Source organism: Ornithodoros turicata, chromosome 2 (assembly GCF_037126465.1).
Source record: "Ornithodoros turicata isolate Travis chromosome 2, ASM3712646v1, whole genome shotgun sequence".
NCBI lineage: Eukaryota > Metazoa > Arthropoda > Arachnida > Ixodida > Argasidae > Ornithodoros > Ornithodoros turicata.
In genome coordinates this window covers 49,501,063-49,645,241 of record NC_088202.1, presented here as the reverse complement: position 1 = coordinate 49,645,241, position 144,179 = coordinate 49,501,063, and the positions used below count along the sequence as shown (strand labels likewise).

General features: G+C 45.5%; 2 protein-coding genes and 3 long non-coding RNA genes across 5 annotated transcripts; 1 reads left to right on the top strand and 4 right to left on the bottom strand.

Annotated features, from left to right (window-relative positions):
- Positions 1–37,989: 37,989 nt before the first annotated feature.
- On the bottom strand, positions 37,990–105,096 carry LOC135383441 (uncharacterized). Its single transcript, XM_064612889.1, has 17 exons — positions 104,993–105,096; positions 103,711–103,891; positions 84,228–84,339; positions 82,876–83,024; positions 77,936–78,095; positions 76,928–77,106; positions 73,069–73,195; positions 69,113–69,421; positions 64,425–64,576; positions 63,190–63,319; positions 62,269–62,408; positions 58,349–58,463; positions 58,110–58,264; positions 44,286–44,469; positions 41,815–41,993; positions 39,073–39,214; positions 37,990–38,280 (listed from the first exon to the last, which is right to left on the bottom strand). The coding sequence occupies exons 2-17, from the start codon at positions 103,823–103,825 to the stop codon at positions 38,073–38,075; spliced, it is 2,556 nt and encodes an 851-aa protein (XP_064468959.1). The 5' UTR covers positions 103,826–103,891; positions 104,993–105,096; the 3' UTR covers positions 37,990–38,072.
- On the bottom strand, positions 65,791–67,099 carry LOC135383440 (uncharacterized). Its single transcript, XR_010419879.1, has 3 exons — positions 66,848–67,099; positions 66,283–66,373; positions 65,791–65,860 (listed from the first exon to the last, which is right to left on the bottom strand). It is a non-coding gene; the product is annotated as an uncharacterized LOC135383440 (long non-coding RNA).
- On the top strand, positions 67,277–68,890 carry LOC135383439 (uncharacterized). The gene is made up of 3 exons (XR_010419878.1): positions 67,277–67,371; positions 67,680–67,795; positions 68,361–68,890. It is a non-coding gene; the product is annotated as an uncharacterized LOC135383439 (long non-coding RNA).
- Positions 105,097–119,432: 14,336 nt separating the features above from the next.
- Positions 119,433–121,850, bottom strand: LOC135384619 (uncharacterized; the record flags this gene model as incomplete). The annotated part of the gene is made up of 10 exons (XM_064613816.1): positions 121,832–121,850; positions 121,687–121,747; positions 121,416–121,614; positions 120,736–121,105; positions 120,466–120,639; positions 120,326–120,401; positions 120,141–120,251; positions 119,845–120,087; positions 119,577–119,748; positions 119,433–119,514 (listed from the first exon to the last, which is right to left on the bottom strand). Coding segments are annotated over exons 2-10 (1,452 nt in total), but the record flags the coding sequence as incomplete, so codon positions are not given.
- A 12-nt stretch (positions 121,851–121,862) lies between these two features.
- Positions 121,863–122,442, bottom strand: LOC135383438 (uncharacterized). The gene is made up of 4 exons (XR_010419877.1): positions 122,353–122,442; positions 122,107–122,217; positions 121,985–122,038; positions 121,863–121,918 (listed from the first exon to the last, which is right to left on the bottom strand). It is a non-coding gene; the product is annotated as an uncharacterized LOC135383438 (long non-coding RNA).
- Between the last annotated feature and the right edge of the window lie 21,737 nt (positions 122,443–144,179).

Here is a 144,179-nt window from a genome sequence, read left to right as displayed (position 1 = left end):
ATTCATTAATCTTGCTCAAAATATGCACCTCGAGAAATTCACTTGCTAGTAGTATAATTGCTAATATTCACTCTAGAAAAACACGCAATAAATTCACTAGGGCAAAAGTATCTTACCTTATGCAGTGTACAAAAAGCATGCAGAGTTGAAAGCATAGATCGAGAAGTGACCCGTCAAAAGGAACTCGTAACGAAGTTACTGTGTGAAAAATGTAACTAAGTTAATAACGAAGTTATTCATCCCGAAACGTAACTCACAGTTACGGAGTTACTTAAAAAAAGAATGAGTTACTCCCAAGTTACTTCGGACACAAAATAGCACTACACAGCAGCGCGTGTGAGCAGTTGAGTTTGTGTCCAACAATTCGAACGCTTTGCATCTTATTCCCTGTGGGCACACAATGGTTCAGCTTCATTTCAATAGCAGCAGTTCTTACTTCCTGAATAGAATACCGTCATTGACTGGACATCACGTTTTATGACATAAAATGCCATGGAAGAACCGAAGAGAAAGCAAGAAAATAAGTGGACGTGAGTGAAAAGCGAATTAAAAGTAACTTGGAACGTGGCTTAAGTTACTTTGGCAAAGTTACCTGAAAAAGAAACGAGTTCCTCTGAAAGTTACCACGGCGCAAAAGTAGCGAGTTAAGTTACCAAAAAAATGGAACTTAGTTACGGTAACGAGTTACCTAGAACTCCGGTTGAAAGTGTGCATTTGCATGAAAGTCTAGCCTCTATGAATCACGTTCCCTAGTTAAGAGTTTCAAGCGATGGTTGATGATTGGAATTAGTACTGCATGAAGGGCACCTTAAAGCTGCAGCTAGTCCAATATGTGAAAACACTCCCGAATTATGCATTTATATGCAGTGAAAAGCCACTCCATATTGGATAGGACAATACTAAGATAGGCAAAAGCATATAAAGAAAAAAGCATGAAAATTTTGCCTGATGTACAAACTCGTATTAGTGGAACATAGAAACACACCAGCGACATGTCTCTTTGGTGTGTTCCAGCATGTTTACTTTCCTTAGAGATAATAAATAATTTTTCAACCTCGAATGTCTACTCTTTATTCTCCCGGCTTAAGTTTGCGACAACATATGTTTGAATGCAGCCCAAATGAAAACAATGTGATCCGTCTGATCAACGAAGTTTCCCAGTGCTACAGCGGCATCGGACTGTACCACCTTGCCAAGGAATATACAGAGAATGTGACAGCCAGGCCTCATCTGCGAAAGAAATTGTCAAGGTTGATCATATACAACAACCAGTAATGCACTCTGCTCACTTACCTGGTCGACTGCTTCAAACTTGCCTTTGCAACTGGACTTGTGATACATTGGTGTTGGAGCTTTCACCACAAGACCTTGCTACTTTGCCTTTTTATGACATATTCACTCTACCCGTAGTCATTTTGAATTGACTTTGCCGTCACTTACCTTCCTAGTGCATATTTTTCTAGTCGATATGTTTTTACCGTCATATAGCCTTTATATCACATGCTTAATCTCGTCCTAGTCCTTTGGAAGTGCTGTACTGCCGTTCGGCCCTTCCTGTCACACCAAGTCATATCTAAACTTCCTGTGCAAAGCATAATGTTTATGGCAAAGTATTCATAGGCATATTAAGGTAGTTTCATAAACAAGCGTGCCAAACATTGCTGAATGCCACGACTCAATTCTGAGAATACTGCTCCCTAGAATTCTAGGCCCTCGAGCCGATAGGAAATGGGAGAAACACGAGAAGTGACACGCGCACACGATGACAGATCACAAAGGAAACGTAACACAACAAATACAACACCACACGAAACCAGCTAATCACATAATAGAAGTTCAAAGTACAAAATTGGAACGACACGAGCGTCACACGAGTTCAAAATAGACAGGAAATAACATGTACGTGATAGGATTTCACACAAAAAATGTAAGGAACCTAATCACGAGGAATTTGTGCAGCGATCCGTGGCAAAATTTTAGCGAAGCAGCAAGGGAAGCGCTCACAAACAGCAAAATATGTCACAGCTTACATGCATTCCTATGGGCTGTAATCGCTCTTTTGAGCACCGCAACATGGCGGCCGGTTGTCGTACCCTTTCCCGCGATACCCTCACCCATCCCAAAAAAACGAGTTTTTTAAAGAAAAAAACGCTAAATGTGAGAATAAAACGTGTTCTAACAATTTGTAGGGGATGCTGGTGAGGGAAATGGGACGATAATTAGATGGCGAAGATTTACTCCCGAATTTGTGTATTGGAACCACCTTCCCGACTTTCCAATCATTACGAATTGTATGAGTGTTGAGTGACTGCTGGAACAGTTTAGTGAGTAGGATTGATGTGTATTGTACAGTGCTGCTCAAAAACTTCGTATTGATTCCGTCAAAACCACAGCTTGACGAAACCTTCAGATTACCGATTGGTTTGATTATGCCACTAGGTTCAACGATTATGGGCTCCATTGGAAAATAGTCGTAAGTTCGTAGGATAGGAAGTGAAGGTGTAGAACTCAGAACAAAATTATCGGGAAAAAACATATTTAGCATGGATGAACACTCGGAGTCCGGCACAAATGATCCATTCGAGTCAGCGAGTGCAATATGACTGATTTTCGCTGGGCTGACCACACGCCAAAAGTTGCGGGGGTCGCTGGTAAGCATGGATGGCTAGGTATGTTGGAAAAAAATAGTCTTGGCGAGCTTAAGCGCGGCTAAGTAAGAAGTGTTCGCTTCCTTATACGATTGCCAGTGGGCAGAAGACAGAGTGCTTAGCTGTACGATACAGACGCTTCTTGCGATTGGAGAAGCGTTTTAAATTGTTATTGTACCAAGCTGCTCGAGGATTACAGGTAATAATGCGCGAAGGAATATATTTATTGGTTAAGCCATGAACCATAGTTTTAAACATATCCCAATTGCTCTCAATTGATCTGTTGTCAAACCCGCCAAGAAAGAAATCGAGGAAGGATGACAGTTCGTTGTAGATTGCATTGAAGTCGCCTTTGTTATAGTTACGAATTTCTTTCCAAATTTTAGTGTATTATTTATGGGCACACAAATATCAAAGGAAATAGCTAAGTGGTCACTTATCCCGAGCATGTAAGCTAAGGGAGAGGTGAGTTCAGGACGCGAGGTCAAAACGAGATCTAATATGTTAGCAGTGGAATCCGTTACGCGTGTTGGGCAAGTGACAAGCTGAGACACGGAGAATGTTGAACAGAGGTTAAGGAAATTGCAATGCTCAGAATTATGCGCAAAGGAAGTGGACGTAACGGAAGGCCATGAAATATTTGGGGGTAGTTTCATTTATAATCGAATGATGCCCGCCGGTCACATTTTTTATTTCTCTCGAAAAAAATATATGTTATCCCACCCACAAAGAGATGCAAAAGGTGCCTGACCGCAGGTCACTGCGATATTTTCTTCTCCGTCCACGGCGCTTCGAAGCAACCGGCGTGATTTCGCGGCTTAACTTTTTTCCAACTTTGTGACCTTGTATCTCTTGAACGAGATGTCCCATTTGAACGATTTTTTTTTTTTTTTGCTGAGAGGGTGGGTGATTCACATTCCACCGTGGGCTATTAAATTGATATGGTCAAGAGAAAAGTATACGAAAAGAATCCCGAAAACGCAACAGAGAACCGTTTTACCGCACGTTTGGAAGGTCATGGCCGCGGCGCTGGATCTCCGACTGTGATGTTCTTCACATGAGCAGAAAGATCATTCTTTGCTCTTTCGTTCAACGTCAAACACATTGCTTTATCTTCAGCTATTATCCTGTAACAACGCCGTGAACAAGGAAGGGTATAGAAAAATTCTCATTTTCGCAGCAGTTTTTACCCAAAAAGGACATCTTGAAATTTTCCAATATTTCGTACTAACATAGCTGAGACATAGCTCTTTCACGATATGCAATAAAATGTTTGCTTATTGTGGTCCCAGAGGGCGCGCAATTTTTTTTTCGCACCCCTATTGGGCAGCGCTTGCAGGGGTCAGACAGACGTACAAAGAGTGGACTTCTACCCCACCCCCTGATTTTTTTTTTTTTTTGCTTTCGCTGAGGGTGCCGTCATGCCGAAGGCCGATTATAGTAATATTCACAGATCACTGTGACGTCCGCAGACAAGCAAAAGTTCGTTGCTTAGGCTTTCCCACCCGGTTAATCCCTGTGGAGTTGTTGAAATACTGCGAGACTGTTGCCTGTTACGTGCTTGAAGGAAATCGGGCATGGGAGCATGACATTTGTAAATACTGCGGCTTTGCCGAACCGAAGCGCGAGACGTCTATTCTCTTGTACTTTGTTTTGTTATTTGCTGGTTTCTTCTACTTGTGAACAAAGACGGAATTTGAAACACTCAGGTGATATGCCACGATGCCGACAGATCGCCCAATGACTGGTTGCCTGGTCTTCCTGGGAATGATAGGACATGTCCGGTCCCTTATTTCTTCAAGGTGAACTCCTTTTAGAAATATTATTTGAAGGAGTTAGCCTTCCAATGGGTGAGAAAGTCGGGACGCTGCGTGGGAAAAGATGGTCTTTAGGCATCTACGGGTTTCCCGCCGCCGTCCACATTTTAAGACAAGGGCCTTGCTTTCCTGGTTGCTACGTTTGGATTTCGTTTTGTCGTCTGCATAGCGTGTATTTCTGCGCTCCCCATGGCCAGCCGTAGACACACCAGAAGTCGACTATACTGCACGGACTACACTCAACGACAAAAGAAAAAAATACCCTGGAACAAGAACTTCAGGCCGGTATCGTTGATAGGATCAGGGCTTTTGAATACCATCTTGAGCACCTCGGATGCAGTCCATTTCCACGACACCGACGAAATATGTGTGAACTGCTACAACACGTTTCGACTGCAGGTTGCTGAGGCAGGGCCTTCAGGTGAACAAGATCCTCCGGCTTCAAGCCCTGATGATGCTGACTTCACTGACCCCACCGAAATTGTGCAGACTGTGAACAGGAGCATATCAGAGCAAGATATTGGTGTGAGCCCACTGAGGCACCCGTAGTAGACAAAGTAGAAGAAACAGAAGTAGGAGAAACCAGCAAATAACAAAATAAAATTACAAGAGAATAGACTTCTCGCGCTTCGGTTCGGCAAAGCCGCAGTATTTACGAATGTCATGTTCCCATGCATTTCCCCAGGGCGTCAGTCGTGACGTTGCCTACATACGTGAGGCCGACAACGGCAAGCCCTTTCACCATCACCACCACCATCACCACCACCACCACCACCATGTTCCCATGTCCGATTTCCTTCAAGCACGTAACCTTGAAGGGGTTAACCGGGTGGGAAAGCCTAAGCAACGAACTTTTGCTTGTCTGCGGACGTCACAGTGATCTGTGCATATTACTATAGTCGGCCTTCGGCATGACGGCACCCTCACCGAAAGTAAAAAAAAACTGAGGGAGTGGGGTGGAAGTCCACTCTTTGTACGTCTGTCTGACCCCTGCGAGCGCTGCCCAATAGGGTTGCGAAAAAAAATTTGCGCGCCCTCTGGGACCAAAATAAGAAAACATTTTATTGCATATCGTGAAAGAGCTATGTCTCAGCTATGTTAGTACGAAATATTGGAAAATTTCAAAATGTCCTTTTGGGTAAAAACTGCCGCGAAAATGAGAATTTTCCCCTACGCTTCCGTGTTCACGGCGTTGTTACGGGATAATGGCTGAAGATAAAGCAATGTGTTTGACGTCAAACGAAAGAGCAAAGAATGATTTTTTGCTCATGTGAAGAACATCACAGTCGGAGATCCCGCACCGCGGCCATGACCTTCCAAACGTGCGGTAAAACGGTTCTCTGTTGTGTATTCGGGATTTTTTTTCGTATGCTTTTCTCTTGACCATATAGATTTAATAGCCCACGGTGGAATGTGAACCATCCACTCTCTCAGCAAAAAAAAATCGTTCAAATGGGACATCTCGTTCAAGAGATACAAGGTCACAAAGTTGGAAAAAATTTAAGCCGCGAAATCGCGCCGGTTGCTTCGAAGCGCCGTGGACGGAGAAGAAAATATCGCAGAGACCTGCGGTCAGGCACCTTTTGCGTCTCTTTGTGGGTGGGATAACATATATTTTTTTCGAGAGAAATAAAAAATGTGACCGGCGGGCATCATTCGATTATAAATGAAACTACCCAAGGGTAATTGAAATCACCAAGCAAGAAAACAGATGCTGATGCTGATGGATAACAGGTGGCAACAAAACTTAATACGTCGTGAAGTTCGTCAACAAAAACGGACGAATAAGATGGCGGACGATAACATACACCAAAAGCAAGTTTATGATAGCCAATATCAACACATGCCCAAACAGTTTGAAGGTTAGTTGAACACGCGATCTCAAAGGATTGAAGGTTTCTGGAAACTCCAAGTAAGACACCACCGCCATGGCGAGTGAGCGGTCGCAACAGTATTTGATAAACCGTGATGGATTATTGAAGATCTCATGATCGCTAACAGCTGGGTGAAGCCAAGTTTCAGTGAGAGCTATGATGTCTGGATTACAATTGTCGATAATGGAGTCGAGTGAATCTCGCTCGTTAAGAATGCTTCTGACGTTGGCAAGCAAGACAGAAATACCACATCCCCTCACTTGATCCTATGAGCCTGGCTTATTCCAGCAGTACCAGCAGGGACGTGAGGTTCAACGAGAGGGCGTTCAGAAGGAGGGTTAGTAAGTACCTTCACAACATCTGCTACGGGATCATAAGTGTAACATGTATTGTTCACAAACAGTTTGTTTTAGCGTAGTATAAACAAGGGTGCGTTGGGCAGGGATTTACCGAACTCAAAGAGCTTATTTCTGGCATGCCGTGTAGCAGAAGAAAAATATTCAGAAACCAGCATATTGCTGGGCTTAAGCTTTGAACGAGATGCTAAAACAATGTTTTTAACTTTGTAGGATAGAAACTTGACAATAACAGGACGACATTTGGAGGAAAAAAAAGTGCCTAAGCGGTGAGCACGTTCAATAGAGTTACGGGGAAATTCACAGCCAAGAGATGCAGTTAAAGCAGACACGACTTTCGCTTCCGTTTCATCCCAAGTTTCAAGGGCGTCGGGAACACCACGAAGTATTAGATTATTCCGCCTTGAACGGTCCTCCAAGTCGTCAAGCCGGGATTGGAACGATGCTTGTTGTGCCACCAGTCCATCAGTCATTTTGTATACAGCCGCAACATCGTGTTCAATCGTAGATAAGTTTTTAGTATTGTTTTCCAGTGACTGAAGGCGGTTAATAATATCAGACACTTTTGATTCCATTGCCACTTGACTGGACTTAATTGATTTGATGTCACTAGACACATCAGCCTCAGCTTTCACCAGCTCTGCGGTTCTTTCATTTATACCCTTTATCATCGTGAACATTTCATTCAGCTGATCCGATTCAGTCTCAGTGCCAGAGCGCAGTGTCATCGGACCAGGGTTCAACTCAATATCGCCGCAGCACAGTAGCAAGAAAAAAGCATCATAACATTGAAGTACAGTGGTAAAAATTACATGTGGGCGTGGGAGCAAAACTAGGAATCTGTTGTCACTCTTTTTAGAGAAAAGAGAATAACGTCTACACACCTGCGGAGCGTACATCATGGTAGTGTTAGCCATGTTATTCCGGCAATTGCTCCCAGGCCCACTGAAGCGATAGTTGAGACGCAGGCTGTTAAATTCGGTGCCAGGCCCAGACGGCGTTGCAAGCATCGTTGATATGAAGATATCAGGTGGCGTGGCGACGATGTACCAGTTGATGCGGTCACACAGAGGAATGTACGGATAAGATTGTTCGAAGTCACAAGCAGGGCAGGCAGGCGCGGATAATCCGGTTACAGGTAGCGGCGGGACGCAGAAGGACACTGCGGAGCGTACATCAAGGTAGTGTTAGCCATGTTATTCCGGCAATTGCTCCCAGGCCCACTGTTAACGAATTATGGTACAATTTATGGGATTATTTCGACTGCTATTAACAAAATAGCTCAACTGTCTTCAACATAGACCACCTTATCCTATACACTACAACTGTCACAACACTTCTTACCGTTCTCTCATTCTTTTGTACCCAGTGTTGTAATGCTGCACATTATGGGATGGGTACTTACTGTATGTACTTACAATAATTACTATTACATACTTACTTACAATGTACTTACATGGTATGTGCCTCACCTCATTCTGCCACATCGCAGATTGCACTGTGCAACGTTAACGTTGCGAGAGTGATCGTGGAGCAAGCCATCTGCTGTGCCATTTTGTCTGTAGTTTGCAATCCCAAATATTTCTTCCACGGGAGGGGACGGGGGGGGGGGGGCTACGGTAGATGCGTCATCGCTGTGTGTCTGTTTCGTTCAACCAACTGTCAATGCCCGGCTTCGTTCACCATTCACCCTGTACGAAGGTGTAACTTTCATCGCAGAGCAGTTTAATCTGTTACGATGTTATCACAAGTAGCAGCTACGCAGTATGGAAATACGTGTTTTTCATTTCTAAATACGTGAATATTTAGTGGACATCTGCTGTGTGATGAATTGACTATTTTTAATTGCACAATTGAAACGTGGCATATGTAGTCATAGAAAAATCATTATCTTGATATACCAAGCAAGGGGTATATCTTCGAGGTCTGGCTGCAAGAGCAAAATGTTATTTTAGACAGCGTGAGAGGACAACAAGTGCACATATCTAGGAATGCACGGTGCGACTCTCCAGGATTTTCTGCTAAGTACATGACGTACACTGTCCTTGTAGAAGAGGTGAACAAGGTACTGCACTCAGTGCAGGTCCATTTGGGTGAGGTAAGTAGACATTGTGCAAAATTACTGGAATGCGTGCAAAGTGTGTGTATTCAATTGAGGTGGCTTTCACTTTGGTGTGTCCACCACCATTACCATTACCGTACGGATTATCCGTACATTACATTACAACAATCCGTACATTACCATTACCGTTACCGTACATTACCATTACCACCAGGGTTACCGGTGGAATCAGGACACAGGTGTTTCGGGAGCCAATTTTGGCCTTGTCATGTTGGTCAACAACAAGTGGGCAAGGATAGATACCTGCTATTAGGAAGCAGTTTCCATCAACTAGATGTGTAGGATTCGCAAGGAAGTTACCGCTCAACAACGTATCCATTATAGTTCACCTAGTAGCATGCGTGCTATAGAGCGCCTTCAGACACCTGTGTGAATATTTTTTTTCCATTGACAATATCTGCTTGGAATGCTTTATCTGATGAAACTGTTTCTGCTACACCTATTAGACATGTTCTCTTCTAGGTTATTTTCTTCTCACTGATTTGTATTTTGATCATCATAACTTTTTTTATCATCATTTTGATTGTTTAACGTATTTATTAACGACTTATGTTTTAACTTAAATTTTGCGAAGATACTGCTGTACGCTGATGATATTAAGCTTTACATGCCTATAACTTCGATAAATGATTGCCTTATTCTTCAAAGTGAAATTAACAAGGTAAAATTATGGTGTGGACAAAACGGAGTAATTTTAAACGCATCGAAAACATGTGTAACGTCTTTTACCAGGAAACGTTCTTCCGTTGATTTCTTGTATATGCTGTGGGATACCCCTTCGAAGAGATCACTTGTAACTCGAGACCTGGGTGTTTTCGTAGACAGTAAGTTGAAATTTGTAGAACACGCTAACTATATTATTAGCACATCTTACTCTGTGCTTGGATTGATTTCAAGGGTCACGCGTGGATTCAGCGATCCTCGTTGTCTCATCAGATTATATCGTTCTTTAGTCTTGCCAAAGCTAGAGTACTGCTCTGTTGTATGGAATTGTATTGGAAATGTTATGACATCGACCATAGAAAATTTTCAACGCCGATTTATCAGAATTTACTTTGATAGATACCTCGGAAGGCGATATTTTTATGAGTATAACAGAATACCGAGTCATTGCAATTTAGAAACGTTGGTTGCGAGACGCAAAAGTCGAGACATTATATTTTTGTGCAAATGCGTTCATGCCATTTTCGATAGCCAGTGTTTGATCGAGTCAATTAGTTTTCATGCACCAATGAGAACTTTCCGCCAGTGTCGCGTTTTTAATGTTCCGAGATTGAGCTCACTAAATCCTCTCTCCCGTGTGCACCGTCTTTATAATAATGAAACTTGTGACATTGACGTTTTTGATTGTACAATGTTTTACTAATTCATGTTCCACTGTTTTGTACTAACCATTGTACCATATTAGAAGGCCATCGCGCTGTTTATGGACAAGCTAATAAAACTATATATATAACATGTGCTTATCACATATTGCTTTATACTATAATGTTATGTCATGTTTTCTACCTACTCTAATGCCCACTTGCTTAGCTACATACTGTAATGTAGGTACTCAGATAAATAAACACATAAATATTACATAAGTGCTGCATTGTTGTGAAAAGTGATAAAGGTCCTCGTACAAGCAATTTTTAACCATGTGTACCTTTTATTCAACATGCGTATCAATATCTGTGTAGCAAAGTATGAACCGTAGAAAAGTATGTACAGTGAAAAGTGAAAGCGTCTATTCAATGTGAAACCTCCTTCGACGTTCTTCTATCAAGACTGTTTTCGACTTGGAAGACGGAGAAGGAACTGCTCATCGGGTTAGGATACACCCTCTGCTTACTTTCTGTTGTTGCTGTTTCCAGCGATTCCCATGACAAACATTCCTGCTGCGCTTGCTCCAGCAACTTCTGAACATATGTGTTATCCGGCGTTCCCCAACGCTCTGTCCTCGGTCCTCTTCTGTTTCTGATCTATATTAACGATCTTCCTTCTACCTTAACGTCTAACGTAAGACTATTTGCAGACGACTGCGTAATATATCGTAGAATTTCTTTGGGGGACGACCATGTAGCATTGCAGAACGACCTTAACAAAATAAGTGCTAGGTGTACTACATGGCAAATGTCATTGAACATAGGCAAATGCAAAGTAGTGAATTTCTCCCGTAACCGTGGCATCATCACTTTTGCTTACACGTTACATAACATTCCACTATCGCAGGTGCCTATCTTCAAGCATCTTGGAATTCATTTCGCGTCCGACCTCTCACGGACGTGTCGTGTAAACCACATCATTTCCACTGCCAATCAAGCTCTTGGATACTTACGTCGTAATTTTAAAGATGCTCCATCCGACCTAAAACGGCTGTCATACCCAGCGATTGTTCGTCCAAAGTTAGAGTATGCTTCGTCCGTCTGGGATCCGCACCAACAATATTTCACTAATTCCATTGAAGCCGTTCAGAACCGTGCATCCAGATTCATACTCTGAAACTATGATTATCACGCATGTACAACAAGCATGAAATCTGATTTTGATATTCCTAGCCTTTCAGACAGACGTGCGGTAGCGCGATTGTGCTTGTTGTACAAGTTATTTTTTCTTTGTCCATCACAGCCTGAATTCCTGACGTCTGCAATACACATCTCATCACGACTAGACCACTGCTTCAAACTAAATCGCCCTCTCTGTCGAACATTAATATATGATACAGCCTTTGCTCCCCGAACCATAAGAGAGTGGAACTCCCTTCCCCAATCCATTGTCTCACAAACTGCCATGACACACTTCAAGCAGGCATTGATTTCCATCAGCACATCGTCAACAAACTAATTTACAATACAATGCTCGCTAATCTGTGCATCAGCAATATTTTTTTTTCGTTTTGTGTTCTCTTGTCGGGCTGTTGTCCGTGTCGTTGCCACTATTTGCACATGTATTTTGTAAATACTCACTCCGTTCTGTAATGACCTCAAGTGAGGGCCCTTGAACGTATTATAAACAAAACAAAACATATCCTGGAATTTTAAGGAAAAACAAAATGGTTCAAAAACTTTCACTGATACCACAGTTATTTTTTTCTTACTCTATAGGTTGGTGCCGTTTTGATGGGACCCACAACTTCATGCCCTTTTCGGGACCTTGATAGTTTAATTTTATAGCGTTTGTGACCTGACAGAGTTTCAGCTTGACACCGATTGTCGTTCTCATCTCATTCCAGTGCAATATAGTGAGTGGAGTTCTGCATGATACTTAACTACAGTTAGCATTAGACCCCAGGTAGCTTCCTTATTTACCTTGCAAGCATTCCTTGTGGTGAAAAGGAAACAGACTTTGGAGCAAATCTTATTAAAACACTGTGAACAGACTAAAGTGCGTACGTTTGTGTTGTTGGTGAGATTTTTTTAGGTCGCTCAGGGAGCCGTGCATTCCCTGCAATGGCTATTAACTTCTCATGTGCCGGTGTTTCTGGGAAAACAAAGTTTACGCTGTGTAATTCCTATAAGTAAATGCTTTGCAAAGGTGCCATTTACTCACTCGGTTTTAGCCATTCATCATTCTCAATGACTTCGTGCAGGCACCTGGGGTACATTCTGCTGTGTCCTTCATCGATATTAGCTGCGTGATTTATCATGCTCCGCCAGATATCAACAGCAAGCTGGCTGTCCCGTCCTCCTGCAGTGGCACACCAGTGTAGGTGGTTGGATATATTTTGAACCCGTTCTCCAAGGATGTCACAGCCTTTTCTCTTACTCGCAGCAGTGAGTTTTTTCTTCAAACCTGATGTAAACCATAGTAACAACACTGTTTCAGCGTGCAACACAGGAACTCAAATACGCGCTCACTCACCTTTGGATATGCACCAAACATCGAAAAAATGATCGATATCAGGTTCATGAACTTGCATGTGTTTTCGGATGGCGGTCTGTTGTCAGTGCCTTCACCTCAACGCCTTCAAAATGCATGTAGAGGGTAAAAAGCAAATATGCCAGTAAAAATTCACAAATAACACCTGAGAATGTGTATCATGTCTGCAACACTTACAGGTGAAGTATAATGCGTTGTATGGTATTATGTGCAACCCTTTTTTTTTTTTTTTGAGAAATGTAATGTAGTATACCTTGATGGGAATTGATGTTCTGAGGCTGGAACACATGGAAAGCATAAATATATACAAAGCCTCAAGTGCCTAAGACATTAATTGTAAAAGAAGGAAGTCACTCAAAAGCAGGGTTCGCCGAATGGACCCAGTTTAAAAAAACCCACCCGGGTTTTTTTTTTTTTGGGTCCACCCGGGCTGAAAAACCCAATAAAGCCCACACGCGGGTGAAATACAGAAACGAAGGAAAAAAAAGAAAAGAAGGAAAAGGGACGACTGCTTCGGAGGTTACTTTACCGTAAATTCTACAGCGGCAAACAATTATTTCTTCCAGAAACATGAAAAATAGGCGGAGGACGGCTGTTGCGTGTCATATGCAGCAGTTCGAAAAAAAAATCCCAGCACCCGAAAAACCCACCCGAAAAACCCGAAAAAACCCACTGGGGCGGGCTTTTTTAAAAAAAAACCCGGGTTTTTCCGAACCCTGCTCAAAAGGTTAGCCAGCTGTAGGACTCGAACTCCAGTGAGCGTATGTGTTTGTCCCTTCAGGCGTGTTAGCTTACTTCAATTGGTAAGAGCCCTGGATCGGTAACCCAGAAGATGTGGGTTCGAGTCCTACAGCTGGCTAACCTTTTCAGTCACTTCCTTCTTTCAGCACTAGTATACCTTGTTCATTCAAAAATGAGAGGCACCTCAGGAGGCCTTCCTTCTCCATGTTCACGCTTGCAAGAACCTTATCGGACTGGACACACCAAAGTGAAAGCCACCTCAATTGAGTACACACACTTTGCACACATTCCAGTAATTTTGCACCAATGTGTACTTACCTCACCCAAATGGACCTGCACTGAGTGCTGTATCTTGTTTACCTCTTCTACAAGTACAGTGTACGTCATGTATTTAGCAGAAAATCCTGGAGAGTCGCACCGTGCATCCCTAGATATGTGCACTTGTAGTCCTCTCACGCTGTCTAAAATAGCATTTTGCTCTTGAAGCCAGACCTAGAAGATAGACCCCTTGCTTGGTATATCAAGATAATGATTTTTCTATGACTACATATGTCAAGTTTCAATAGTGCAATTAAAAATAGCCCATTCATCACACAGCAGAGTCAAGCACTGCTGGGTGTTAACGTAAGGTGTACATTCATTGGTTCGATAATTGCCGGGTAGAATGTTTTGCCGTTGCAATTGCAGGAGCAAGGAAGCAATGGTAAATGTAGAGCAACTGAGCGGTCATTGTCTGTATTTTTATGTGCTGAAGCATCCGCACCACTGTCGTGGGATTGATGCCGGAGAACAGTACATAGCACCTGCCAGTAGAAGGTTTCCTGACGCCCGTCCGTTTATGACGTGCTGAATGCTCCAGGTGCAACTGTCGTTATTAGGACATTCAGTCCGTACTTTTATCATTGTTCCATATTTTGACACCGTATTCTCACAGGCTGCAGAGCATGTAGGACACAGTTGAAACAAATTGTAAGAGGCAACTTTCAAACGCTATGAACTTGCGCTCAGGCTGTGCAATCTCCTCAAGTATATAGCTTTCTTCATATTCACTGAAAAAAGGTTGGAGTGCATGTGCTATCTATCCCTTAACCACTCCATTCACATAAAACATTATGTACTTGTAACGTTATTGTACTGATGACAAAAACGAGCAGGTGCAGTACATCAGCCTTACCACTTTCGCTGGTAACAGGCCAGGGGTTGCCTGAAATTTTCAGAATCAATGAGTACAAAATGGCTTCAAAACAAAGTATCGTTGTTGCAGTAATTGAGATCAGAGGGGATCTAGACCGTCGGTTCCGGGGGGCTCGGTTTCCTTGTCGGAGCGCGTAGTGGGGAAGGGGAGAGAGGGAGATTCAATATATACCCCCCCCCCCACTCCGGATCCGCCACTGATTAAGACATGTACATCCAGCACATAGTAAGTATAGTGCCAAATAGTATAATATGGATCATAGCATGGTATGAAATGTGTCATACTGCCATGCGCAGTGCGCACTTTGATATCTATACTTACCGGTTTCATGCTGGTGAGTGGGAGCCATCCCTTACTTTGCAGCACTTGACACCTTCCTTCACAATTAGGTCGTGTATTCGTCACTGATCGTGAAGTACCTGAGAGTGATACGCATCATTCTCGACTTACTGTAACTGAAGCTGAACAAATATGCAGGACTTGGAAATGACGACTGTGAAACATTATCATCGATGCCCCAAAAGATAATTCAAATTCAACATACAGTAGCACTGTCTCGTGCGTTTAATTATGAGCAGGCACTGAATGGAAATACGTACCGATCTCTCATGGGTCTTCGGCGATATTTCTGATGGTGCGGGGATATGCCATGTTGGCAATGCACTGGAACGCAGACTTGCTTTCTTTACGATGTGCTCACGGTGTCCATAGTCCACATAGGCGGCACGTTCAAAACGCAAATCACAGACTCGCAAACTAGCGACAGTATTTTCTTCACCTGCTTGTAGCGCAACGCGTCGCATCCACGCACTTCGATACGGTTCATCTATCGGAATGACGTGAAAACGCAACTTCCCAGGGTGGTTCTTTTCACTCCAGTTGGGACACGTTTTGATGGCACAGACATTCACCATGTCTGAACAGAACCAGCGCATGGCACGTACAAACTGCAGCGAATGCGCACAACATGGAACTGTCGAGCCCATGGTCGAGCCGCTGCCGCCTACCTTTCTGACGATAATTTGAGAGAGGTACTTGGTATGTTCCCACTGCCAGATCACAATAGCAAGAAATCTCTTGTGTTGTGATCAGTTACCTGGACTGAATGTGTTGCTCATGAATTCGTCGCTAGCTTTCTGTGTTTTTCCGCGCTCGCTCACCATGCTGAGCACAACAAGTACAACCTAGGTAAGAACCAATTTCATTGCTTTAAAGTCCTTTAGTTTTATGAACAAAGACAGCACCCTTGCTGTTGGTCCACTCATGTGGCTCCTCTACCACTTTTCGTGTATTTTGCAGACGATTTGATGCCCAGGATATACCTGCAGGGTGCAAAGGTGCTCTTTAGACCCTTGACAGAACAATGGCAGTTTTGCATAAAACAATCAACTCTCTGTCAACTCTCTCCCAACCCTTGAGAAAATCAAAGTAATTTAAACATATTGCTATCCCAAAGCCAACAAACACAAATATGTAGAGCATCTAACCAAAGGGTGCTTTTAGGGAGTATAAATAGACTGTCAGTGACAATACGTATAGACTGCTAGCTGACTTGCTTAATTAAGCTGACAAAACTCCACAAAAAGGCAATAACTTTCTTCTTAAAGCAGGGAGCCAAAGTCCTATATATCGCTCCACCCAAAGTTCTTAATGTGCACACGGAGCTGCTACTGCTTCTGTTGTTAAAATAAAAGTGATTAACTACCTTTAGGTTTGAACTACCCTTTGCAGAGTAATGGTACAGCTTGGGACAAAAGTTTACGGAACACGGCACTGGCGTATTTCTTCATGGGAGCGGCCCCCTGCTACATATCAAGAAGATATCGAATAAGAAACGGGTGTTCAGCTATTCTGTCCGTTTCTCAATGTGTGCGTCCACCTCTGTTTTCTGCTAGGGTGTCGCTCAAATGGAGAAATGTGACAACCCCGTGTTCCGTAAACTTTTGTCCCAAGCTGTACCTACCATACAACCACATGAAAAGTAGTTTAATTAGTAGCTTGACTACGAGTAGTTTTATTACTGCCCATCTCTAGGTGACAACAACAACAACAACATAGATGAATGGATGATGATGGTGTGGGATGTTTCCCTGCGTTGAGTGCAGGACCCTACCCCATTCCAAAGAGGTTCTCTAGGTGAGTCGCCCTATGTTACGACAGAATTAGCTTGATATGTATCACAAAACATGCAATATACATCAGGTAGGTTGGTGATCAACCTTCTGGTCAGCTGTCGAGAAGAATGCCACGGCTTCTTATTAACTCCATGCATAAAGTACCTCATTTACGGTGCTATACAGGGTGTCTTTTTTTTTTCGATACAGATTTTCATTTAAAAAAAACTAGAAGGGCTATAGAACATCCTGTTTTCACTTCTATCATCTCTGTGCCGACGGACGTTGTTGGCCATCTGTTGCTTAACCGTCGAATGACTAATTACCTAAAATCGTTAATTAACTTTTCAATTATAAAAGCTATGAAGTTGTCCCAATGACAACTTCTGGTCCCTTCGGTAACCTGATAGGGTTACCGTTTTCAGAACAAAAATCCGTTCGATAGATCGCCCGCAAACATACGTGAAAGAACACTATTTTTTCTTTATTTTGTTGCACATCTTCGGAGACGCGTCTTCCCTTCATCCCTAATGTGAGAGAGTGAAAGAGCACACTATCGCGTCTTGCGTCCTGTAAAAGATTAAAAGAAAACAGAAACTGCAACTCAAGATAAGGGCAGTTCGGATAGCATCACCCGATACATTTCTTTTTGTTTTGTTTCCGCAAGTTCGAGCTCATCTTCGACGCATGAGGCGGCACTGTGCTCCTTCACCCTCTCACATTAGGGGTGAAGGAAAGACGCGTCTCCGAAGATGCGCAATGAACAAAATAAGGAAAAAATTGTGTTCTTTCGCGAATTTTTTGCGGGCGATCTAACGAACGTATTTTTCTTCTGAAAACGGTAACCCTATTAGGTGACCGAAGGGACCAGATGTTCTCATTGGGACGAACTTGTAGTTTTTATAATTAAAAAGTTAATTAACGATTTTTAGGTAAATAGTGCGACGGTTAAGCGGTTAGGTAAATAATGCGACGGTTGAGCAACAGCTGGCCAAGAACGTCTGCCGGCCCAGAGACGATAGAAGTGAAAGCAGGATATCTATATCGCTTAGTTTTTGTATGAAAAATCTGTATCGAAAAAAAAAGACACCCTGTATTATCAGGTTCAAGCAGAGTATACAACAACTAGTGTGAAGTTTAGTGTTCCGCAGCTTCAATGAATTGAAACTATTTTACTCAACGTTTATGTTGTCAACAACTCAAAAACTGCTTAATCCAAACAGCACCTTTGCGCAATTCAAACTTATTTGTGTTACTGCTTTTAATGTACATATGAGAGTGCGCGATATGCACAAATGCATGTTGAGAGCCTGACGAGCTGTCAACATGCATTTGCATGCACTTTTTCCATGGCCAAAAACAAAAACACAGAGATCTAGCTTGCTAGTGCGATCCAAGAAGGCAAGGCCAAAACTGATCTTGCAGTCCACTTTTGCAGAACTGCAGCCGAGTGCAGCTGTAGTTCGCATGGTTTAGCCTACGAGGCAATCAATATCGGATGCAAGTACGCCTAATACCCCGCAGCTTGCAAGACTGCAGCCAAGTGCAGTGGTGGTTCGCATGGTTTAGCCTTCGAGGCAATCAATAGCAGATGCAAGTACGCCTAATACCTCGCAGCTTGCAAGACCAAGATTCCTGCTGCATGTCCATGTTGATGTCACAAATTCTTATATATATATATATATATATATATATATATATATATATATTTAAATGATTGCCTGATAATTCAAAGAAAAATTGCCAGCCTCTCGAGTTTCAATTAATGATAATATATTGCATACAGCATTCGCACTTTCCTTTCACAAAGCACAACGATGCACTGCTCACATTCATTGATGGGTACTTTTTTTAATTTGCTCTCTCCGGCAGTGGTCTGACAGTGCATGAAACGTCTCGAATGTCACTTTGCACTCAGGATTGTAGCAAGGAAATAAGTAGTTGTTGATGTTCATGGTAGTTGCGCTGGTGTTCCACATACGCAACAGGCGTGGAGCGGTCTGCGCCACATTTCTTGCACTTGTACGTTTTTCTTCATTCTGCCTGGGGCGAACGCCGATATTCTTCTCGAGACGCTTGTAATGCAACACTCACGCAGCCTACAGTTTGCTGACGCCTCACAGTAAATGTAAACATCATAAGTCTTGGGTCGTCATGCACGCCAGCCTTTGTGAGCCATCGGTTCTGTAATCTCGTTATGACGGCGACAACGAACATCACTTTGAGCAGGAGGTGTTCCTTGTTGCGGGTACTGTTACTTAATAAAAAGTGAGACACTGATTTGGTCGCACGACCAACAGCATAACGCCACATATTCTTGGCTCCATAGCTCCGACTGTACGATCAGGTGCACTCCCCATCATCCCACTGCTGTTACAGCAACTTGCCTTCATAAACGTTATGCTCAATATCATACGCATTCAAGCATACTCGCGTCATCAGGAATTGAAGTGCCGTTTTATGCTTAACTAAGCGGCGAGTATAAATGCCATGCATTGGTGAAGTGTGGAGGAGGTTCTGGTGTTGCGTTGCATTCTGCTGTTTATATGCCTAGACGGTTTCCGTTAGTACGACACAACAAATGCAGTACTTGTCTCCACATACTCGTAGTGGAACTTCTGTTCCGGTATGAAAACGCTAGTATTGTGCACTTGCTACTGACCATGACAGTGGGATTAAACCCAATTCCAACAAGAAAGCTGCTCATCTGAAGCCGGGACGACCACAGCTCACGGTGAAGCAGGAGACATCAAATCGAATCCCGCAGCTTTAGGAGAAATATTGCAATGCAATAGCAGTCTCTTTTCGCGTGGATTTGAACGTGCGACGTTCAAGAGGGTGACCTTCACCTATCGATTTGAAGTCTTCCTTTTGAAACGCGGCGCTGCTTCATTGCACGTGCTGCTTAGAAGAGCCTTCGTTTTGGTACAACCGCCTACGCTTCTCTCGGAATGAGTTTCGAAGGAATATGTGTTCGTACTTAGAATGACTGGCGTAGTCAAATTGTTTCCACTTACAGAACCGCCTGGTGCGTTAATGAACTTTCAATTTTCCAGAATCTGCGTCGAATCATTGTAGTCATGCATGGTGTGAATCGCTGGTGAGAGCTTCACTACTTCCTCCTGTAGTAGCATTAGCGTGTTACTCAGCATGTTTCTTCGGCATATTTCACACGAACGCTTTTATCGTCAGTGTTTTTGACGGAGCCAAAATGTCATTGGAGCCTACAGGGCTCCAATGCCCTTAGGTTCAGTTTTTGATGTAAACGGACTACAAACACGGTGGTGTGAAACATGACCTAGGCCGTCCCTGCCGATCCGTATCCGTGCCGAGGAACTCACAATGTGTCCTATTCTGGCCCGTTTTTTTTCTTTCTTTTTTTTCACGCACTCAGTTAGCCGTGCAGGTGCGCCCTTTCCCACAACCGAGTTTCCCGTCCTTGTGCTTCCTGAAACTGATAAAAATAAGCGATAAATGTAGAAGGGGACGAGTGTGTTCTTTGACGTAGGCCACCATCAAGGATAGCAGCTTTACAAGACAGGAAGGCGAGACACTAGTTTCTGCTGTTTCTGTAGAATTGTAAGGTCCGTCTTTTGGGCCTGCCGTTTCGCTGCCATTTCCAGCTATGACACTCACACCTGATGCCCAGCAATTCGTGACAAAACGTAACGCAGGCCTCACCTGATACTGCTCCCGTAGAAGCCATGTATTAGGAATAGAAAAGCGCGTGCAGCACGTTCCGTTCTTACCGCTTTGCATTCGTTCAGTAGTGGGATGTTGTCTGTGTCATAGCGAAACATATGGTGCAAGTTTCGTTAACGAATATTGGGGTCTTCGAGGTTCCATTTTGGTTCCAAATTTCTGACCTGTAAAGTAGGCTTCACGAGATGCACTGAAGGGCTGGTTGAAGCCCTCTGCCTGGTGAATTAGCGCAAATACACCATGTACTTTGCAAGAAACGCGTGAGCAGTTGAATCCTCTGTACGGCATCTCAAACACGTTACAAGACAGATGAGCTCGCATAATTTGTTGCGCATGCAAACAAGCGAAAAAAAATCTTGCTGTCACGAGACTCTTGCTTCAATCCACGGAGCTTGTGAGGAGGTCTGAGGCCAGTGGCGCGCAGACAAGGAATATCGTGGTATGAGTGGTGGTAAACAAGCACAGAGGCAGGACATTAGAGCACTAAGTTGATTCCTTTCGTCAGGTAAAGCATGGATCATCTACCTACCGCCGCGGGATGCGCGTATTGAAAACCAAAGAGCGCGTGTAGTGGGTTGTTTTTCTTATAGTGATGCTTGTAAATGCATATTTGTGGGTGAATATTGTCAGGTTCCTTTGGGGTCTCTCCTGCGTCAACTCCTCCTCAATCTGGCTTTCACCCCACAATTCCAGTGCATGGAATACTGGAATGAATGGAATGACTTAAGTGCATCAGATGCTGGAACACAAGCCTCTGCTCGACCTGCGGTGTCGTTGTGAACTCTGAGCACATTCATATGGAACGTACACTCTACTGCCCGCAAAGGCGGATTCTGTGTGATGAGCTTGCCCCTATCAGGAAGAGACCACCCAATTTAGCTGCACTCATTGTCCCCATGAAGATCCTGTGCTCCATCGTCGGGTTCTTAACTTGTTCATGGACTTCCTGTCGTACCGCTGGATTGCTCGAGACGCTCTCATTCTTTCTCGTATTTTCATTTCATCCTCATCATATAATGTTTCATGTGCAATGTGGTAGGGTACCGCACCGCTGCGGTGAAACACCCCATCTCATCGTCATCATTTATTGTTGTTGTTGTTGTACCTTGACGTTCTAAACTTTCCAGTTCGGCTTGTTGAGGGAGCTTCACTTGGGAGCCCCAATGTGGGTGGTTCCTCTGCGCAATTCCGCATGAACTTCGCGTGGTACAAGTACCGCTAATAATGTTAATGCGCAAATAATGCAAGATATTCAAACGGTAATGGTAACATCCCACTTACGAATATCGGATTTGAAAGTCTCGGAAGTACTGAATCTGCCATCTTTCTTCTTTATGATTCGTCCTTGAAACAGCTGATTTATGCAGCCATATTTGCATATAGATGATTTTTTGTTTGCGCTACTTGACGACGCCACTTGACGACGCGCGTTGCGGATCGTTTTTCCTCTCTTTGGTTGGTAACATGTAGGGTAAGGTGGGGCAAGATGAGACATTCTTTACTCGACGCCGCCTGTCTCAGAGACAAAATAGCACCGGTTGTGCGCGGATTTATTGGACATTATGTGTGCGGTGGACTCAGGGGGTTGTGTAGGGGTCTACGGGCTTCACTTTGTCTGCTTGGATTGCAAAAACCTCTCATCTCTCATCATTGCAAAACCTCTCATCTTGCCCCATGCGATGCCTGGCCTTGCCCCGAGGGTTGTGGCAAGATGAGAGTGTCTGCGTTTTTTAATATCTTGTTCTGTAATTATATTAGACCGGCTACGTTCGTTCTGCATTTACAGGTCAGAAGTTGTACAACCCGGAGAATGTGTCTATGGCTAGTTTTCTTGAAGAACACGAAAAATAAAAATTTCACGTCTAATTGCAAATTTCTGTCTCATATTGCCCCACCTTATTATATTGCCCAATATTTGTTTCTGTGCTAGCTACCGTGGCAAAGTGGTTAGAATTATTCGTTTCCACGCCGAGACAGGGAGGTGACGCGGGTTCGAGTCCTGGCACCGGCTGTGTTGTCTGAGGTTCTCCCTGGCTTTTCGGGCAGACTTTCCAGACGAATGTCTGCACAGTTCTCGCTGAATACTGCCAAGGTCGCATACTAACCCTCTGTCCTTCCTGCTGCCCTCTCTCCATCTGTCCACGTCTGAACGCCGCTCATAGCTACATTTGCTTCGCGGCGCTAACACTGAACTTAAAAAAAAAAGCAATTGTGTATGTGTCCTTTGTCGTCCAGTGTTTATCATCGCGTCTCAGTTTGTACAAGCCGGGCATTCTGCTGCTGCCCGCAAAAGAGAAGAAAGAAGCAAAGCATTTCGTACATAGAATGTGCACAAAAGACAACCCGCTGTTTGCGAACAGTCTACGTCACATTGCCAAATGTCGCGACCCGTCGTTGGCAAAATAAAGCGACGTGGGTTGGCAGCCGCCGACCACATGAGTTGTTTCCCATGATGGATGCCATTGCACGAAGGAGATACCAAGGAAAAATTCATGTGCGAGGCAGAACTACCCTGACCTTACCTCACCGAAACGCGAAAACCACGACGTTAAACGAGGCGACAACCACGTGTGCTTGCTTTGCCAAAGATCCACGTGCCGCTGCGGGTGGTCTATTGGTACAGCTTGGGATAAACGTTTACAGACCACGGCGCTAAACGTATTTCTTCATCGGAGCGGCCTTCTGCTAACTATCAGGAAGAGATCGAATAAGAAACGGGTGACCAACTATTCTCTGAGTGTGTGTGTGTGCGTCCGCTCTCGTTTGTTGCTGGGCTGTCGCTCCAATGGAGAAATGCAACACCACGGTGTGCCGTGAACTTTTGTCCCAAGCTGCACATCAAGCGTAAAACCAACTGTCGAGCAGCGGAACATAATTCGTAAAAATGAACCACAATTCCCTTTGTTGAGTATACGGTCATCCTACTGCAGCCGCACAGTTCCAGCAATTTTCGTTTAAACATTTCCGTACATAGAGGTAACATTTCATGACGTTTTAAGGTGATGTTTTACAGCATCCTGCTGTATGCGATGAAGAAGCTCCACGAGTGTATACAACGTGTTGTGATCGAACCACGTCATCTTTACTTCACCAGTAATATATCAATCAGAAAACATACAACGCCCTGGTAGAGTTATCGCTTATCGCTACTTCAGAGACACCTAAGAGGGAATCAACGCTGCCTCTGACGCCCCCAAATCGCACAATATCGTTTTGTTTGTTTGTTTATCTTCAGGTTGATTGAACTACATAACCACATATCCGTAGGCTCAATGACGCACGCTGAACTGCGCGCGGAGCTCGACGCAAACGTCATAGGGACACCTCGAAGGACATAAGGATGCTCAGGAAAATGTTGCGATGTGCGTTGAGCAACAGCCCTTGGGCCGCCGCTGCATTTCTTGTTGAAACTTTTTGTACTTTTCTGTCTTAGTGGCCTTCTGCATAGTGAAATTTCAGTGTTTTGCTACCAAATCAAACTAAAGTGCAAACTGAGGACTCTCAATAATGCGGTACTGACTGCTTCAGACCACTCGGACGTAAAAAAGAAATAAAAGCGAAAAGCCATGATTGTACTCTACATCACACTTCGGCAGGTAAATTGCTGTTCGTGTTATGTGGATGACATGTTTCTTCAGCTGTTTGTAATCGAATTAGCCAACTTCTCCGGGTGTCAAAAACAGCACTACGTGCTCTTTTTTCCGTTTGCTGCCTTTACTTTTCGCTATCATTCATTCAAGCGTCAATTTAAAAAGTACCTTATTTACCGGAGTCTCCAACAGCGAGTTTTAGTGCAAAGGGATAGCGTGGTGGTTATGCGCACTGCGCGAAGCTCTCTTTATTAATGAGTTCATGTGGGTACACATTCGCTATAGAAGATACGCAGCCAGAGACAAGGGACGACAGACTTCACGCAAGAACTGCTTACTAACAGCATTTAATGCAACAGAAAACATGTAAAACCCAAAGAGAAGTGACAAGTCATTGAGTAGAGTGACTTAGTCATTATCTTCCTGTTCCGTGGTGAATTGACTTATCGCCGCAAGAGATTAGCTACCTGTACGACACGCCCTGTTAGACCACCGAAGAGGAAGATAGTGACTAACAAGCCAGTCTTTCCTATCACTTCCGCTTGTGTTTTCCTTGTTTTCTGTTGCACTAAATTATGTCAGTTGTTAGTAAGCGTGCAGTTGTTGCGTGTCTGTCGTTCCTTGGCTCGGGCTACGTACCTTCTGTAGCTCGCTTTATGTTTTACGCGTGCGCAGAACCAACAACTCTACCAATTACATACGCAAAGGCGATAGCGTACGATGCACTAAAACTATCTGATACTGAGCTTTAGTGCATCGTACGGTATCTCCTTTGCGCACGTAAAAGATATCGTTGTTGGTTCTGCGCACGAGCAAAACATAGAGAGCTTCGCGCATTGCGCAGAACCACCACGCTATCCCTTACGTACGCAAAGGCGATAGCGTACGATGCACTAAAACTTGCGTTATTGTGTGTTTTAGTACACCGGAAGAATTCTCGCTAAACCTCGCCACTAGCGAGTTTTAGTACATCCGAAGAACACTACGAAAACGATACGATAAAGGAAGTTATCAAATCCTCAGCTTAGCAATGTAATGCCACCCGCTTCAAAGAAACAGGCCGATTGGCTTATCATGCGATATGCTTGGAAGTTCCAGCCGCTCTTCGTACAGAGCTTAAAATAAACCTTTACATGGTAAACAGACCGCAGGCGTTGTACAGCAGGTGCTCACATAGCTTCCATTGCTTGATACCCGTGTGCTTTAACTGTGGCTCGATCAATCTGAAGATAAAAAGAGAAGATATTATGCGCTTTAGGGGGTCTCAGAGGCAGCGTGGCTTCCCTCTTACATCTCTCTGAAGCACCGATGAGCGATAACTGTACGAGGGCGTTGTATGTTTTCTCATTGATATTTTACTGGTGAACTAAAGATGACATGGTTCTATCACAACACGCTGTATACGCTCTTGGAGTTTCTTGATCACACACAGCAGGGTGCTGTAAAAGCACCTGATATCACCTCTATGTAGATAAGTGTTTCGACGAATTGCTAGAACTGTTTGAAATTGCTTGAGCTGCGCGCTGCACTACGACGGCCACATACTCAACAAAGAGAATTGTGCTTCATTTTTACGGATTCTGATCCGGTGCTGGACAGCTGGTCTTCCGCTTGAACCAATTCCGCTTGCGCATACTATGTCTGAAAAAAGCTTTCCTTCTTTCTTTTCTTTTTCGTGCAGCAGCAGAATGTCAGGCTTGTACAAAATGAGACGGGAGAAGGGACAATGGATGACAAATGGCACAAATAGATGTTACCATGACACATGTTACCAACCAAACAGAAGAAAAACGATCCGAAACGTGCGTACAGCCAAGTAGCGCAAACAAAAAGACATCCATACGCAAATATGGCTGTTTGAAGGACTAATTATAGAGAACAATAAAGGAGGCGAGGATGACTGTATACGTTCGGGACTTTGGAAACAGATGTTCGTTGCGGGGGGGGGGGATTTTTTGGCAGAAAAAAGAAAAAGAAAGGGGATGTTACCATTGCCCTCTGAATATCATCATCTTCTCACCTGATTTTCGTTGTTCTTTTCACAGCCTACTCGGGACTTCGGGTTGTAGGAGCATTGGATCTGTTCCTTATTTCGAATCCACGGAAGCGGCATGTTGAGCACGTGAAGTATATGCGGAAGTATGCAGAGGAAATCCCCCCACATTGGGGCTCCCACGTGAAGCTCCCTCAACAAACCGAGCGGAACAGTTTGGAACCCTAGAGGACAACAACAATAGATTATGACAATGAGATGGCGTGTTTCACCGCGGTGGTTTAGTACCCTAACCCATTGCACGTGGAACATTATATGATGATGATGAAGGAAGGATTACGAGAAAGAATTAGAGCGTCTGTAGCAATCCAGTGGAGGACGGGAAGTCCATGATCAGGTAAAGAACCCGAGATGGAGCACAGGATCTTCATGGGGACAATGAATGCAGCTAAGTTGAGTGGTCTCTTGCTGATAGGGGCAAGCTCATCACACAGTATCCGCCTTTGCGGGCAGTAGAGTCCACATTCCATAAGAATGTGCTGAGAGTTCACAACGACACCGCACGTTGAGCAGTGGCTTGTGTTCCAGCATCTGATCATGCACTTGAATTGTGGGGTGAAAGCCACATTGAGGAGGAGTTGACGCTGGAGAGACCCCAAAGGAACCTGACAATATTCACCCACAAATATGCATTTACAAGCATCACCATAAGGAAAACAACACTAAACGCGCACTTTGATTTTCAATACGCGCATCCCGCGGCGCTATGTAGATGATGCCTGCTTTGCCAGGCGAAAGGAATCAACTTAGTGCTCTAATATTGGCCTCTGTGCTTGTTTACCAGCGCTCATACCACGATATTCCTTGCCTGCGTGCCACTGGCCTCAGACCTCCTCACAAGCTGCGTGCATCGAAGCAAGAGCCTCGTTACAGCAAGATATTTTTTTTTCTTGTTTGCATGCGCAACAAATCATGCGAACTTATCTGTCTTGTAGCGTGTTTGATATGCCGTACAGAGCATATTCAACTGCTCACGCGTTTCTTGCAAAGTACATGGTATATTTGCGCTAACTCACCAGGTAGAGGGCTTCAACCAGCCCTTCAGTGCATCTCGTGAAGCCTACTTTACAGGTCAGAAATTTGGAACCAAAATGGAACCTCGAAGACCCCAATATTCGGTAACGAAACTTGCACCATATGTTTCGCTATGACACAGACAACGTCCCACTAGAGAACGAATGCAAAGCGGTAAGAACGGAACGCGCTGCACGCGCTTTTCTATTCCTAATACATGGCTTCTATGGGAGCAGTATCAGGTGAAGCACGCTTTACGTTTTGTCCCAAATTGCTGGGCATAAGTTATACCGCGTAATCTATGCCCGCCGTCCCTGTGACAAATGATTTACGACGAGAAATGTTTCAAACATGCAAGGAACGTTTTTAATTGCAATGTTTTGTCAACACAGAGGCGAAAATATAACTTATGCATTATAAAAATATATGTAAAAATTAAAAATATTGTAATATCCATTACATGACCGCTAATGGAGCAATAGCAATATGCACCTCAAGAAGACAGGTAACAAAATTCGAACGTCCTGGTTTCGTTGAGGAGCGGGAGCGACAGAAGATGCATCGAAAAGGGGGTGTGGTGCCTGAGAAACATGGGCAAGGAAGGGACATGCAGTAATTTCCACGGAGCGGGCACATGGGCTCGGAGAGTGCGAATAGCAGCCTTGAGCTATGCAGGTCCGTTTTCTACCCGCTACAAATTTTGATATGATACAAAGGAATAAACACTGTAGTCTGAAAAGGCACGGAGTTAAAGACGAGTTTGTTCCATGAAAATGGCTTATAATGAGACGTGGGGAAAGTCTTCGTTGCGAACACGCCACTCGCAAGAAAATACGGTAATGTAGAACTCAAGTGGAGACTGCGAAAAGTGAAGAAACGGGCATACGTCTCGAACACGGTCAGCACGCGGATGATCACCGGGAAAAAAAAAAAGCCCCAACACGGACGCGAAAAACGTCACGCTAGTGTGATAGCGACCTTACATATACCCAAACTACTCACGTTGAAAACTAACTGCATATGAGTGGGACTATCTACGTGTGGCGGGATTGCAATTGCATAAAATGGAAAGTATTGTGACGGAGAAGCGGCCAGTTTTGCAGTAGGACAGCTATAGTTCTGAATGAGTTACATATCTTTCATGCTTATGAAAATCAACAGAGGTTATAATGATTAATTAAATATCCCCGAATGAAAGTGATGCCATCTTTTGTCGTCTTAGTGTTGATTTTCCAAGTTTCTCGGTGTCTGATACTTACAACCCAAAATCATGCATACTCTGACACATACTAAAGCCGAGAACCAAGGCAAAATGCACGCAAACCGTCTCGGTTACAAAAGCGTATGCTATTATCGTGCCTCAGCCACTGCAGAACAGCGCGAAATGAACGTCGCCTAGAAACCTTTCTGTTCCATGTCATCGCAACAGCCTACCACATAAAGAAAAAAAGTAACATGGCGTAAACCCAGCTCCAGTAAACCCAACGCGTGCACACCACCCAGCTTGTTGCTCAGTAAACTGCAAAGCGCATACCGAGTATCCAGCTGAACTTGAGTTGATGCTTCACTGTTGTCGTCACGTTAGGAGGACGAACTCCAACAGCTGGACTTCGTGCTTATGGCAATACACGCATTATTCGTCTTCCCGACACAATCGACCGTAACAGTGTGGGACCTATACGACTAATGGCAACGCCACCAAATGTCAAACAAAAAAAAAAGGGGGGGGGGAAAGGTCAAAAGCCCGAACATCCCGCATGTTATGACCTACTTTCCAGCCACAACAGGCCCGTTACAAAGCCAGCGATTTGACGGCAGGTTATTCGACACTATAAGATGAGAGCGTCGAGAAAGGAGCACTTCTGCCGTCAACAATGACCAAGTTTGCGAAAGGAAGCTCATAACTATACGTCCTCTCAGGGGTCCACACACAAAGGATGCCTCGGCGCACATTTAAATTGTATTCCGCCTACTTGACGCGAGATGCTTAATGAGAGCCGAAGCTGCCTGTGTTGTGAAGCTTCCCTCGAGAGCTAAAGATTTTCTAGGCGCGTTCGCACACAGAGAAATATGCAGTGGTGCATTGTGACAATTTTAAATGTTTAGGACTTCAGGGCACGCCAACGCTTTAATGTAGCGATCGTGCGACACGTGTCGGTTTTGCAGACGTCTTGAGCGGTCTACTTGGGAAAATGTTTGTTTTCATTAGAAAAAAGAACAGTAAAGAATTCACACATCTGATTTATTCAACAGATTTGAATTGCAGATGCTTTCATGTATTGCCACGTGACGTTATCTACCCGTTCAAGAATGGGGACCATGCCTTGTATTACGAAATAACATAAATAGTCGGACAGTTTTTGTGAGTTAGCTCTGTGGAACCAGGAAGGGGTATATGTTTATTTGCGGGAAAAAAGGAATAGAAAGAGTCAGTCAGACGCAGGGTCGACTTGCTATTCCATTGGAACACATAGGAAAAGGACAACGATACCACGAAAAAAGACAAGAAAATAATGGTAAGGAAGAAAAAGGGAAATACATAAAAAGAATATCACTGGGCGTGATTTGTCACTGGTTGACTCCTGTGGTTCTCATATTCAGAGGCTTGTAGAGGAGGTGGAGTTCCTCTACATGAGCCCCGACCGGCGATGATGGTATGCCACGGAGAGGCGATGACGGTGGCCTATCTCCATGGCCGCGCCGGTGGAACTGAGGCAGGTGCTTCAGGCGCGTGGCCATCTTCGTCATTGTCCACGGAGCTACAGTGCTCCCCCCTCAGACGCGGAGCGGCGATAAGAAAGATGGAAGAATCACGTCTATACCGGAGGGAGAGAGCGAGAGCGGCCGTGGATGACGTGCACTACTGGACGAATTCGCGGGACAGCAGAATACCCGTTGCGTGAAGCTCTCGATGAGCGAGGCAGATGAAGGGCGAATGGTTGGGCGTCAGAGTCGTGGCCTGGGGTGCCGCAACCGGCACGGGAGCGTGAGCTCATAGGGTCCCAGGAAGTGATGCTGCGTACCCGTGAGGACTGCCGTGAAAACTGCCGAGACGCCGGCTAATGCGGGCCGTGGCGTCGGCGGCCGCGACTGCCGACACCGGCAGGCGAGCACTTTGCTCTGTTGTCGCGGCCGGCTGCGAAAGAGCGTCGAGAGGCGGAAAGGAAGTGGCGGGTAGTGAGTGTGCCGGGGTCCGCGCACAGCGCAGGGCGGTCGCAGGGATCCGTCAAGCGATGGTCGGTTAGAGGATCGTATGACCAGTGAGCGGTCGGAGCGTTGCATGGTCGTCTGAACCGGTACCGTGGAGGGGGGCGGTACGTAAGCGGTCGGCGATTCAGTCGCTAGGAGAAGGGCAGACGTGATGCTGTCGTTGTGAGCCGGACGGTGAAATGCTTCACGGCTGCAGAGGTGGGCCGGGCCGTGCTGGACGGTGAGGCCGCAGACGGAAAGGCGCCGGGTACGTTAACGGTGGGGTTTGCAAGCGGTGGGTCCAAGTATAGGGCGCTGTGGTAGTGCTCGTCGAAGGCGTCGTCAGGAATTTGCGATAGTAAAGAGCCGAATTGCTCCGAACATGGTGTTCGTTGTTCGGGTCACCAAATGTAGAGGAGGTGGAGTTCTTCTACGTGAGCCCCGACCGGCGATGATGGTATGCCACGGAGAGGCGATGACGGTGGCCTATCTCCATGGCCGCGCCGGTGGAACTGAGGCAGGTGCTTCAGGCGCGTGGCCATCTTCGTCATTGTCCACGGCCCGCTACAGGCTCTTCACGTCTATCCAAAATCAACAGCAAAAGCATATTCGTGCCGACATGTTTAATGTTCGCGAAAGCACGACGATGGGCGGAGGTTGGCATGGACGGATGCTTCATAGTTGCATCCAGTGACGCCGCGTAAAAGACAGCATGAAAAGGGGACATGACAGAACGTAATCAGCAAGTTGCAATGATAATAAATTTTGTAATAAAATAAAAATACATAAGTACTACATTTCGTGATGAAGAGTACTCGACAAAAGGAACTAGTTACAAGTTAACGTAGATGGGTAGAAATCCAGCGAACCGGTAGAGATGTAGGGAGGGAGTTGCCTCAGGACAGAAGCCGCCGATATTTCGAACAAAGACTGTTCTTCTTCTGGGCACCGTCCTCATCATTGGCATGGTATTTAAAGGGGGAAGGGAGTTGCCTCAGGACAGAAGCCTCGTTACAAGTTAAGTAACTCTGCAAAAATGTAACAGTTAGCATCGAATTTACAAATTAAACGAAACTGAAGTTCAAGTTCCGATTTACTTTGGAGGATTAACGAGTTACTTTCAAGTTACTTGCTGCGTAATATGTACTTCATAATTTTACGCATTTGTACACTGTAACCGTTTTCACACCTTTAAAAGTATAATAATTTGCGTCGCGCACGCCCCTTTTCGGTGTAATTTTGCTAATTTCACAATGGAGTATGGTTCAGCACGAGTTGTCTCTCATCGCATGTTGTCTCTTCTCCAAAAATACACTCTTTGAAAATCTCAACATTGTTGAACAGTATCGTAGACGCTTACATGGTCGACGATCTGTAGCCATGCATGCATTAGCACGTATCTACGGTATCCAAGACGGATTGAAAGCAATATTTGCGCGGTCACCTGATCTTCTTAATGCTTTCTGAAGGGTGTAAAATACTATCCTAGAAGTACAATGTTAGGCTACCAGATTTAATGTGCATGGCGCACACCTTTAAAGGTGTGCAAAAGGTTTACAGTGTATAATGGTTCAGATCGTATCTTCACCTCACAATGGGTGGCACATAAAATGGAGGTCTTCTAATAGTTTTAATACATGAAAATTATACCAGTTAATGATCAGGGAAGCCGTGCCTTTATTTGCCTCCTTTGGTTGGCATTTCATGATTTTAGTGTCGTAAAAAGGCTAGGAGAACACAGGCAGGCATCGTAATTTTTGCGGAATCGACGCACACTTCGTAAAAACGCACCAATTTGGTGGCGATGGAACTGCTTGCCGTAGTCAGCCGCGCTCAGGCGGTCAACCACCACAGGGCATGCGGGAGGATGGTGTCTCCTGGACGGACTTCTCAGGGAACTGTGCCGACATTTGTCTTAAAGTTTCTGTGGAAAATCAAGGGAAAACACGCAGACAGCTCAGCAGCGCCCGGATTCGTAGCAGAGTTACCTCGCAGTCTCAGCCTGGAATGTCATCATCGTAGCCACTAGGACTAGGCCATGGGAGCTGGTGCGCCAAGTGGGGGGGAATGACAGGATCGGCTCGCCGTTGTCAGCCACTCCGAAATGGGCATCATCACGACTATAGCAAAAAGAAAAAGAAAAAAAAACGGGAAAAAAACTGAACGGAGGATGGAGCATGACGGTGGAGATGCGTAGAGGCTGCGTGAGTCCGTCGCGGAGTGCAAAGGGCTACAAGGCTCGTTGGGCAAGACCCGCCTCCTGCAGAAAGAGAAGAAGGTTTCTTCTTTAGCTGAACGTTCGGCATCAGAACCACCGGGGTAGAGGATGTCCGCAAGCATGCCACCAGCTCCCGTAGCACAATGGATAGCGTGCTGGCCATGTCACGTCGAGACTGGGAGTGGGAGGTACCCGGGTTCAAATCCCGGTGCCGGCTGTGCTGTCTGGGGTTTTCCCTGGGTTTTCCTCGGACGCTTTCAGACATATGTCGGCACAGTTCCTTTAGAAGTCATCCCAGGACGCACATTCCCCCAGGGCGTCAGTCGTGACGTTGCCCATCTGTGAAGCCGACAACGGCGAGCCCTTTCACCACCACCACCACCGAGTACAGGACCAACGCATTATTCCGTGGTTTCTCTGCAGTGTAGCTGTAAAATATTCATGATGCCAAGCAGAAAAGTACATTTGAGAAGCATGGGACATCTACGGTGCGGAACTCCGGCATGGAAGTCGCAAATGGAACGCAAATTCAACACTCCTCCCACACGATTTTTTGTTTGTTTTGCTAACGCATGTGTTTATCATTACTAGAGCGGGGAGTTTCATGCAAATGCATGTTTTTTCGTTGGTGTGTTTTTGTATCTAGACGATGAAAAAAAGCTTTTGGTGTTGGTTTGGGACCGACCAGAAGGGTTCTATGGTGCATATAAATGCATGTTTTGCACGTTGTGTCATATTTCGCATGAAAGTGCATGAAAAGTGCATACTTTACCACATTTTCATGTTCGAGAGCTTTCTTCTTGTTTCACTGATGTTTTTTCTGGCTTCGGGACGGCGATGGGTCGTAAAATTCTGGTTGGAATCGAATATTTTCGATGTTTTTGTTGGCTGAGGTGCGGTGTTCAGCAAGTATACCCCGGCTGCTTCATACTCCATTGCGTGAATGACTGGTGGGCCATACTTCACATTTGCCACATTACCGTTACGAACCGCGGCGTTCGCATTCTAATCGGCATGATGCAGTGCCGAACGTAAAGCCATGACGAAACAAGCTTGAGCATGGGCAACACGAAAAACATACGTGTATGTTCGTGCTTTACAGCAGCAGCTATTAACGGGAAGGTTCCAGGAGATCGCCGTGTCCGTGTGGCAAACACCTCCTCGCCTCTCCGCGTCAGAGAGGAAGCAAACAGAGTGTGACAGGTGCGCACGCCGGTGTGGAAAGGGCAAGCGGTGCAGGAGAGCGGCAGCTGGGTGTGGTTCAGGAAAATCAAAAGGAAACACACATTAGGGAGCTTTAGCACATCGGAAGCGTTCCACGGATCCAAAACAAAAAGAAAAAGGAAGCTTTCAAATACAATATCAGCAACGTGATGCCAGACACTTCAAATGAATCAGGTGCTAGGCGTGCCATATTATCGGAACAGTTATCGTAAAGACCTCTCAATCTGCTAAATCGCGCCTAATCCTTCTAAACATCCCTACTGAATCGTCGCCCCGATAATAAATAAGCTGGAGCAGTATGACGCCACGTCAGATGTGGATCCGGCGCCTCGATTATGGCTTCATGCACGCGGAGGTAAATACGGCGTTAAAGGAGCAATGAGGTGACATTTAACATCGCTCGAAATCATGCCTCGTCTGTCATGCTGTCCATCAGGAGTCACCATGGAAATTATTTTCGCCCTGTGGTGCGGCATAGCTGTGGAATCGCATTTACAAAAACCAGTCTGAGAAAGCAGCCGCGAACGCCCGACACGATGCTCTCGTGACGTGGTGAAGGCTCTGTGCTTTGTTCCTTTGTTTTTTCTTCGCAGCTTACGCGCCGCCTGTACATGCTTGAGCTGTGCCGGTGTGCGTCACTAGTCACGTGAGGGGAGTAGCATACGTCACGACGTCCTCTCATTCTGCGATGCGCTCTTTTCACGAGGAGAATGATTTTTCAAAGGTGCGCGGAACAGAGTCCTCGCGATCGCTCTGTAGATCACCTACGCCCATCGTTCTTTCGCAGGAACTCATTTTATTCGTTCGAGAACACTCTGCAGCGAAAAACGAAAAAAATAAAGAATTGAGATTCACCTCAGTGCTTCTTTAAGAGATCAGTTAAGGGAGAATGAAAATATATTTGATAAGCATACGATCATCTTCAGTTTGTTCCTCTGTGCTAAACCATTCACCCTGTGAAATACGAAGGTGAAAATCGTTCAAATAGCGAAAATATTCGCTATTAAACACGGCCGAGAACGGCGGCTGCTACGACCCGGCTGCGAGGCAAACTGGCCGTGATGCCAAACACAGGTGATGTTTCCGATGGGCGGACGGTCGTTTGGGACCAAATAGAAACATTTGCGACTATGGTTGCAAACTTCCGTTATGAAATATGTTTTAATCTAACCTGAAGCTACGGTATTATCTAGTCGTTGACACAGAAGCCAACGGAAGTGTAATGTAGTCAGTAATTTACACAGTATTTCGTCCCTGGAGGTGTTTAAGGCTCCGCGGGGGGTTATGACGTCACAAAATGCACGATACTCCCACGTATGATGATGCTCTACGACGAAATATTATGTAATCTCACAAAGTATTAAAACGTGTCTCCCAGATTCGGTGGGGTATGGGGGTCAGATAAACCGCTGAATGTAGCCGTTGATTGTTGGCATGGTTAGCGCAGCACGTTTTCCTCTGTTCGTTTTCCTTCCGTCGTCAGATGTCTCTGTCAGTGGCAGGGGCGGATCCAGAGCCCCGCTTTGGTATCGGCGGTTTCCATGTCGAAGCACGTAATTGGAGAGGGGAGAGGAGGAAAACTAATCTGAAACCATGCGTTTATGGGGGTGAACGCCCATCCCCCCTCCCACTGGATCCGCATCTGGTCGGTGGCCTTTTGGGAGCTGCTACGTACGGAACGATCCTCAGATGCTTTGTGCGTCGCGTAATCTCTTCCTCCATCTCAGACAATCTGCGTTTCGCCATATTTCTACTGATTTCGACAACAAATATACCACAGCGTGGTGTGTTTTCCAAACCGAAATCACGCACCCACGTGGTCCCGAGAGGGGTGTGTTTGCGATCGTCCACAATTGGCTGACAGTACTCGATGTCAATGACATAAGACCACGAGGAATGTATCTGGGGGTCGCGCCCCGCTATTTTTGCGCGGTAACTGCGACCCTGGTGCACTGTACAGTGATAAGTGGATGCGTGCATGGATCGTAAGAATAGTTTCCGGCAGAGTACTCGGTATTCTAAGATGCAGGCTATAACTGGTTGTACATGATGATGATGATCATCGCTAAATCGATGAATTAATAATAATAATAATAATAATGTTTATTTCACAAATAAACTAGACAGGCTCTAGGCAGAAACCACGAAGTGACGTTGTTCTTCCTATGTACGTCTCTTCCTCAATTCGGAGTTTCCTACCAGCAATTAATAACCTTTCTGCAAACAGATCACAGATATTTTACAAACAAATTTGCAGACCGTCACGGAAAGCGTTGCTACATTTAGCAGCAATGCCAGAGGTTTCGTCAGCGTCATCAAAAGTGACTAGCAGCTGCTGCTGAAAATCGGAACACCTTCAGTGATCGTCTGCAAAATTTTTTGCATGTTGTTTCGTAATAAGTTTCGTCACCAGCTAGCCTGCTTTTACACTATTTTATCAATCGCGAACGCAATACCTTCAGCTCCATGGTTGATCTGTGGCGCAAGTATTCTTTATTGTGCGCTGCAGAACGAAGGCGGCTTTATTTTACGGTGTTATCCCTAACAAAATACTTTTTTTTTTTAAATAGGCATTTGGTGCATTGCTTTTGTACCAATAACAATGTAAAACATTGCATATGTTGAGGATTTTTACTGCACATTTCGGAGATTTTCAATTTATATGTCATGCATTTTGCGTGAATCTTTAGTCCATATTTATCCGCGCTCTAATTCATTACTATTCAGAATTTAGGGGTGGTTCATTGCATCCGGTGCCGTTCCATCTTCCCGTTGACCAAATCTGGTGCGCAGTGAAAAAGAAGGCGGTTAAAATATATGTGCTAGAGAGAAAGACACCAGAGCCCTGAGTAAAGCACAGAAACAGGGCCATTCCTCTTTTACGACGGATTCCTCCTCTTTCGGCCGCTGAAAAATTCAGGGCACAAGCTTTAACTCGTAAAATTTCGTTCGCTTTCCCGCGTTTTGTATTAATGGAATTTCGCGAAGCGAAGCTGTGTGGAGTTCTCGTCGCATCAACGGGATCTGTGGCTATAACTTTACTGAGAAAGCGAACGAGACCAAAATACCGAACCCATAAACACAGCACAAAAGAACGTTGTGCAGAATAAGGGAGATTTGCTGACACTTTTCTCCTTCTAAGGGGGTCGCGAATGCGGCATCTTATTCAAGTTCGAACTCATAAAGACGACGAAATAATCGTAGACGCAGGGGATGAAAGTACACAATGTTCTGCGCAAACATGTGATTCAGAAAACTCGACTTTTCTGTAGATGTGGTTTATACTTTGCCATTGACGCTGGGTAGACAAAAAAAAAAAAAAAACACAGCAAGATGATATATAATGACAACGACAGATTGCAATGAATACTGTTGTGCGATAGGTTCAGACACAAATGTTCGGACAAATTGATTGCTGCGAATAAACAACCTTCATTTTCGCTAACGTACTTCGACGTTTCGCAGACTGTTCCATCACCGGTGCTGCTTATCCGACGTACGTCACAGTGACCCCAGCAAGAAACACCAACACGACCATACAACTTGGTCGATCGAATTTTGACAACTTTGACCTTCAACATATTTGCCATTGTTTTAGTATGTATCGCGGATGACCGTACACATTACAACGGTTCTTGTTGTGCGACAGCCCGCTGAAAAAAGTGAGAACAAGTTTTCGCACTCTGATAAGGCCATTTGCACGTGACGTATTAGAAGTGCGGGGGACAGTTTTCCTTTGAACACCGTCCCGCAAAGGCTGTTTGAAGCTTTTGGGAATCGAGCGCAAGCTCCTCTGGATATTAATTGACGTCCTGTATGCTTGTCTTGTTTTCTTACCGATCCGGCTAACTGTTCTCGGCATCAGCGACGAAACATGTAGGGACGAAACGGTTTCATTCTCGGTTTATTTTCCGTAAGGCACAATACGAACTCGGTTAGATACACAGAACAGAATGTATTTCCAGCTATGGATCGTTCCATAATGACGTATTACACAGACACCGTCAGATATTGTTGGCTGTAAAAATGGCGCTCTTGAGCTAGTTGTGGCGGTCTACCTATTGTAGCACGTATGATTCATTTCAGCAAGAATGCCGCACTTCATCCTTTCTTGCCATTATATATTATTAGACAATAGAATAAGATCAACTGGATCGAAACAACAATCAGTGCGCCAAAGTGGCTAATTCTAAAGTGCAAAGAACTAGCAAATTACACATAAGCAATGTCGCTATGTGAGAGCGAAGTGAGGGATTCACCTTTACCAAGCATCGTGTTGCTTACAGGTCACAGTGTTTATTCCTCTATCACTGCGATACCTTAAAAAATAATTTTGTTAGGATATTTGAAAATATCACAGAATGACGCGTGCGCAAATCATTGCTGCAAACAAAAGCTTGACGAGAAGACCATTTGCCGCGATGTAAGAGCACCCCGAACAGTACTTTAGTTGCAGCCTGTTGTATAACTCGCCCCCGAGGTCTTTTATCTGCGGAGTCATTTCGGTGCAGTGGTGTTCACCCGCCGAATCCTTCAAACATCTGCCGTATTTGCGTAGGTCTCTGAAAGAAACGAACGAAAGAACATAGTCTATAGACAGTTGTGTATCCGACGACGCTTAATTACGCGTAGAGTGCATGAAGCTGCCTTACATCTGCTGTCATGGCTGCAACATTCCCCAGAGCGCCTCAATGCGTATTAATAGGTGTAGCGTAGGCTTCGTCGTGCACCATAGTGACGCATATCGACAAATGTGCACGCATTCATATAAACGCTCATAACCCCCTAGATGAAAGCGCTATCCCTCGAACTAAACACAATTCAACAACGGCTAGCTGATGCGGTGGCTAGCTTAGGTGGGATTAGACACATGAAGTACTTTCTGGAACCTCTAACGAATTCGAATGGATTATATTCTTAGTGCACTTCCTCTAATGAAGAGCTTTCTTTAGGTGTAGCGATGTCCAATCACTGTTGATCATACCTCTCCCTAAACGATTTGCTGGACAAAACCTCGACTTGAACTTCATTAAAAAAAAAAAGAGAAAGCAAAAAAAGCAAGCTGCTGAAGCCCTTTTGTTGTACGTAATATATTAATTTACAACTTAAACGTCGCCGTGCCAGACACTGGACAGCTGTTTCGGTCTTATTTTGCCTTCATCAGCAGCGCTTAGGTAGGGAACGTTTGAGTGGGTGGCGTCAGCAGGTCACGTAGAACGCGATGTCGTCACCCTGCGCCCTTGTCACCCTGACAGGAGGACATTATTTTATTCGTGACCTTCTGACGTGACCCTGTAAATTAGGGAGGTTATGAGTGCCCCTGCAGTGAAGCTTGCGCAACCTACTAAACCTACTTGCATATGTGGCGTTCCGCGAACATGTTGCTCAGGCTATCGCTCCACTTCTTGGTTGAATTTTTGTAGTGCATCTGTATGCCAGATTGCATGTCAGCGTCACAGGAGTCCCATTGCTGAGTGAACTCCTTCATTTCGCACACTGCATGAAACAAGGAACACCACTTCATCAGTACATAGTAGTCTACGTAAGGATACACCCCAGTGCTAGTATATGATATCCTACCCGTCCAACTAAAGTGAGGTAACAGAAGTCCACACCGGTAGTGATGTAAGTTACAGGAGAAGACGTCTAAATGGGGTCACTCTGAAGCTCATAACTGATTTGAGTGTAGTGTTGTGTTCCACAGTAAGTGACGTAATAGTTGTGTAATATGTAAGGGTCGATTCACACGATGCAACTTTTTGCTGCAACTCGGTTTCCGCTATAGTTGCACGCAACCGAAGTTGCACCAAAAAGGTCCCTTTCATACGGCGAGCAACTCGGAATGCCGTAGTTGTCACCGAGCTCGCCAGATGACGCGAAAAACATAATTGTCATCATTTTCGTCCAATCGCATTGCGACTTTTGCTCGTTACGAGTTCAATCTGTTGCGAGTTTGATAATTTTGCATAATTTCCACTGGTTAGCGATAATTTCATCGTTTCGCGTACTGCTGCTGCAATAACTGATAGATGGAAGTCTTCCTGATTGGTCGCGCTTGCAAGGCGGAGCCGTGTGATTGACAGGTTGCAGCTAGAGTTGCAGGAGAAATCGCTCGTGAAGCGATCGGCTCTGCAACTCCTGCAACTCGAGTTGCGCAACCAGAGCTTCGCGTTCACACGGTGCAACTTGGTGGCGCAACCTGGTTGCGCGCAACTAAAGTTGCATCGTGTGAATCGACCCTAAAATTTCATCCAGCAGATCGATGTAGCTTTTGAGACGAACCCGAAAAACGAACGGCCAGCTCACATACAGTTTCGGTTTCACGGCTGTCTCATCTTGACATGCGAGATTAAGGTGATGAAGACTGTTCTGTTGTATAACGCATACAGCAAGTTTTTGTCCGCAGTCGGTGGCTCGGTGCTGGTGCGTGGCGTCACCCCCTTCCATCGCGTCACCCTGTGCGGATGGCACCCTCGCACTCCACTAGCAACGCCACTGCGTCTTCGTGGAACCACGTTTTTATTCCAGTTCGCTTCCCCCTTTTTTTGTGCAGTACTATGCTATATTATTCTCATTCATGCATCTTGTAATAAGAAAGTATACATTAGGCTTATGCCTCTTCCGTCTGGTTCCCTCACTCCATGTACGTAAAATGATATGTCAAATTAAATCGAAGTTAAAAAAAAACTGGTTGCATCCGTTACTATGAAATGAACTATAGGATCAACGTTGACGACCGTGGCGATCTACGAGCGGCGAATCACTAGCTGTAGGTCCCAAACAAAAATTCAGCAACCATGCCTTCGTTCTTTAACATAGCTTTCTTCCTGTATTATTTCCTTGTATTAGTTTTGTGAGCTACATTTGCTGGTGAATTATTCGAATCGCGCATTTGTGGTATGTTTTTGTGCTTCCGGTAACTACACATATGCACGAGTGCTGTAAATGAACATGCTGTGCTTGCTAAGTCACGAAAAAAGGAAATTAGTGACTAAAACTTATTTGTTGCTACGCTGGAGGATGGTTTGTACTCATCTTGCCTTTGAGTTCAGACGGTATGCGCGCGCTGTCTCATGCTGTATTCGCTACTCAAATGAAACATTAAAATACAGCTATTTGAACCACACAAAAATAATCCATTACGTTCCTGCGAGAACTTCTCAAGAAGCGAGCGATATGGTTGATGCTACAGAACATAAGACAACGTAATACTTTTCCGCTATTACTACGCTGCTGCACTGTCATACTTCCTATCTTTCCCGTTACTTAATTTAATGACGTGGGCGATTGGAACCCACCGCGAATGACGTATGACCATTTCTTCAATCACTTCAGAGTTGCACCGGCCCACCCAGTTTAAAATGACTAGCACGAGCGGCGCTTCAGCCGCAGCGGGATTGTGGTTTACCTAGCATGGGGCTTTCCGGTGGCGAGGGGAGGAACGCGAGACAAAGCGAGCAATAAAGTTTTCCTAGTACATGTGATGCTTCTTTCCTTGCAAGAAGCGGCAGTGTTTAGCGTCCACGAGGGCGGTCTGATCGGAGAGCGTACCTCTCTTTGGCATATCTCTCCTCATGCTTGCCCCACACAGATAACCTCGGATCTGCTAGCCAGATTCTGTACGTCACGTCTGCGTATATGAAACGTTGCGTCCTTTCCAGAACCTACTCTTTCATAGTTTCAATGACTTATAAACTCATATTTGAATCTTTAAAAAACGGGGGGAAAGTTCTACAACCAGGAAACAAAGCACAATCAATTTCCAATCCTGCACTTTCTCCTTGCTGTTTCCCTTCTCCCTCTTTCTAGAAGGTGACCCATATGGTGCCAAAAAGTGTACCGCGCTACATAAATCTATCACCCATGTGCATATCCAGCTACAAAAAAAAAAAAAAACTCGTTGCCTGCCAAAATAATAATGAGTACACCAGAAACAGCTTGCAGAGAGTGCACAACGCTGTGTTTATGTACAACCAAATGCAGAACATCGTTTGCTGAGAGGCATCGCAAAGATAACAAGAACAGTCAAACCTATAAAGTTCAAAAACCTATAAAATTCAAAAAAAAAAGAATAAAAAAGAAACATTGTTGCTTGCCTGGTCTACGCAGCCACGTCTCATTGGTGGCTATAAGGGGCATGGCGCCGCAGACGTCCTCGTATTCTTTCAGGAGATGCTTCTTTAGCACAGCTATTTCGGCGTTCAGCATCATCTCCTCGGAGCAGCCCGTGTCGTGCGTGGAAGCATACAAGCAAAACTGTAGCTCCTTGACCAACCTGTGACAATTTGGTAACAGAGAAGTACGATAAGGCTGGAGACGTGCTAGAGACATCGGGAAACGACAGTTTTCGAGGACACGGTGCCATGAAGTTATTGTTGATGCCGAGAGCCAATATAGCATCCTACTTTTCCGTGAAAATTCATATTGCTCTACTTTGTCGATATGAGGGCAAAATGACAGATGAACGTCCATGTAACCATGTATGCTGATGGTACCGGTTACCTAGACAAAACTTGACGCGGTGCTTTGATACTGCTGCTTTTATTATATCTACTGAGCAAACGACTACATAAATGTGCAGCATATTAACATTTGAAAAGGTGCAGAAGTAATCTAGGAACTGAAATAAGGGCCACGGTGGCGACAGGAATAAGGAGACATGCTTAATCGAGGCTAACTAACACTGGGATACAATGAAAATACTAGCTAATTACTCATGAAGGGAATTGCCTGAGGGCGAGCGCCGCCAATATTTCGAACAGAGACTGTTAGGACGGCCTCTGTTCGAAATATGGGCGGCTCTCGTCCTGAGGCAATTCCCTTCTCCTTACCGGTTTGCTGGATTTCTACCCGTCCACGTTGGTTATTTACTTAAGAATGATGGGTATAGATCCATGGAGAAAGTAAGCTAAACAACGATAGCTAACGGTAAGCTAAACGATAACAAGCTCATTTCTTGGTGCTCCTTCTCGCGGCATGGATTTTTGCCACGAATTCAGCATCCAGGCTTGCAGTAGCAGCAACACTAGACGATTTATATCTATGACACGATTTCGTTGCCTTAGCTACACACTGAACCTTACTGACGACTTTTCCCTGTGCGAGCTATTTTCTTCGTCCATAGGAAAGACTTGGCTCCGAGCACATGATTATCACCATCGGTGGCCTTTATAATTACAGCGTTAATAAACATGTGATCCTCTCTGTATAACATGTTGGGTCAGTGTTCGTCGCATCGCTTGTCATGCGCCAGTTGCGTTAAGAAACATTTCCTCTGTCCGAACTTTCCTTAACATCAACGTATGCCTTGTAGCTGAAAGCCTGAAGAATGCAAGGACGGTCTTTGTAATACATATCGCCTGAAAAAATGGCTGACACACATATTCTTCATGACACAATACCTAAGTCGTTCTGTTGCGGGGAAATCTTGCATGCGTGCATCATTATCCTTGCTCAGCACAAGTGAACCCTGAAAGTTATGAATATACGTGTTCGCACTGATGCAATGGGGTATTCCGTTCAATCTGAAGCCAGCTCTTGAGTTCACAATAAGGCAAGGAAATTCAGGACTGATGAACCACACGAAGGCATCTCCATTCAGTTAAGAGCGTCGCTGAAATCGTTTTGTACATCCGGCTAGCTCAACTCTCAAAAACAACGTTTGCTGTTGCTTTGCCCTGCAAGAAGTGGAAGTGACGACCGCACTTTGTTGGAGTTCCATACAAATCCGCGCTTTCCCGGCGGAGCAAGAAAAAGAGCTCCACCGTGGAGCGAGGTAATATGAAACGACCAATGCAGACGCGAGTTTGCTCCGGATCAACCAGTGAAACCCGTATTCTCCACCACGAAGCTAAAAAGGAAACAGCGACACATCGGCCTCTGAAGTCCGCCAGCAGTCATTGTAAGGCAACGTTAAACCAATATCATAATTGGTCAGAGACAAGGACGACACGATAACTTGCGTATGAAAGGTGTGGGATCGAGAACCACATCACAGATCACACGACAGAATATAGGTCTCGAGGTAACTATCGCCGAATTCAATTGGCCGATGTGGAGCGCGCACACGGACCCGCTGCACAGGCAGAACCGAATCCGAAGCCACCATCGAAAAGCAACCGCGCTCCGAACATGAGATTGGCGGAAGTCGTTGCCAAATCCCGCAAGCTCTGCTAGTCATCCAGCGCTTGCTCTTCCCATGCACCGCAATACGCGGAAGTGACGACATTGTTGCGTATTTGTGGCTGAATGACCGCTTTCTCGGCATAGCAGGGAAGAGCGTTCCGTCACGGAGACGGTTGATCTGAAACGACCAACGAAAGGTGCGAATCGAATCGAGATCGATCAGTTAAACATGTCTAGATCTTAAACAACTCTAGATCCACCAGTCGAATTCGCCGTATCATCACGAGTGCGGAGGAACGATATTCCGTTCTGATAAACGGCTACACACAGCACTGCGCACCTCACTGACATTATCAATACATTTCGTGTACGATATGGGTGTGTGTTGCAGTGTCCTGTGGCTTGACGTGTTACGTGTACCAAAAGAAGAACAGCTACTTACGGGCATACGGCACTGTAATTCGACAGCGCTGTAGTGATATCCGGTGAGAAAGACAAGTTAGTCCGTGAAGGTGAAGATAGTAGCTTGTGGAAGGTGACGCCGCAGAGCACGGATTTTTTGACTGCTTGGAATTGGTTGCACTGGGTTTGGCGCTCTATGCCGAAGAACATTCTCTTCAGCCGGTCTGGAAAAGACAAGGTACACATGTACCGCGGTGAAACCTGACAAAACATCAAACAATCGTCGTGGCTGTAACGCGGTATGACTTAAAGATGATGGATGTTCCAAAGATGTGCCCTTTTCCTAGAACGGTACCCGCCACAGTGACCCGATATGGAGAAACCGTCCAACAGTGACCGCATGACTCGTGTTATAGTTTGGTTCGTAAAAAGTATAGAATGCAGTATGTGTTGTGGCACGATGTTCTTATATATTCCAATTGGCATTGCGTGATATCGTCGCTGTCTAAACGTATTAAATGACGTCATTTTCTAGGTAAGGTTAAGGTTAAGGTCAGGGTAAGGTTAACTATACACGGATTGCCCAAGCGTTGTTTATTAGCCGTTAACCGTGTCATAACAGCATGACAATATTGTCCCATCATGCTTTACCCGTAATGACGTGTCCCCTGATGCTGTACATGCATTGGATGTGGATTACTATGTGCAGTCCCTTGTGTTTCATTGCTTCGCTACAACGTGTTTCCTGTTGCAATGAGCGAATGGGGGGAGGGATTCAAAATTTTTTGCTTCAACTACACACACTGCATAAAAATGTGGGAGACTGCAGCAAAATTTACAGTAAGAATATCAGTAATAAATGGCACTCCTGCTTCTTTATAGCGCAAAAAAAAAAGAAAAAATGCAAGCGCTAAAACGGTACTCTACTGTCCAGGTTGTAGCTTTCGGAATTTTCAATGAAACTGACGAGAACCAGAGTTATCTAAACCACAACTATTGTCCCACAGGCAAATGTCTTCAAAGAAATAATTTACATTACCGCGCTGCATGAGCTGCGGCTACACAGCAAACGTTCTCAGGTACCACGTGCTTAAAGGCACTATCGCATCCGGAAATGTGGGTACGAGACCGATACGGTAATGTTCGGCATGGTTTAGCAGTCTACTTGCCAAGTTTATCTTCCGAAAGCAGCGTATCTATTAAATAAACTAGTTTAAAGATTCGCGCTCCCTCTGCAGCTCAGCCACAGTGAGGTAAGCCGAATACACGAATGGAAGCGCAACGCAGATGATTGTAACCGAGGTAGTCTGCTTCGCGTTCTCACCACAACATAACAAAAATACCTCGGTAAATACGCCGACCTTCGCTTACTAGTGTGAGTGCTGACATGACCATGTTTCGTGGAACATGATTTTACATTCTTCGCTGTACAAACACGTAGGAGGCTAACCAGAAACAGTATTCCACAAGCGAAACCTTAGATGTACTCTGCACATGCAAATGCCCTCACTCCCGTCCGGCGGTCGGACGTCAAGGTGTCTCTGCCGCTCCATGAATGGGTTTGTACGTGTCAAGGAGCGTTCACTGATTGGCCTTGTCCAAGTGACTGTTCCTCCGATTTCCAGAGAGGGAATTCTGGAATGCTCTCTACATCCGTCGTGCGCTCTGTGTTTCGATGCATTGATCAAATTGCACAGAAACAACTCCACTAATTCGTGTCGCATTTTTTGGCGTCATTGTTGGTGATGAACGATAGGAGTAAAATGGCACTGTAGTTACGGAATCGAAAGCGTCCCTTAGCCATGCTTTTCGCGCGTGAAGCTGGCAAGGCCACTGGCTCAGCTAATTATTCGTTGCAAGATTTCAATTCATTCACGCCCCAGCTGTGGTTGCGTGTATTATTCCTGTTACGAAACACTTCTTGGTCACCAGTCTACTACGTCTACTGTCTGTCTTCACTAGAGCTATACGGTTCTAGTTCAGGGAGTCCATGTGAAGTATACTTAGAGTTGTCCAAAACTGTTCACTTCTCGAATACACTATTGTTTTCACACACACTGTCAGATGACAAAAGAGATCGAGAAGTCGGGAATCGGCCCAGCATTAGTTCCCGCAAACGACTTACAATGGCACGCAAGACGTCAAGACATCTTGCAGGGGAACACGGAAGCAACGTAACAGACAAGACAACTCGGCGGTGTCTGTTAGCACCGGCTTTAGAATGGACAGCATATCAACCATGCAATCAAGTGAATGGAGGAAAGCGTACTTTGGTGGTCGTAACCATATGCTCTAATACCATAGGACTTCGATCCTTATTGTGAAGGGCCTCATTATTTCATTCCCCACATCACCACCAGCAATGGGGTAGAGTATCGCCCCTGGCGATGAAACTCCCCAGCCATCATCTTGTAAGTTGTTGTTTGCTCACCGACAACGCTAACAAAACAGGTGTTTCTTTCAACACCGGGAATGCACTGCATCCAAAGACATACAACACTCAATGCGACTACCTGGACACACAATGTTATCACATTCGTTTATAACGTGGCCATCCAAGAAACAAATATGTTGCTATATGTTACCGCATAAGCCCCGTTAAGAGGGAAACGACGTGGTCAACCTCATCCAACGATCAAAAGGAGCTGTTCGAGTTGCTATTGTGTGTGTGTCACCGACGCGTGGGAGAAGATAGTCATTGCTTTTTGTTACTTCATAACGCTTCCGGTATCTGACGCAGAATCGTAGATTTTGTCATTCTTCTCTACGAGCACATTGGAGTACGCCAACGAGTTGCTTGATGGCGGAACCGTTGAGCGTTTCCTGTATTTGATGTCGAGTCGACCGTCCGTTCTTTATCTGCTACGCGATATGGAATGCTGCAGAGCGGGGCTTACGTGCACCTCAATACAACTGTGAGACGCACACTTCAACTGAGAATGCATAACATGGCCAGTTACCACATTTTTGGTTTCTTCGTTTGGGCCTGTCCATATCTGAGATTGACGTGACTCTAAGAGCAGAATATAATGAAGGAACAGAAAAGTCTGCCTGTCACACCGGCGGCAAGTCACTCAAACGGAAAACGCGAGAAAGGAATATAAGTAAAAGAAAAGCTGTGCCTGTTTTGTTAGGTTGCCTATCAGTTCAGATACCTTGCCGCCAGCACATATGCCGAGTTTCTCAGGATGCCAGGCCGGGGTGCAAAACAGAGGGATCTTTTAGCGTAGCGCATTGGGGAATACATTGACTCGTAGACAGGAAACTTGACTATAGTCTCATGAAAGTGAGGTAGACTGATCGGCCTTGTACGTGACCATGGCGTATATACGTTGTTAAAAAAAAAGATAATTAAGGTATATATATATATATACAGAGAAGAAATAGCTAATGCTCTATGGCTGCTCGTCCAGCATATGTTTACAATTTGATCGTGCACTCCCAGCCGAGTACAGCTGTTTCGTCCTACTTGGGACTCGTCAGCCCGGCGTAGGGAAGTGACACGATCTTGAGTCGACACTAACAGTGCGTCTCGTCGAGACGTCAAGGTTCCACGGTGACAGCGCCACCTGTGGAGGCCGCAGTGCAAGCCAGCAAGTACATATACAGAGGAAAAATAGCTAATGCTCTATGGCTGCTCGTCCAGCATATGTTTACAATTTGATCGTACACTCCCAGCCGAGTACAGCTGTTTCGTCCTACTTAAAGATATACCTCCTAAACTACCATCCTACATTAAGGACACCAATCGCTTTCTTCAAGTTTTAAGTGAATGTCAGCCTCCCCCTTTCAGTTTGCTAGTCACGCTAGACGTTTCCTCTCTATATACTAACATCCCTCACGAGGATGGCATTACTGCAGCCGAAAGGGCATTTTCAAAATATTCTGATACCTCATATGATCCTTGTGTCCTATGCACATTTCTCAATCTTATTCTGAAAAATAACAACTTCGAATTTGACGGTAAGCACTACTTGGAAGTTCATGGCACGGCTATGGGTACAAAAATGACACCTAACTATGCAAACATTTTTATGGGAGCTCTAGAGGAGGAATTTCTGTCTAAGCGCCTGAAGAAGTCCACGCTTTACAAGCGGTTCCTCGACGACATGTTCATGGCGTGGCCACACTCAGAAGATGACCTAATCACATTTATCAGCGACTTTAACAAAGTACATCCTGCCATCAACTTCACCCATTCTTATTCCCCTTTAACTGTTAACTTCCTCGATGTCCAAGTAAAGTTAACCAATGGGGTCTTGTCCACAAACCTGATCCGTAAACCTACAGACTCTCAACAGTATCTAGCATTTAACAGTTGTCACCCGCGTCATACTAAACTTGCCATCCCTTACAGCCAAGCACTTCGATACAGGCGCATCTGTTCCAGTGACGATGACTTGGACAGAAATCTTGCTCAACTTAGGGAAACATTCATCGGTCGTCAATTTCCACCTAGCTTAGTTGACGACGCTCTAAACAAAGCCCGCAAAGCAGATCGCAAAGCCCTGTTCGAAAACCACAAACGCGTGTTAGATAATGGTTCCGTAAACCTCATCTTAACATTTAGCAGCAGTATTCCAAGCGTTAACAATATACTAAACCGTCACCATAGTATCCTTCTCCAATCAGAGCGCATGGGACAAATTTTCCCTCAGCCACCGCGGGTAACCTACCGGCGCGCGCGCAACCTGCACGATAATCTAGTTAGCTCTAAGGTTAGCAAAGCAGCGCTTCCAGGAAACGGCTGTCACCCGTGCGATGGTCGAAGGTGTCAAATATGCAAATTAATGCAAAGCACCCAAGTACTTAAAAGTACTAATTCCAATTTTTCCGTCAAAATTAATGGTGACTTCGACTGTAATTCATCTAACGTCATTTATGTCATTCAGTGCGGCATGTGCCAAGCACAATACGTAGGTCAGACTAAAACATCATTTCGGATCAGGTTCAACAACCACCGATCTGACGTTACAAAAAAGCCAAACCTCCCGGTCTCTCGCAATTTCAAACAACCAGGTCATTCGCTAAATAACGTGTCACTTTTTATTCTCCAGTCAAATTTTAGCTCAGATCGGAGCAGGGAACAACGCGAATTTTATCTCATTTACAAATTCCAATCAACCATTAACGAAGATCTGGGAGCACTTTCAACGGTAAGAAATTTGGCCGCCTAGATGAGCTGCACTTTCTTCCTTTTCGTTTCCCTTCTGTTTTTCTTTCTTTCTTTTTTTTTAGCAAAGTTTGAAGCAGCGCTCACCCTGCCCGGAATTTTCCCCAAAGCGGACAGTGACCTACGGCGAATGACATCAGCACCCGGACTTGACCTTCTGGAATATTCCCGAATCTGACTAACTGACAAACGCATGTGGCGTGCCCGTACCGATTATGACGTCATGTAGCAAACCTATTTAAGAAATGTGTAATCATGCAGCTACGCATCTTTTGTGCTGACGAAGAAGGTGCCACTGTCGAAACGTCCACCCCTTGCCAATTTTACTTTTTAACTTCTCCCCATGTAATAAACTAGTGTTTGTAACTTCCCTAAAATCTGTTTCCGCGTCTTTTTTTGAACTTCTGTAAAACTTCGTGGCCGTTTGATAATCCTTTTACCTCACCCTATATAAACAACTACACCTTTCAAATTAAACAATCTTTGCACTGTAACACCTTTAACATTTGTTATCTAATAACATGTATGAAATGCAATGTTCAGTACATTGGTGAAACCTCCAACGCCATGCGTCAGAGGTTTTACGGTCATAAATCCGACATTGTCAATAATCGCCCCACTCCCGTTGCTATACATTTTAATCTTCCCGGGCACGACATGGATACACACCTGTCCATTGCAATTCTGGAATCTGGCTATACCACCGATTGCAAACGCAAAAATCGCGAGTCCTTCTTCATTTCAAAATTTTCTTCTTTAAAACCACGGGGACTAAACGTTCATGGCGGTCCTCTGCAGTTGTTCAACCCATCATCCAGCTAAGCTACTCCATTCACCTTCTGTTCTTAGCATTCTTATCTCCATCTTCCCTTCAGCCCATAAGGTCACCCGTACCTTCCCACCATAGGTGGGGAGTAACGCGTTTCAATGTAGTGCGTTACCGGTAACGCGTTACATTCGAGTAGTGAAATATGGTAACGCATTACATTTGGGAGAAAAGTAATGAGTAACGTAACGTCATTACAGTTTTACTAACTAACGCGTAACGGCGTTATGCGTTACTGCGTGTTCGGGAACATCATTCATCGCCTGAACTTCAAAGCGTGAGCGAGGACCGTGCGTGCAGAATCCGGGAAAATCCCCGATTTTTTCTATTCATCTTCAACAATGACAAGAAGGTCACATCGGCACCCATGAAGAAAGCAAAAGAAGGGTTATTGACCTACCCTGGTTGAGGTATCACCCTTTGTTTACCACATCAGTTTTTCACTTCCTCTGGTATTTTTCGGACGAATGGGGCAAAAGCGACAGAAAAATAGCCTCTACCCTCTGAACAAGTAACAAAGTACCAAGGGATTGGCTGTTTGGCTTTGTACTGTGTGAGATAAAAGGTCCCCGTCTCTATCAACCTTGACAAGGAGCACTCACTGGCCATTAGGCGTCCTCTCAGCCCAAACGGGCGAAGCTCAGAGATGAAAATTTTGAACATCAACTACTTCTGCGTTGCAATAAATCGTACATGTAAGTTGTGTTTATGCGTGACCCTTGTTTGTGCCCAACACTGCTTGTATTGATTTGCGGAATGCACTTATGTGACTCAACCAAAAATGTTACATATTATAAGGACAACTGGTGAAGTAATGCAAAAGTACCGGCATTGCTTATCAGAAGTAACGGCGTTAGTAACGCGTTACCCACTACCGCAACAGTAACGAATAACGTAACGCGTTACTTTTTGAAAAAGTAGTGAGTAACGGTTGTGCACTACAAAATAAAAGTAACTTCCCCACCTATGCTTCCCACGCAGTTCAACAAAAGCTGTGTTCCCCTCGTACACGGCTAGACATCCACCTGTGCCCCCGTTTTTTCACCACCAAATCTTTTGAACCCCAATTCTCCGAATGTCTCATTTACCCGTACACCTTCTCTGTCCTGATTCTTATGTGACGGTTGCTCACGTGATGCATTGTATTACTGTCTGGTTGTTTTGTGTTTACTTAGTTCTGGAAACCTGTTTTATTGTATCTGTTCACTTTGTATATATACTCGTGTCGCACTTAGTTATGTAACCTGAAGAAGTGCAGTCTCTTGCACGAAAGTTCTTGTTCGAATAAATATTAGTTGCTCCTAACCGTTTTTCATGTTACGTATATATATATAGTATAAATATATATATATATATATATATATTCCTACTTCTGCAAATCCTTTTTTTCTGCAAATCTGCCTTTTGTGAGTGTGTGTGTGTGGGGGGGGGGGGGGGGAGGCGATGCGCATTTGCCAACTCAAACTGTCCGTTTATACCCCAAAGCTCGCACAAGAAGGGTATATAGAAGAGGTATAATGAGCACTCGCTGTATCATTTCAGTACCTTGCACTCTAATTTCATACCTCCCACTGTAGCAGAAGGTGTAGTAAGGGACTTCTGTATTCTATTTATGCCTTTAGCCTTTTTTATACCTTTACCTGCGCCACGTGTTTCACAACATTACTTTTTGATGATTGATTTTTGACGGTATCACCTTGGTTGAACCGAATTCTAATTTAAAAACACAGATGTTAGTACAGTAGTGTTTTTTTCAACAGGCCAAATAATTTATTGCAGCGCAAGAGAGACCTAATTTAGGCGTCCTTACCCGTAGAGTCAGTTCTCGGGTGAAGGCGGCTCCACAGTGTCATATCAGTATCTGTTTTCCCAGCAAATGCCAAAGTCTCTCTTCCGCATATCCCTTCACGTGGCTCTTTTCTGGTTCACACCTTTGTCGGATCTGCTTTGTGAATGTGACTTCGTTGTCTGCATACCGGTCGAAATCTTTTCTTCTTATCGTTGCTGCTATTAAAATACTTTCTTTTCTACTTCCGTTTCTTTTTGAAATTTGTTGCAAACTGGAGTGGGAGAATAGCACTCTGTGCTGAAATAAATCGGAGGTTTTCGCTTTCCAACATTGTACCGCAATGTTCAAAAACATATCCGCTATAGTGTGTACATATGTTTATACCCGTGAGGTACAAATAACATTCAGGGCTGCAGCATGGTATATGCCTTTTCAGATATATAGGTTATATACCCACAGAGGCATAAATTCTATATCCCTCCTTCCCAATAAGGTATAAACCGTTTATACCTTTCCTGAAGGTATGAAATGAAGTTTATTGCACGAGCGATTTGTACCTCAAGAAGTAAATACACTGCCCACTACAGTCAAAGACAGCCAGTACCTACTGTCTAAGATAGCGTGTGAAAGCTCATGTTTTCCCGCTTTTGATCTTCCTATATAATCGTTCATACATTCTACAGGCAGGTGATGGAATGACTTATGGCTGCACGGTTATTTGAGGAACGTCCCTATCTCTGTAAGAAAAAATTGTAAATTTTAGGGCATAAATCGCCCGTGCAATGACTTACCATCTTACCTTCCATCAGTCCACACCATCAGGAAATGTATATATGGTTTATACCTTAGTGGGGATCTAGAATTTGTACCATTGGGGGGTATATAAACTATACCTCTGCATAGGTATACATTGTGCTGCAGGCCTGAATGTCATTTGCACCACACGGGTATAAACATACACACCCTACATGGTCTGTCCAGACAGTATCGGGACTGGTTTTTGGTAGCGCAGGGGATGGGGTGCAGGGTGGCTTCTCTAGGCACACTGGGGTGAACAGGTTGGCTTCTATGGACATTGGTGGATGATCCCAGGAATACGACGCGACCCGGGGCTCAGTTGCCTCTGAGCCTTTGCAGAGTGTGGATCGCGCCAGGAGTGAGCAGTTGTTTTGTTGTGTCGTCAGGAATCACGATGCAGCGCACGACTGAACAGCACTCTGCGATCAACAACAACAACTTTATTGCGAGATGATGAATGGGGAGTTTCATCACCAGGGGCGATACTCTGGATGCTGATGGTGATGCGGGGAATGAAATAATGAACCCCTTCACAATAAGGATCGAAGTCCTATGGTATCCAGAAAGGTGAAGAGTGCTTTCAGGGGAGAGCGATGTTGGGTGGGCAGAGGGTTAGTTGGGTGGGTGTGCGTGAAACTGAAGAAATCCCGTACTGAGGCTGTTGCCATGATCCCTGAAGCCTACAGGGTGGACGCCATGTCAAAAACACGAGTTTACGAGTGGCACAAGAAGTTTAAAGAAGGAAGGGAGGACGTTGTGGACAAGCAACGCGCAGGACGTCCGACAAGCCGAAATTAGGAAAATGAGTGGAAGAACTTTGGGACTCTGATCGACGTTTGAGTGTGAGAATGATTGGAGAAAAGTTGTCAAGTCAAACGATTTGCAGCTGACAATATTGTGTGGACGACAGAACGAAACCTGTTTGCCGAACTGTCAGGAGTCACACGTAGCTACGTGTAAGGCAGTCCCTGGCGAAGCGCAATGTGGCAGCGGTAACTCAGCCTCCCCATAGTCCAGACCTGCCCCCCCCCCCCTCGGCGGCCCGACTTATTTCTCTTCCCTCGGACGAAACAACGCCTGAAGGCATACCATTATGGGTTGAGAAAGAGTGCAAGCGGCTTCGACGCGGTACCTGGAGGAGATTCCAGTTGCAGACTTCCAGAGGGCGTATCATGCGTGGCAGAAGCGCTGGCAGCGGTGTGTTGACGAAGGAGGATGTTATTTTGATGGATTTTAGCTCATTTTCCGTGTACCTGCAATTTTGTATGTAGTCCCGATACTTTTTGGACAGAGCCTTCATGGTAGATATGTTTAGGGGACCTTGTGGTATAATCTCCGAAAGCGGGAAGGCACGATTTACTTAAACGCTATATTACACTCTAAACCCAGTGACGGATAGGGGCAGTCTGATCAACTGACACATTTTTTTAATGTGCCAGATTACTTCAAGAGGCACACGGTGCCTGCGAAAACTGCAGGTGCCCTGTGCCCCCTGAAACCTGGTGAGACATCCCTGCTGACGCCAGGAGCCACAGTGTACCGGACGTACTGAAGGGTTACTTGTACCCACTCGAGTTCCCAAACAGAAAACTGACTTCCAGGCTTCGCAAAAAAAAAAGAAAAAGAAAGGAAGAAAATGCTCCAAGGGCATCGAACATGAAACACCAATTTTTATTGGCTTGCACATACCTTTAAATTGCATCCAGTACATCATCGTTTCCCGAATTGAAAGCATACACGGTTCACGAATCCCGACACTCACATATGGAGCACACGTTGCACGGACACACAACCCATCCGATGCACCAGGCAGTCCTCCAAACGTCGAACACACAATCCTCGAAACTTCGAACAGGCTGGCACTGCAAAGCTCAATCAAGATCATCCTTAGTGACGAACACGACAGTTCCTCAAACGAAATGGCCGACGAACGATTGTCCAAGCAAGTGGCACCAGACACGCTTCGATGTGAGAGGCAGTTGCAATTTTGCACACGTATGTTTACCGTTGAGACAGGAAACAACCTGTAAAGAAACCGAAGTGAATACCACGCTGGTTTTGTTCCAACGTGAATGCTGGAATAGTACACCATTTTGTAACTCACGTCTTTGCAATGAATACAGTCCAATGGTCACCTATAACGAAAGAATACAATTAACCTCGCGTGTAACGTACGTCGTCGCTTCACCGATGTAGCCGATCCCTCTTGTCGCCATTTGCAATGCGTCCACCGTCTGCAACAGAATGTACTTCGATGGTTAAACACGGGTAAAACGCAGGTGTCGTATAGTGCATCACAGCTAGGTTGACTTACCTTAAGCAAACATTAAACCTGTACTTAAAAAGCAAGGTTGTCATCCTTTTCAAAGGCGAGGTTGCAGCGCAGACAACGGGCAAGAAAGCGGGAAGGAATGCACTACGGAAGAATACGTGGTGCCATCTCTCTCACTCCTCACCGGTGGAGCGCGGAGCAACGTAGTACGCTCCAACGAAGGCACACATATTCAGCCGGCACACACGTTATTGAACAAGCACATGAGTACACGGTTAAGGAGGCACACATATTATTCAGCGGGCACAAAGCAGTTTCATACCGACGTGACGGCTTTGTACCTGCTGAAATTTGGCGATGGGGATCGTTGTGCTTGCTATGTTTGATAACCGTTACGGCTGTTTCCAGACGGTTACGGCTGTGTACCGGCTGCACTTTCTGAGGAAACTTTTTTAACTGGCACGAGTCCGTCACAGGATTTAGAGTGCAGAGTGCCATTCTGCCACACAAGTTTGCACCAAATTAAAAAAAAATGGAACTAGAAATAGTGTATGTTGCTAGCAACTATCACCACAAGAGGAAACGAATATTTCGACACACACAGGGATGAAAAACTTTTCACAACGCAGGGACGGCAGGAATATGACACAGAAAAGAGCGACGTGGAGGGAAATGCGGAAGAGAATGTATTGTCAGTGTGGCGTTTGCTAGAGAACTGTTGTTCATAGGAAAAAAAGCGAGATAACGGATAATCTTGCTATTCCTTTTAGTTACTTGTTAATCAGGCAGACTGATGAGACAATCTTCCTAAATTTGACAAAGTGTCATAAGCTAAGCCCAATTGGAATATTGTGTTATCCTGTGCTTTTTTCTTACTTTTTTTAGCTCACATTTACGAAACACAGCCCTGTATACATACACAGTTTTCCAGCCAGCACAAGCCATAAAGGATGATACCTGGGAGGAAGCACGCGGCACGTGTGCTTTCCTTCTCTCTGTGATGGGCGGTAAATAGTTTTCAACGTGCACCTTCGGGCTAGACGGCGCTCCGCTTTCAATATGGTGGTGTCCACGGGAAAACAGTGCATAACGTACTGCATAATGTGGGCTACGGAGCTATAGGCCGTCATACAATCAGTTGCCTAAGCAGTGTGAGCGTTTTGATACTAGGTACTGTAGGTGTGTGAGCCACAGAAAATGAAAAAATATTATTATTCTGGAATCAGTGTATGGCCAACATGCTTATTATGCTTTTTTGCACACTTGCTTCGTGGCGGTAGACAGGTGATTGACTTCAAAGCAAGTGACTGTTTACAAGGTTTGACTTGTTTATCGGAAAGCTATATTATACTTTTTTTTCTCTAACTGCTTCACTACGGAGGTAATCTCGCACGGATATACTTTTGAAGAGGAACTCATACCCCTGGAAAAGTGTATTAAACGTAATTTTTCGTACAGTCTAACGCTTTGTAACAAAAGCTGTCGTGTTGCTGCAAGAGTGGAAGCAGGGTGTAGGCAACAAGAGCAACTCCTATGAGACCTAGGCTTGGGTGCAGTATGGCAACATCACTCAGAAGGCTGTCTTCTCTTCTTGGAGGCGTTGCCTCGGCGAAAGCATGGGCAAACATTATGCCATTCGTTTGACCTTTTCCCCACCTGGTAGATTGATGACTCGATGAGTGGTCGCTTATGATGGCAGTTGCGTATACCACAGGGAAAACTGATGAATCCGTCGACAGTAAGCAGACGGAAGAATTTGAGGTTGGGATTCGCGGATATCTCGGGACGAAATACTGTTATCGCAGAAAAACTCTCTTGTGTTCGAAACATTCTGACGGGGAACATTATTAAATGCACATACCCTCCATGTGCATTACATTGTCTAAAATGCGCACCATCTTAGGATCAAAATCAATGTGAAATAATATACCTTAGCTGTAAGTAATGGTATACTTCATGCTGCATGTTGGCTATGTGAAGGAACGAAAATATTGCACCGTCTTTAGACACATTCGGGAACGAAATGCCTACGATACGGTGTTGCCTAGAGAAGGGTACGGCAACGGAGAAGTAACTGTATAGTATATACTATGTTACCATTATTTGATAGCGATAGCGGTATCGCGTTACTTTTCCATTTTTGTAGCGACGCTAGTATTGCGCTACTTTTTTGTGCAGTAGCATGCAGCGGAATTCCGTTACTTCGTTTCGGTAGCCGGTACAACACTGGATATAACATACGGGGACTTCCAAAATTGTGGAACCGCCTTCGGACGAGACGCGACTTTACAGGCGAGGACGCCTGGATTAGGTCTGTCTTGTGCTGCTATTACGCTGTCCTACCTCATTCGGCCTGGTGTTTAAAATACTACTGTACTAACGTCTCTGCTTTTAAATTGAATTACGGTTTAACCAACGTGATACCGTCTCTGCCAAAAAAAATGATGTGGTGCCACACGTTGGGCAAGCAAAGCTATAAAAAGCGCTCAAGGTATAAGCAATACAGAAGTCCGTTATACTATTATACTACATCTTCAGCTACCGTGGGAATTATGAAACGGGAGTGCACGGTATAGAAATAATGCAACGATTGCTTATTATACCTCTTTGATACCTTTGTGTGAGCTTAGTGGTATAAATCGATAGTTTGTAACTTTTCTATACCCTCCAAAGGTAGAGACTTGCAGAATGAGGTGTACAAAAGGTACATGGCCCCCATTATTATACGTTATGCATGTTTTTCTAACAGTGATAAGCATCTGCGTCAGTAACTACACTCAGAGTCCAAACCAGAGAAGATTTTAGGGGCGGTAGGTTGCGCTGCTCGGAATGTGGGGCAATATTTATTTATTTATGGTACCCTCTGGGCTTATTAGCAATATATAAAATAAAGGTGAAACAATTTCAAGGGCTTTATATAGAGCACAGGGCGTGCGATGAAGGTGCCATACTTCGAAACAGCTCACGTCACATTTCTTTTCCTTTCTTACCGCGCACGTGACTTACCGTCAGGGTTGTCACAACTGGCTCTGTGTTCTTCGTTGAGCAGGTGAATGACGTATTTCCGTACTGTCTTCATGTTTTTGTACAGTTCGACTAATAATTTGCAGTCATTGCTGAACACCGTATCGGTTGTGCACTTTATGAAGTCGGCACTGAGCCTGCAAAAAATCATATCATATCATATGTGTGACAAAGTCTAGCTTTCTGCTACCTATGGGGCAATATTTTGTGTGACTGCATACCTGCACAACTGCGCAGGATTATTTGCATAGATGGCCGAAAACTCGTTCTTGGATTGATAGTAAGTTACGCCACATTCAAAGTATTTCTTCAGTAAGACCAGCTTCTCGCACGTATCTGAAAAGTCGGAAAAAAAAAACTTAAAATTTCATCGTTCAACTAACGTGACTTACAAAAAAAAAAAAAAAAAAAATAGATCACTGACGAGAAGGTCGGCAATGGGGGCGGCCTTGAGGAGTGCAATCTGTACTCAAGTGCTACAATCCGGACGAGACGTAAGGTCGTAAATTCAGGTTTCCGCTTGGTTGCAGCAGCTCGACAAATGTCCGTAACTGAACTGAGATCTGGGCCCGTCTGCACAGAAGTCGAGTACGAGACTCCGAATCATTCTCAATAGCCTTGGCAGCAGTTCCTGCGCGCGTACCAAGCAAGTGCTCGGTACCCTGCGCAGACTATTGAGGATGAGTTTGAGACTTGTACTCGCCGTTTATGCAAATAGGCCTTGTCCTTATTTTCTCTTCGCACGGCGCGATATTCCTTATACAATTGTTAAGAAGTTGCGGACTAACTTTCGAAGACACAAACGCCAAAGCAACGAATACATCTGTGGACGCCTCATGAGAAAGTCATGAGCGATCCTCGTGTTTTTCTTGACTTGTTCTCAGACCTGAGAGGATCATTCGGACTCCTGTCGTAAGCACCCCCCTCCCCCTCCCCCGTGCAATTCGTTTGGTCCAGCAGTGCGATAGGTACCAAATGAGCTGTAAGACAACATTTAAAATTGCTCGACACTCCGCTTAACTCACGAAACTGTCTATCAGGAGCGACCATGCAACATTTTTTTCGGTGAACAGTGTTTTGTGATTGCGCAATTGAATTTTCAGACACGCTTTGAAACATCAGCAGTCTTCCGAGAGGCGCGTCCCTGGAGGCGCCGCTCCATCTGCTACCGTGACATAGAACGCACACCGTGACGCAGCAACTTCGTAGCGCCTAACTGTGAGCGGGACCGCACGTGACTGCGGCAGGAGGAGAGAAGATGGAAAGAATACACTTCGGTATCCTTCACGCTTAAATCGTAAACGACGTAACGGATTACTGTCAAAGGTAACGATATCTTTCGTTCTGCGAGGGCATATGGGTGATATAGACCCGCCATCTTTGTAACTACCCTCAAGCGGGAGCGTTTCGGAAAACTGCGACCTTGTCCTGGCCACATCTCATAGGAAACGTCATTTTGAGGTCACGTGACTTTGTTTGCATGCCGTGCTAGCGCCGAGATGTTCCCGTCCGCACAAAAACCAAGAGATGAACGTGTTTTGCCAGCGTAAACTATAGGGTGCTTCTTCCGCGACATGGTAGCCTATTTCTCCTCAGTTTAAGTAAATCGCATCCGCTCAATGTGTTAATGCCGGGTCGTCATCGCATCTTTAGAAGTGGTCAACATTATGAGGCCTCATGTACAAAACTGCGTGTTTAATGCGAGATTATGGGGTGGGAATGATAATTAATTAATGGAAATAATCTGCGGCGCACAGAAACAGTAAACGCTTTGTTTACAAATGATCTTGCAGCCGGTCACGAGCGCGGCCATCTTTAAGGTCGAGTGTGCGTTGATGTTTGCTCTCACGTGCTTCCAGCTCCTGTCCAGAATGCATTGAGTGCGCCCAGCACGCCTTCGTCTATGGAGCAGTACATTGGATCCCACCCCGTTGTGCGAGGTCAAATTTTTGCTCTTCGAGGTTCCTGGGGTGGCCGTTGCCGCACAGCGCCGGCCGTCTGTGCGTCCGAAACCTAGTTCCTCAGTTAGACTGCACTTAGACTGGTCTTAAAATGCTGACGCAGTAAACAAAGACCTACATAAACCATGCCACATGTCAATGATAATGTCTTCACGAAGAAACAGATACAAAAGCAACGGATTTCAAAAAGCTGCGTGACCTCGAAAGGACCTACTTTCGAGAGCGGAAGGAAATGGGATACTCTCGACAGCAGACGCAATTACTCCTACACGCGTTTTGGCTTGCCGGTCAAAGGTAACATCGCTCTGCACTCTTTAGCAATGAGTCATAAATTTTAACGCAATGAATGCAAAGGTATCGTCGACGGAGGAGGAGCACTTCATTACAAATCGCGGACGCCAAAACCGCTATCAATGGCCCTGCTTACCATAAGACTGACAATACATCACACACATCGAACTTCGAAAAATGAAGCGGCAAGTACAAGCGATGAAAAGAACTGCCCAAAATGTGGTCACTCTGGTCAAATCCACCAAGCAACCTCAAAATCATAATTTTACCTTTAACCGCTGCCGTCTTGCACGGTTCGACAGAATACGGCCTTCACGTATTTACGGCTTTTCCTTACGGCCATAACCTTTCAGGCCTTAATGTCTGGCTAGCATAATACAAGGCTGACTGATCTTGAAACGTGTCCAGTTATATCTCTTCTTCCTCTTTTTTTTTTCTTTTATTGTTTTCGTTCTGCTTTTTGGAATTTTTATGTGGTGTTGTGGTATTGCAAAAGCTTGCTGTTTGCAAAAGTTTATTGTCTTGTCCTACAAATAATCTGATGTTTGCCGAACGCAAGTCGTACTGGGTTGCTGTACATCGACTTAAAATGAGTCAAGAGACAAGAAAAAGAGAAGGAGACAAGAGAAATGAAGTGGTTTTCTAGGCCCCCACTGTAAGTGACCTCTGCCCTTTTCCTGCAACTTCCTGCAGGGCCGAGGCCACCATCGTGAAATCTACCTACCTGGTACAGGAACCGGACGTTTTGGGGGATATCTCAACGCGCGGTTAGCTTGGCAAATTACGTATCGGGGGAGTTGTGAACGCTCCATAGATTTTGTTTGAAGATTTTTTGTGACATTTGGATCTATATCTTAGAATGTACTAGAACGCTGTGCACAACAAATCGTAGGGATTCGAGTGAGCTCTGTAGCGCCACTTTCAATATAACGTCTTTTTAAAGAAGAAATTCACCTCACCATGCATACAGAAAAGTATACCTGTATCAGCAAAAAAAGGAGAAATCTGTAACTCGAGGGCATCTCTGCTGCGTCTCTGCTGCAGAGTCCGAGGTAACTCGTTACTGTAACTAAGTTCCTTTTTTTTTTGGTAACTTGTAACTTGACTCGGTAGTTTTGTGCCGTGGTAACTTTCAGAGGAACTCGTTTCTTTTTCAGGCAACTTTGACAAAGTAACTTAAGCTAAGTTCCAAGCTACTTTTAATGCGCTTTTCACTCGCGTCCACATATATTCTTGCTTTCTCTCCGGTTCTTTCACGACAGTTTATGCCATAAAACGTGATATTCAATCAATGACAGTATCTATTCAGGAAGCAAGAACCGCTGCCATTGAAATGAAGCTGAGCCATTGTGCGCCCATAGAGAGTAAGATGCAAAGCGTTGGAATTGTTGGACGTAAACGAAAACGATATAAGCGTGTTGCACTCTCTCTAAAGCTGTGATAGCTGCAGGAGTGCCATTTTTGAGGGCCAGGAGCAATGGCTGTCGAAGAACGTATGTAAGTAGTAAATCATCAATTTCCTAAAAATCATTAGCTACTAACATTTTAATGTGTGCGTTTCGGGAAAATGTGAGGAAGCAAGTCGATCGCGCAATGTTCCGTGGAGTGCCACTGGTGTCCTGCTGTCCTCTCTCCATCTGTCCTTATCTGTACGCCGCTCATAAGCACAGTTGCTTCGTGACGCTAACAAGAAAAAAAAAGAAACGTCGTTCCGTGCAGTAGTCCTCCTTAACCTCGAATCGTGTGTGGTCCTCGCTTATATGCGTCACAGGGAGGGCCAGAAGAACGTTGCAATTAAACACGATAATCATAGCTTGTTTCAGGAACCATGTTGAAAAGGATGAACCTCTACGTTTCGACTGTGGAAGCGATGAACTGACATCTCTTACCGCTGGGCTTATAAGCTTGACACATTTGTTGAAATCCTTCCGTGAGAACGCTAGTAAAATAGTCCAATGAAGGTTTGATGTCACTCTGAGTTCGACAAATAACCAGAAGGTCTTTGCAGTGCAAGAAATCTTTGTAGAATCTGTAAAGCGTAATATGTCATTCAACCGAATGTTAGTCTTCATTGTCGCTGAAATGCTGGCAAACAGAAAACGTGTGAACGTGAAAGAATGAAAGCTCTAATGACAAGGTGGCTAAATTGCGTTAGCTCCTACGTCACCACCTAACATTTTATTAACCTGTCCCATGTGCGCTCGCATGAACCCGTGTTAATTTCTTGATATGCAGATGCTGTTTATTATTTTTCCCGTGCATTGTTTTATGCACATTTCAATCCGGTCTTCATTCACGGCTAGCCCCTATTGTGAACCTGCTAGAATTGTTCGGTAACGAACAGCAGTGACGGCTGCCGCCCGACAGCCTAGTTTCCTTATACTGCGTGGCATGTGGCAGAAAGTTTCCTTGTCCCTCCACCAGGCTGCTGAACAAGTTTGTGAAGAAACGCGTACAGCTGTACCCTGTTCAGTGATACAGATCACGATGAAAATTCGTGTTCTGAGTCTGGAGCACCGAAGACACAAAGCCTCAAGTGCCTAAGATCACTGAATGAAGAGAGATGTGTGTTCTAGTCCTGCAGCTGGCTAACGTTTTCAGCGACTTCCTACTGTTTCTTGATACGGATCACCTGCACGATTTCGCATCCACTTCTATAGATGACACCTATACGGTGACTTCGAGAAGTTTACTGTATGTACCCGAGCTACCTGTCTCTCGCTCTGTGTCAGTTATCTCGCGATAGTGTTTGGCAATCACGTTCGTATCTCTCACTTTACCTAGAGTTCGAAATGAATCTCTGCACATACCTGCACTGCTCGTCAACACTGGGATTGGGCATTATATTCCTGACGAAGGTTGTGCCACATGTGAAGTAGCTACCGGCGTACTCACGGATATCACAATGCTGCAGCGTGCCGCTAAAGCGGAAGTTGGACGCTGTGTAAAAGAGCAGTGGAAATTATAGTAGCACTAAACAAAGCATCTAGGGTCTGTTTGCGCATAGATCTTGTTAGAAGCATGAACAACGAGAGGGGCATGAAGAGCACAGCGAACTTTTTTTTTTCGCGTCATATCATCATAGAATAAGTTGTGCGCAAAATGTGCACAAAGATCTTTAGGAAGGGTGCGTTTCTCGAGAAAATTAGTTTGAAGAATGCGCGTATCGGCGGCAAACTACCCCATCTCCCTCTGGCGAGTGTGACGTCAACTCATTCGAGGACTTTAATTGGCTGACGAGTAGAGTGTGCTACAGCGCAGGAGCGAGGCACCGTGTCGACTGCTTTGTGTTAGACGCTGCTGATATTGTTGCGTTTTCCGTTGAGCACGCTCGGCGCAAAATACAACCGAAAAACCAAGGAAAGGAGAAAAAAAAAGTGGACGCCTTACTATTGGATGGGCAAAATGACGAGTGGAGGTCAGACAGTCGAGAGGAGGGGCATTTCAGACCCACGATATTGCCACGAATAATCATCGCGAAACTTCCAGGGCAGGCACGAAACGGTACATCTCATCCCGGCGCATGCTGAAGAAGAAGCAAGAAGCTTCCAGACACATCGCCTGCTCTCTGGCAAACGCACGTGCTGTTTCTAGACTTTTCGGCGCGACGCTTAAATGCGTGTGCGCTCCAAGCTGGAGCATTCATTCTTTGGACTCAGTTGTGTTCAGAGAGCTATCACCCTTGTGTTTTGCTACCAAGTAGTCTAATAAACCGTTCGCTGTTTATTCGACGACTCGCCGACCCATTTCGCTTCGTGACAATATTGAAAGTTAGTTATACGCCGGGTTGCTCGTTGCTCGTTGTATACGTTATAACCGGGTTGCTCCAAGCAATCGTACTTTTTGTGTCAATATGTGTCCCAGCGCTGTTAACCCTAATTTCTATTCCTGCTGAAAAGATTTTGGGTCCTTCTATGCTCCTTGAAACAGAGAACGCGAACACCAAAGCAACCACAAGAAGCGACTAAACGTTTCATTCATTTGATTCACTGACCACAGGACGTTACTTCTCGTATTCTGTTGATAGGTTTCCCGGTTGCCTTACTTTTCTGCTTGAACTTCCTACAATTTCCTCCGGGAGCTTTTTTCAGCACGTTGATCATGTAGTCCAGCGCAGCTTGCACATCAAACTCGCCTCCACCGCAACATGCTGTTCGCCTACCGTTATCCAGGCAAGTGTCGTACGAAGCAATAATACTGGAGAACGAAAAAGAGGAATGTAGCGTCATGCTCGTCGTTCGTCCAATTATGCTTTTTGTAACTGCGCGGAGCATGGCCCCTGTTCAGCCTCGACACCCGGATAAACGCTGTACCCGTCGTGCTTAATTTAGAGAAATTGAACGAAAGACCGAGAAAGACAGAACACGACAATGACAGATGACAGCGGAAATCTTTTAGAAATATCTGAGAAATTTGTCGCGCTGCTGGAAGAGCTCCTTCAACTGAATCGGTTAGCTGACAACGCAAGAGACTCTGGCGGAAACCTCCCCCTGTGATCGAAATAGTTGATCACAAAACACAATGAGACTCGTGCACATGGCGTCACGCGCAGCCTTTGAGCCCCTTTGAGCCACGTGATTCGGAAAAACATGGGGATGCGTCACAGGCATCATACTGCGGGTCGAATGAGGCAAAAGCGTGTTTTTTATACAATATCCCCTCGTAATCGCACACATACCGCAACAACACACGGCATAAGCACTACTGTGACTCCGATGGGACAATATGTTTTCCCGAGTCACGTGACCATATCTGACGTCACTGCACAAGCCTCATACCCAAAGCACCGTCCTCCCCAGCCGGCACGGTGTGACGGTGACACACAATCTTATCGGGGAGACGTAGAAAGACAATGGTGTCGCCATACCCACATTCCCGCGGGATCTCCGAGGGCGTAAAAACGGAGATTGTATCTCATTACGGCCGAAGTCTCATTACGGCCGAAGTCTCATTACGGCCGATGTCTCAATACGGCCGAAAGTCTCAATACGGCCGATAATCCTTTAATCCCCAAGTGTCTCATTACGGCCAAAGTCTCAATACGGCCGAAGGCAGTCTCATTACGGCCGAAGATGTCTCATAACGGCCAAATGTCAAAATGTGTATTGTAACCTGCATTGATATGCAATGTCGCAGCCAGGTATGGATATATATTCAGCAGGGTATAAGCCATGCACTGTGCCCTTAGGGCCCTTATCATATTTATATACACATATTGCGAGACAAACGGTATGTTATCATACCACAGCACAATGCAACATATTGTGTAATGTGTACTCCCACAAGCTAGTGTAGGCTGTGAAGCAGGCTACTATGTGGAGTTAGCTACTTGTAGAGAGCTAGGTGAATATTGGCTTTGTTGTGACGCTTTTGGAGCCATCCGACAGTCATTGGCCATGACAGAGCACCTATCTCAGTCGATGTCAGTTTATTTCCATTCGCCTTACAATGATACAATTCTTGCTTCTGGAATGAGTAAACCTGCAAGAAGCGATGAGCAACCATGAATAGGCTAGAATATTAAAAAAAACAACAACAAGCATTTGTCTCTACATGGCTCATTTTAATGTGCACAAGCTGCACACGTGTTGATACGTGTCTGCTATTTCATACAAGGTTAACATAAATATTCATTTAGACAAAAGAATGACAAGCCTTAAAAATGTGACTTCCCGGTAAACACAGAGCATGACCATGATATGAATATAGGTTCAGTAGTTCATTCCCTTAATGGAAACATGTGAATATCAAATAGTAATACATTACAATTCATGAAATGATGCATGCATAACTTTCCATTTCTGGTTTCTTTTTTATAAAAGTAGTGCACGAATTAACATTCGTGCACTACTACAAAATTTCTCACTTCACAACAGAACCTTATGATGATCTTAACAGCTCACCTCTTCGCCAGGACTCCCTGGGCAGCAACATCCTATTAGCCATGTTGTTGTTTTTCTTTTCCGGAATCCTTCGTGCAGCCACATACCATGCCTGGAATGGAAAACCAGCTATAAATAACAATGTATTTGAATGACTTCCTCTTGAAGTATTTATTCTAATCAGATATGCTTTGTGCCTACTATGGTGCGCGAAGGCACATAAGTACAACATTTGCAGACGTTCGACGTAAGCAGTTCTTGGAGATCAATTCAAGTACGCCGACTTGCGCTTTTATTTTTGAAGAAATACGACGACAAATTTTAACAAATGAAATATGGCTCACAATGATACGAGTAAATGCTGCTGTACGGTGATGCATTATCGGTATCTTATCGTCTTCGAATAAATTTGTTGTTCCTAAACGCGCAACCAACTAGAAACGGCGCAAACCTACGAACGGATACCGAGTTACATCTATTACAGGCACTTCAGCTGTTTTGATTAATTTAAATTACTCTTATGAGAATCCAACTATGTGTGGACAGCACACTACTAAGACAGGCAATCTACGAAAGCATTACTCACCAGAATTCCTGCTTGACTTGGTCTTGGTCAACACTGCGCGATATACGTTGGGGCTGTGGCGATTCATTCAACTCGATTTTTACCGGAACAACAGGCGCTGCTCGAAAGACAACGACGGAAAATAGAGAGCCGCTATAAAGTCCGCTAATTTGCACATTACAGCACTACAAAGCGATATATGAACACATCGTAAACAGCAACCACTCGCTCACACACACAAGAAACGAGGTACCCAACGTTGCTAGACACCATCCGAACTCCGAAGTGAGCGTAGCAAAACAACAAGATATCAAAACACGAAAGGAAGAGTATTGATCCCCCCTCCTTCTATAGCATGCGAAACGTGATTTGCGCTGAGATGAACATATATGTTCATGACGCGAGTAATTTTCACTTTTCACTGATCCAAAGGAGGACACGTGGGATTGCTTGAAAATGGCGAAACGAAACTTGTGAATCGTGCATTTGCTCTTCTTGGTAGCTGCCAGAAAATCGAATCAAGCTTATGGGACACTGGATTACAGGTATGTTGGCATCTTTTTCATTCCTGCATATCATTTCACATTACACTATACGTGAATACATGGTGTCATGTCATGGGTGTCATGTCTCACGATGCTGGGGAAGTAATTGCATGGGGAAGTGTGCATGGTTGTAGACTTTTAATTTTTGATCGCGTAATCGAAATATCGGCACCTTTCGCATTGTGGCTTGCATGTGACCAACCAAGTGCTGTTCCCTTACTAGCGCTTCCTACAAACGACAAAACGAAACATGTGGGAATGTGTATTTTTGATTACTCATATGTAACAACAAAATGTATCGTTTTCAGGTTGCTGCCACTACTCCATGTGCCCGCAATTGTCTTGCGTGTATGATTACACTAACGGCGTCGCCCACCACGGCGGAAGTGTTTTGCGTACACGCGTTTCAGCATGAAGCCTGCAGGTAACATCTGATGTTTACCCTTCGGATATTCTGAATTTACATATTGTCGCTTAGAGGAATTCCGAATGCCCAGAGTGACACACACTTTTAACATTGTGACATCAGTGCAGTGGCATAAGCTCTAATGTAGTGCCCCACGAAAATGAACAAGGGGTAGTGGATTCTCCAGAATCCCAAGCACGAGAAGGGTGTTGGAAAAAATTGTTGGAATAGTTACGTCATTACAGCTTAACATATCATTACAGATGTATCTGGAGCTGAAATCGCAAGGGCACCCCCTGTAGGGGGTGCACAGGCAAAAAAGTTAGGGGGGGTCTGGATAAAGCACTGACGAGGGGGACTCCTCCACCCCATGTCAAGCCTCATAAAACACCTCCTGAAATAGTTTCCTGGCTATGCAGCTGCATTATTATGACGTAATTGTCATTGTTGTCCATAATTCTTGAATATGTTTTGAATATATGAAAAAAAAAGTCTGCTTGACAGCATATGTCTTATAGTCATCATCAAACAAGAGCATATGTCATTTTGTTCAGTGGCTTATGTACTTTTTTGTAAATTTCAGGTGGACGTAAATTGTAGAAGGCAGCTAGTGGGGGAGAAGATCATGGTCATAGGTCATGTGACTCCTGGAGCTCCCAGTGGGCTCCCTTGTGGAGTACTTTTCAGAACACACACACATACAGTTTGCTCACAGAACCAACGAGTAGGATGTTGCTTGAATACTGAGAGAAAATGGCGTAACACATACAAATATCGTGTGACACATATGACAATAAAAACATTTTTCACGAGGGATGCATGAAACACTGTCGCAATATTGTGTGCATGAACCATTGTGTGTGACACAAGCCGTGGGGGCACACCGCCTCGGACACATTTTGGGAAGCATAAAACACAGTATATACAGAGCTAGTATGGTGGATGCTTCTTTTTTCTTTTTGGCCGTTATGAGACATCTTCGGCCGTAATGAGACTACCTTCGGCCGTATTGAGACTTTGGCCGTAACGAGACACTTGGGGATTAAAGGATTTTCGGCCGTAATGAGACTTTCGGCCGTAATGAGACTTCGGCCGTAATGAGACTCGGGCCGTAATGAGATGTTACCAAAACGGAAGAGAGTTCTCTGACATCGAGGTTACAACTCTTTCCCCAGCCGTTGCACGGTCGGTGCCGCAATTGTTTCATATTTAGATGTCATAGCATTGATTATTCATTTTGGACTTTAGATAAGAGGGCACTTCACTGATCCTTCAAATCGGTACCTGTCCGGCCTCCGCTACATGACACCCTACCCCGAGAAATCAAGTACTCACTCGCACGCTTGTTGTTGGAAAGAAGGGTTCTTGCTGTAAATAGCGTCCCGAATGTTGAAAATGTACATTAGACCACAAACGAAGTATTTTTCCATATACACGTTCCTGTTGCAAGAGCAGGGTCCAGGAGGGGTTGGCACCGGTGGTCCAGGTACATCAGACGGTAGCGTCTGGGACGGGGTGAAATTCCTGCAGTAGCTGTCGTAGTCCTTCAGGAGAACGCTGGCGGCATGATACGAGTGCTGGTAGAAGGCGGTTGAGGTGTTGCAGTTGAGCCGTTCAGGGCAAACGCGGAAGTCGGCGTATGCACTGTACCCCAAATAAAATGTGGAACTATGCTCAGGAAAAGGACAAAGAAAAAAAACTTCCTTACAGGTTCATATCGAATAATAGAGCTGGTTCATGCAACTTCATGAGTAATGACACAGATTGAAAACGTGAATCGTACGTGAAGAAGCGCACTAGTATCATGTTAGCGATCATCGGCAGTTCGAATTTACTAGCTAACTTGTTGGAACTATCTGCCATTGCTTTCAATGTCAAAAATGTTATACTATTGTAGCACCAACCGAAAATGTTCAGACAGTTTGAGACTACGCCGTGTACGAGGGGTTCTCTGCTAGCGACTCCTCTGCTAAGGGAATGCAGCGCTCTTGAGGGGTTTAATTTTGACTTCGTGCATCACGTAGAGGGTGCACGGGGAATAGAACAGACGCCCAAGATTGTTGTGCAACGTACAGGGTTTTAGCGCAGAATGCGTTATTGAATTAAGGAGCAAGTCGGACAAAGCTTGTGTTTGCAAATCGGTCCATGAAACTTTCCTGTGAAGCGTGCTTTCACTGCAGCTTCAGCGTGCTCGGAGGAGAAGCCACCCCTATTCTATGTTTATTGTCTATTGGGGTAACTGTTAGCAAACAGGCGTAAAGTTGCTGTGCTTTGGTAATGGAACTCTATGATGGTGAAGCGAAACAGACGTAACAAGGCGTGAGAGAACTGATGTTCTGAGGCTGGAACAACATAGAAAGTAACATTCATCGTATCAAGGCGAATGTGATTTAAAGAGGAAGCAAAGATCCGAGCCTCTGTGTAACCCATCGCTTACTTCAGCCATAACGAGCCAATGTTCTGTCCGATATGGACATGGTGCCATGCTGATCATAACACTCCGGTAGCTTATGCCAATAGTCCATTTGAAAAAGTTCCACACAGCAGCGCGCGCCCTAGCAGGGCGTGCCGGGAAATGCGGTGCAAAACGACAGCGATTCGCTTCTCCTATCGTCTCCGATCGTCGTCGTCGTTGTACACACCAGTACACGCACGGTCGCTGTATTTTTGCTCCACATTTCCCGGCACGCCCTGCCACGGCGCGTACTCTTCCCTGGAAGGTTTGCAAATGGCGTATGCGGCAGAAAGCACGAGACCCGCCGTCCCAATCGCCGTGCACTGTTGGTGTGATGTTGTCATCTTCTCCAGCTGTCGCTACGGATTAACGAAATGAATATGGATTAACGAGATTCCCACTGTCCCTATAAAGCGAAAGCAGGGGCTTCATTTCCTAAAGAAATACGTCGTGGAGGGTGCGTCCGACGGCCGAACGACGTCTTTGCGTTTCCCTATCCACTCACGGCGGCTCTTTGTACATCAGGCCAACAGGTGTTGGGCCCAATGGGGTCTTCCTTCGCCATCGATCCTGCCGTAGTCGCTCCACTTAGTGGGGCTTCGCTGGGTCTATCTTTGTCCCTCCTGCCTTTTAATTCAATCATACATTAACTTTTTTAATGCCCGGCTTTGCTATACGCAAATGTGGTACAGTGTGTTGCGCGGATGGTTTGATGCTTCACTTTTTTTATGTCTATATTCTTCCCAAAACTACACTGTCTCTCATTCAGTCATCCCAAACGAATGTTGCTACGGAGTGACGTCACCCTCACTCACCACATTACAGGCTCTCCGAATGAGAGGAAGGGTAAAAAGTTTCGGAAGAGCGCTGGAAGCATTGACTATTTAGGGCACTAAGGTCAACAAAGCCCTTCTACACACTGTCATAATTCAAACTTGTCAAACTGAGCTAATGTTATAGTTCTTGTGTGTGAACGCACGGCATTTCTCGTATAACCCGCCGCGAGGCATTAGACGAAAACTTTATTGTGGTGGGGGATGGTTGCACGCCTCTTTTGAACTCTGATAAAAGAACGCGAATTATATCATGAATGTCATTACACACATACAGCGACAGACACAAGAGTAAGCATGAGAGTGCGTCCATACATCAGTGCACTGAGAGCGCAATAGCCCTTAAACGAGGTAAGAACTCCTACGTGCAGGCATTTAGTCACCCGTGTAATACGTGTAATATTGTCCTTCTATGCTTAGTAAATCTATTTAAAATTCATTGTTCAATACTCCTTCATAACCTGTGCAGCGTTAATACAAAAACACACTTTTTCTTCGAATACGGGCGAGTGGACGTACCGCCATCCAGATACCTCTATCTATTGTTATGTCATTTGAAGAATTGCAGCACCCAGCCAGACGCCAATGCGGAGGTACACATAACGTTCTGCCCTACACTCTTAAAAATGAAGTTCTCCACATAGCACGCTCCTAGCCAACCACCACCCCGAATGACGACGTTCTCGTCCCTGATTTGTTGAAAACGGGAAGCGGTACATAATGAATACATAATAGGCTCCGCCTCCCGTTATCAAGAACACAGGAGCGAGGACGCTGTCACTCGAAATGATGGTTGGCTAGGAGCGCGCTATATATGTTGAAGATACGGACATAGGAGATTAATCTATACAAAACGTGTCACAGCCAACCAGTTAAAATCGCCGTCTGGAGCGGACACAGTCGTCGAGCTAACTTGGTAGAGTTCACGGCCCTTGAAGACTTCCGCATGGGTACACTTGAGTTGCAGGCATTACATTACATGATGTTTGTGTGCAGCCAAAAAGCTTCCTCCGTAAACAAGCCATCAGATATTAGCCACTGATGTGAATGTCTGTACCTGCATTACACATATCATGGTAAACAAATATCGAGGCTCGTCCTGACGTTCCGGAGATTTGTCCTTCTGTTCTCGGCCACAGACCGTGAAACCGTCATATCAGAAGAAATCGACATTACATTTGCTGTATGTGCGCCTGTCCTTCCTCATAAATCGCCCATTGAATCGTGCCCTGGAGCTCTGCTCTTCATGTGTCCTGCTAAGGATATTGCCCCAGAACAACTGCTCAGCTTGCTATTTATCCACTCATGCTCTACAAATCTTCCTGTGGATTGCGCCCTTCTTTTCGTGCAGCGGCGACTTGTATGCGGACCGTTGGATTAGCACACATGAGAGGTAAGCAGCACAATTGCTCTAAGTCCTCAAATGCGTAGTCCCAGTTGTACGATGCATGACACATTTGTTGGACTATTTAGGGCACTAAGGTCAACAAAGCCCTTGTACACACTGTCATAATTCAAAATTGTCAAACTGCCGTAAATCTCGTCGTAAAAAATACCGTTTTAGAAGAAAACTTATTGTGCCGAAGCGTTACTAAGCGTCACGTGGTTATTAAAAAGAGCTAACTTCCCAAAAACATCTTTGTCAGCGACATTGAACGAAAAGCATCGAGAGCCCGTGAAGTCCATATGGCCTTTCGCAAATAAATCGTTCCTATTTTTGGCGACGAAGTAATGTATAAGGAATCAGTATGAGGAACTCCTTGAGAGCACAAAGTATGGTATGACGACGATGGTATGGCGACGACGGAGACATACCCGGAGACACGGAAAGCAGAAGAGGACGACACAACAAAAGCTTCTTCTTCTGCTTCTTCGTTCCGTGTCTCAGGGTATTCCTCCATCATCGTGCTTCACCAGCTAGCCTGCGCCTTGTCCCTTCTCCGTGTTATTTGAAGGCACCCGGGTAAGGTGTCTCTGGAAAAATTTTGCTGGGGCTCCCTTACGTGCATGTCTTTTCTCTCCCTGGATTCTGGCTGACTATTTCGCTGAAGATGAGGCCGCAAGCAAAGAACTCTTTGGTTGCCTTCTCGACGTCGCATTCCTGGTTGCCATCCTGGAACTGCACGTCAACTAAAGAGAGAAAAAGTTTACCATATGACGCATTACATAAGAAGGAGGTAGAATTACTAGCAGGGTTGTGCCAAGAAAATTTTACAATGAAGACAACCCCACAAATGGCCTTACTGAATACGTGACATTTCAGGGGCGCGTCTCTACACATGACCTTGCTGAGCGAAGTACTATTCGCACGCGCCAGTCCAGCGAAGTTAAATTGCGGAATGCATTCTACAAAGAACTAGGCCTGGGGCTTAAAGGGGGTAAGAACTGCTATCTGGAGGTATTTAGTTACGGGTGTAATAGGTGTAATATTGTTCTTCTACGCTTCGTAATTCTATTTACAATATATTGTTCAATACTTCTCCTTCATAACGCGTGGAGCGTTAAAACAAAAGCGCACTTTTTTTCCGATACAGGCGAGTAGACGTACCGCCAACCAGATACCTCTATCCATTGTTACGTCATTTGAAGAATTGTAACACCGAATCAGACGCCAACGCGGAGGTACACATAGCGTTCTGCTCTACACTTTTAAAAATGAACTTCACCACATAGCACGCTCCTAGCCAGCCATCATCCCGAATGGCAACGTTCTCGTCCCTGATATGTTGAAAACGGGAGGGGCAGCCCATTTTGTAGCCGTACATAATGATACATAAGAGGCTCCGCCTCTCGTTATCAACAAATCATGGGCGAGAACGTTGTCATTCGGGATGATGGTTGGCTAGGGCCGTGCTATATGTGGTGAAGATATGGACCTATCAGATCCATCTATACAAAAGGTGTCACAGCCAACAAGTTAAAATCGCCGTTTGGAGCTGACACAGTCGGCGGGCTAGCTTGGTAGAGTTCATAGCTCCTTTAAGTGTTATGTTCGTCATTCTATGTTTCACGCCTCATCTACTACAACGAAACCGATTTCATTCCACGTACACTCTTAAAAATGAACTACACCACATAGCACGCTCCTAGCCAACCATCATCCCGAATGACAACGTTCTCGCCCCTGATTTGCTGGAAACGGGAGGAGGAGCCTATTTTGTGCCGTGCATAATGGGCACAAAATAGGCTCCTCCTCCCGTTTTCAGCAAATCAGGGGCGAGAACGTTGTCATTCGGGATGATGGTTGGCTAGGAGCGTGCTATGTGGTGAAGTTCATTTCTAAGAGTGTACATTTGTCTTGCCTCTCACGACCAAATCATGTATACGGTACGGCACAATGCATCCTGCACACGAAGATTTGGGTCGGGATAACCAGAGGACGTATATTGCTTCAACAGTTTGTGCATCGGTCATCTGCATCGATGCATGTGCATGGCCAAGTTTTAGTTTCTTTGTAACCCTCGTGCACGAGAACTGTAGTCCACTAAAGTTAGCTTGAAGAACGTGCTTTCAGGGTACAAGAGTAGAAAATGTGGCAGAGCGAAGCATATTTTTTTAGGTGAAGACAATGCGACGATGGAGTCGCATTGCATCGCTTTTTCTTCCTTTCTTTCTATTTCGATTTCGTATTAGCGCCGCGAAGCAACTGTGGCTATGAGCGGCGTACAGATGTGAATAGATGGTGAGAGGACAGCAGGAAGGACTATGGGACAGAGGGGTTAACTAGCAGAGTGGACCGACTTCAGGGGGAACTGTGCCGACATTCGTCCGGAAAGTCCTCAGAAAACCCAGGGAAAACCTCAGGCAACATAGCCAAGGTAGGATTCAGCGAACAACGTTACAATAAGAAAGACAATGTACACAACACAACATAAATACAAATATCCACAAAAGGAATCAGCACATGGTGCAAGAAAGAATGCAAATACAAAATGGTTAAGCATATGCTCTACTTCGCACACTGGTCTACTAGTATAAATGAGGTTTCGGTACCCGTTAAAAAAGGCTGGAAATAAAAGTTTTTGAAGTCGAATCTTTGTTTCGTGTTCCGTGACAATGTGAAGTAAAAACGGTAGGCGCTATGATTGGCAACTGCGAATAAAAACGAGCCTTTTATATTTGAGGAGAACATAAAACAGACCATAACAGTTTTTCGATAAAACATGTCGTATTTTAAAAACGAATGTTTTGATTAACACGCAGAGACAGAACGCCGAGGAGACGCACACAGGAATCATTCGAGTTACTACGCAAAGACTGTGCATGAGTGCTGTTTCGGTTTTACATCAATCCCGAAACCCCGTCCCGGGATTTCCGAATTAGTCCGGAAAAATCTCGAAATCTGGGGACCGTAAAACTGGTCTAGGATTACCAGCCCTAGCCGTATGTGACACCCGTAACCTGGTACTTATGGCACAGCTTTCATTTGTTTTGCTCGGCACGTATACCCCAATAATAGCTTAAGTACAGGCTATATTTCACAGTTTGTGTGTGCAGATAAACCTAACCGGAATTTGCGCACCTAGCTTGTTGTCTACTTAACTCACGAACTTCCGGTGGCGCACGATGGCGCATTTATGCATGTGAAATCAACAGAAAAATCGTTGAGGCCATACTCAGCTTAAAAAATAAACAGAGCGACCAAAAACGTCAGCTTCCGTGCATTAGAACAGGGCGGTCATGGCTGTGCATGGTAGTGCATGGCGGTCTCAGGAGAGTTATGTGCAGGTACCGCACGGATGAGCATCCATGTGGGACATGGTTTCGATTTCTGCGCCGATAGCTCCCCTAGCGGTACCTGAACAAAACTATCTTGCGTCCGCCATGTTGCCGTATTCATGGAGGCCGACGTTTTCGTCGCTCTGTCTAATTTTTAAGCTGAGTATGGCATCCCACGAGTTTTCTGTAGATTTCTCACCCATAAATGCGCCATCGTGCGCCACCGGAAGTTTGTCAGTTAGGTAGACAACAAGCTAGGTGCTCAAATGCCGGTTAGGTTTATATGCACACACGCACTGTACATGGTGCACGTGTGGGTGCAGCTAATCCAAGTATGAATGAATAAATGAATCTTTGTCTCCTCCTTCTTCTTAAACAATCATGCTACCCTCTTTTTTTTTTATTGTGAAGCAGATCAGTTGGGCTTGGTTCGAGGCACAACGCGAGCGCGGTGCGTATCGACAGCGCTCCTGCCTTTGCCTGCCTCCTCACTGCCTGGCAGCTAATTACCTATTGCTCTTTGCCGTTGTAGTGTTTTTATCCAAATGTGGAGACGTGTCGTCGTATGAAAGAACATGTGCAGTACAGTGCTCTTTAGCGTGATGGAACCACTGTGTGGCTTGCAGGGGCAGATCCATGATATTTTGAGGGGGGGGATCCTGCTACGGACAGCATGCTACTACACTACCTAAAGTCAGCTTAAACCCCATGGAACGGCACAAATTGAATGAGGGGTCACGACATTCGGACTGCATCTGACATCAAAATGACTGACATAAAAAAACTGCTCGCAAGCCCGCGTCATCTTCCAAGCCCAATAGTGGTTCGACCACTGGCAATGTCTTCGCCCAAGTGAAAATGTGCAGTGTCAAAAGCAGGACCGACACTCAAGCGCTACTTGACCCACATCCAACCACAGTTCTTCTGCGCCCACCGAACGAAAGACAAGCAGACACGCACAGAAGAGCTCACGCGTTGCTTCTCTTATAATGTTTGTCTTGCACGTCTGTGTACTACGCGCAAATTTACAGGGACTCACGCAAAGCTTTCTCTCTGTGGGCAGGCGTGGGGAGGATTAATTTCTATACATTTTAGAAACTATCTGTAAGTGTATCGATTCTGTGAGCCTTTTATAATACCAACCTTTTTGCCGAAGCATCTTAGGAGACTTTGTTGCTGTGAACCGATGTGAACACGTGTCACGATAAGGCCTTGAAAGCACTCTAGCAAAGTACTCGAGGTGCTCTAGAAGCTCCGCGTCACGTTCACAGCGCTCTTCCTCTACGGCTGAATTGAGGCAGCTGTTGTACGCGGAGAGTGCCCTGCGATGAACGAAAAGTCACACAACAGCTTGAGCATGGGTGGACGGACAGTCATATGCAGTCATACCACTGTCATCCTGGCTTCTCGCATTTTAGCACCCGGATATCCGGATAAGAAAGTATCCGAGTTACGCATTCCTGGCAATTCACGACTTGTTCGGACCTTCCATCGCACGGTCGGCCACATGGGCCAAAGTAAGAGATTTCGAAGAAAGAAAATTAGGTAAAGTGTAGATGTGGTGAAGCCCTCATGTTCGCAATGAAATGTACAGCGCAACGTCACTCTGTGGGATTTGAAGTGCGATTATCAGTTTTTGCGGGGCATTTCTCTCTTGTACGGGATCTCACCACGTTACCCCCCCCCCCCCCTCTATTTTCTTTCTTTTTTTTCAACCAGGTACTAAAGTTGCCAGTAACTATGTTGTGAATATTGTTTGAGGTCGCCTTCGTCATAACATTAAGAATAATGGTGCGAGAAGCACTTTCGTGACCATTTCGTGACCACGGGGACTGGACTGACATGTTTGTTTTTCTGACCTGTATCTGGGATAGTTTCCGGCAGGTCTTAGGATTCCGTTTGTGGCTTCTACACAAGTGATTCTTCTCGTCCAGCATTCTCATTTCTTATCCATCGGATCGTTGGATGGGAGTGTGTGCATTAAGTAGCCCGGCTTTGTTCTTACTAAGCCAGCCTAAGGATATAGTACTTTTTATTGATAAGTGAGTATAAATAAGTCTTGACGTGATGCGCTGCCGAAGTGCCTATTGTCTTCAGAAAGGATCAGGCAGGACGTAAGGTAGGTAGGATCAGATAGGTTGTTCACTTTACCTGCATATTCCTTGTGCAGTGATGTTCTTGACCCGTCGGACCTTTGCGGTGTCACTCTGCAGTTGCTTCGCGCATTGGAACTGACTCTTCCAAACGTTCTTACGGTTGCACACGCTAGGCCGGAATCGTCGGTTCACCTGGCTACCGTTGCTGTACAGAACTGAAAAACAGGAAATATGGACACCAGAATGATGTACCTGCCACTTACTGTAAAATACAATTTGTACACATGTTATTCGCATACCTTGAGATGGTTAAATAGAGCAAGACTTAGAATGATTGCGTGAAATGCGTACAGGAAAACGGTTACAATAGATGGGACGCTTGTTTTGCAGTTATTCTTCTCACAAATGGCTTGATGAAGTAGCGAGCCAGGGTGAGTTTTCGATGCGTTCGTTGGACGTGACGCTAAGTTTCCTTCGCGTCATGGGCAAGGGTCAAAGCAACGGTGTGGGCGTAGTTGGTACAGACTGACACGAAAAAAAAAAAAAACAATTGTTACTCAGCGCTTCGTTTGTCTGCTTCACGTCCCGTTTCTGCGCTGTTTTTTCGTGTGAGGCAAGGGCTTCATTCGCATAGCGCATCGTTACACTCGCAGAATGGCAGCAAGGAAGCCAAGCTCGAACACTTGCCAAATGCGTCTGGTGGCTTGCACGACGGCTGCATTGGCTTCAATTTCGGTTGGGGTATGGACTGTAAGAATACACGCAGGCATAAATATAAGATCGTTCGAGTTATATCGGTGTCTATTCTCGGCGTCCCTGGTCTCAGCGCTTTCCCGTCGAGCATTCCAAGATGAAGTAACGGAATGGTTTCGGCGCGTTGGCAATAGTTATAAGTGCGAGAAGACAGCGACAAAAAGAACTAGACACTGACAGGCACTAACTTCCAACTAATTTTTATTAAGCGAAAACCTTGCTTATACATGTCTTGAAACACGTCCCCTAAAGCACATCTAATCTTATCTAGTTCTCTGTCTGTGATATACACAGATTCCTTACTGATACATTGTTTTGACCTTTAATCATTGTGTCTTCAGCAAGCTCTCTTTTCATGACATCAGGATTTCACAATCCTCAAAAATGGGTTTACAGCCACATACAGAAACATGTTGTTTTAATGTTAAGGGGAGACTGCCTTCTAATCCTCTTTGATGCTCCCTTAAACGTACGGTAAAACATCGGCCAGATTGGCCGATGTGCTCACTCCCGCATGTCATGCCAAACTGATATACAACACCAGTGGCTTTCATGTTCATCAGTTGGCGCCTGCGTCGATCCCGTCGTATGAATGTGTGTGCGAGTGAGCAAAAATGTAAGGAGGATGAGTGAGAGAGAGTGGCTGGTTTGTCCGTTCAGATGACGCACCCTGGAAGTCGCTGAGAAGGCGTGTTAGCTTAGCTCAATTGGTAGAGCCCTGGACCGGCAACCCAGAAGATGTGGGTTCGAGTCCTACAGCTGGCTAACCTTTTCAGTGACTTTCATCTTTAATCGTTACATTCACGGTATTTATTCACATGATACATAGGGAAGCTTTTTCTTTGAGGCACATTAATTGGTTTGACGAGAGCCCTTTATTTTGGTTCTGCTCTGAACACTACTTTGATTTGTTGTTTTGCGCCTAGCTTCTTCAACCGATGTGACATTCCACGGACGTACGGTATAACAGAACTGTCTATCCCCTGACCTGGTTGTTTTTCTCTCACCTTTTTTTTCCAAATTCGGTCCTTTTAAGATGCGTCGAGCTATCGACTCGACGAACTGCCGAGGAAAACGCGCTGATCTAAGCCTCTACCCTTGCGAGAGCGAAACTAGATCCCATTTTGTGAACACAATATTTTTCCAACGAAGCCGTTCGATATCCCACCGCCACTCCATTTTTTACTAGTTTCGAATGGTTCGACGTAAATTTTAGTAGTCGTTTTGTCATTCGTCTCATATATTTCCAACATATATGTTCTTTTCCTTGGAATAGTATTAAATCTAGAAATTGCAAACCTTGTTCGGAAGGTGTTTCTATAGTAAATTCCGAAGACCCAGCATGTCCCGCGAGTATCCTCAACAGCTGTTCTCTCCTTAGGTCACCTTCCCATAATACAAGGAAATCGTCAACGTATCTTCATATCTTGAAAAACTTGCCCTCTTGCTCAGTTTCCATGACACGCATGATCCTCTTATCAACACTTGCTAAATAAATACCACTAAGAATGGGTGCTATAGAGCAGCCTCTGTCTCTCCCTTCTTCTGAATATACATTGAATCTACATTGAATACATTGAACTCTATGTAGGTAGATGCCAAATATGACTTAAAGGGACTATGAAATTTCCCGAACCCCCATACTTTTTTCAATGGAAACTGTTCTTCCCGCAGAGAAACTAATATGCCACAAATTTTTCCGGACGAAATCGCTCCACTCTGCGAGGAGCGCGCGCTAGAAATGTCTTTTCCGCGTTCCTCCTCTCCCGCGCATATTTCCCTGCCGATGGTGTAACTGTACGGACCGCTCTTCGGTTCCCCGTTACGTCACCGGTGTTGCACAATGGCAAGTAATGCCGCGAGCTCGCGCTGTGGCTGCCGCCACTGCCGAAATCTGCCGATCGCGCGAAAGCTGCTGTCATGGAGATTTCCACTCCCGATGAACGCATACGCGGGATCCTACGGTGCATGCTCCTGGCGGGATTCCTCGGCTCGGCAACACGTCACGATGACGTGTTGCTGAGCCGGCCGTGGTCGCGTCAAGTTACCCGTTGTGTCTCCGCTCGGCAGCTCGTCACGGCGCGGCGCCAGCTGTCCTCCCTTCGCCGCTCCGTTTAAATTCGCTCCCGAGAAATCCGCTCGCGCGACGAAAGTAAAATTTCGGTTCTAGACTCAGAAAAATGTCTTCTTTCGAACGAAACGAAGAAAAAAATCGTTTCATAGTCCCTTTAATAAAGTCTATAAACGCTCCTTTTGAAACAAAGGCAATCTGACCCATCACATCGATAGCCTGCTCCACAACATTTACCATCTCACTCGGATCCAAACTATAGTATAAATCTGACATTATGGAAAGGGGATTCATTGATTGTTGTATACCTTCGCTTAGAGTATCTACTAGCTCCTGTGAGTTCCGTTGCAAGCAGGGATCGTCGATGTCAATGCCTTTAAGCCCTTTCTGCAACCACTTACTGAACAGACCTTGCCACGTGCCTCTCCCAGATTTTAGCACTTTGAATGACAGTTCATCATTGTGTGTCTTTACACTAACCTGGGTTTGTAGATATCCTTTCATGTGCTCTCTGATGTCTTTGACCAACTTGTTCAAACCGGAAACACTTCTCGAGAACTTGGGATTCACACTTTCTCGCCGGCCTACCAGGGACTTTTTTGAAATTCTTGGCGATCCCCGCATTTGATCTAGCTCTGAAGGCTTCATCTGTCACTGACACAAAGCAAACTTCTTTATCAGCCAGAAGGAGCTTAGTTCTGTGTACCTTGGAACTCCTGCGTTATCTTCTTCAGGTCAGGACCTGTAATGCGCTGCTTCTGTGGGCGCAACAATGGCACCGCCTCATCCACAAAACTGGCCTCTAGGGTCTTTCTGAAGCTTACTAGCCACACATAGCAACTTCCTCAAGCCCTGATATCTTTTTACTGAGGCAATATGAGGGACCTAAATCCAGCACTCTCTCCGTGTTGTGTGAGATCTGGACGTCGCCTGCCTTCTTTAGCCCTCCTATGGTCGCATGTTGTCGAGAGACACAACTGGGAAGACGCTTTACCGTGGATTCCCGCCACTGGTTCACCGCTTGCGATGTCCAGGTGCTGAACATACTCCCTCTAGTCCCGTATCCTTCCGTCACTAAGCAATCGGTTACAGTCTTCAAACAAGTGCTGTAAAATCGTGCATGCCAGCTCAATTCACTTCGAACCAGTTTCGTAATCCTCCTGGCGTGCTTGGAGGCGCTGACAAAGCACCAAACATAGCTTGCACTTCATAGGGAATAATACGATTCCTTATGCAAAAGGCCAAGTGCCTATTTCTACACGTAATGTTGAGGATGATGCCGCTAAAAAGCCACGCAGCTGTATGCAGACATTCATAAGAAGGCTGGGGTGATGAAGAAACGAAGTCGAAAGAACTAGAAATACATTCAAGTAACGAAATGGTTTCGGCGCGTTGGTGAGAAAAAGTGTGACCGGACAGGACAGAAAGAACTAAACACGGACAGGCTCTAACTTTCAGCTAATTCTTATTATGCGAAAACTTGCTCATACATGCCTTGAAACACGCCCCCAACCTGGTGCCATACTTGGTTATGATAGGAAAGACAAACATCAATGTTACTCGGGTCCTCAGAGATGCAGGTTTCACTGACATGACTTTAATAAAATCGGGATTTTTTCGTTGACGTCTTAATCGTGTTGTAGATTGGGTCGTGTAGCATTGACTCAGTCTCAAATCAAGCTTCAGGAAGTATTTATGTATTTACTTGTGTATTTCTATTTTTATTTTTTAGGAGCGAGCGCGCAGCAGAGGTTAGGAGGAAAGTACAATATGCATGCAATTTTGTGGCAGCACCAAAAAAGAAATGCAAAAAACAGTCATACATACGATGAAACAAAAAACAAAACATACTTTGCACGTTACGTCTCGTTAAAAATGTTACAGAGGTATACGAGCAATACGAGAAGTAATGAAGCAAAGCGAGCATACAAACACTTGTTTCGAAGCTTACGTCCAAATTCGCTTATACCTGGTGTGATTATCATATATTCCATATAATCCATGTATTCCATTCCATGTGGACACACATGCAAAAACAAAACGCAGTCATTCGCACAATTTCGATATCGCATTACCGGGTTCCACTGTGCTGGTAATCAAAAGTACTGAGCAACATATTTCCAAAATCGCGAGCACATACCGAAACAAAGTTGAAATGGAGCAGAACTTACAATGACCTGTGGGTCGATGTGCACAAGTGATATGATTGGCATCAATATATCGTTGAACTGGTAGGGTTGCGTTCTGCAAAATTCCTCTTTCTCGACAATCTGTCATTCGCATCGCCAGTGATATACAGCGCTTGTATTCGTTCAAGGCTCTAAGACAGCGAAAGTACAGGTATCAACCAACGCATATAGTACACAAACACACAGAAATAAAGGAACACGAAAAATTAAAAGAAAAAGCGGAGAGCGGGAAATGTAGAACTAGACATATGCAGCCTGTCATTCCCTTCCCGTACACACATAAAGGCCTTGTACGAAACGCACACATCGTAAGGGAATAAATGAGCTCCTACTGTCTCAATGCTTCCCGTACGTTTTTCGAGTATTAACAACCGCGCTTACGAAAGCCGGAGAAGAAAAGAGGCTCAATGGTGCCAAACAATAGAGCTGATTTGCAGTGGCTAAACGACCTTAGGAGATTGCGGAGAATGTCCAGGCGGCATTGTAAGCAGTTCTATGTACTCTAAGGCCTAGAGGTCCTGCTATATCTCTTATCGGTGCAACGGTTCAATGCGCCGCACTCGGTCAGGAACATGCCCATACCCGTCCACCCCTCTTCTCTCGCTATGTTAGTAGAATGTGCTACAACAACAAAGAGAAGCAGTAGCGTGGAAGTGAGCAGATTAGATAAATCAAGCAGTACAAAATATTTAAAAAAAAATACTATGAGAGAATACGGAAGTACTTCATACGACCGTATGGAAGTACTTCAGCGAATGGAAAAACAGTGTCTGGAGATGACAAGTTCGGCAAAACGTCTTCCGCCGTTGCTAACCCACGTCGAACCCCACCCTACGACTTTGAACTGCCGCGAACAATGAAGAGCCGAGGTAGGCACCGGCTTGCGGTACAAGTAAGATACCTTACTTGCCTACTCAGCTACACAGAGAGGGCTCAAGGTAGAGAAAAGAAAGAATGTACTGTTTTTGTATTGACTTTATTGTGTCCTGAGAATGTTGTGTGTTTGCTTTGTTGTAATTCGCTATTGACTATCCGATCTCCGTCTTTGTTCCTTTCCATTGCAAGTTATAGTACAACGTGGACAGAACACAAAGAAAAATATATGGGTTCTAGTGTTGCCACGACTCGTCTTGTGCTCTCTGGTCTGTACTGATTACACATGCATAGAACGAATACTGGCTATAGCACGCTCTTTCTGTGCATCCCATCATTTGAAAGGCTGTGACACAACGCTGATGTTCTTCAGTGTATATGAAATTATGGTATTGATATTGTGGGAAGCTAATAAAAGGGTCGCAGCTGTAACATTGAGTACCTGTGGCGGTTCTACTTACGTGCATATTATGCCGGTCTTCTCGTGACCCTGTGTAATGATCAGTGTAGTATATCTGAAGTCCACTCCACATTGGTCCGAGTGTCTCTTGAATTCGTCTTCACTGCATGGTCCTGTACAAAAGCGATAGCGGTATATAAAATGTCCGTTTTTTATTTTTGCAATCAGCTTTACGAAAATCTGATGAATTTCGAAACACACAAGTCAAACAAATCGAATGCATAATAAAAATTCATCGAAAAAGAAAAACAAAAACAAAGGTAGAATCAACTAAAATCCCCTGTAGTAGATTTTAGTGTGCCCCCTTCGCCGTTACCCACCGGCAACCATGGTTGGATTGGTGCAGAGAACACGTACAATGGGCAAAGGTGTAGTGGATGTCTATAACGTTCCCTGATGAGCACATCCCGAAAGCAACTCACAACGCCTTCGCATGGAGTATCCGGGTAGTACATGAGTATGGAGGTAGTGGTGTGATGGCATCGTGTTAGGTTCACGTTCGCTCTCCCACCACACCGGCAAATCAACCGCAACAGGAAAGTTGTGGGCCCGTATTTACCTGTCCCACTTAGACACTGGTTTAGTGACGTCTGGTTTGAGTTGATCACGTGAGACCTTCGTCTGCCGATCACGAACAACCACCCTGCTGTTAAAACCCGGCTGCCATGAGGCCCATGGCGGCCTTCATGGAGTTTGTGTGCACAGCGCATGGGCCTAGTCTACAGTTCACCGGAAATATTTCGGCGAAATACAGGTATGTTTTGACTTGTAAAGCTACTAGAAGCGTTCGTAAGGCGGATATTGTCGCACTCCAATCAATATTTGCCCTCATTGTCTCATTACCTCCAGCAACAAAAAACGACGCTGATTATGCGTGGTACTTCTAATACAGTCTCTAGGTGCCTGTGTTATACATCACTAACAATAGTTTGTGCTGTGATGACGTTGCTGGTTCCAAATTGATACATTTAACGGCTTGCTGCACACAACAGTGATCGCCGGTAGTTGTTAACGAGCTTTGTGTTCCTCGTTTACTGTTAACTGTCTCCTGTGTAACTGTTAAAAATGCATCAGTCGTGTTGGTTTTGTAGTGCATCAAAGTGTGATGTTGCTGTGTTTGACGTATGGGGCTGATGCACACTGCTTCGCTTCTTCTGAAAGACAAAACATTGATTTTGCAAGTTTAATGCTTCTGGTGAACTAGACGTAGGTCACAAGAGGGAGGGGGGTTCCGTGGAGCAGTTATACCTCCATGTGCTTTTCAGATATACACAGCGGAGGATGGTACATGTTGCCCACGATGTGAAGGCACGAATATCAAGTACGTAGCCCGCCTTTGAGATGTTAAGAGTGACATTCCAAAATAGTGCTATTTAGAGGGTACTTGGCGTTGTATGTTGGATGTCCCAGTGCATTAACAAGGAACAATATTTCAGGTGTGACTCTGGAAAAGGTACCATATGGAGGAAGCTCTAGATCCCCTTGAAAGCTTGATTCGCTTGCCAAGAAAGATGCAAGCCCCTTAGGGAAGCACAATTGTGTTCTCTGTCATTATGAAAGCACTAATGTTTTTGTAATCGCTATGAGCATGTTCCTGTCCGCAATTTTGTACAGGTGAGATACGCTACTGCTTCCAGCACACCACCAGAAGGGGAGGGCAAATATACCAACAACCAATATTTCTGCAATGATGATGCACTGTAATATTGGACAAATATTCAAGATGACAGCTACTTGGTTTTATGCTTATTTATTATCTGCTAACAGTATATGTGGCTTTGTAGACCACCTCCCCAAGAGACAAAACACAAGAACCTGGCTGCAGACTTTATCAAAGCAACATTCTTCTGGGATGTGTTTACTGCCAATACAAGCCCATGGCCATGATTCACACTGTGTTCTCCTTCATTGTGTGAGTAGCACTGTGTATGTCCAACACTTCCTTTCTTTCCATCCAAATAATCTGTTATGGGCACAACTGTACCTGTACCTCATGCTTTTGAGTTGTTTCTTTGCATTAAATCAATAAAACTTGTTACGGATTGCCACAAGGATGACCTTTGTCAGAGCAGCATAAAGCACTTATAGGGTACACTCTAAGAAATAAAACTCCTTTTTAGGTGTAATTGGAGTGTATTTGGGGTGTATCAATTGCTTTACTCCCTTATTACACCCTCAAGAAAAGGAATACACCCTGTTTTTGGTCTGAAATGGGTGTAATATGTGTATGTCCCGCTCGGCAGGGTGTAATTTCGAAAATTGGTGTGAAAAAGGTGTAGTGGCCATCAAATTTCTGATGTTTCGCTACGACAGGTCTGGCAACAGTGTGCTGTTTACTCTGTGTTCTCCAGCTATGGCGGTTTGAGTTAGTTGTGGTAGTTATCGTGTTCTTTGGTGCGGTCGTTTGGTGAACTACAGGTCATTTGACCATCTGAGTTTAGTATGCACTGCAAGGATTATGGTTCCGGGTCTCGAGCGTATGCAACAGATGCGCCGTGCCCATCGTATCGAGTAACTTGTCCGAGCGTGTCGCTGCAGCGTGCTGTTTGGTAAGTGTTGTCGGTGTATTTTGTATTGTCTGCTTGTCTGGTTGATTCAGGTGCTTTTGAAGCGGGTATTTTGAGGTTATGTTTGAACCTTAAGAGGAATGCACGGATTCGATCAGAACAGTGCGCGTCGCGTTGTAACGGTCACATGTGGCCGTTAGGCAAAGTCAAGGGGTATACGTAACAAAAGACGTTGGTGCGATTTGTGGTAGCAAGTAAAGCAGCTGGCAAGCGTCAATAACTCAAGAGACAAGAGGTAGCGGGCAATGAAACCACAAGGCCACAATCCTCTGATTTCCGGTCAGATGATCTGACCGGCTGTGCGCGTCTTCTGAAGAAGACCCTGGCCCTGGCTTGTGTTGGCGACGTCAGAATGGTGAAATTGGTAATACACTTGACCAGAAATCAGAGAGGTATGGGTTCGGGTCTCGCTACCGACACTTCGCTGACCCTTTACCGATTGCAGCTTTGTAGGGACATTGGTCTTTTTAACTACACTATGATTGTGTGCTTCTTAATTTCTACGTTTTTTTAGTATAATCGTCTGATTTTTAACTAGTCACAATATTACCATGGTTCTGGCGTATTATAGCTTGAGTTGCTTTTGCGTCGCATCATTCATCGATTTATCGATTGCTTTACTTTCTACCTTGAGCTGCTTGCATGTTGACGAGGGCTGTGTATTTGTGTATACTCTTAATTCTTCTCTAGCCTCGGCCATCTGCGTAACTATCATGTAATTTGTGGTTCGCCCTTAATTTGATTAAGGCATTTCACAGTTCATTTTTTTCTTTCACTACAGAGGCAGGACTTCTCTTGGCCTCACCGTAATACCTTCATCTTGGTCGACATGTTGGTGGACACTTTTATGTTTTGTATTGGTGCGGTGACTATGTAATTCTTATTGCAGTGCATGCAGTGTATTATAGGTAATCCAATTATTTAACCGTTATTATTTAACCGCCTATTATTTTAACCGTTGTGTTTCTGTTGCCCTCGGCATAACACCCTTACTGAAGGGTGTTGTCTTGCCTGGGGATGTAGACATACACCAAAAAGGGAGTCAATTAGGGTACCGCTAGATTACACCAAAAGAGGTGTTCAGAGAACACCCTTTCTGAGGGGTGTAGTTTTGCCAGAGGGTGTATATATACACAACAAAGGGAGTCAGTTAGGGTATCGTCAAATTACACCCAAAAAGGAGTTATATTTTTTAGAGTGTACTCTGCTCTATTAGTTGTGAAGGGCAGATGTGTGTCCCATGCCACATGCTATGGAAAAAAAAATATATTAATTGCATTGTGCATGGAGACACAACTCCAATGTATTCATAGCGCAACACAGCGGAATTCTATTGGACAGTTTAGCATGAAGAGCCGAACCACTAACTGACAATCTTACTGGCCCAGGAAGTATCAACACTGAACGGTTGAAGTTACTGCTGTAGATTTGGCATGGAGTGTGACTGAAGACAGGAAATGCTATCTGTTACACTTAGGGAACAAATAGAGATCATGAAAAAAAAAAAAGGAACGGTGATGGAAAGACATGTAGAGTGCATCTGAGCCGGTGCAAAGAGAATCAGTAACACAATTACCAGTGCCGTGAAATATATGTAGATCACAAGGACCCGTTGTTATTGGTCACATTGTTTTTCCACCTTGTACTGCGGTGCACAAGTACTTCGATCTGTCTGAAACGCAGCAATGCTGCGGACAGGCACCACGTGGCAGATTGATTTTTGTATGGTCTGTGCTAAATCATGGGTATCATTATGATGTGACTGCAGATGTATGACAGATCACGTGATCTGAGTACACAGGCATGCTCATTCTTTTGCAAGATTTTCTGGCGAATCTTACATGCTATGCGCAGATGCCGACACAGATGTCGACAACACTCCAGCTTTACACTGGTGCGATCTGTGTACTTGTTGTGTAGCCTCATATTATGTAAGGCAAATCTTAAGAATGGAAAACACGTCACTGTGTAATTAGGTCATAAGATTTATTATATGCACCTGCATTCAGATCCGCATTACAACCATGCCTCTATTTCTCATGAATGCCCAAATGCCTGTAATTTGGTTGTGTTGTGTCTGTCTTCAATGCGTTCTAAATAGCTGAGTTCGAGCAATAAGTACAGAATAGTAGAAATTGTAGTAATACAGCATCAACCACACCAATGGCCACTTCTAATACATACTTCACTTCACTGTACTTTCAATTATGTGACAACTTTGTTCTCCTTACACCAGCTCAGGTACATGCTAGGTGCCCACGCTTCTTCCTTTTTGACATGTCCTGTATATTACCTGAGCGGAACATGTACTCTCATTTTGCACCAGCTCTCCTCTGCCTTGACTCGCGATCCGCCCCAAAATGCACAGCAGTGAATGAAGGATGAACGCAATATGGGCATACTACCGTCACAAAGTTCTGATGTAATTAAGAGTATGTCATCAGCATCATTGCAAATGATTCTAACATCTATGAATCTGTCACTCGAAACCCTACAGGAAAGAGTGCCTAGATGCTGTTACAATGCAAGACTCCGCGGCACTCATTTACAGCTCGAAAGATTAAAGCTTCCTTCCTTCACATAATCACTAGGAGAATATGTGGCACCTCATGCATACTACTTTTACTGCATAACCGGCACCAAATGCCGGTGACATATGTTACACCTTCTTATTTATTTTGTTTCAGGAAAGCAGTTCTTCAACGCTATACGTGAAGAAAATTAATTGTTGTAGAGATATGTGGGCTGGGACATAACCCTTCTTCAACGCACAACAAACATGTCAGTGTTAGAGTAGAAGCCATAGCTTCTGGAATATTGTGGTTGTGTGTGCGGAATTTTTCCTTTCTAAACAGGAGCTTCACACTACCTCCACCACTGTTTCTTTTTGTAACCCTCCCTCCTCCCACGTTTTGTAGTGTATCCTTATGAGTACATAAAGTTCAATAAAATGGAACGAAATGACTATATGCTCTTGACGTGTGCCAACGTAAATGTGTTTGCCCAAAATCTGTGAAACTGCTGCTGCCGTTAGGTGCTGTTATCTTACAAACCATCCCCCCCCATGCGTCATCTATTAATTTCCAGAATACATCTGCTGAAGACGCTCCCAGACTTTGTCCTTGATGAGTACAATGTGTTCACTACACTAATGTACTTTCCGGTTGTGTAGCTTTGTGCTGACACAGCTGGACGAATGTGTCGGCTTTTGCAAAGTTACAACTGCCAAAGTGCCTCAAAAGATAACTGAAAATGTGGAAGAAAGATATACAATCCTATATTTCCTAAAAAATTATAGCAGCACATTGTAGCTAAGATGCATCTGGTTTCAATGATTTCATTTCAGATGATTCTGATTTTCACTAACTGTCCATTACATATTAATGCAGAAAGCTAGCGGACAATGATGAGTGCTGCTGCTTTCTGTGACACCGAAAATTCATGCTAGGATGATCACCTCTAGGTGTGCCTTGCTTTGATATTCCACGGTGTTGTTTCTGAAAAAATGGCACAAACTCTCAGTACACAGCTGTGCTGTTTATAACTGCATAACCAAACAGTGCACGATTACATGGGGCACATGTACAACTTTTTCAGTGCTTTACCATCTGTATTTCAGGATGTCTGCAATACAGGAAAGCATAGGAAACTAGGAACAGTCGGATACCTATAGCGTGACTGAAAAGCTAAAAAATTCTCAAGAAAGCTGTACAGAGCAGCTGAAGTAATCATTCACTAAATTAATTTGCACAATTGTACAGTGGCAGTTCTCACGGCAGCCTTGCCAACGGAGAAGCACAGGTCACACGGGCCTCTCATGTCATTTTACTGTCAAAGTTGCGTGATCTGTGTCAGAGTGAAGTGATACCTGCAACTACATCACCATAGAAGTTATTTCTGAACAAGAAGCATAAATTAAAAGCATCAACCGGTCTATTATAGCGTGGTATCAGCTGTGGGGAGCTTTTAGGCAATGGTGGTGGTGATTGTTTGCCATGTACTGGTGCAATGATAACGGAAGTGAAATTGTATACAATGCCAGTATGAAGTCAACAGAGGAGCTCATAAAGAATAAGCACAGAAAAATACATAAGTCCCTGACCAGGTGCGTAAAAGTGTTTCCTCAATAATATATGACTTTGAACAAGCAAGCACAATGCAAATAGCAGCATGGACTTGTTTGTAGCTGATGTTGCAGCTGTTGTTGTGTGTGTTTGCCTTGGTACATGTATGTTTGCTCCACTGTTGAAACACCATTATTGAGACCAATAAGACCTCCTTCTTTACGAGATATTTGGTCCATTTTAACATCAAAGAAAAGATTGTTTGTATTTTGTGTATGTGGTCTCAATAAACAACAAACTCTTAATGGCTCGGATCTATTGTAATGGCACTAAAGTGTGGCCTTTTATTTTTGCAATTATGATGTCTGTGATGTCAAGTGCGCTCAATATATGACTGTAAGGCAAGTGTAGACATTCCCATTATGTTAAGTTCCAGCAAGTGACAGTCACCTTGTAATGATGAATCTTTGTTAGCCGAACAGAACAAATCAATTCAGTGCTTGATGATTTGTACAAGAATGTTAGATGCAGAGATGCAGATAAAGGAGGTCACAATTAAGAACAGCACTGCACTGACAGGACGACAGGAGGTCACGACACGGGCAACTTCCACACAACTCTCAAGTAGGAGCACCCTGGGGAACATGACGAAAACAACGGTAAAACACACAGACAGGACGCGGTAAACAGGACAGCACAGTGCGTTTTCCGCATGAGTCATGCGCCCGAACAAACGGAACCAGCGAAGCGATGCTTTAACGGGTTGCAGATCTGTGACACCGGTTGCAAAGTACCACGTCAATTTCTTAAAACCATAACACTATAAAAGTTATCCGTGTGGGAGTCCGATGCAGCATAAGGCCACCCTTGCATCAATGTTCTTTCTGTTTACTTACAGGCAGCCTACCGTGATGATGCGCTCGCACACACGTTGCGCACATGACATCAAGCTTGAAAGCTCTGCTCTGCTACTCTGCTGGCATGCCCCAACGATCAAGAGGCTACCTTGATCGTTGCAATTCACCACAGAGGCCGCACAACAAACGATAAACAAGCGATGGTCGATGGCGGTGCAGTTATTACGTGCAACAACAATCGACGACCGAACACTGACAAAAGCACAACGATCGCCTTCGCGAGAATACGTAATGCTGCCTCTCCAATAACATGGCAAACGCGCTCTTGTACATTGTTTTAGTGATCATATTAACAAACACACAGGTAGGCTTGAAGGAAGGGAGTTGCCTCAGGACAGAAGCCGCCGATATTTCGAACAGAGACTGTTCTTCTTCTGGGCACCGTCCTCATCATTGGCATGGTATTTAAAGGGTTAGGTGTGACCTGTTTAAAGGTTCATGCGAATTGTGTGTCAACAGCCCGGATGGAAGAAAGGGTCGGTACGGGTTTTTACGGCCGGAGTGAATGGCCGCTTTGTTAGAGTGTGCTGGGGACTATGTCCCCAGCACACTATGTCCCCTATGCCTATGGCCTATGGCTATGGCTATGTCCCCAGCACACTCTAACAAAGCGGCCATTCACTCCGGCCGTAAAAACCCGTACCGACCCTTTCTTCCCTCCGGGCTGTTGACACACAATTCGCATGAACCTTTAAACAGGTCACACCTAACCCTTTAAATACCATGCCAATGATGAGGGCGGTGCCCAGAAGAAGAACAGTCTCTGTTCGAAATATCGGCGGCTTCTGTCCTGAGGGAACTCCCTTCCTACATCTCTACCGGTTCGCTGGATTTCTACCCATCTAGGTAGGCTTGAAGGTCAGATATGCCGATTTTGAAGTGCTGCAGAACTGAGCGATACTCGCGCTGTGTGTTCGTGAGTGAACACTGTATATGTGTGCGAAATATATTTGTCCAACTGTTCGCAGTTTTTTAGAAAACACTTTTTTTAGTTTCTCCGCTAGCCCGTCAGACCGTCGGCAAACCCTGCGCACGGGCGCACCGACGTCACTGTTCTAGGTTTATCTCTCTTTGGCTTGGCATGCGCGCTTGGCTTCTTTGGTTTCGTTCGCTCTGCGTCGTACATTAGCAAACCGCTGTTATGTTATTGCTAAGCCGGAAACAAAGTACGTGAACATTTCTTTGACACGACATCGTTCGGGAAGGGCACTTCCTTGTGCTGACCTCGTCTTTTATGAGCTGAAGCGGTATGATACGTGATATCCCACGGCGAAGTTATCGAGAATGCGACGGTGCTACGCTGTTAGAACAATTCATCGGAGTATTCAAGTGTTACCTATTATAAGTTGCTAAAAGAGCAAGCAGTGCGAAGTTCTTGGCTGACAGCGACAACCGTGCGGTCTGAGTTTCACTCCAAGGATTTCGTCCACGAATGTTATCATAGGTTACGCGCGGCTCCCGAAGCAATTTGGAATCTCAGCACGAAATCGTCTGAAGTGAGATGCACGACACAAATATTGAACATGCCACGGAGGATCAAGGCAAGAAACGAGAGCAAAAGGTAAGTCGATGTTCAGATATAAAAATAGGAAGCTTCATGAATCGATAGTGCAGCTGTCCTACTGCGCTGCCTCTGTTATAGCCATGATTAACAACACAACAGTATTGACAATCTCACTTATGAATTACCACAGGTACACGTTGAAGGAGGAAATGAAGCAGGGTCCGGCTTGCATCTAGTGCATGAAGAAATTGCTGACACGTTAGTTGCAGTCTAGCTGCCACCAACAGGTATGATAATGTGATGTTATAATTTGAGTATTCACCTATATTCCACTTATCATGGGCGCTGTCATGCAGACCTCGAAGCACCACCCTTAAATCTGCCCTCAACGTTACAACCTCTGCTTTCATGGTGGAAAACAAAGGTCGCCATTCCGATTGACTGCTATCTCCCAGTTCAAGCAATTTTGCTGTCCAAACACTGGTTCCTGTGGATGGGGTGGTACAAGCTTCACTGTCTGATATAGAAGACTCGTTACATTAGTTCAGTGAATTTGCCTTTTGCACATTTTTGTTAAGTGTTAGCTGGATTAATGTTGGACATACAATCCTTTCTGACGTTATCTCTGATGTTGTCTCTGATAACGCTTTAGAATTTTCACTGTCATCAATGTCCATTGAGGAAGGTGCCTTTACTATCTGCCAATGTTTAATTGAAGAATAGCCCAGAATTCATGTTAACATTGTCTACTCTTATTAATTCACTGTCTGTGTTCTGAGAGCTAAGAAAAATGGGAACTATTGCCACAACTTCACACTTGGCAGTGGTACTCGATTGGCATGGAAGCTAAAATACCTGCATTCTACAATACTTGTGTTGCACTCATAGGTCGGCGCGATCGTGATCGCGGCAGCCTTGCCAGTGCATCGTGATCGCACTCATGATGGCGATCATCAGGCTTTGATAACACATTGCGATCATGATTGCGCCGACCTATGGTTGCACATGGAGCATTACTGTGGGCAGTGCCACATTCATTACATTTTTAGTGGGTCTACAAATACTGTGTGCATACTGCATACATGCTGTTCACTAGGCAAAAGCACCTGAGCAGTGCTGTGTAGTCTTTTTATCCAAAGTCCATAATCTTACTGCAAAATCTCAGTACGTAGAAGAGCAATGTGCAAGTATCCCGCGATAGAGATTCACAACAGAAAGAAGACTGTTGAGAGCATCTAACTTTTAATGAGACGAGACTTTCGTGCAGAAGACTGCACTTCTTCAGGTCTAACACGAAGTTACAAAATCCCAAAATACGAGGCCGTTCAAGTCAAATCGGGACTTTCTGTCTCCTGAGTGTACAAATAGCTCCCGCTACGTCTTTTTCATCATTTTCACACGCGACAGGCCTCCGCGTTCACCACGTAGTGCACGTTGCAAGTTTGTGCAAAACAGGAGACACGTGCTAGACAAGATGGCTGACAACGAGGTGAGCGCGCACATCGAACAGCGAACTGCCATGAACTTTCTCGTGAATGAAGGCGTAAAGTCATCTGAAATTCACAGAAGACTGCGGGCTCAGTATGGCCACGATACACTTAGCCGCAGCAAAGACTTTGAGTGGTGCAAACGGTTCCGAGACGGCCGTACATCAGTGCAGGACGATCCCGGCCGGGGCGGCTCAGAGCCCAGTGTCAGAGTTCCTGAGAACATCCAACTTGTGGAGCGCCTGATCCTCAAGGACCGGCGGATAACATGTCTCGAACTGGCTCGAAAGACGGACCTTTTTGTGGGAACGTTGAACACTATCATTCATGAACACATCCAGTTTCGGAAAGCCGGGCCTCATCACCAAAGGAGTCCTCCTCCTACAGGACAATGCACACCCGCATACCGCGCATCTCACGACATGCACCTTACAGGAACTTGGCTGGTAGTTGCTGCCACATCCCCCTTACGTTCCAGACCTCGCCCCCAGCGATTTCCATCTCTTCGGGCCACTGAATGCGTTCCTTGGGGGCCGCCACTTCAGCTGCGACGACGAGGTCACAAAATGCGGTCCGATCAGGGCTGCTACGCGTCGGTAAGGATTTCTACGCTGCTGGCATCCAAGCCCTCGTGAAACGCTGGGACAAGTGCATTAGCGCAGCTGGGGATTACGTTGAAAAATAAAACTAATTTCTCGCCTGTAAGTTCATTTTACTTTTGCGAAAAATGAAAAGTCCCGGTTTGACTTGAACGCCCCGCGTATGTAAGTCATGTTGTAAGGTAGAGAGCGAGGGTTGGTACAAACATATATAATAAAATAAAAAGGGGGTACAACTCCATCAGTTTCAAGCCGGCAAGGGATGAGTTGACAAGACCCTGTAGCACTGTTTCCCTGAATGTGTCGTCCGTGAATGCGTTTTTTGCCAAATACTGACCTGGCCAACGTGGTCAATCATGTATTATGCTATACAACTCATCCCTTGTCTATTTGAAACTGGTGGAGTCGTACCCCCTTTTTATTTTGTTACACATGTTTGTATTTTTATTTGTATGTTTGTACCAACCCTCGCTCTACTCGCTCTCTACCTTACAACATGTCTTATAAATTCTGAAATTTTGTAACTTGATGTTAGACCTGAAGAAGTGCAGCCTTCTGCGCGAAAGTCTCGTCTTAAAATTTACTTGCTCTCAAACATCTTCTTTCTGTTGTGCAAAATCATTATAGGGTAAACATGACTATCCATTTCTTGTCATTAAATCCTTTTTTTTTCTGCAGTGGTAAGCAGCCCTAAGGACACATGCAAGAAAGGGAGTCTCTTTGGGATGACGTACCCTCGTCACGTCATGACGATTCTGTGGTTGATGAATGGTTCATGTTCTCAGGCACATGGAAACGTCAACAAATAATTCATGAAAAAGTACGTCAGTGCTAACACCAGGAATTGAACATGGACCCTCCTGCTACCCTGCCCTGTCAGGGATGTTGCATTTCAGGCACTCATTGACTTTTCGTGCATCACTTGTTGACTTTGTCCCAAGGTGGAGCTTCCCACAGCTCATTTGCCTATCTGTTATTGTTGCGGCTTGTGTTGTGTTTTTCTGTTTGTGTGTTCCAGACTCAGAACAGTTACTTTGGATCAGGTCAGGTACATTTCATTTAGCCATGGTAAACAGGAAGCGGTGTTTCTCAGCACAACTTACACTCTAAAATCGGTACCTTATAACGTACCTTATATCGAGCTGTACCTGGTAAATATCAGGTAAATAAGTGCTTTTCCGCAATTGCCTTAAGAGGTACTGGGCGAGACAAAGGACCTCGCTTTGTATGCATGAGGTACAAGCATATTTATGGGGTACACGGTCAGTTTATGAGGTACCGTGTCTTGTACCGTATAAAGCAATATCCCTTGCGCAAAATCTTATTGTGCTTTCCACTGCTTTACTGCTTTCAGCACTTCTTGCGTTCAAGTAACGCCCCAAAGGGTTCGATGCAGTCAGATAATGCATGTACGTCGCACGGACTTGGAGATAAAGATTGATTTACAATTATGATTGTTTCAGTCACGGCAGATGATAAAAGTTCATGTCTGTGTCGTCAGCTGAAGAGCCTCAACCGTGGTATTTTTGTTTAAATTGTCTGCGTCTGTTTCAAGTATAGTAGGAACACAGAGTAGACAGTGAGGAAGGAAAATGCCATTAATTATAGGCGTAGTTAATTGCTTATTGGGTATTTACATCGATAAAACAGAAAGAGATTGAACTCTCTCCGTGTGTTCGTGAAGGAGGCAGGTTTTCTTTTGACCAACATGAAAACAAAGAAAAAGAACATTCCGGAGCAGATGAGCTGCCGACGAACCGACAAGCCACACCTTCCAGTGGTTTCATGAGGTCAGGCGGGTCAGTTTCTTAATTTTTCTTTATCTTGCCTCATATCTAGCGAATCGAACTTTTGATACCAACGGAAGAAACATGCGTTATAAGTGCAGCCACGTCCTCGTGTGAAGGTTATTTGTGATCAGGAAGCCGCCGTCTTCGCACGGTTAAGTTGACCGGTTAAGGGACATGCAGAGGCCGGGAAGGTGTACCTGATGGTAAGTTGCTCTTTAACTTGTTCATTTTCGCTACAACTACGTGCGTGTGGGGTGAGCTTTGTGAACGCTAGCTTGCCAGAGTGCGTATGCGATTGCATTGGGGGTTCTAACAACCTAGAAGCGTTCCACGTCAGTGTATTATTTCAGGCTTGTCTAGCGCTGCAGGTTATCGTCCCAGTTGTAGCTCTGAAATATTTCACGATGTAGATACAGTGGCGGGTACACTTGCGGGTCATCGGGCGCTGATGGACAGCTGGAAACGAGATCAGGATGATTTACAATCCCGTTGAAGGGAGGGTCGGTACGCACAATGGAGATGCCGAAACGCGACCTCATCCGCTGTGCGTATCGACCTCCCTTCAAGGGGATAGTGCATCATCCCAACCTCGCTTCCAGCTGCGTCTCAGCGTCGAATGACACGCGCTCCACTGGTTAACACAAGTCTGCGCGCCAATGTAGCTCCCGTCGGTATAACGAACACTACTACCCCGTGGCATGGCCAACTCCAATGGATACTTTCGAATCCAGCTCCCCGAGTAAGGAATAAAATTATAATTCTAAACTGGAGGGAAATCTGATCACCTTTATACATTGCTTTGCTGGAAGGTCAGGCACCAGCAAGAGTAGCCAGTCAGCAAAACACACATGGGTCAGAATGACGTCTTCACTTAACGGCGTAGCGATGTAGTTTGTCAACACTAATTATTCATACGATCAAAATAAATCAAGCGAAGTGATCGGTTTTGCTATTCTGTTACTGCTCAAGCCGACAGTGTAGTTTTATCTCTAATATCTAAACTTCATTTGTTTCTCAGCTGATACTGGAATTCGACGTCAGATTCCGCAAATGCTTTGATCAAGTTATGGTGGTGATGACCAACATCTTGGCGGCTTTTTGAGCCATGAAGGAAAAGAATCGCCGACGTTCGTCGATGTGGACGTATTCTTACGTCCAAAAAAAATCGAAGTATGACCTGATATCAACGGTATGTGGACTGCTTCCTTTGTTTGAGACAAATCTTTTGGAAGGCACAAACACGAACTAATTGCGGCGTTCCTCTCCAGACCGTCCCCGAAGAGGTGGTCTCTCCGGGACCGAAGCTCTTTTTCGGGCAGGAGAGCCTTGTTTGGTGTAGTGACGGAGAGGCTGTGCTGCTGGAACTATCGGACATGCTTATATGAGTTTGTGCTGCTGTGCTGCTTGAGAGTTTACTACGTAAAAAACTTGACATACCCAACTGCTTTTGGCCAGTTGTTAGACTTGCTGCAAATATATGTCGTGGGCGACAACGAATTCCAGAAGCCGTACAGAAAGCCACGGCTTTCGCAGCTGCTGAAATCGCTGAAGGTCAAATAAAGAGCGAATCAGTATTCAGATCGCCTTTTGTCTTTGTTCCGCATGTGCTTGCAACACGGTGGTCGCCTTCGCGTATGTTACAGATGCACACTTCTGCGAGTGTGTATTACCACTACCGATACCAAAGCATAAGCGCACAATACATGATGCGCGTCGTGCATTTTACTGTGCGTGACATACGTCACGTGCGGATTACGTCACTACAAACATGTTCCTCTCTGTTGTGTGCGGACTGTATACTTCTTAGACAACTGTAACCCCTTGGACGGGCGTACCTCTTAGACGGATGTACCTCTTAGACCGATGCACCTCTTAGACCGATGTACCTCTTAAACGGGCGTACCTGTTAGACGGCAGTACCTGTTAGACGGTTGTACCCTTTAGACGACGGTACCTTTAAAATGGATGTACCTGTTAGACGCCAGTACCCCTTACACGGCTGTACCTCTTATACGGGGGTGCCTGTCAGACGGCAGAATCTTAAAAGTGCTGTACCTTTTAGGTGCTTTCGTACCGCATAAAATAAACGGTACATTTTTGCAAAAATGAACCTTATAAAAGGGGTTTTTAAGAGGTACAGATTTTAGAGTGTAGGAGTGGCCTTCCTGCATTACTGCTGCGGCCATTAAGCGTGTATGGAAAGCCACAAATTATAATCACTGTACTTTTATTCTGTGATATGTAATTCTGTTCAAGTTTTGTCAAAGGAGCGTGGAATGCCACGCAATGTAGTAATACAGTTGAGTACTTCCTTAAAGTGATGGCAGCGCATGAATGCAAGAAGGAAACTGTCATGTTATGACAAGTGCTTGTGTATTGTACATTTACGCACTATTTTATTTCTCAGCAGCGTATCCTGTCAAGCCATGTTGCATTAATTTGGAACATGTTCATTTTAGTGGCCAGAGCAGCTGTTACACAGTGAGAATATAGCCCGTGTGTGTGTTTGTCCTTTCCACCGTTCCCCTTGGCTTTCCTCCCTGATGCTACACATGTTAGGGATAGCTTTTAGAACCAGTAGTTCCAGCCAAGCTGAGAATTGCTTTTCAGGGGATTATCATGCTGGCAGGTGAAACATATGGTTTAAATTATTTGGTGGACAGGAATTGCGTAGCTTCACACAAAAACTACTACTACGAAGTAAGAGTGGTTTCAAATCTAGCTTTCTTGTGTTACTTATATTATCACACAAGATGTAGTATCCACTATAATCCTATATAGGGGGGGGGGTGCAATCAACAGATGCTATTTACAAATCTGTGTTTCCTACTGTGTTGAAATGGGGTAGTTTGTAATAGAGAGCCATAGTGATACTCAAGCAGCGAAGGACACACTTTTGATGCCCTCGAGAAACTTGGCAATACATTGTAGGGACTCTGGATGCTACCTAAATTTCCAGAACACAGAGATCAAGGCGGCGTTTCAACCACAAGTGGTTAGAGAAATCCAAGACAGATGCATGTGTAAGTAGTCCGCGGCTGGATTTGCTCCTGTCCTAGATACGTTATCTCAAAGGGGACGCACGGGCACAGTGAGGGTGATATCACGGCTGCCTGTAAAATAGAATGAGGAAATGGCGAAGATATATAACCCTTTTTTTCTTGTCCGTGATTCTGTTGGTTAAATTGTCATTTGTTTAGCAGCATGTGGGTGTATATTCCAGAGCCTGCTAGTAAATATATCAGTTCAGAGCTAGCAGTTGTGTTGTAGCTGTCTCATCCTGTCCTTTGCTGCTTGTGTTTCCTTGTGGCCATGCTTGCTATTGCAAAAAATGAAAAAAAGACAACAGAAAAAACACGAAAAGAGCGACCGGAAAAGCTGCCTGTTCTAGTGCTGACATGGAGGCAATGCAATGGTGTAACATGTTCACTTCATGAACTGTACATAGTAGTACATATCACAACGGCAACCAATTATTCAGATTTTTCTGGAACTATTTTGTCTTTTGGAACTTTGATTGTCCAGCCTATTACTTAGAGCTTCATGTGATTCCCTTCTTGAAATATTTGAAGATAGCTGATCCTGCACAGTTCGTTAATTTTGGAGCTGTACCGTGCTGAGGTACAAAAAGAGAATTGTCATATCTGCATTTGAGTATATGGGAATAGTTTGTAAGCACTTTCCTTGTTGATATTTATATTTGCACTAGGTCCCAACATTGCTGATTGATGGAAATTGTAAATAAAGAGATTTATTTGCTTGCCAAACAATACACAAGTGTCGTCTTTTCTATTGAGATATTCCCTGTTCACAAGACATACGTAAGTCGCAAGTAAGGGGTTGTAGGGGCACAATGATGGTAGAGACTAGCATCGTTTTTTTCCACTTCATTTCCACTTCACATATATTTACTGTTATTCGTGCGGGCATGTATGACTAGGAAGGAACAGCATGCGCATAAAAAATAATTTTGTATGTAGCCACGCATATGGTTCAGAAGACTAGATGATACACTACATAATAGATGCATGTCCAAGCATATACAATTGTACTTCATGTGCGATGGTTATAAGCATAACTTCCATGCAGACTCTAGTTACACGGGCCCTGTAAGACTGGCCTTTGTGAATGGTTTGGTAACGTGTATCTAACTGTAAAGGTAAGAGGCAGTCGAGAATGCTGCAGTCATGGTTGCATCTTACAAATTGCTTACCATGTCCTACATGATAAATATTAAATCCAAAGTGATTTGTGCAATAATTCCTGAGTACGGAATTAATGCAGATGCTGACCAGTGATGTCACACATGACGACAGTCACATAAATTGCACCCCAAATTTTACACCCCATAGGCTGAGTTGTGAGCTGAAATAGCACTCTACAGAGGGATAAGGTGCATCCACTGATTTGATTTCTAGGACCTATGCTATGCCCTAACTCTTCACACCCCCGAAACAACATTTCTAAGTGGCAATATGTGCTTTGGTATTTCTTTTGCATATGCATGGTGTGCAACCACATGGCTTCTGGAGCTTTCGCGGGCATGTTTTTGTGTTACGGTGCACAGTAAAAACAAAATGCAGATGTTAGACATGAAATGCAGTACTTTATAGCGTGCCACACGACATAGCATGACATGGGAGTGTGTCATTCAAAGAAAGCTTCTGTAAAATGCACAGAATTCCACAAAAAAGTTTAAAATGTGATTTGTATTTCGGTTTACGTCGCTCGTTGTTCCATAACATCGTCGACGGTGTTACACATTGATAAATCGCATGTAAAACTTGTCCCGTAGCATTATGCGGTTTCTCAAATACGTAGCACGCTTTCTTTCCTGCAAAAATAACACGTTGTCGGCATTTTCTTGCTAAAACGGCTATCGAAACGTCAGTCAATTTCCTAAGATAATTGACCCTACATTAGGCAAGTGATGTAAAGGGGCTAACGCAGACGCGACTTGATACAAAGCTCACAAAACACAAACGACGAATTCCAGTCACAACATCGCACAGAGCTTGGTTCACGAATGAGTTCGCAGCTGCTGCACTGTTTACTCATCGCTGAACCAGTGGAATCTGGCTGTCCACCATCTTGAAGAGCAGATACATGAAGCCACGAAAAGCCGTAGCTAAAAGTACGAAGTACCGTAGCCGTAAAAGTACGAAAGCGCGTACACGTCACAGTGCCCGTTCGGGTGCATCTACGTCATAAAAATGGCTGCGCCCACGTGTGTTTCGGAATGAATTATTTTTTTCTTTTTCTTTTTTTTTTTACATGGTGCTCCACCGAACTGGGAGAATGAAGGTGCATTTTGGGAAGAGTTGGGTGTGGGCTTTCAGAATATCACAACCGTTTCGACTATTTAGGATACCGGCATAGCTGACCTTTATCCGCCGACTACCCACACACCATCGAGCAAACACCTGTAGCAGCGCCAGCGCCGCCTGAACGTTTCTTTATCAACCTCATAATAATAATAAATAAATAAAATAAAAAAACTGGAGCCTTCCTCTTCGCGGGCCTTCTGTTGTCTGCTACTATCTCCCTCCCCTCAACAACCCCGTGAGAATGTGAATAATACGCATGCGTTGTGGTCAACGGTCTTCACAGCCGGAGAGACCACGTGATCGTTTTAAACCCGACGTCACTAAACAATGGTTTAAGTCGCTTGGTGAATACGGGCAGTTCACTTTGAGAGCTGGCTCATGAGTCAACATGCAACACTTCTTCGGGTAGTGTTCCCTCCTGATTCCCTCTACGCTGAAGACACCTCAATTCGATCGGGCAGTCATACTCCCTACTCTGTTCTTCGCTGGGTTCGTGACCTCGAACAACACCTCGCCAAAAGAGAAATAGGTCCGTAAACAACGACACCACCACAACCACCTACCCATTAAGCATGCAGGGGACGCTCACGGAGAACACGTGACATAATATTATGAAAGGAGTGTCTGTGTGCTCGGGTGTTGCACCCAGCGTTAGTGCAAGAGTGTCGATATTGGAGACTGCTTTAGTCTACCTGGAGAATCTTTGCTCATTTGAGGTGCCCAGGCTTCTTCTCAATAGTTTACCATATGGCAAATCCACAACATGTCGCGCACTCACAGAAATTACAGCACTCCATTACGAGACAATAGTATATACATGTTACTATACAGTCTCACTCTCACGGTGGCATTGGTGAGAAAGTAGTGATATAGCGTTGGCAGTGTGCAGTTTTAGTTTAGACACGATATAAGAGGAACCGAGGGAGCTCACAGTATACACCTGAGCCACCAAGCATTGGATAGTTCTCGAGGGCACCCTGCCCTATTCGTCGCTGATTGGCATCTACTTGAGACAATCACAGCCATTGTCAAAATTATTGATATTTTTCATGGCAACCGGGAAGTTTTGAATCATATCAGTCTATTATGTCACCCTAGACAGATCCTTTTACATATTTCGTTTTCCATTTTCGTTTTCTTTTTGTCTCGCCAAGGCTTTCTCTTTCGAGGTCGAACGTCCATTCCATGTTACAACTGACTGGTACTGCTGTAATTTCGCATACACTCACTTTGATTGGCAACGGTATTGCCGGTCCTGAATAGAGGCGTGTGGATTTTGTCTGGAAGCTCATAGGGAAGGGCTACGGCGAACACGACGGGCAGGAGGCCTAGAAAAGTCCTCATCTCCAGTCATGCACGCCACTTCGATCTCCGCATCCAGCATTCACATCTGTACTGCTTATCTAGGCACTGGAATAAGAGCAGGCAAACTTGTTCGTCGTCATGCTGGTACCGCGACGTAATCAGATGCAAAAGAATCGATACTGAGTTCATGTCGAGTGCATCTTCAGAGTGAGAAATCTCGAAGTCGTTTAGCATAATATTGCGGACTAGAGCCTTCATTCATAGTAGCGCTCATGCTAATGACTCTTACAGCCTTTATTGGAACCATATATCGACCTGCAATTGGTGTACTTGCAGGAGGGTTGAGTATGGTTTCCCTGAATGAAGTTTTACCCTGCATTATTCCAACGTTAGCTGTGTTGTCCATTACAGAGCAATAAGGACCGCTTACTAGAGCTCTAGGAAGAGTGGAATTTCACGGACGAAACATGCGGAGAGGCACACACCATCTATACCGTGCGATAGCAGCAAGTTTTGCAAGGAGAAAGAAAACATTGGTGAGGTGTGTTGCCTGTGTCTACTAAGCACATTCTACGCCATGGAACGCCACGCATGAGGAAACAGAAAACCTGACGATTGTGCTAAAGTCGACTTAACAAGTTTTCCGCATTCTCTCTGCCTTTCCATATCCGCAGAAAGCACAAACTAGAAGTCCTCTGAAAAGGTGGTTAAGTAACAAGCGAGCTGATGATAAGTATCCATGACAGCGAAAATCCCGAGACGGCCGTTGCCCCTCGAGACGAGAGTTGTGTATGTCTCTCTTTGTCGCTCATCTCGGAGTTTTTTCCTCTCATAGAAGTCCTCTTTCCTTTCTTTTCTTTTCCTTTTTGATAGCGGTGTGTTCTGCAGCTAACGACGTGTCCATTGGTGTGCATCGCGTAGTGCAGGGGCCGAGAGGGTGTGCAAAGGATATTCCAAGGAAACGTACTTGTCAAGAAGTTACTGAAGAGGCGAAACACCAGTTGTCAGTATCTACCGAGCAAGTACGATATCGAGCAGGTTCGGGAGCTTGAATGATAGCCAAGTAATGCATGTGGTGATGCAGCCCAGAGGTCCTTCACAGTAGTTCACCACTTTCGTTATCTCTTGACGCGGTATGATGTGTTTCATATTGTGGGAACCAGCGTGCACTTGGAGTTGGCACTCACTATAGCGCGCTTTGCGTACCTGATCAAAACAATTGACGTCTTCACCAAAAGGCTTCAGATATAGCTGTTGTAGCAGCTGCTTCGGACGTCCATTCGTTCATGGCCGTCTCATAAATATCCACATCTTTGTCTTCACTGCCGAAGCAACCAATTTAGAAGAAGACGAGAATTGTAGAAACGTTTCAGAATTATGTAATTCTAGTATGCACGAAGGTGATTGAAGTACAAGCCGCAAACGTACTCATAAATATCGAGGACTCGCTGGTGGTGGTGCTAATGAAAGAGCTCGCCGTTGTCGGCCTCACAGCGGTGGCCAAGGTCGCGACTAGCGCTCTATGTTAATGTGCTTCCTGGGCCGACATCTAAGGGAACTGTGCCGACATATCGAGGACTCAGCGCAGCAGCAAGCATAGTACCGTAGTACGGTACTAGAGCACCAGTAGGTCTGGCCTCTCTGCCTCTAAGCAGCGTTACGAAATAATTATTGATGGCTGCTCGCTTGAAGGTGTGCGCGAGAAAAGAGAAGCATTCTCTCATGATATTTCTCACCGTGCAAGACGGGAAATGCTAGAAAAGTCACTCCACGGTGATTATTGTACACAGTACGGTGCATCGGGCACGCCTCAGTGGCAAGCGTACCCGTGAGCTAACAGGTTTAAGAATGTTCTGAGTGTTACGACGGACACCGTCACAGCTAGACTGTTTAATCAAGCACAGGGCGAATATCAGCTAGCCCGCACTCTTTCTGTGCGTTATAGAACATGGATGGATCTGATACAGATACGACGTTCTTCAGTCTAAGTGTAAGCATTGGTAATGTCGAAAACTGATAAAAAGAGTCACGGTTAAGTTCTCCATTACACGTTACAGCTCTGAAGCCGCTCCACATCGTTGAGCGTCTCTTGAATTCATAGGAGGAAATTTTTCAGAAAAAGGTATGGGGTGAGGTACGGTGAGGGAAATTTTCAGGAACAAACAGTTGAGTTCGGGCGACGCAATAAAAACTTCGGCAAAAAGGATTGAGGTGGGGTGAGAAAATCTTGCATACGGAGGATTCAGGTGGCGTCAAGTGGGGAAAATTTCCAGAAAAGAGACTGACGTGAGAAAAATTTCAGGAAATAGATTGAGGTGAGGCGAGCAAAATTCTTAGAAGGAAAGTTGAGGTGAGATGATATGAGAGGAACATCCTCTGCAGGCAATTGAGGTGAGGACAAAGGTCGTGAAGGCAATTGTCCCAGCTGTGCCACAGAGTCCTGTAAGGCAGTGGTAGTGGAACATAAATACCATTTTCCATTTTTGCAAATGAGTTTTATGAAAATATGACCAATGCAAAGAGAAAAGTCAAGTACAGTCAAGTTCGTCATGGACACCTCAGGTGTGAGCGACTGTGTATTCGCATGAAATGTGCAATTCGCCAGAAGTACCGATGGTTATTAGCCATTGCATGGTGCCTTGCAAGTGTCCTTCCAACGGTCGTAACCATCAACGATAGCAATTTAATGTCTCTTACACACTGACTATTCTCGCAACATTTTCACATTTTTAGCGATTTGAGAAGCACGGTGGCACAAATTCTCAAGACAATGGTGAAGTCAAGAATGTTGCCAATGAATTGGGTTGCATACATGGGGTGGGACACTGTCGTCAACACTGCCCTGAGGTGACTCTTCAAGGAAGATTTCTGTCGAAAACACATGGAAAGCAATGAAGGACAGGTCACGGGGATACACGGAGTTTAGTAAAGACTTCGAAAGTTAATTGGAAAGATTCGAACGTTGACTCACACTCTCCCCACGATGCATCATATATTCGTGGTAGTTCGACTGCTGAGGAAACATCAACATATCTTATTCAGTGGATTCACTGTCACGTTATACGGTTGGCAATGGTGACAGTACATCAGCATTTTGCATAATTCTTGGATTTCATGTTTTATAATGTCGGAGAAGTACGCGGATAAGGTAAATACCTAGCGTTGCAGTCATATGAGGCTTAGTGGCACTGTGTCCACTTTCGAAACGATTTTTTTTTTAAAAAGAACGGGCTTGCGATCTCTGACCACCGCGAACCAACTTACTTTTTTGTCGCGATGACATTTGTTCACACTGTGCAGTATGCTCGGGTTCTCTGCGAATAGTTATTTTCATAAGACCCTTATCCTATCTCAGATCCCAGGTGCAAAAGCATGAATCTTTGTTGTTCCGCTGTTACAACAGCACGTGGCCTTGAAGGCTGTTTCATGTATTGTGGTAGCGTGGGCATATGGATAGCGAACTAGTGGCCTCAAGGTAGAGCATGTCGCCTTCAATTCCAGCTCCAGCACAGGTGAAGCACCTAAGCGGCCACATACATGCGTCAATTAACCTGAAACGAAACTGAACTACTACTTCTGAGTTCCGCTTAGTACGTGTCATATCAGTGTGACAGCCACGCCATCGAAACCACTGTCGTAACTCACCCAGGAGAGAGGGGTTGCAGTAAGCAATCTTTTTAAACACACTGAAAGATGCAGGGGGTTCAGTGATACACACATTTTCACGCAGAAGTTATACTGTGTCACAACGGCAATGTCATATTTTGGTACCACAGTATGAGGTTTGAGTCATTTTTGTATCTTAGAACTATTGACAGAAGAGAAATATTCAGTGAAAAGAAATGCGTATGGGTAAAAAATGGAGGGCAGGGACGGTAAGAGACCGTGAAAGAGATAGAGGAAATGAAGGACGTGCAAAGACGGGCCTACTGAAGCGCGAAGCTGAAGCTGATGGGAGTTCTCGCTATTGCCAGTCAAACCCTACGTCAGCTTATACAGGGTGTTTCCGTTAACGTGATAAAAAAATCGTATTACAGGTCTGCTTGCCTGAAAATTATGGGGTATTGGTTATCGTATTATAAGTATACTTGTCTGAACATTATGGGGTATGTCCGCGTACAAATCTTTCGCCTTTTACTAACACTATTTAACTTGGGGAGATTTTGCGATCGTCTGAGCACTTTTATCCAATTTAATGCGTGGGAAGTTGAATTTTTGCAATTGATCTCCGGAATTTACCAAGTCAACCTCACTTTTTTTTAATGAATACTTTATTTGACATAAAGCCGTAAGGTTAAGGAGAGGAGACTGCAAACATATAACAGCTTGCGTGCATACCACGACCTACTCTATAGGCATAGTAGGGGCATAGAGCAGGTCGTGGTGTATACACAGCTTAAAAGAAGAATGCGAAAACAGTACTCTACTTTTGTGGGACCGTATGGCTTTCAAGGGCACCTAGAAGCAAGTGTCGCAAGAGTCTAGGTGTTTTGTAGCGGGAGTGACTTTTTTTGGTTTCTCCCACAACAGGAAATCTCGGATGTCCACCTTCCTCAATTGAAATTCTCAACTGTGTTGCCCGCTTCTTCAGTGCCCCAATTTGGTACCAGAATTACGTAACCACGCCAGCATTTTCCCTTCCCTTGGCAACCTAGGTGCGTCTTCTCAACCCGTTCTCGCGAGCTCGTACCGCCGTGTCCTGGCGCCGAATGTTTCACAGCTGCGTCTCTCGGCCCGGCCGTTGCTCTCCTTCGTCATGAGTTTTCCAGCTTGCCGACTAGTCTTCGTTGCCGTCTCCCTTTTTTCTTCTTCCGGTGTCTGCATGATCTTTCCATCTTCTGATGTAAAGCGACGCTGCACAGGCAGCTGCTATTTTGTATCATGTGATGACGCTGACGGGATCCATTTATGCTATGCAAGCCGCTGTCGCTACCTCTCTCCATAGCTGGGCGAACTCACTCATGAGGGCCCTCATGAGTGCCCCTCACCCTCACCTCACGCCTTTGAGGTGAGGGTGAGTGAGGGCAAGCCCGCGATCAGGCCGTCCGTGAGTGCACTCATGAGGTTCTTACCCTCATGCGGTCTCCTGTGAGTGCACTCATGAGGTTTTGCCCCTCATGAGACCTCCTGTGAGTGCACTCATGAGGTCTGAGGGGCGTCAGGTCTGTGTGAGTGAAGTCACTGGTGAGGCCTGAGGGGTGTGAGGTCAGTATGAGTGCATTCAAAAATGAGGGTAAATGACGCTTACGAGACGTTATGAAGGCACTAGTGATATGGTTCCAGCGATCCAGCTACCGGCAGAGTGCACTTTAAAGGGCTGGTGTTCCCGTTTTTAGCAATTTCGTCTACGTCGCGCTGGGAAAACAGCCAAGCGCCCTGAACTGACGGATTAATTGGTGATATGGTTCCAGCGACCTAACTACACGCAGTGTGCACTTTAAAGGGCTGGTGTTCCCGTTTTTAGCAATTTCGTCAACGTCGCGCTGGGAACACAGCAAAGCGTCCTGAGCTGACGGATTAGTTGGTGATATGGTTCCATCGACCCACCTACACGCAGTGTGCACTTTAAAGGGCTGGTGTGCCCGTTTTTAGCAGTTTCGTATATGTCGCGCTGAGAACAGAGCAAAGCGTCTTGGCTGACTGATTACTTGGTGAGATGGTTCCAGCCACCCAACTACCGGCAGGGTGCACTTTAAAGGGCTGGTGTGCCCGTTTTTAGCAGTTTCGTATATGTCGCGCTGGGAAAGAGCAAAGCGTCTTGGCTGATTGATTACTTGGTGACATGGTTCCAGCGATCCAACTACCTGCAGGGTGCACTTTAAAGGGCTGATGTGCACGTTTTTAGCAATTTCGTCTACGTCGCGCTGGGAACACAGTCAAGTGTACTGGGCTTTGTTGTGTTCCCAGCGCGACATAGACGAAATTGCTAAAAACCGGCGCACCTGCCCTTTAAAGCGCACGCTCTCGGTAGTTGGGTCGCTGCATGGAACCGTATCACGAAGTAATCAGTCAGCTCAGGAGGCTTTGCTGTGTTCCCAGCGCGACGTAGACGAAATTGCTCAAAACGGGCACACCAGCCCTTTAAAGTGCACCCTGCCGGTAGTTCGGTCACTGGAACCATATCGCCAAGTAATCAGTCAGCTCAGGACTGTGGAACGAAGTAAACAAGGTGTTCACACCACAATTTGCGGGAAAGAACTGAGGGTTTATTCCAGTGGCGGTTGCCACCAAAAACGAAAGTGGAAAAACGTGCAGCGTGCAGGCCACGGCTTAACGATGGCGATGCCGGCTGCTACACTGCCTCCCCCCCAGACTCCGAGAGGAGCGGTCAGCCCAAGTGACATGTCTGGTGGCGCTCAGAGAAGGCTGAGTGGGGAAGGGAGGCGGGAGGGCTACTGGGGGCTCGGGTGGCTCCACAAAGGCTGGCTTGAGTCTGTCCAGGCTCACGGTTTCTGTTTTGCCATCAACCGAGATGGTAAAAAACTTGTCCGAACGCCGGAGAACGGAGTGAGGGCCGGTGTAAGGTTGCTCAAGCGGGCGGCGGACCCTGTCACGGCGCATGAAGACATGCGAGGCAGAAGACAGCTGCTGGGGGACAAAGGAGGATCTGGGCGAGGGAACACGAGGTGAGGCAGGACGGACGTTTGCGAAAGCGCGACGAAGCGTGTCGACGTAAGTTCCGGGGGGAGTGGAGACCTCTGTTACGTCAAAGAAGTCAGCCGGGAGCCTGAGGGTAGTGCCGTACACCAGTTCGGCCGCGCTGCAGCCGAGGTCGGCCTTGACGGATGCGCGGATGCCGAGGAGGACGACGGGCAAGACAGATGACCAGTGGGCGGTGTCCTCGTGGGCCATGATGGCACCCTTTAACTGGCGATGCAGGCGCTCTACCATACCGTTAGAGGCCGGATGGTAGGATGTGGTGCGAATCCGTCGCGTGGCCAGGAGTTGGAGGAAAGCGGCAAAAAGCCTCGCTTCGAACTGGGCGCCACGGTCCGTGGTGACGACAGCTGGGGCTCCGAAACGGGCAACCCAGGTCGAAAGGAAGGTCGAGGCGACAGTGGCGGCGGTGGCGTCGGACATGGGGGCCGCTTCTGGCCATCTGGTAAAACGATCGACGGCAGTTAGGAGGTATCGATGTCCAGCAGAGATGGGGAGGGGTCCGACTATATCAATGTGGACATGTTCGAAGCGGGAGTCCGGGGGCAGAAAACGTCCCAGTGGTGCAGACGTGTGCCGCGTGATCTTTGACCTTTGACACGCGGAACAGGCGGCTACCCAAGATCGGATATCCGCGCGCATCTTCGGCCATACAAAGCGGGTAGCAATCAGTCGCTGTGTTGGGCGCGCTCCTGGGTGCGAGAGGCCATGTAGTGAGTCGAAAACTGCGCGGCGGAGGTCGGGTGGCACGTAAGGACGAGGTGGAGTGGTGCTGGTGTCACAGGAGAGTAGAAGGTCTGTGCCGGGAACGGGAAAGTCGTCAAGACGCAGAGATGTTGTCGAGCTACGCAGGGCCTCAAGCTCGGGGTCATTGTGCTGGGCGCGGGCTAGAGCTTCTGACGATAGCGTCTGGACGGTGGCTACGCGACTCAGGGCGTCTGCTGGACCATTTTCCGATCCGGAGACGTGCTCAATGCGAGAGGTAAATTCGGCTAGAAAAGCGAGGTGGCGCGTCTCACGAGGAGAATAGCGGCTGCTGGCCGATCGCAGGGCGTATGTCAACGGCTTATGATCAGTTACAATGGTGAAATCCCGGCCTTCCAAGAAGTACCGGAAGTGCTTGACTGCGAGATAAGCGGCTAAGAGCTCCCTGCCGAAAGTGCTATACCGCGTCTCCGCGGGCTTCAGGGCCTTTGAGAAGAAGGCAAGAGGTCGCCAGCCTGTTCCGACGTGCTGCTGTAGCACGGCGCCGATAGCTGTTGCGGAGGCGTCGACCATAAGTGCGGTGGCTGTATCGGGCGTGGGATGGGCCAAAACGGTTACCGATGACAGCAGCGACTTGATGGACGTGAAGGCGTCAGAAGCAGCGTCGGTCCAAGAGAGCGGAAAGGAAGTGTCCCGGGACTTCCGCTTGCGGCGCTTGCGACCGCGGGAAACGTGGTCTTGGGACAGCATTTCTTCGAGGGGGCGCAGCGTGTGGGCACAGTGTGGGACGAATCGCCGATAAAAGTTGACGAGTCCTAAGAAACGCCGGAGCTGGCGCACGGACTGAGGTTGAGGAAAATCGAGGATGGCGGCGATCTTCTGCGGAAGCGGAGATATGCCCTCGGCAGAGACAGTGTGACCGAGGAACTCTAGAGATGGTACTCCGAACTCGCACTTCGCGACGTTGACGATGATCCCGTGTGCAGCAAGCCGTGACAAAAGTAGCCGGAGGTGTTCGATGTGCTCGGCAGGGTCTCGACTGGCAACAAGGATATCGTCTATGTACGCGAAGACGAACGGCAGGCCTCTGGTAACGGTGTCTATGAACCTTTGAAATGTTTGGGCGGCGTTCCGAAGGCCGAACGGCATGCGGACGAATTCGAAAAGGCCGAACGGGGTGGTAATGGCCGTTTTCGGCACGTCTTCGGCGGCGACGGGTATCTGATGGTAGGCCCTTTTTTCAGAAGGTCAATTTTCGAAAAGGTTCTCATGCCGTGGAGGTTGCCGGTGAAGTCTTGAAGACGCGGGAGGGGATAGCGGTCAGGAATGGTAACTAGGTTTAGGGCGCGATAGTCACCACAAGGCCTCCAGTCCCCGGTCTTTTTGGGGACCATATGGAGAGCCGAGGACCAGTTGGCGGAAGAAGGGCGAGCGATGCCGATCTCCAGCATGTGCATTTTTGCTGTGTCCCCAGCACGACATAGACTAAATTTGTAAAAACGTGCACACCAGCCCTTTAAAGTGCACCCTGCCTGTAGTTGGGTCGCTGGAACGATATCGCCAAGTAATCAGTCAGCTCAGGACGCTTTCCTGTGTTCCCAGCGCGACATAGACTAAATTTGTAAAAACGTGCGCAACCAGCCCTTTAAAGTGCACCCTGCCTGTAGTTGGGTCGCGGGAACCATATCGCCAAGTAATCAGTCAGCTCAGGACGCTTTGCTGTGTTCCAAGCGCTACATAGAGTAAATTTGTAAAAACGTGCACACCAGCCCTTTAAAGTGCACCCTGCCCGTAGTTGGGTCGCTGGAACCATATCGCCAAGTAATCAGTCAGCTCAGGACGCTTTGCTGTGTTCCCAGCGCGACATAGACTAAATTTGTAAAAACGTGCACACCAGCCCTTTAAAGTGCACCCTGCCTGTAGTTGGGTCGCTGGAACCATATCGCCAAGTAATCAGTCAGCTCAGGACGCTTTCCTGTGTTCCCAGCGCGACATAGACTAAATTTGTAAAAACGTGCACACCAGCCCTTTAAAGTGCACCCTGCCTGTAGTTGGGTCGCTGGAACCATATCGCCAAGTAATCAGTCAGCTCAGGACGCTTTGCTGTGTTCCAAGCGCTACATAGAGTAAATTTGTAAAAACGTGCACACCAGCCCTTTAAAGTGCACCCTGCCCGTAGTTGGGTCGCTGGAACCATATCGCCAAGTAATCAGTCAGCTCAGGACGCTTTGCTGTGTTCCCAGCGCGACATAGACTAAATTTGTAAAAACGTGCACACCAGCCCTTTAAAGTGCACCCTGCCTGTAGTTGGGTCGCTGGAACCATATCGCCAAGTAATCAGTCAGCTCAGGACGCTTTGCTGTGTTCCCAGCGCGACATAGAGTAAATTTGTAAAAACGTGCACACCAGCCCTTTAAAGTGCACCCTGCCTGTAGTTAGGTCGCTGGAACCATATCGCAAAGTAATCAGTCAGCTGAGGACGCTTTGCTGTGTTCCCAGCGCGACGTAGACGAAATTGCTAAATACGTGCACACCAGCTCTTTAAAGTGTACACAGCCAGTGGTTGTGTCGCTGAAACCACATCATGCGTCATTTGACCTCATTTCTGAATGCCCTCATACTGACCTCACATACCTCAGGCCTCACCAGTGACTTCACTCACAGAGACCTGGCGCCCCCTCAGACCTCATGAGTGCACTCACAGGAGGTCTCATGAGGGACACAACCTCATGAGTGCACTCACAGGAGACATTATAAGGGTAAGACCCTCAGGGCTTGCGTTTGTGAGTGCCGTGAGGGTGAGGGCGAGTGAGGGCCTGTGCTCGTGAGGGCGGTGAGGGTGAGGGCGATTGAGGGCATGTGTCTGTGAGGGCCGTGAGGGTGAGGGCGAGTGAGGGCTGTGCTCGTGAGGGCGGTGAGGGTGAGGGCGATTGAGGGCATGTGTCTGTGAGGGCCGTGAGGGCGAGGGCGAGTGAGGGCATGTGCCCGTGAGGGCCGTGAGGGTGAGGGCGAGTGAGGGTTCACCAAAATGCCCACCTATGCCTCTCTCTCTCTCTCTCACCGCGACCTCTTGCCTGCCCCGCACGCAGCTGCCGCTCTCTCGCACCATCTACCCTTCCCACAGCTACGCACGCACCTGTCAATCTGTGTTCTCCTCTGTGGCTCGGAGAGGCGAGGAAGTTTTGTGCCACAGACACGGCGATATCCTGATATGTTCCTACACTCTTAACTCGGTACCCTTTAGTAAAGGGTAAAAAATCGCAATATTTTACCCTCTATTTCAGAAGTTACCAAGTACCCTCTGAGCAGTACCTTTTATAAAAGTTACAAAGGCACCCACTAATTAGAGGTTACGGCCTTCAATCCAGCACCTGCCCGTAAAGGTTACGCCAACGTGCGGCTTTTTATAGAGGATGTTCATTTTTATTCGCAACAGAGTAGCGCTTATTTGGCAGGCGGGTTATGTGAACTCTTGCTAATTAATCGATCCGTAGTTACAAACACATGCGTCAGGAAATGTCGGAAATGTTTCTAACTACGGATGGGTTAATTTGCGAAAATTAACACAACCCACCTGTCAAATGAGCGCTGCTATGATGCGAATAAAAACAAACACCCTGTGCGGGGGATATGGACAGACATTTACAGAACACACCAAGGTACCAAAATGCACGAGCAGAAAAGGAGATCTTGCACATATGTATATTACAAAAACAGAAGTCTATCTAGAGGTGACACATTGTGCACAAGTGCGATTCTGATGTGAGGAGGAACCATGATCGCTTTACCAAAGGTATGTTGAAAAAAGAACTATCTTCTAAGTGAGAAGCAATGCATAAAAGTGCGAGGAAGCCAGCGAGTCAAAACAACTGACGTATGTTTGCTAAGCTGAACAGACCCAACGAAATGGAGAATTGCAGCAGAAAAAAAAATTTATTCCACATTCGTGTTGCAGAGGCGAGCGCAAAGGGCAATACAGTATTACATAAAACGCACACAATCTAGAGGAGTATGAGTGTACAGTAACGCAGGAGACACTACATTACTGCGTTATCAGCGTTGGAGGCGCTTTGGGACGAGTTTGTGAGGTACTGCATTTTGCGCTGGTTGACGGTATGTGAACCTGCATGTGGGATCCTGGGAACAAAAGTTTGGGCAATGAGAGTAACATTTACGGAACCATTCAAATCCGTACAAAGCACAAGGTACAAAGCAGCATAAGTGCTGGAAGGCGTTCACTCCGCGATTGAGTTTTAGAATATCGTAAGAATACACCAAGTAGGAAGCTGCGAATTATATATCTCGATGCATATATCCGCAGCTCGCAAAATGCACGCCGGTGTATTGACTTGGCGACCAAGTAAGAGCAGAAAAGTAGCAAGCGTAAGTGGCGTTCATATGCAGGACCGCAAAACGCTTGCCATAATCATGCGCTAAGAGCTCTTGCTATCAAAATAACGCACGTACCTAGCACAAAATGTACACTTACCCAGTGGATGAAGTGTGTGAATTAGGGCTGCGGTGGATGACGTTCGTTTTCGGTTATATATTCTTTGCAGTCTTCGCACTCACTACAGTTTCCCCTGAGAACACCGAAAATATCCTTGTTTGCTAGCGACATCCAGCTTTTCCGTTGTTCCTGACGATACTATGATAAACGCGAGGAGAACCACTGATTAAAACAGATTAAGACAGACTTGTTAACGGACGGACGACGAGCGTTAAAGGGGCACAAAACAGCTTGTCAAACATTCCTCAGTCAACGCACTGGGTTAAAGAGCGCAACTTACAATATCCAAATCTGCACCTGGTTCCTCTCAATCGATCTCACTAACCCCGAAACGACGCTATCAAACATGTGTAATTCGCTCTGGTCTCTCCTTCCTCCCATACGTCACTTGGCAACGTAGGAATGTTCCGACCTGTCGCAGCGCAGTTCCCCATACGCTGGTGCCAAATGACGTTTCGGACAACTAGCCAATCGACGGCCTCCGTTCAGATCAGCTGTGCCGCGGAGGGCCCCAGTTGTTTGGCCTTGTGGCGTACTACATTTCTCCGTGTTGCGGTTTCGGAAGCGGGCACCATGTCAACTTTGTCAAATCTGACTGACCTCGAACGCGACATACTGTCACGAACGTCCGGAATTGGACAACTTTCGTATGGTGCGACGCCACGATCGTCAGAGACAGACGGAACTACGCCAGCGCAACTGCCGCCGTGCGAAAATTTCGTGGAGAACCCGCCGAACCACGTTGGTCGTGTTGGAAATACGAACTGGTAAGCGAGCCTCTCAAAGTTTCGGCGTTTCGCATACTGTACCTTTGCAAAGTAATACTTTGCATTACCCTATTTTACAAACATATCATTGTCGCTTGTGTCATCTTCACTACTTATTAGGTGCCGATGCGGAGAATGTACCAGCATGCAGAAAGCGACTGAATGTGTTTGCTGCTGGGACTACCCCGCAATAGAAGAGATGAACGAGGAGCATGACACGAAATGTATCACGCATAATGAGGAGTTCAGCGCAGTGTGCCTAAATGACGTCGTTTTGCGGGTTGCGAACCGCGACTTACGTCAACGTGGAGTAAAGACTGGGAAAGCGAAGAACGAGTAAGTATACAACGTGTCTGTATATTATGGAATTATCTGCACGATTCGTTGATTTATAAGTTGCGGTACTTGTATATTCCTCACTGGAACATATCCGTGTTTTTACGAGACGTGTGTTCTGAAAGCCAGCATTCTACGTTCAAAGGAGTAGCGGCGTCTACCTTTCGCATCCCGGGTGACAAGTGGGAAATTTACGCTCCCACCGTAGTTGAAAAGTCTTTTTTTTTTTCAATCCTGTGGGTTTATATAGTGACTAGGTTTCCTATTACTGCATACACGTTTTGTTACCAGACTCTCTCTTCTATTAGGTCTGCATTGAAGGTGACCCTTTAGTAGCATGCATGATATTTATACCTCCCGTTCTTTCAGACAGTACCGTTTCACTTCCTACAGACAGTTTGTCCTGTGGGTATGGGAGTACCTTGGGAAATTTAACAGGAAGCCGCTGCCATCATGTGTAGTCAGCACAATAAGGAAACGCTTCCATTCGAAGGTTTACAGGGGGTTCCGTCTGGCACAGAAAGAATAAAAAAATCAATGCTCTTGTAACTGGCTGTGTATTCATCTGTTTATTACACTTATTGACACACACATCTCATCCCTTACACTTGTCTGATTATATCAGTGTATATGTATACAGTCTGATATGCAGAAATTCCATGGAACTGTGGAAAAAGATGGAAATGGACAGTACATTTTCTGTGGTCGGCTGTATTGAAACAGTATACCTGCAAGTCAAAAACCGGCACACAATGTGAACATTCTGTCGAGCAGTGATATGCATATTCATTGAATAGTGCCAACAAGAAATGGCTATGAAACACAGTTCTCCAAAACATGGTATAGGATCCTTTCTATGAGCAGTGGTTCTCAACCACTTTTTTCTCAATGCTCGACATCACTCATGGTTAGGTTACTAAAACACTAACTAAGTTACCGATACAGTTACCTTGCAAATTTATGATTATCTGGAAAATATTACCAAACCAGGGTAACTCTGTTACAGCGATGTCCCCTCGTAACATTTACTTTAGCCAAAAGTGGTACCTAGTTACAGTTACAATCTACTTGTAGCTTAGTCACTGCCAAAGACTGCATGACATGATGAGACATTCCTAGCAAAGGAGATCTTGCAAATTATACACAATGTAGATCGTGCGCCACGGCCACTTCGAGGTTTAGGATTGGAACTAGGAGCACAACACAAGGATAGGAGGACTGCACACCACGTAAATCCTTGCAATTCGTTATTCAAGACAAATGCAAACTTCATCTTGGTATGACCAGCTATGTTGCGTGGGTGCTACCAGGAATCAGTTGTGCATCATGTTGTTGAAACTGACCCATTATTTCAATTCACATTAATTTCTGTGTGATCATCACAATACAGTGCTGTCTGGGGCCAATAACTGTGATATCTGCCTGCATTCCGAATTGCTATGTGTCATTAAACCTGATATGATTTAGATTTCTATGTTCCTGTCTAGTATTGTTACCCGAGGAGATTAGTATGGTTCAGTCAAGCTTGGTTAGACTTGTGAGCCAGCTGCTTTCAGATGTCTATTACAGCTGTTCGGAATACAACACAAACAAAATGTGCGAATGTACGTATATGCGTCATAGGTAGGGTTCAGCATTTTCCGGTTTTATTTTTAGAGGGATTCGGCGTATGTTTTTCGATGTTCATTGATTTTCACGAAATCGACGTTTTTCCTTGCATGTACATGGTTACCCGACAGTTATTGGCAAATAGAAATCACAGTTACGGTACCGCTATGTAATTTTCGCACGACGCTCATTCAACTTGGTGTTGTGTACGACTAACGAAAAAGTAAATGGATATTTTTCACAACCATCGTAATTCTGTATGGTTTTCTGATCTGCACCAACAACTTGCTGGGCATGTGCAGCAATTTATCTCTGTCGTGTCCTGGAATGTCCCTCTGTATTCAGTGTTTTTCAATTAAAACAGAATAAGAGGAAATTGACCCGGCATATGTTTTCCGATTAAAACCGAAAACGTGGAACCCTAGTCATAGGTAATCATGCACAGCTTATTATTAGACCAGTGACCCAGAAGATGTTGGTTCGAGTCCTACAGCTGGCTAACCTTTTCAGTGACTTCCATTTTTCATCATCGCATCAGACAAGTTTTCGAAACGCATTAGTAGTTTCAAATGCTGGTTATGCAAATTCAGCACATGTTAAATATAGGTAGGATTACATCCTACACAATGCGCCATTGGATAGCAGTATACGATAATGTTCATGTTTCCCAGGGTTCACAAAAGGTTCCCAGGTTCACAAAACTCTCAAGGGGGTGAAGGTGGCCAATCTGCCCGAGGAGGCCAAATGCCCACTTTAGTTTCCTAGTCTTGAGACCCTGGCTGCCACAACGTCCGCCTTTGGCAGCCTCTCTTTAGAGTGGCTCATTGGTGGTGGGAAACTTCTTGACCTTCGTTCTTTCATGGCATGCTCAAACGAGGGGCATGTGCTGCACTCTGTTATGGCTTGCGCAAGCAGCTTTGCAACATAACCTGACAGAGCAAGATAAAGTGAAACAAGGAATGTTTACAGAATTCATTCAGATGTGAAGGTACGTACTGAATGTTGGAGGAGTCTTGATGGGGCAAGCGACTTGTTGCCCGTGTCTGGCTTTACAGGTTTTAACCTTCCACCTTTGAGATCCTGCCAATGTCTCTGCTTGGCAGCGTTCCGCATTTTCATTATAGTGCAGGATTGCAAGCCTCGTCCTGTTGAAACATAATTTTTGTTAAAATCTGCATTATGATGTGGCGAATTACCAGCTGCTGACCTGCAGAGCATGCCTTCAGGGGAGAAGGCAACAGACTTCGGTGCGAATCTGATAAGCAAACTATGGAACGACTCCAACGCATAAGTCTGATGGCTTGGAGACATTTGCGCCACATCCTTCAAGATACGCTTGTTGCCTGTGACCTCCTTAAATTTTCTGTAAGCTACAGAATCTGGAGTGGAGATGAAGTGTTAGTAGACATCAGGCAGCATAGTTTGGTCGTGGTCTCACAAACAACCAGAAAATCATAATTTTTTTTAACCCTTACCAGGGTCAAGCCACACTCCATCTGGAATGGGGTCATGAAGACACCGCGGATAGGATCCCTTATGTCCATCGTGAACGTTGATTATATGGTTTTGCACACTCAGCCACATGTCAACTGTTAGCTGGGCATCACCTCCACCGGCCCTCGCACACCAATACAGATGATTTGAAATTCCCTGGATCCAGGGATCTAGGCCGCGACAGGTGACACTCTTACTGATGGTGCTCAGTTTTTTCTTCAGACCTAGAATGGGATACCATCGAGAATACCACAATGCGCATCATAATTCAACTTACCTTTTGAGATGTGCCAAATGTCAAAGTAATGTTTTGTGCCTGGTTCGTGCGTTTCCATGTGCTTTCTTATTGCAGGATGCCGATCAGTTGTTATCGAGTTCAATGTTATACCTTCAACAGATCACAGTTATTTAGCAAAATGCATGTACGTGAGGAGTAGCAAATTTTGTGCCATTGGTACTAACCTTGTTCTTTCAAGAACTGGATGCTTCTGATCAGTCCTTCCTTTTCCATCTGGACACTTGCCATGACCCTCTCATTCTAAGCAAGGTTTTCGAGAAATAATCATACTAGCCGTACATCATATAGTAAATGTGAGACTTACCTCTGCAAGCTGAATTTGTGCAGAATGAATAATTTTGTTGATCTGATCTACATGCACATTGTACGTCATGTACTTTGCAGAAAACCCAGGGGAATCGCACCGTCCGTCCCCCGACACATCGATAGCCTGCCCTCTCAGTTGATCAATGAGCTGCTTTTGCTCTTCCAACCACACCTGGCATAAAAGCATGGTTTAAACTGTAGAGACAAGTGTACCCGCAAACAAAACATCCAATATTTGAGTCATGAACACTCCTATTTCGTAACTAACCTTCTCTACTGCTGGGACAAGGAAACTGCTCTGGTACTTATAATACGTCGTGAGGCTGAATGTTTGAATACTGATGTGCCTCAGCATCCGTAAAGTAGGAGCAGCGCTGACTCCAGAGAAGAACATTGCCCCTGAAAGGAGGAGATTCCCCGCTGGTCTCCCATTTACCATGGGCTGGCTGTCCCAGGTTTGCACATGCCCATGGGTGCACTGGCTCTTCACTGAGATCATAGTGCCCTGAGTTGTGATGTTGTTGGTGCACCTGGCAAAGCACTGTGGGCAGGTTCGAAATAGCTCCAGCAGGCAGCTCTCAAATACAACAAACTTCCTTTCTTGATACGGTGTGCACGGGTGGCATGCCTCGTCCTCACTATGGAACAGAGAAACATGTACGAACACGCAGCGTTAACACCCAATTACCAAAACATGTGGGGGTCCTTTGATTTATATTAGTTGCAATTTATCTTTGAATACGATGGAAAGTAAGTGCACTGGGGTTGCAACACAGAAACGGACCAAAACATTGCAATCAAGAGATGCACGGTTCAATTCCCGCCGCTCTCCACCTTTTGAATGGCTGCCATGTTCCAGTATGTCAATTATCATTGAAGTTGGACGCAAGTAGCCCATCCTTTAGGAGCCTTTACATGAGTCCAGTTATTACAGGGAAGAAAACTCACTCGCTGCTACTCTCTTCCTGTGATGGAGAGTAGCTGTCACTGGAGTCTTCATCTTCAGGTTCGATGATATCAGCAGGCAGCGAGGGCGTTGTCATATGCTCGGGTCTGATTGTAGGATCCGTCTTGGCTGGTGGCTCCCAGGGATCCGTCTGGCAGCTGCGCTCCTGCAGGGCTTTAGCCATTTTGTCTGTCTGTGTTGCTATGAAGGAAAAGGTTACATCTTTTTTCTGGTCTGGGTCCTACTCGGGTGCCATTCCATTGTTGCACTTACATGTGGAGGTCTGTGACACAAACATTTTTGGTTTTGCTGCACTCAGAGATGGGTGCGTCTCCTGTAATATTATTTTTATGTGAAATTGTACGGTTTCTAGTCGGATATTACAAACTGTCACATAACTAAAGAAAGGTGAACTAACCCTCGCTTGTGGAATCACAGATGATGTGCACGATGTTGTGGCACCTTCATTCCGGTGCATGACTGTACTGGCTTGCATTGCAGAGAGCTGAGAATGAATGATATCATTTTAATAATAAGTGAAGTGCAGACTCCAACAAAAGCAGAACTTTACCATTTGTACAGAGGATAGTGACGGGTTGATCAAAGGCTGCACTTGCTTTGGCATCTATACAGGGTTGAGCGACAAGTAAGGAAGTAGAACTACATTACAACCAAGAAGTTGTAATTTCCTACCAGTGGTCTATGGCTTAGGCTTGATCCCTGTGTCACCAACTTGCACGGCGTGGGGTTTTTGTGCTGTGCTTGCAGTTGTAACTTGCACTCTGCTGTTTCCAGAGATGTGAGCTGGGGACAATAACCAAAGTTATTGCGAGTCATTTTATAACACTCTTCATGTCATATGAGCAACATCTATTACATGCGCACATGACACTAAGAAGGATGAGCTTATGATGGTTTCCAAGTCCATAAAGTACTCACCGAAACAGCACGACGTTTTGACGGTGGATCATCGCAATCCTTGGGAAGTCGTAGCGATGGCACAGCATCGTCCCGAAGTCTTCTACTGACCGGCCCCATGAGTGCCATACGGTACGCGATTGGAGTGAAATGATTCTCACAAACGCGCGGGCACATTGACAAGTTCTCAGCTGAGTTTCGTTGTCCACAAAGTTCTAACCACAGAGACCTCCGCGGCTCATCAACAGGCACCTTGTGTAAAGTTAGTTTTGCAGGCTGATTCTTCACCCGTCTGTTCGGACAAGTAGTCACGATGCACGCAGGGGGCATGATGAACAAGTGCAAACTTGAGCGGGCGTCGAAACGAAGTCACATGTGCGTACGTACAATTATTATTTACATGGGATATTTACAGACAAACAATGGGGTCTACATACAATACTGAAACACTCCAATGAGTGATGAAATGAACACTAGTTAGAAGCGGGAATAACGAAACGAGAGAACTTGAAAACGAGAAAACGAGAACTGACAGAACACATGCGATACGGCGGTACTACGGAGATTCCGTGCATCGCACTACCGGATGTTCATCCACAGACGCGCAGCAACGCCGAAAACGTAGTGCGTGTGTAATATTAGATATTGTGAACTCCTGCTGCAGTTTGGGCTAGAAAGAAAATAAGTTTTCTGTGGAAAAGTGGTTTCAGACTCGCTTCGGTTCTCGTTAGCTCAACAACCTGAGGTTTGCTCGTGCGATATTGTGATTCGCCGGTAAGCTTCAACGTCAAAATGACGTGTAGCTATTGTTTTCAAGCTATCACGGGGAGGAGCCTTGGCGCGAAAGAGTGCAGTGGATATCCCGTTCGTTTTTATGCAATATGTACTTTGTGGCGCCAACATTTCGTTACATATTTGACTATGCAGAGTACAACACCATACATGAAAGAAATGTGCACCTTCGATACCTGTTTTGTGCCCCTTTAAGCGTTTCAAGCAAACCGCTCTCAGTGTGGACAGACCTAGACCAGGCTCGGCTACGCAGCCAAATCGGAAATCTTGGTAGTTGCGGCATTGACAATGGTTTTTCACGCTTTAGGAAGAAACATAGTAACAGTATTCCAGACTGCGAACTGATAATCTGTGTGCATACAGCATTGATAACATGCAGTCGACGTATAGATGACGCTGAAACAGATAAAAAATAACAGCGTAGATTCGCAACTGTCGTCTCGAATGGAAGGCTGAAACGCGGCATTATGCTGCAAAACAGAAGGAAAACAAACGATAAGAAACTAACAAAGAAATTATCGTTGGAGATTTCGCTTAGAAGTTACAGTGCCGGAGTAGAGGGCACGTTCATAAGTTACGACAAACTGTTTTTGTTTTTTCCGAGATGTAACTTCTATACGTGTTGTAAAGACATGACTTTGGTCGCTTTTAACCTCTAAATATACGTTACAGTGGTGTAGCCTGTAAGAAATCTCGAAATCTACGTCTATATAGAAGTTACATGTTTCTAAAAGTTACAATAATAGGTACGGGTTTAAGAGTGTACTCTGCAGACTCTTTGCATAGCAGCTAATTTGCTAAGCAGCATTTGCTAATTTTGCTATGCAGACACGCGAGACCCCTTAATTAAAGCGATAATTAATTAATCTTAAGTAAGTAGACATCTTTTGTAGTTACATATGATCTTCAAGAGGTTGTGCGCTTATAGCCGTAGCATCCACCTGCAAAAACGACATCTGTGTAGCTTTTATTGCCTTCTTGTAGAGAGTCTGTAAAGGATCAAAATTAACACGCTGTGTGAATCAAGCTGCTACACGCAGAAGCTGTTCGATATCATGCGAGGCGAATCCGTGCGAGCACTACCTACCCAAACTATCTTGGTATATCACCGCCCGTGCCGCTTGGTTTTGTTTGTCATTAAGCACGGTGGCCGTACCGCTGGGACGCACCAGTGCTACTACAGTGGTCCCTCGCCCCCAGGAGACTTTCAGGAGCGGAGCGGACGACACACAAGCGCTTTGGCCCAAGGTAAGCGTCCAGTGCGGGAGGGCTCGCCGACGACAGGCGGGAGGCTGGACGACCACAGAGAGGGAGCGTCGACGTCCAAGAAAGCAGGCCTCACCCGATCCAAGGGGACGACTTTCTTGCACACGCGACATCGAGGGAGGATGGTGATCGTCTTGTTAGTGCGGGAGAAAACAGGGTAGGGACCAAGATAGATAGTGGAGAGAGAGGCTTGCGCACAGCGTCCTGGCGCAGGCAGACATGCGTGCAAGTGGCAAGATCCTGGTGGACGAATATGTTGCCGGAAGGTGGCCGACGCGAAAGGGATGGGGGAGCGTCTGGTAATACTGCCGTAGGTCTTGAACGTAGTCGGCAGACTGAACAGCGGCGGAAGCCTCCGTGGGAAGCCAGAAATCACCGGGCGCAGTGTGGCATCGAAGACTAGCTCAACAATGGAACATGCCATGTCCTGCTTGAAGGCCGAGCAGACGTCCAACAGAACTAGGGGAAGGCGGTCGACCCAGGACCATCTGGCGTAAATCTGTAATACTACCATGTAGAGTTTTTCAAACAGAGCCGTAGCGACGACTCTGTCTTCGAATACTAAAATTCCTTCACCTGATCCTTGCTACTGTCCTTTGTGGTATTTCTTGAGTTTGTATCTGCATGCCAGCTACACAGGCTTGTGAACTGCGATAAGATTACATCAAAAACTTTGCATCAAAAAAATATTCCGAGAAGAAAATACATCCACAAAACTGTGCGATATCTCCCATCATGATAGACCCATGCTAACATGAACAACAAAATATGCAAAACAGGATTACGCCACAACAACATAAAACAATACTTCAAGTTTTACGCAGCAGAGAGACAAGGACAGAAGAAACCAGATGGGAAGGCTGCGTACTCACAACTAAAGAAAATTTCTCTACCTGAGTCATCATGAAACCAGGCTTGGAAGGAAACCTACTGGGAAGACATTATTTGATCTGAAATTTGATACCCTTATGTACCTTTGTTATATGTACAGCAGAATGAATGAGACCGTGCTGCATTATTTGGAGGTATTATCAATCAACGGGAAAGAACAAGAGTGATGCTGCTTCACCTGTAGGAAACAATACTTTATTTTACACCGCATACTATACAATACAGGCTCTCTTCTGATTATGCACTCCAATTGACATAAATGCTGACATGTTTGTTGCTCTCACCACCCACCTCCAGTGCCATATTTGATGGTATCAACAAAAAAACATTTGATACTTACACATAATAACAACATAGTAACGTCAGCACCACATATCAGTGATTCTCAACGTTTCTCAAACCTTGAGTTAGTGTCCAGCAAAATAGATATTGAACAAGAGTCGCAGCATGTACACCAAGTAATTGGAACCATGTTGCTGCTATTTAAGGTTTGCCAGGGGACTCATGAAAATAGTTACGTTGCTAGTTCTGCTATGCCTAGTTCTCCAAGTTCATTGTTACTCGAGAGTGAATTCATTCAAGCCAAGTTCATTTTCATGGGTTGCCTCTAAGAGCATAAGTCAGCTGATACCATATATAATTAAAGTGCCATATTTGATATTCTGAAGGCTATGTACTAAACGGAGATTAGGTAATAAAAAAGAGAGAGAGAGAGAGAGAAAGGAATGTATAATGATGTGCTAGCATATCATCCTCAGCGGCTTCCCTGGCATTGGTGCGTTAGCACAGCTGTCGAGGATTTTGGTAACGGGGGATACCGCAATGGGGTATGATATCACAAATGTTGTATACTGCCATCCACGTTTTCATGCCTTTTCAGAAGGTATTGTGCCGTCCGTCCACGTTCCCCAAGGAGAAGGGTATTTGGAGGTGCTGGGAAAATCCTTGGCAAGCCGCCTCTGTGCGATGCTATGTGTAAGATGCACATCGACTTTTCAAAACACTATATTTTCTCCAAACTTAAATGCGCAGCACACACCATCTCACGTCTTCAGCATCCAGCCATCGGAAGCCCTGATGCTCGCAAATAACAAATGCCAACGCATGAGTACAAGCCAGAAATACAACAGCAACACATTGCGATAGGTACAAGTTATGAGTACACGAAAAGATAGGACACAATTCAATGGCATCAGTACTTTCAAAAGGTCTTGCCTGATCGAGCGAACTCAAATCATGATGAACTACACCAACCAAACGACGCCATGGCCATGGTCGCCATATCTGTCTCACACAAAAATACTCAAAAGCACTAGCGACCTCTTTTGGTAAATTTATTTTGAGAAACTATTAAAGAATTGACGTATACATTACTTCTAATGTAAAAAAAAATAGTTTTAACGATAGGGATTCTCTAACACTGCCAGTGCTTTACAATGTTGAGGTCACGTGCACGTACGCATTGATGATGCAGTCGTATTTCGCGCGCTTTTCGTGGAGAATCCGAAAGCAAGAACATCTGTGCAGACGGACGCCGAATTTCCTTTCCTTCAAAGTTTGCGATCTTTGGAATTGACAAGTGCGGACAACACGACCTCTTTGGCGACACGTTCAAGAGACGCGTTCTCGGCATCAATGTCAGCAACGGGACGCTTCATTTGCGTAGAGGACGAGGCGTCTTCAACGCAAGAAACGAAAGTCTTTCGTGCCAACCTGCTGAACGCTGATGATGTTCAGAAGTGGCTCGAAGACTACGGCCGACAAACGTCGACCTCCCGGATTGTGCACTCTAAATCTTTTCACACCTTTAAAGGTGTAACAACGTGCATGGCGCACGCCTTTTTAGGTGTAATTTTGGTAACATCATAATGGAGCACGGTTTCGCACAAATGTTCTTTACTCGAGTGTTGTCTGTCCTCCAAAAATTCAGTCTTGCCACAAATCAACATTGTTCAACAGTATTATAGACACTTGCGCGTGCTCGATTATCGATAGCGATGCATATATGCATTAGCTCGTACCTACGATATCCAAGACATAATGAAAGCAAGATTCGCACTGACACTTGATCTTTAGTAATGCTTTCCAAATTTTGTAAAATATCATCCTGGAGATGCAATGTTACGCAACCAGGTTGAATGTTCATAGCGCACACCTTTAAAGGTGTGAAAAAGTTTACAGTGTGAGCACCGTTAAGAGCAAATGTAAAACGTAAGTGCTTTTGTCATGAACTGAAAGTGAGAAAAGTAAAAAATGTGAGCGCCTATCTCGCAGCAACACGTGGGCTGGTGAAAGGTCCAGCACAGTGCGCATTGCACATTTCTAATGAGAAATTTCCCCCCCCCCCCATGTTTTTGTGGTTTGTGTTGTATGTGTTTCGACCATCGTGTTTTTGTGTTCCTGTCCGTAAAGGCGATGAAGCGCCGCAATCAACAGCAACTTTAGGAGATGAGATGGGGAGCTCCATGTAGCCCTGAAATATATAAAAGGGTTACGATTTTTAACGATTGGATTTTGAAATTATCGAAAAGTGTGGATATCGTGACAATATCGTGATATTTAATAAAATTATGTTGCATAGATGCTGCACCGATATATCGTGCAAACTCGCGCGAACTGACTCGCGCGCGGCTCCAGCTCGACACATGATTCAGGGACCCCCGGACTGTTTATGTGGATCTGTGTATATCCATATCGAATATCATGTACGCCTTCAAAAGAGTAGCACAGCAGTCAACCAATAGAGAAGCTCCAGAGCGGTACGTTTTGAGTAACGCGCCTGAGGCTCCCGTCCAGATGTGCATGCAACCCCGTCTAACCGCAAAGGGGACCAGGCCATAAACTGAAGCACAGAGGACCACAAAACAGATATGAAGCTTCGGTCGATCCCTGAGTACGCTACGGAAAGAATCGCATGTTCTCCATTTATTTGAGCGAGACAAATTGTGCACAAAAATTGTTCTTCCAAACTCACTACGGATTTTGAAAAAGACGACGGCACTGAGCGAATGAAAAGTGGTGGACAATAATTAAGGGCCAGGGCTGAACTTCGTTTTCAGTTATTTATTTGACAGGTGTCAGTTATACATTGTTGGCCATGCCAGCAAGATAAGCCCCCTCCCTCTTTTTTTTTTTTTTTCATAAAGGTAACGATAGCAAAAACGAAAGAAAAAGTATTGTGAGACATATACACATACAAAAACAGGGAGAAGGGCTGCGTGACTGCATGTTACTGTAACAGAGCGCACACAGGGTGTCTTTGCTCATGCTAGCGATTTCTTCTTTTGCATTGTTCCTTTTGTTGCTTCCTATTTACCTATACTGTGTCTTTTCCATTCACCAGCATGTCATTCCATAAATATTGGAACTGTCAGCACCATCATAAAGGGAAGCAGCTGTCATCCTTCCGCAACACTGACTGTGGAGTGAAGATCAACATAAATATAAAAAATATAACAAGGAATACAAAGCGACATGACGCTTTCCTTCGCTGGGAGTCTCCATTGTCTGCAGTGATTCGGGTCTCTGGAAACCATCACAGCACACAAAGTGCAGATGCACTTCGTCTCCTGCGTAGCACATCGGACGTAAAGGAGATGTTTTTTGGTTAGCAGTCGTTCTGTTATTCTGCTCATTTGCATGCTTGTGAAGATTTCACCACAGTATATATACATATTACCATAACTCTATCCTGGGGCCCTATTCCGAGCTACCGATTGCGGGCGACCGACACTGTCGGTAGGCGAGGATCGCTCGCTCTCGATCGACCTTGTGGGAACGACCCATGCAACTTTTGATATTCCGACGGCGCGTCTAACGATAGCGTGCTTGAATCGCGAGGTGCACCGCACGAGCAATTGAGCTGTTTGCAACCGATGGCACATGATGCGTGATGTCACGTATCGACGGCACCGAGCATTTGGTATTTCCTTGACTTCTAAACGTGTCGCTTGTGAACGATGCTATCGGCTGAGTGTCGGTGCATGAGCGATTTCTCGGACCCAGTCGTTTGGCCTGTCGAGTAGCCAGAGCATTCAACGGAGATGGCTGCAAGTTACTTCGCGTGGCTGCTATCGAGGCCAACGCAGTCGGAACCTATGTGCACGTCGACCTGCCTTCATCGCTCTGTGAAGCAGAAGCGGCCTCAGGCAGTGCCATACAAATGATCGTTGATGCGGACTCCGAGGCCGGCAGTGCCCGTATCCCGAGTCTCCTGCATCCCGGTCGTCGCCACTTGCCTAATCACGGAGGCCAGCCGCTCCTCCAGCTCAGAGAGCGATTCTTTCGGTGGGGACCTGTTCCCGTCTCCCGCGTGTGTTGTGAGATGCGAGCTGCCTTGACTTTGGTGGCGCTTTTCCAGTTGGTCCACGTCTAAAAGTTCCCATTGAACACAACTTCAATCAAGTAGTGGGATATTGCAACAAAAACAACATATATATTCTGATGATGCAGGGGGGCGATTTTGCACTCTATGAGTGGAAAGCTACCCCACAGCTAGGGGTTCTAATGTGAGTGATGACAATGATGAGTGATGACAATGAGAGATGACGGGAATGATCGGAGCGGCGATGGCGATGATGAACGTGATCGTATTGGTGGAAATGTCCGAGAGCGCTTGTGGGGTCATAATGAGTTCCTTAGGCCTGTCGCCTCAAAAGAGCCAACTACAAGACGTAAGGTCGCCCTGGGGTGGGCCGCGGTGTCCCAAGGGCCGATGACGGGGATATTGCAGTCGTCACTGCTGCCGCGAATTTTGATATTTTTGTTGGTGTTTCGTATCTGATACTAATTTACGCACCTTTCTCCACCTCTCAACGGGTTTCACTGCACCACCGCTGGCGTTCAAACGTGTAGCCAGCTCGCACCACTCCCTATTTCTGTCTTGCGATGTGTAGCCAGCGGACAGCCCACCCGTAAAGACATTACGGTGCTCCCCCGCATAGTCGAGCACAATGTGAAACTGCTCCGAGGTGGGACGTGAAGCGCGTATCGGTGAATCCATCGCAGATAGAGGAAATTATACGAAAAAAAGAAAAACAAGCACAGCTTGTTTCTTTTTTTTTTTTGCGTCGTCTTTTATTGCCTATGTTTGCTTTTATCTCAAATGCACAAAGTTATATTTGCGAACGCGCTCGTGCAATCGCTTTGTCGTCGTCATCTGGGATGCGCGTGACAGTGACGTTGAACACGTCGACGGGCTGAACGATAGTAAATAACCCAAGCGCGCGATCGTTAGACGTAACCCGAAATACCAAAAGTGGCAGGTATCGTTCCCGCCGCCTCGATCGCTTCGCCTACCGACACCACCGGTGGTCCGGAACTACATGTGGTAGCTGCTCAACGGATTGGGAGGTTGTCAGTGGTTCCTTTGCCTTTGCCTTTCGCACCTCCGACTGCTTTTCACTGCACGTACTCACTATCAGCCGTGGAAAAATTTGCTAGAGCGGGAAGCCGCTATAGAATGTAGCAAAAAAAAAAAAAAAATCATTACACACGTTGCTAGCTTCTGAAGGTGAGAACCAGGCGGCAGTCGTCTTCTGGTGATGAAAAAATTGGAACCCGAGAAATTCACCATGAACCCCCCCCCCCCCAATTCACCAAAAACAAATTCACCAAAAAGAATTTCACCATGTACCAGCTGGCCTGCACCCTTGCCCTTTTGCCATTGTCTTTTGGTGGTTCGTGTTGAAAGTTGCTCTTTTTCACGTTCCCTTCTGCTGAGCTCTCCCCGCTGAACAAGCGTGCGCATCGGTCAAACGACAGGATCGTTCACGCGCGGCTCGTCTGGAAGCACTGGAATACCAAATTCTCGGCGCTGTCGTTCGATGACATCACACACCACGTGCCGTCGCTTGCAAACGACTCGATTGCGCGAGCGAGGCACCTCGGAATAGGGCCCCTGGTTCTTTCAGCACATTGCCAGAAGCTGCATTTAGTAAGTCCCAAACAGTAACTGAATGTACAAGAAATTCTAAGATACCAAGTAATAAAAAACCAAGTAGTAAATTAAATATGGAGCTACTAATTGGGGCCCGTACGTAGAGTCGTAGCTGCACAGACCAATGTTATCTTGCAGTACAGCATCCATTTATTTTAGTGAGATGTTTTGTAGATGCTGCTATTATAACATTTGATACTTGTTTGTTGGCATTCATTCACTTTAACTTTTGTTGCAATCAGGTTACTTTGTTGGAGGCATGGGTGTGGCAGAGGCAAGACGGCTTCATGAAGCCAAGCTTGAAGTGGAAGATAATTCGCATGAACTTTTGGCAAATGCAGCTGTCAACCCTACACAGAGGACAGTTTACAGTTGGTACGAGCAGTGGAGGAAGGAAGCATACGGTGACGACAGGAAGCCGATTCAGAAACTCATAGAGAAGGTTCCTCTCTAAGGTTCCTCTCTAATTTATGGACATACAGACATGTTTTGGGCTGTCACTAATGATATTCATAAATCCAGGCCTGGAATGCACATAACTGTTAGATAAGATCTAAAAACAAATACTGAGTGCTAAACAAAATTATTAATATTAATGCATTTGTTGTAGTCCTTCTTGTGGTCTCAAGAAGTTCTTTATTAGTTGTCTTGGGGAGCTATTCTCGTCAAACGTAATCGAGCTCGATTACTTTACATCGCGAACTGTTGGGCAGAGCTACTAGAACACGCTCCGCCCATAGGCTCCCCTTATTTATCCCTAGCCGTATCACTAGCCCTCGTCAGAGAGAGTGTACCGTCGTCAACCGGTGTCTCTCGCGCTTGAACAGTAGGAAGGTCACGCTTTCCTACGACATGGGGGCGCCATGTGCTATACTGAAATAAACGACAGGAGGAAAAGGTGGGAAAAGCGTGGCGCATAGGCAGAGCCGTAGCGAGGGGTGTGTGAGAGGGGCAGCCGCCCCGGGAGCCCTCGCCTGAGAGAGCGCCGAACGGCAGGACTTGGAATGTTCGTTGTGGATAAGACAAAGCGGGAATGAAGAAAATTTGGATTTACGATCTCGGCGGCGCAAACAGGCGTTTCATTTCTTTGTTTATAGGGCTTCTGACGGCAGTGGGAGGGGGGGGGGGGAGGGTGCTTTAGATTTACCCTTCCCTGGGCACAAACTTGTCTCGCTACGGCTCTGCACATAGGTGTAAACGTGTATTACAGTTAATGTGATGTGGTGATATTCCGTTCACTGTGGAATAACCTTCATGTGCATGGATTGGAAAACATTGCGCATTTCGCCCGTTGTTGGCAGTCACGCCATGTTGGGAGTCAAGTGACGCCATGCTGTAGGCTATATGCACTCTACGCGCACATACTGCACGTCGGCACGAATTTCTCTTTCACGATACAACCTACAACCTTCCGCTTCTGGCGAGAACACTCGGAAGGGCGGCTTCGCTGTGATATGGGCACTCCGATAAAGCACGAAGACTGCAGGATCAAGGGCTGAACTATTGGTTGAGGACACGTGGCATTCACCTCTGTTCTTCACGTCTTCTTCGCGTAACGACCAATGACAGGCGAGACACACAGCAATCGAGCTCGATTACTTTTGACGAGGATAGCTCCCTTGGTTACATAATGAAGCACCTCGCAACACACTATAGCTGTTCATGTTCCTCCCTTCGTCCAGTCGCTCTCTTCCCCTACTTCTGTTTTGTCTCCCCTGCTTCACATTCTACTGTTGGTACTATAGTAGTAGCTCACTACACATTTGGTATTCAGTGCCTGTAATGTGAAATGCATTAAAGGGCTTGTGAGAGTGTACAATGCTGTGTCGGCCACAAAAGTTGCTGCAGGGAGGGCACTAAGGAAAAAAAATCCCTATGCATTGTCGTTTTTACGAGATAGGAGCACCTATCAGGAAACCTGTGAGCCCATCTCTGACGTCTCTCACATTATCCCATCAGTTCTCGGAAGCATGTTCTTCATATAAAACGAATCACTGGCAGGGGATCACAGCTGCACAGGTGAAAAATGCTTGCGGTTACAAGTGGTTTATGGAACAATTTTTACTTGAAACCACTTTGTATGTGGATGCTTTAAAGTGGAAGCTGTTTCATAAACCATTTGGAATTGTGGACATTTTTCACCTGGGTGTGGTATAAAAGTAGAGCAAGTTTCGGAATGTGCTTCTCCTAATCATGCCAGCGTCTTTTGCCCCTCATCCAGTAACCTTAGGATGTGAGTTCCTGCATTGATGTGCATCATATACATTTATCCAGCATAATCCTCGGTAATGTGTTGCAACCCCTTCAACATGCATGATTATTATAGCTTTCAGTATTTATCTATTTATCCTACAAGATTCAGGGTTGTATCACGCCCTTGAAAAGGCAGCTCCTTTCAGCAGTAATATCAACACCCAAGACTAAGTGCCCAAAATTACATGTTTATATAACAGAGGAGAGTTAGGAATATGTTGTATCCACTGTCTCAGAGAAATGTATACTGCATTGACAGGTGCCTCACGCCTTCATGGCCGACAACTCGGCTTCGAAAAAGGCTGCCCTTCACATCGTATGGCCAGAAGCAACCCAGCTCCTCTGCCATTTCCATGTTGCACAGGCAGAGTGGCGCTGGCTAACATCTGCTCGAAACAACGTCAGCCCATCTGAACAGAGAAAAAAATTAACAAAAAAGGTTGCACTTTTTCACACCAAGAAGATAGCCAGTACATAGCATGAAAGAACTGATGTTCTGACTTTCATCTTTCATCAGAACATAGCAGCCAAGAAGATAGTACCAAGCCACAAACACCTGATTATATTTCATTTAATAGGCACGCATATTTGTTTAATTGTTATGCTGTCATGTGACATTGCAGCACACCTCGGCAAAGGAAAAAGTAGGCTCCTTCTCAATTTTTTGAGGAATACAGCTCTGAGGTTGAGGGTTTGAATTCTATCAGGCTCTAGCTCCCATCTTCCAAGTATATTGGAAAAAGACATTTGGGTGACGTTTTTCGTCTGTCTCTGAAAGACAACGAAAGCAGGAAATGCTAGTGTTAAAATTTTATTGTACACCATAATCAGTCACTTGTTTAATTTAGGTTCATTCAAATAGTCTTTAATAATACTGTGCGTCATTGATTTTGCCCCGTTCTACTCAGCGGAGGATACCTCTGTTGTCGTTTCTGTGTCCGTAGTATTTCGCTGCAGTGCAGCTGTGGCTTCACTCCCTCGCGGATCTGAACAAATAATAAGCGGACGGTATATGTTCGCCATTTCAAGCATCAACATTCAAGTGACCAGCATTGCAGCAGATGATGGTGGGAGGAATACTGAGAGCTGGGCAGTTATCATTGTAACCCCTGTCATGAAGCGGACGCAAACACTGAAAGCAGCACAAGAAGTCATATTTGTGGACTCCACGTCGTCCTGCGACGCGACGCATAGCACTGTCACAGTGCTTCTTGTCGCTATCAATGCTGGCGCCAATCCAATTGCGGTTCTCATCCATAATTCGCAGAGCACGCAAGGCTATTCCATGGCATTCGACCTCTTGAAAAAGCACCATGGAAACTGCTTTGGTGGTAATGAGATAATATTATTATCAATGACATATTGGACATGCTAATGTTTTGTTATCAGAATTAGTTTTACTGCTGTAAAAGCATTCTACAGGAAACTCCAGTTTTTTTGCAGTGTAGAGGTGTTGTACAGTAGACTGGAATTATATAACTCATTATATATCACCCTTACGTTATTAGACAGAAATGTAAATTTTTTGCTTGTCGTATCTCGGGCTGTCAAAACACAGTCCCGTCTTTTTCCCTTTTGACCTACCTACTCCTGTGTTGTTGGTCCTCACTAAGATATCCAATGAGTAACCCCCCCCCCCCCCCCACACACACACACTCAAACCCACGCACACCCACGCATATAGCAGTTCTATGCAGGGGAGTACACACCTGGTCTCCAATCGATGCTGTCAAAAAGAATTCACAGTTAACTTTCTCACTCTTGATTTGATCTCACTCTTTCATTTTCATTTCAATTGTCATTGGTGAAACTGAGCCTTACACTCCCCAAAGGTACCTATATAATGCTAAATGTGAAATTCCATCAAACATTCTTCATTTCACACTTCTTTTTGCTATACTTGAAACAAGGAAGATGTTGTATCCGCTGTCTCAGAGAAATGTATACTGCATTGACAGGTGCCTCACGCCTTCATGACCGACAACTCGGCTTCAGAAAAGGCTGCCCTTCACATCGTATGGCCAGAAGCAACCCAGCTCCTCTGCCATTTCCATGTTGCTCAGGCAGAATGGCGCTGGCTAACATCTGCTCGAAACAACGTCAGCTTAGGGCAGCGCAGACAGCTTATGTCAGCATTTCAGAAGGTTTGTTACCACCCTGTAATTCTAACATGGCCATATGATGCTGGTACGGTATCACATGAAGTCAGTATTCAGTTAGTTTGCAAACTCGCAGTCATCTTCACTAAGCTTGTGTCGACAAGAAGTATAGTGTATTCACGATTTGTAGACCATATACAGTGAAGTGGCAGAAGTGCATGCAGCAAATAGACAAGTGGTAAGAAAGACAGTACACATGACAAATGTTAATACGTAACTCGAGGCTTTACATCGGTCCACGGTGGTCGGGTCTGTGGATTAATTTTGCCCACCTGAGGGTTCCTTAACATGCTCCAAAAATGTCGACACACGGCACACCACATTTAACGTCCCTCGAGGAAGTACACTCCGTTGATGATGATGATGATTGGGAGTTTAGTGGCGCAACGACAACAAAGATCATAATGCGCCAAAACTGTGATGTGTAAAATAAATTTAATTTTAAAATATACTGATTGTTTTAAAAGAAGTACACTCCGTAGTAGGTTGGTAAAAAGAAAGAAAAATATGTAGATGTTTGGCCCAACTCTATATTGGGCCAGCAACTAGGCTAGCGAGGTCGCACAACCAAGGATTCTACAAGAAGGAGGTAGGTCAAAGTCCTCAAGAAGGAGATATGCTGCTAGCCAGCCACCGGGTACTGTCTTGAGGTCAAGATTGCCGTGGTGTGTGATCAAGGCTTTTTTGAGAACTTCACGACTTGCTGCGAATTGCTCACAGCCGAGCAATATGTGTTCAGTGTCTTCTAGCAATCCACATTGGATGCCATGTGGTGAGAGTGCTACCGCGATACAGTGTACAAGCAGTACCCTGTGTTGTGCGTTAGACACCGTACAGGAACAAAATCCCGCTTTTGAGCTGCTGCTATAAGACAGAGCTGCTTATTGTATGAGTACCAAGTGCAGACTGCCCTTAGACAAAGCCCGCGAGGAAAGATAGACAAGGGTGGGAAAATGAGAACCGGAAGCCTTGAACTCGCCCTGCGGAGACACGGTGTGAAGATGAGTCAACGGCTGCGCTCGAACGCCAGATACTTCACACCTTCAGTAATGTGTGTGTCTTGTTACACTTATTGAACGAGCAATATTTGATTGACTACTAAATAAGTGCAGAAGAAAGGTAAACTGAATAAAACTACCAGGGAGGGAAATCCTAAGATGTTAATGTGAATAGGATTGTGTGTTGTGTGACATATTTGTATTATATTTTTAATTTCTGTATGTCTAATTACTGTAAACATATTTTTATTCACGATATTAATTTTTGCGAATCGCGCATTGAGTCGTTGTGTGTATTTAATTTTGCGATTCCAGGGCTGTTTCCCTTCATGGGATAAAGGTCAAGCTGTGTTCACAAGTACAATTTTTCGTGCTTTTTTAGCGGCCGCTAAATTCGCGAAAATTTATACATCACGAATAAAATCATGTTTACAATATTTAAAATTACTGAGTGGCAATTTACGGTGTTTTGCTTCATGCATTCTTTCAGATCATGTACGATGACACCACAGATGCCTTGGAAAAGGCGAAGGAAGACCTCAACAGCCTGCCCCATGATGCATACAGAGCACGTGGGAAGACCTTCTCGCAAGAAGAAGAGCAGTGGGTTCTGCTTTTTCGAAGATCCATCATAACACGCGGCCACAACACGAACAACTTTGCTGAAGCCTGCATTCGTGTCCTCAAGGATAAAATACTCTGCAGGGCGTGCAATGTTGTGGCCATGGTGGACATTGTGTGTGTTGCCTGGGAAAGCTACTTTAAAGGGCGTCTGCTAAGACATGCACACAGTCGTGTTGCTGCAGGTCACCTTGAATATGACAAGTTGCTGAGGAGGATGCCTGAAGAGGCCTCTGCAAGTGTCATCTGCCTTGGAGATGGTGCATTTACTGTTCCAAGTGCGACAATTCCAGGGAAATCCTATGAAGTGTGCTCAGAAGTTGGACTGTGCTCGTGCCCAGCAGGAATTCAAGGTGCCTTCTGCAAGCACCAGGCACTTGCTCACAAGCTGCATGGTGGATTGTTTCCGAATGCACCTGTGCTTTCCCCAGAGGATCGCATGGAGCTTGCAAAGGTGGCATTAGGAGACAAATGCCCACCGCTCGGATTTTTCATAGGATTTCGGAACACTGAACAGATCGAAAGCACAAGTCCACCGTCTCAGCTTTCAGGCCTCCATGAAGGCAACACGACATGCTGTGATAACGACGAGTGCGGTCCCACGGCTGGCCACAGCGAACCAGTGCCTTCCACTTCAGGGCTTGCTGAGGCTTCCAGCAAGGTGACCCCAGGGCTTCTACGAAGGTCCGCTTATCAGCATGTTGCTATTTGAAAAAAAAAAAAAAGCAAACCACTACGTAGTGCTGGTTGCTAGGGCATGTTAGAATAGAGTTATTTCACGTTTTGGAAGGTGCACGTTAGAAATGGGGTGCGTTAGATCCGAGTAAATACGGTAATGCCTGTGACATGGAATTAGTCAGTCCCATCCAGTGGTCACAGTTTGATTCTGCTTTGCAAAGAACAGCACAAATTTAGCACTGAACATGATCAGCAGTGGATCTGAGCATTATCAGTCTATGCTATGTAAGTACGCCCCATGGCGTAGATTTGTCTCGTAGGATATGTTTATATCAGCATCTAGTGATTCCAGTATTCTGATAACTCAAACCAAATCTCTTGTCCCCTGAAATTTGAATTAAATAGAGCACAGAGCCGGTCTGAGCAACGCGTGGGAACAGTTGTGCAGTGGCTTGTCCAATTTGGTCTACCAGCAGCTGCAAGTGGGTGAAAAGTCATTGCAAATTGTAATAGTCCACTTTCTCTTCCAGGCTGGGAGCACGAGCATCCGTGACCTGATCACGGAGCTTGAGCGAGGAGACATGCTTGTTGGGCACAATGAAGCCTACTCGAGGTGCCTCAGAAAGGCTGTCCTCTGCCTGCGAAAAGCGAAGACCGAAAGCCACTTCGTCGGTGCTATGTTATCCATTAGCGCAGCGCTTGGAAGTGCAACCAGGCGAAGTGGCTACATCAGAGTCCAGCCGACAGGCATTTCTAGACGGCGTGAGGGACTCACGAGAGGAGCAAGGAGGGTTCCAGCTGGGCGCCCTTCAAACCAATGTAGCGCCAAACGAGGAAGTAAACGTGTGCACAGCCTGTCTGTGAGTGTACAGCAGAATGTACCCCATGCAAAATCCCACGGACAATGCCATTAAGTTCTACTGGGGCAATCAACAAGTAATGTTAAGATGACAATGTTTCACCCTCAATTTTGAAATCGGAATTCAGGGACTCTTAAAAGGAGTACAGAGGGCCATCCAAAAAAATTTCAGATTAAGACATCTGATGAAAGTGTGTGTCATTTTACCGAATAGCGCGAAAGGTTTGGATGTGTGCAATTTGTTTCCCAGAAAAAAAAAAAATAAAAAAAAACTCACCCAAACATGGCTCCGAGCATTCACCCTTAACTCGCCACTCTAGGTATAACGAGGATGAGAAGGCATGGTGCCATGCCACAGATGACGTTATAAGGAGAACTTGTTCTGCTTCGCCGGTCAGTGGGGGTCAGCGCCTTGTCCCTTTGCCGCCATAAACCAGTTTTGCCAGTTCTCCCGGAGAATTGGGGATAGGAGCAGCGGCCGAATCATTACCGAGCCGGGAGTAGTGCTTTTTCACAACTCTGAACAGCCGAGTAGCAGACTACATTTCTGCAGACCAATCAGCGAGCGTTCTCCTTATAGCATCAACACGAGGTTCCAGGCAGATCACAGGCTGGTACTGCTCTTCACCATCGTTGCACACGGCTGCTTCTTGCGGTGTACTTTAAATTGAATTTCTGCGATAATGCAATGCAATGCAATCACACAGCATATAACCAGTTTGCTAAAACATTTGTTTCCCTATTTGCTGAGCATCCTGCCACTGCCTAACTTCACCAGGCAAAAGCTGAACAAGGCTTCCAGCAACGTACAGCACACGTTATTTCCCACAATGAAACCCTAAGGAACGAAAAGGAAAAAAAAAACGGGGAAAGGTCAGCCAAACGGGACGTCGGCTTGCTATTCCAGAAATAAGAAATAATAATAAATAAATAAAAAGAAAAGATAAGAATTAAAGAAAGAAAGAAATAGGAAGGAATAAGAAAGAATTAAAGGAAGAAAATTAAGAAATAAGAAATAAAGAAAAGGAATTTGGAAATAACGAAAAACTAACAGATGATCAAAGAAGGATGAGGTAGATTAATGACAAAGATGACAAAAAAAAGATGACTAACAAACGGTGAAGGAATGATGAGATGAATCACAGAAGAAGAATGAGATTTCACGACTGAGTTCACAGGCTGTTTATCAGACCTGAATCTCTCAAGAAAGTCAGAACTGCTTTGGTCACAGACCGCTGTGTGTGATCTCGTACTGGGCCGAGCAGAGTGGCCAGAGAAAAGTCCGTGCACCGCAGCTCGAGTAGGCGTCGTCTCAACGTGGCTTGAGGGGCGTCGAATCTGTGACAGTCGAGAAGAAGGTGTGGCACATCAGCTACAACAGCGCAAGTGGGGCATTTGGGCGACTGGAGAAGACCCATTTTACAGAGGAGTAGAGGTGTCCTGGCGGCATTAAGGCGTAGTCGGTGTAGAATGGACGTTTCTTGACGCGAGCAGTGGTGTGTGGCAACGAAATCCATCGACGGGTCGATAGACCGGAGATGGTCGTTCAGTCGGACAGCGTCCTCTTGAAACTGCCGAGTGCCGTTATAACGGAGTCGCTGTGTCTGTAACCGACACGATGAGGCTGAAAGTGGTAGGAGACAGTTATTGGAGGTGCCGTCCCCATGTGCCCGACGTGCTAAGGCGTCTGCGCGGGTGTTTCCGTGCAGGCCGGTGTGACTGGGTACCCATTGGAAACACAGGCTATGACCAAAGGATAGAAGTCGGTTGTATATTGCGACTATCATGGTGTCTAGGCCGCCGATTGTTCTGGAACAATAATTTGCTAGAACTTTTAGCGCCACCTTACTGTCCGTGAACACAACCCAAGCGCCAGGCGGTGATACCGCTATGTGGTTCAACGCGGTCAGTATGGCGAAGAGCTCGGACTCTGTAGATGATGTTTCGTAGGGGAGCTTTAAGTCAACGGATTGTGGTCAGTCCTGACCTTTACCCTGTTCCCGAATACCCACGTGTCCAGCTGCCCGAGTGCCCACACAATTGCGTATGCCTCGCGCTCGATCGTTGCCCACTTAACCTGCAGGGAAGTTAGTTTCTTACTCAGAAACGCTATGGGCTGTTCTGCCCCGCCCTCTTCCTGTGAGAGACAGCCAGCTACGGCCTTCTGAGACGCGTCGGTAGTGAGGATAAAATCGAGGTCTAGCCGGGGCACGGCCAACTCCGTCACGGCTGCCAGTTTTTACTTTATCTCCTCGAATACCCTGTCCAGTTGTTCATTCCAGAGCAACGTGTTGGGATACTGTTTTTGGTTAGGTCTGTCAACGGGCCTACAAGTGCGGGATATAATTCCTATAGTAATTCAACATTCCCAAAACCCGACGCAACTCTGTCTTCGTCGTAGGGGCGCGCAAGCGGAGCACCGATTTGATCCTAGCAGGGTCCGGTGAGTGGCTACCCGATCCCACCTAAATCGGGACTTTTAAGGTCTTTTATAGAAGCCTAAAACAAGGCTTTTTCGTGCCTGAAAATCCGGGCTGTAACGATGACCGTAGCGATGGGAGGCACCAGTGCTGCTACAAGCCCAATGCGGTACGCAGCGTACTGGCAGCGCGCGGCTTATGCCGATGAATGCAATGATGGCTAGGCATGACAGCTTGGACGAACCAGCTCGCGTGGCTCAGGGGTTAGCGTGCTGGCCTTGTCGAGACTGGGAGGTGCCCGGGTTCGAATCCTGGTGCCAACTGTGCTGTCTGGGGTTTTTCCTCAGACGCTTTCAGACATATGTCGGCACAGTACCCTTAGAAATTGGCCCAGGACGCACATTCCCCGAGGGCGTTAGTCGTGATGTTGCCCGCCTCTGTGAGGTCGACAACGGCGAGCCCTTTCACCGACACCACCAGCAGGTTGGAAAAATTTTGAGGAGCTTCGTCTATAGAGAGGGCTCGAGATAATGGATCTTGATGCAGACGTGTGATGACACAAGCATAGTGGCGGAACGATTCTTGCATTAGTAACGCAATCAGTGGGGGTTGCGTAGCTTCGACTATAGCTGATGCATTAGAAGTTGCTTGTGGAACTCCTAGGCATATGTTTCTGCTCTTTGCCAACACGCTTTCTAGAGCACTCTCAGACGATACAGCAGGACCATGGAGTACTGGGAAGTGATGGAGGTAGAGGAGATGGCGAGCGGTGATTTCACCCAGGCAGCGTGAAGTCCAAGCATGCACGTACATGAGGACCCCCCCGAGATCCTACTTAAAATCGTAAGGTGTTAATACAGCATTCCGTAATTACGGACGATCCAGATTGCTCTTCTCTGATTTCATCGGTCATGGAGTAAAACTGAGGAAAGTCTTCTGAAATACAGGGTTCGCCAAGATAAACTTCGGGGTTTGTAACGAAGATAAAACAAATAAGAACAGTGTCGGAAAGCTAAAGTAGATGTTAGAGGACGTATTATGCCTCAAAATTTTATGTCGATAATGCCGCTTGGTCTGTTTCTCTGCGGATAAATCGTGAAAATTAAAAAAACGCCGCTGCCTAAACGGCTATACCTGCGTTTCAGCTTCTTTCCGTCAGATTGCGAAACGGCCGAACACGGCGTTGCAGAGTACGACTCTGCATTCAATTCCACTTGTTCACTTGGTTTCGATGTCGTCTGCAACGCCCCGTTCGACCGTTTCGCCAACTGACGGAAAAGAGCTGAAACACAGGTATAGCCGATTAGGCAGCGGCGGCTTTCTAATTCTCACGATTTATCCCTAGAGAAACGGAACAAACGGCAGTATCGACATAGAATTTTGGGGCACAATACGTCCTCTAACATCTACTTTAGCTTCCCGACACTGTTCTTATTTTTTTTTTATCTTCGTTACAAACCCCGAAGTTTATGGCGAACCCTGTACATCACGCATAACTTTTTTTTATCTCAGGGTGATTCCATCTTTATACGTGTTATGCGTTCTAGCTGAACAGCAGTTGAGAATGCAACAGTAAATCTGTTGCTAGTTGCTGCCGTAGTACTTTAGAAAAAATAATCGTAGAAAAAGAAGAAGAAGAAAAACCACGCCTTTTCGTCCAGAACGTGCAAACAACTGAAAGCTATTCGCCTCTCCACGCTCGCGTCGTCTTCAAGATGGGGGAGAAAAGAATGCTAGCCGATGCTCCATGACTGCTTTCACGAGACACACTTCAAAAATTGTGGTTTCCTGCTTCCTTCGTTGTTTTCGTTCACGCCGCTCCTGTGATAGTATCTTTTTCCTCTTCCCCCTCCACACTGAATATTCTTCTCCGCAGTAGTTTTGCACCGCGGAATTGAGCAGTGTTTTTGCTGTTTGAGTTCTGTAAGCCGGGAAACTCCATCGCACACGAAGGAAAGTTGCGGCAGTTTCGGGTCAGCGCGAAATATTAATGTCGTCTGCTGTTACTATCATTTATTGAGTGCTTCTGCTGGGGCCCGCTAGGTGGCGAGCAGCCAGCTGAAGAGGCGAATAGCTGTATCATCTTCGCGGAATGGGCTGCAATGGTTTCAGGGTTGTGTTCACCACACACACATAGACAACTTTTTCCAGAAGGAGAACAGTCTCTGTTCGAAATATCGGCGGCTCTCGTCCTGAGGCAATTCCCTTCATGTTTTCATAGTTGTTTTACTCAAAGAGCGACAACACACATTTATTATCAGTAAAGTATGTCAGGAAGGGGAGGCACTGCAACTCCGTGGGAATATTCTTGCCCGGGACTAGGTCAATACACGTGACGTTGGGTGGGTGCGTTCACGCCCGACAAGACACACAACCCCAATTGGGAAGCGAGAAAGCTGTGAAACCACTCGTTCTTCCGGCCACTGACGTCGACGTTAAAGTCTCCGGTGGTTATAATGGGTACGTTCTCGCGACACAGTGCGTCAAATGGCTGTAGCGTACTCAGTGCGACGCTCGCTTGCGAGGTTCCGAGATATATATACGTATAGACTGCGGCGACGAGCACACCGTTCGCACAGTTTATTTATGGGTTTATTTCCTACTCCCTCCGCTGCGATTGACTATCGCGCCGGCCAATGACGGTGCTGATGGAGATGGTGTGATATCATGTAGTGATGTGATATGATTCACTGTACCACGTGATGTTGTGACGTCATTTCGTTTCTGCTAGGCTCGCCATAATTACCGTCAACGACGCAACAACTCCCTGATACAGCTATCGCTGTAAAATCACTCCACCGTCGAGAGTCGTCGAATATTCCTACATGGCTATTTTAAGGCACCTTGTCAACGCAGACTTACTCATCGTTCCTGCGTGTAGTACATTAAGTACGTGATGTATTTATATGTCAATGTCAAAGTTCTAAGCACCCTCTTGAACCATTCCCGCAAGTCACTTCCCGCTGTAATGAG

Coding starts and splice junctions, on each gene's coding strand:
- LOC135383441 (XM_064612889.1), bottom strand. CDS start 103,825: ATGAGGACTTTTCTAGGCCTCCTGCCCGTCGTGTTCGCCGTAGCCCTT. Junction 63,320..64,424: donor TAGGAAGTTCAAGCAGAAAA/GTAAGGCAACCG, acceptor TCTTTTACACAG/CGTCCAACTTCCGCTTTAGC. Junction 62,409..63,189: donor AGTGTTGACGAGCAGTGCAG/GTATGTGCAGAG, acceptor TACGCTTTACAG/ATTCTACAAAGATTTCTTGC.